Consider the following 143,409-nt stretch of genomic DNA (forward strand, 5'->3'; position numbering starts at 1 on the left):
AACTCACTTTTCATTCTAAGAGCAAAGTGTTTTCACAGAGACAATTGAAAGAAATTAAGAATGGCACATCATGATCATTTATATCATGTGTATCTCAGAAAGTTCATCAATTCATATTACATTAGGGAATATGTAAACTAAATGTGCACTCATTTGGCATAGTCCTCAGAGCAATTATTCTTCAGTTGATTTAGTACACTTGATAAAAATAAAGGTTAAGGAGGATGTTAATTTGGGATTTTTTTTTTTGCTGGTTTTTATAATATATTAGAATGCAGATTAATTCCAGACTTTATAATACTGCATCCAATTCACTATCATATAAAAATAGCTTGCATAAATCAGGGAAGTGGGCCTGATCCTTGTGCTTGAACACTCACAGGGAATTTTGACATTGACTTCTCTAGGAGCAGGCCCAATGTCAAAACCTAGATATAACATGAATCCGTGCCAGACACGTTAGAGCTCTGCTAGGAACATCCTCATTGGAGCATAATAATATGTGAGAGACACACACTGTGAGCACTCCTGGGGTTGGGGGCCCTGGGCAAAATGTTGGTGGCAGAACTAATTCCAGTCTGAGGAAATTAGAAAGCCAGTGTCGTGAAATGTTGTTGCTTCCAAATCTCAGCCCATCAGACTACCCAAGACCTACATTTTTCTGCCCAATTTTGGGGGTGGGGGAGTGTTGGCAGGACATCCTCCGGAGACAGTGAAAAGAGATAAAACTACTGCAGAATTTTTTTTTCCTCTGAGTTCAAGAGAGAGGAGTGAAAAACCTGCCAGAGCTGCCCTAAAATTGCTAATGAAAGAGAGTGAGAGAGGCATTTGCTTCAATATGCTCAGCCAAAATGGGATTTTCAAAGGAGTCTGGATAAAGACATCAGACACAAAGAAATCAGTACCTAATAAAAGAACTTACCTGAGTCAATCCTGCTGATTGGCTTCAATAGCAGACATGTGGGTGTTGAAGCAGAATTCACTGCAGAAGTTTAAAAAAAAAAAAAGAGAGAATGAAGAGGAAAAAGAAAAATAACATGCAAGTAGTAGGGAATGCTAATAACACGAGTAGGAAAGGGTCCTGCCTCTGCAGGGTTGAGAGACTGCTTCACAGCAGCTGGGAGGAGTGGTGATAGTCTTCTCCCTCAGGAGCAAATCAAGCCTCTATCCTGGTGTGGATCTGGGGGCAGACGACTGAAGGAAATCTCCCCAGAAGAAAAATAGGATTATAGAAGTGTTGAATAAGGAATTACATGGGAGTTATACACGGGAGATTTCACTGTAGAAAAATGGGGTTACATGCAAAAACCTGTGGCTCAGTTGAGAAAACTCTTACCCGTTGCCTTCTGACTGAGGGATGGCCTGTCTGCATTCTGTTCTCACTGCCACTCCCTGTCACCGGTGCTGTGGGGACAACCTTTGTGTCCCTAGAGCTGCCTCAACCCATCACAGCCATGGGAAAAGGCTTTTTCTCCATTAATCTTTCCCCCCTGAGCACTGGCCCTGTCGTAATACGACACGAAAAGACGACACGGACACTGCTGCTCTCCAGGTGAACAAAAAAGAGGGACCTTTATTTTCTGACTCCAACGCTTATAGTTTTCCAAAAGTGACAGTGGATTGGAGGGTGACAGTGCCACCTCTCCAATGACACTGGACAGACCAAGAGTCCATCAATTCTCTCCTCCTCCATGAAAGAACGCAAAACATAAGTTGTTTACAGAACTGTGTGTGAGAAAGTTTGTTACAAGAATGCAAACATCAGAAGGCTTAGCAAAGTCTTAAAAAATCAGGGTAACACTGGCCCCACAGCCCTGGTGCATTTGGGGCTTGCAGGCAGCCCACCCTGCCTGGCAAATCCCACCAGCAGCCACACAGGGCCAGGGACAGTCAGGAGCTGGCACGTAAGGAGTGAGAGTTGCTCGCCATCCCTTTCCCGTTCCTTGGCATTGCCAGCCCTGAGAAACCTGCTCCCAAGAGTGCTCTTAACAGCTGGGTCTGCCGAGGGATGGGAAGTCAGCTGTCCATTTTATCCTTTGTGCATCTCCCTTCTGTCCCGGGCCCAGGCGGGCCCAGGTTCTTGTGGCCACCAGCAGGGAAAGCTTTATTTATGTGCTCCTTTCACATCGTCCCTGTTTGGATGTGTGTGTGTGTAGGAGACAGCTGGATTCACGAGGCACGCCAAGCTCCAGCCATCCTCGTCCAAATCCTGTTGAACCATGAGCATCCAATTCTCCTCCCTCCCCCGGTTCGGAGGCGCGGGGGAGGCGCTGGAACCGCAGGAGCTGGCCCTGGCTGGGGAAATGGGTGCTATAATTAGGCACAGACCTCCCTCTGTCCTCAACACAGCCGTGGCAGATTTATTTCTATCGTTTGTGCATCCTTGGGTGGCTTTTGGCTCTCTGAGCGTGGGCCTGAGGGGTTCTGGTGAGGGTGGCTGGGAGCTCTGCTCTGCACAGGGCTTTGCTTTGTATTATCAGGCAGCACAGGCAGGCCCGTGGTGCCTCGCTGCCATTAAGCTCATTTTTTGGACCAATGAGTAAAACTACACATTTCTACATTTTTTTGGAATAAGAGAAGCACGCTGAGCTGGAGTTCTCAAGATGCCAAATGTGATTTCACAGCCGCTATCCAGATAGAATTGCCCTTTAACACCATCCAAGAAGTTCTTATACACAAAAATTACTCTGTCATACATAAAATGGCCCAAGTAATTTGGATGAGTTATTTAATAAACTTTGCCTTTCTGTAATCCACGAACAATTTATGATGTTCTTGAATGTCCTCATAATTCAGTTATTTCTTGCTGGATAAGTTGGACGAATAAGTTGTGGCCTGTTGACTGCATCTAAGTGATTAATTAATTGCATATTTCTGGTTGCTGCAGTTTAAGTGCATTGGTCAGTCTAATTGGATCAGTCGGCCACATGGTGTACTTATGTTCTCAGGTTGGAGGGATGCTTCTCCTTGAAAGAATCCTTCAAAAATAAAAATTCCTGATCAAGCATTTAAAGCAGGCATCCAGGCTGAAATGCCAGGATGCAGGCAACCACAAACTCCATCAATTACCAGAGTGCTGCTGGCATCCCGGAAAGCAAAGTGCTGCATTGTGCAAGCCTTTTTCCAAAGGAGAATTCCAGCTCCAGAAAATATTCATGGAAGTATTACCTAATAATCACTTTGCCAAGCTCACTCCTGCCAGCAAATTCAGTTGTTAAAACACATGTAAGGTACAAGCTCAACTGAAGCAAATTTCTATGAAAATTATGTACAGCACATGCTTTCATCCGCTCCTCTGAGCTCTCACAGGGCTGATATTAAAGGATCAGCAGCATCTCTCTTTGCACCATGTTTACTGCAGTTTCATGTAACCTGAATGCCACGTACATCCTGGCTCTGTCATTAATTTTAAGCTGGGTCAAATTCATACATATTAGATAATAAGCATTTTTAGTCCCCAAATGTGTGCGTTAATTAATTTCATTTCATTCAGAGTAATTGTCCTCATAGCTCTGTGCTCATTACAGGAAGAGGTTGAGAATCCTCCTTTGTGCTGGGCTTAATTTGGGTGGAAATCACAGAAGCTGCCTTACAACTTCTCTGTCAATGTAGATGAGTTCTGACTTGCAGGCAGCCCCCCTCCTCCCCACCACTATCACTGACTCAGGAGTCATTTCCAATTCCTCAGCGCAAGCACACATCACTCTGAGGAGACAGAAATTACACCCAAAGCAGTAGAAACAGCCAGGAAGAACTCGTTTTGTGTGTTTTCCTTTTGAAAGAGCTGAGCACCTTGTACTGAATGGCAATCCCTACAGTGAAGCAGGTGCTGGAGGGCCAGCTCCCCATGTCCTCATTGCCCTGTCAACCTGTCCAGGGCCAGGCTGGCCTTCCAGGTGGCACTCAGGGTCTCCCACAGTGCGTGTGCCCTGGCAGGAGGTTCCTCATGTGTAACTGACAGCACAAACTGTAGTTTAGAAGCAGCTCATGGGGGATCAGGTAGACTTGCGGAAGTTGGTACAGATTCTGGAATTATTTGCGTTGGTTTTTTATTATTTTGTTTTGTTATCTCGTGTTTATTAGCAGGGCTCTTGTGCCCCAGACTTGTCTTTTCTCAGTATCAACCACCTGAGCCTTGAGACCACTGCTGCAGGTGCTGTTCATTAAAAACCCATTTGTCATTTTTAGGACTCTGTAAATGAACCCTGCACAGGCTGGTGTCTCCTCCAGCACTGGTGCTGCTGGACACCTTTGCGTCCCCTTGTGTTTCGCACTCATTTTCACTGTGAGAGAAGGGCTCTTTTGGGGTTTTGCTGTGGAGCCAGTGGTTGAGCTGTTGGATTTAGAGGTGTGGCTGAAGCTCATCTCTCACAGATCACAGCAGAGGATGAAGATGCTCAGCAGCTGCTGGGTTGGTGAATATTCCCTGGCGAAAGGCTGCCTGCAGCTTCTGCCTCCCGTCCCCCCAATTTTCATTTGCAGTTGACATCTTTCCTGACTCAACCAGACATGTAATACTGAATAACACATTTTAGCCCTGAGTTAGCTACTTGAGGTGTGTCTAAAAAATGCATGAAGCACCAGCCAGGGGTCTTGGCTTCCTTGGTGAACTTCCGAAGATGTGATGGGTGAGGAAGCATTTAAGGAGGAGACGGTCCCAAAGGAATGTGTCCCTCCCAGAAGGTGATCCTTAGGGAACAGAGCAGCTCAACCTCTCCTATAAATACATTTCTCCTCACCTGAAGAGGGCAATAAGATGTGCAGCATGTGCTGATGATCATCAGACAGGCACGACTCCCTGGCCGAAGGAGAAAAGGCAGTTTAAAACTAAAAGGTCTTGAGGAGACTTCCCTTCCAGCTAAAAGACTTGCACAGAAAGTGCCTCTGATGGCACTGCACAGGGAGCTGCCTTTCTCCTGCCCTCTGGAGGGTTTTGTTTGCGCCATTTTTGCAATGCTGATCTTCTCAGCTAATGTCTTGAATTCCTCTGCCTGGTAATGCAGTGTGGTCCTCGGAGACCCCTGGGCCTATTTAATTTCATGCATGTGTGAGATACCTTTTCCCTTTTGGCACCATGGTACCAGCTGCAGTCACTTTAAACACTGCCAGTTATCAGAATCTGAACAGGGGACAGGAGGAGGGAGAAGATAATGGATTTGCCTCGAGAGCTCATCTAGAAATCCAGCCCTACACAGCAGACTGCCTATGTAATGTATTACTTTTTAATAATGTAAATATATTAACATTAGAGCGGTCTTCTCAATCTTCCATACCTAAACATTACATCACTATCAGGAGCAAATGTAATTAGATATCATAAATATGAAAAATACCGGGACATTAACATAAAGAGCACCAATAAGTTGCTTTGCTTGTCGTGTAATTGGAAGGCATTAAGGGTTCACCGTGCTGCACACAGCGAGCAGGGATCAAGCCTAATGTGAAGGGACAGCTCTGGTATGCAGAGCCTCACCCGAAATAACTTCACAGGGACACTGTCAAGGGTTTTTTAGGTCTGAAAGTTAACATTTCTGTGAAGTTGATTAGTGCTTGCAAACGCTCTGTGCTATTTTCTAATCAGTGACATTCGCTCTCTTGGTTATTTAATGGTATTAGCAGCAGCAAAAGTGGAACCATTTGTTTCAGGCCAAGCAATCATAATCCTGCTCGCTCTGGATGCTGGTATTTAAGTATGCGTGGGATGCTGGTTTCATCCCACACTCCTCTCCTGTAAGATTTTCGCTTTGCAAAGTTTTCCAGTCTCTTGGTCTTCTGCTTAGCACCCTCCAGGTAAGCCTGGAATTGAAGAAATGTCAACCATTTTAAGTAAGGTGCAATGCCAAAATGACAGATGAAGATTTTAAACTTCCAAAGCAAAAAGGAATTATTTAGCATGGCTCTACTGGGAGTACAGGCTCACGCTGAGAAAAACGGGATGCTTTGAATGACTTTCTGGTGAGGAAATCTGTGGAATAGCCCAAGAGGGAAAAGCTGAGTCCTTGTTGCTGGGGTGGATTAGATCCACGCTAGAAGAGCCTAATCTTGGCTGGACAACAGGTCAGTGGTGCTTTCCCAGCCAGCCATGCACGGGGTTTTCTGTGGGATTCACATTCTCCGAACCTGAGAGAAGCACTGAGAGAAGCAGAGGAAAGATTGATCAAAGCAATTCTTATCTCATTCTCTGCTCCTGTGTTTGTGCCAAAGTAGAATGCAATATTCTACTGTTAACCCAAAGTGAAGGTGGCTTGTTTCCTTGGCCTGTCAGGCCAAGCGTGTGTGCAGACTGTGGGTCAGCAGACAGCCACAGATTCTGGGCAGTTGGGTGCAGTTGGGTGCTTGTGCAGATTCAGTTTAGATGTAATGTAATGAAGTGAAATATAATATAGTATAGTATATTACAGTATAGTTTATATAACTATATATTTATACATATATTTATATTTATTATACTATATATTATAGTATAATAAAGTAATTCATTAACCTTCTGATAAGATGGAGTCCTCCTCATTGTTTTCTCCCAGATGTTGGGCAAAAATATAACCCATATAATATATATTAAATATATATATATTTATAATATATATATTTATTCTATATATATTTTATATTTATTTATTTATTCGTTTATTTTATATATATTATATCTATCTATCTATTTATTTATTTTTTATTTATATATATATATATATATATATAAAATAAACCGATATTTTCTAGGCTGGTCACGAGCTCCTTGGAGCCCCGGGTTGTCATTACCCAGGTGCAGAGGGAAGGCTTGGCTCCTGACTCAGGGAGGATTCTGAGCCCAGAGCTGCATCCCCGGGCACAGAGAGGAAGGGGAGCGGGGCAGCGTGGCTGCGTGCAGCCAGCAGCAGCACCCGGGCTGAGATAAGGCTGTCCCTGCTGCTCCCCAGCCCTGCTGTCCCTGTGTGCCAGCTCTCTGAAGCATCCACCGTTTCCCTACCTGCTCCAGCCCGTGGGCACGCAGCGGGGCTGTGACAGTGACGGGGTCAGCCTGGCTTGGCAGGGATGGGGCATGGGGGTTTCCTGGTGCAGAGCACCCCTGAGCTCAAGCAAACCCAGCCAAGAGGGTGTGAGCTGGGCCTGGCCTTGCCTGGCCTTGGAGAGCCAGAGCTCTGCCAGGGGTGCTCCCCTGGGTGTAGGGCGGGAGGGGACCCTGAGACTGCTGGCAGTGGCTGAACTGGGCGTCCCAAAGCAACCTGTCACTGGCAGCTCTTCTTTTGTCTCCTGAAATTATCCTTGTTCTAGGTTTGGATGCCAAATCCTCTTTCACCTACATCTCCTTTTCTTTCTCTACACACCTTGTTCTCTAATTAGTTGAATTTCTGTCTCTGCTTTGCTTCCACTTTAGTCCTTTTCCCAGCTCTGCTCTTAGATCTTGCTTTTCTTTACTTTTTGTCTGCCCTCTCATGGCTGGATATTTATTTGCTTATTTTAATTTCTCCGGTGGGAAAGCCTTTCCCGCACCACATCTTGTAGACATCAGAGGATCTTCTCGGCCCCTTTCTGTCCTCCCCTTCCCCGTGCCGGCGTTTTTCCTTTGCTCTCTCTCCCCCTGTGCGAGTTGTGCTGCTGCTCTGCTCTCACTGCCATGGTAACTTCAAAAAGACACGGCCATTTGATACAGCCGGCGCAGGAGAAGTCCGCAGGAGAGCGTGTGTGCGTGTGGATGTGCCAGGGGAGGAAAGGGAGCATCCTTTCCCTTCCTCCTTTCATTTTTAGGTTCAAAGCCTTTCATTGCAGCTGCTGGGAGGAGGCAGGCCGGCTCGCTGTGGGACAGCAGCCGTGAGCCCCATCCCGCTCCCTCTTTGGGGCTGGGGATGCTCAGCTGCTCCCCGAGCCCAGCTGCTGGCTCTGCAGCAGCCAGGAGGGGAAAAAAGAGGCAGGAGCATCTTAAAAGTCTAAAGCATAGCAAGGAATAGCTCTGCTCCTGGGGGGAAACACCGAGGGGGCATTAGGAGCTCTTTCCCCAGCTTCCACATTTATTCTTGAAAGCCTGCAGTGAAGGAAAACAAACACAACACTTCAAACCTCAGCAGCCACGGGGGATGTGGGGCTGCAGCAGCAGGATGGGGTGGGACTGGGCCCTCGGGGAGGGCGAATGCTCGGGGGCTCTCCCTGAGCTTTTGGGCTGGAGGGGAGGCAGCGAGGCAGAGGTTCCTCAGGGTGCGGCCCCAGGGAAGCCTGCTGATTCCAGCTGGGACTGCAGCACCCTGCAGCCAAACCTGGGGCTGTGCAAGGAGTGCTGGGGGCTGCGGCTGCAGCTTTCAGCCCCATCCCTACAGAGCAGGCAGCGCTGTTAGCCCATGGAATCATCAAAGAAGAATCACTCAATCACAGGTTCACTGGGTTGGAAGGAACCTGAAAAGGGAGCTCATTCCAAACTCCCTGCCATGGGCAGGGACACCTTCCACTGGACCAGGCTGCTCACAGCCCCATCCAACCTGGCCTTAAATACTTCCAGGGCCTTCCCATCCCTGCCCTGCCCCACAGAGGCTGTGGTGCCCTGGGTGCTGATGTGCTGTGTGCCCAGAGCTGGCTGGGATGAGGAGCCAGGGCTGGAGCTGGGCTCCTTCAGTATCTGGCAGCAAAGGGCTGCCCTGGGAAATACAATTACTGTTTTGGACTGGTTGTATATTTTCTTCACAGTCTCATTTTGAAAGCAATAATGATCTTCACCTCTCCCTTAGGTGCTGGGAAGCAGCTTGGGGAATTATTAGTTGCAGGGTGGGGTTGTGGGAATGGCTCCTGCCTGGGAGCACAAGGGTGTGTGAGGAGGAGGACACCTCAGCTTCTTCTTTCCTTAGTTTGTTACCAAAAGCCAAGAATAATAACTGGAGAAATGTCTCTGCGTTGAGATACTCGTCTTGCTGAGCTGCTGGCAGGAATCAGCCCCACAAGCTGTGGAGAGAGGTGCAGCCCCAGGCATCACGAGAGGGTTGCAGGACCATGGGAATCCCGTGTGCCACCAAAAGCAGGGCTGGGCCATGCCCAGGGTGGAGGCAGGGCAGGCATGGAGCGACCCCTGTGCAGGCAGCAGCAGGCTCCTCACTGCTGGGGCTGTCTGTGCAGGAGGGAGGGTTGAAAGCAGCTTTTCTGCTGCATGGAGCTGGGGAAGAACAAACCCAGTGCTCCACAGGCACCAAGGAGGGGGTTCTCTGCAAAGATTTCCTTGCATAAATACCCTCCTGTGGCTTTTGATGTGGCTGGGGAGGAGGAGGAGCAACCTGGGCCGGCAAAGCTGAAACCTGGTTTTCTAATCTGTGAAAACCAAGCAGGTAAAGAATGGAGGGAGGAAAAGAGCAAACAGTGGTGACCTCACCGTGTGTCCCCAAAGGAGCAGAAAGAGGTCCCTGAAATGATGCTGTGCCCTGCTCACCTGTGCCTGTCCCCCTGCCACATCCAGAGCATTGTAGTGCACCTTTAATGGCTGCACCAGAGCTGGCTGCTAACGAAGCAGGATGTGGTTGAAACCCATTCCCTGGCGCAGTGGGAGCTCAGCTCCATGATCTTTATCCTAATAGCACCAAGGCCAGGCTGTATTAATGCAGAACACTCTGCATGTGCATGCCGTTGTCAAGCTCCCCATGCAGGACTGGCCAGGGGCTGCTGCTGCTGCTCCTCAGCTCGGTGGGGGCAGCTGTGCTGTGCTCTCACCAAGGAGGTGCAGCTTGAGACACGCTGGGGAAAATGCAGGAAATCTTCTTGATGGGAGAAGCAGAGGCACCCCTGGCCAGGCAGGGCAGACTGGCCCCAGGGCTGGGCATTCCGTGCACCTCATGCAGGGCCTGGGTTCAGCTCATGGCCCTGTTTCAGCAGGCAGGAACAGCCACGGGGTCTCCTTGGTCTTGGCTGTGCATCCTTGAACTGATCTGCAGAGCTCCCTGGAGAGGAGAGAACTGATGGGGACGGTCCCAGAGGGAAAATTCAGTGAGAAAAGATGGAAAGAGAAAAAGGGAAGTTCCATTTGGATTAATGCTGGTTTGGCTCTCATCTGAAAGTACCATAAAAAATTGGAGGAAACTTGTAAATGAACTGATGTTTTGAGCTGAAAAGACCTGAAAGTCTGCTAGTGAAGGTTTTGACTTTATATTTTTCTGTAAGCAAATGGCAGGCATGTTTTGATGCTTAATCTCATTTATTTTTATTGGAAAGGGTGTTTGGCTGTTTGGTTTTGTTTTCCCTTGCTTTATATTGGGGAGGAAACATCCTTGATGGAAATGTGTGATCCAGGAGGGAATCTGAGAGTCTGCCACCAAACACATCTTTTCAGTACAAAATGTCTCCAGCACCAGAATCCTGGGTTAATTTGCCATTCTTGCTGGGCTGCAGACAAACTGTTCAGCTGATTAGAGCTGTGCAAACACACCCACCAGCACACACTGTGTGTGCTCACAAACCCACAACAACAGCAAGCCAGGGGCTGGTGTTTCCTTCCCAGAGCCACTCAGTCTTTACCTGCCCAGCTCCAGTGCTGGGTGTGAAATCAGCCTGTCTTACCCAGAAACACCTTCATCCCTGTGACCCCTGGCTGTCTCTTGGTGTCCTTGCTGCCTGGCCTGGAGCCCCCAGCCCTGAGCCCTCAGTTGTGCCCTGGGGCCTCTGTGGGGCTGCAGCAGCCTGGGCTGGGCACGAGGGGCTCTCAGCACCTCCTGGAGGAGATGGAATTGTCCTGTCAGTGTGGTTTGGGGGTGGCATGGGGGAGCTGCTGCTCGTGGTCCTCACAGCAGCTGCAGGAGAACCTGCTCCTGTGGGAAGGGGCAGGCTGGGAGCCTTCCTCAGCTTCCTCAGCTCCATCAGCTTCCCCTGTGGCATGCAGGGGGATGAAGGCTGCCTGTGTGGAGGAAGCAGATGGAGGCAGACTCGGGGATGAAGAGTCTGGAGGTGCCACCGGTTCCCGGGGGAGGTGGGAGGACTGGCCAGCCTCTCCCCAAGGGATGCTTGGAGGAGAATTTCAAAATATTCATGCAGCGTCCGACAGGGCTGCTCCCAAACCCAGCCCGAGCCCCAGGGGCAGGGGCACCACGGTGCTGAGGCTCTCTGCTCCCTGTTTTGTGGGCAGCCTCGTGGCTGTGACACCCTGCTGCTGCTGCTGCTCTCTCAGGGAGAGCTCAGGGGCTGCCCAGATGAGCTCCTCGTTGCTGGAGCAACACAGAGCAGCGGGAGCAGCCCCAGTACCTGCCTCCCGAAAGGCAGCTCTAGAGCCCTGTGGTGCTTCTGAGGCAGAGCTGCAGGGACACGCACACAGATCCCTGCCCTGGGATGTGTGATGTGCCCACCATCCCTGCGCCTGGGCCCCACAGAGCCCCACTTCTGCTCCTGGGGAAAACCAACCCACACACCGTTCTCATACAGCTTGGGAAGAATAAATTTAACACCCCCCCCCCCAAAAAAAAAAACCCCAAAAAACCCCAAAAAATCACAAAAAAGGGTGTCTTAAACTGAGCTCATATTTTCCCAAACTTCCCTTCTCTTTGTCCTTGAAGAAAGTCTCTTGGTTTCCTCTGTCTGCTTGCTGAGAATGAATTTCCTAGCAGGGACACCTTGTCAGCTTTTTTTCTTGGGCTCGAATTCAATGTTTCAAATGAAATGCCTCTTTTAGTCTCATCTACTTCATCTACAAGAAGATGGGTGAAAAAAATATATTTTCTTTCTTCTTTTTAGAAGATTTCTGTTTTCCCTCCAAGTGGCCTTATGGCTCCTTTTAAGAAATTATATAACAAATTGTGAAAATCTGGAAGGGAGCTGGTAGTTTGATTTCTTTAAGACTCTCCCTTCTGCCACCAAGACAAAGAAAGGGAAAGTAACATTCAGTACACAAAAAATATAATAAAAAAAAAATCAAGCCTACTGTTTTGCTTTTGAACAAGGTGCAAATTAGTGAATATTTGTTAAAATTTGAGACAGCAATTGTCTAAAAAAAATAGTTTCAAAGAGGAGAAGGTTGTTTTTTCTTCTTAAGTAAAAAAGCCCCTGAACCTTTCTTTCTTTTAACTTCAAAAGGGAGCCAGATTGCAGAGGAAGAGAGAAAAACCTTAAATCTCCTCTGAAGGGGAAGCAAGTAACTTAGTCCAAGTGATCTTATTTGTGAGGGAATAATTTTCGGTTCACTGTGGGTTTTTTTTTTTTCCTCCCTAAGATCATGATCAAGTGGCTTGTAAATTTTTAACTGAGCTGGTGGAACCTCTGCTCCACCTGCAGAGGTGTGAAATTGTCACTTCCTTGGGCCGGGTTGGGCTGAGCTGCCCCAAAGCTTCCTCAGCAGGCACGGAGCAGGAGCTCCCCGGGCTTTGAGGAGGTGTTTGGTGGAACCAGCGTTGCCCTGCCATGGTGTGTTTGTTTCTGCAGTGATGTGGGCACCAGGGGCACGCCGAGGGTCGGGCACACACCCCGGGCTGGGGAGGGTCAGTGCTGCCTGTCCTGCCTGGCAGCTCTCACAGCCCTGCCTGGGAGCTGTGTGACCCCAAGACTGGGTTAGAAAGGCTTTTCCCAACCCAGCTGTCCAAGAAGGAGTCAGGAGTCTTCGGCTGTCGTTCTCAAGGTTGGTTATTAATTGTTATCTGGAACATTTTCTGTCTGGCCTGCTGAGATGTGTTCAGCAGCTCAGCCAGGGGCACGCTGCCCTCCCACGGGGCCGGTGCTGTCTTTATTCCATCAGCCCCGTGCCCTGGTGGAGGTGCCCTGTGGAGAGCTCTGCGTGGGTTCCACCACAGCAGCACAAACACAGGGATGCAGCCTGGCACGCCGGGCATCGTGCTTTGGAAAGGGGGGGAAATCTGGGGAAGTCATGTAAAGTTTTTTGTGTAATTGACAGCGTGTTAAACTACTTTTCTTGTTATGCATCTTTTCTTGGAAGCATAGGTCTATTTTTTTTTATTTTATTTTATTTTTTCTGTTTAAGCTTCTCAGGAGATCACAGTTCCTTTAACATCCATTTATCTTTTCCTCCCATCCCAAACCACGACACGGGTGTCCTGTGGGGCTCTCTGCTGATTTTCTGCTCTCAGGGCACCCAGGGCTGCCACCCCTGGTGGAGGTTCAGCAGTTCCAGTCACCAGTGCCACCAGCACAGGACCTGGCAGATGAAAGGTTTTGTCCCAGTTTCCCTCGTGGTCCTGGAAGGTCAGATGAGCACACGGGGAGCTGCCCCAGCCAGGGTGGGCACAGAGATGCTCCTGCACCTGCAAGTAGGGTAAAAACAATAAAATTAAGAGCAATAAAAGAACAACAGCTGGAGCCTGTGTAAGGGCAGAATTCCAAACGCTGTAGCCCAGGGCTGGGCTCTGGCTGGGCCTGCTGCTCTCCAGCAGATGAACATTTTCCCCTCTTCTGTAGAGCAACAAAAACTATTCTTGTAGCTGTCGAGTCCTTTTTGAAAGTTAGTAAGGGTTTTTTTTTTCTTTTTTGCCTCAATAACCTACAGCAGAGAGTCCTACAGGCTAATTACATGTTTCATTTTGAATCCTTTAATTTTTTTGGAGTTCAAATAGATAACTGTGTTTTTCCCCCACATCTTTGATTCAGACAGATGATTTGCTTCATTAATTGATATGTGGAGGAGGGGGGCCAGAAATGAGCTATATTTATGCTTCAAAAATATCTTTTCCCAACTGCATTTTTTTTCTTCTATGAATCCTCCTATTTATTTCAAAATTATCCTGAAGTGAATGTCATCAACCTTTGTGCAGGAGTCTTTTGCTGGCTTAATTAGTCTATAATGAATCTACTTCTCATCCACTTTGATTTTCAGCTCTCAGGTTGGCCTGGTGTCACACTGCACCCAGAAATCTGCTTTCTCTCCTGAGCTGTCAGATTGAGGAGGAGGGCAGGGTGTGCTGGGGCTGCCTGAAGAAACCACAGTTTGGAAGAGCTGGGATTTCAGTTGTTGAGGTGAGAACACATTTGGGAAGTGCTTGATTCCTGCAGGAGCTGCTGAAAAGCAGTGAGATGAGGATGGAGCCATCCCAGAGCCCAGCCTGGTGCGGGTCCAGCCGCTCTCCTGGGTGGCACAAGCATCCCTGTGCCAGGGATGGTTCACATCCCACGGGGAAGATTTTGTGTGGCCCTGTCCCTTGGTGATGATTATTTCTTTTTAGAAATTAGCTCTTCTTTTTCCTGGGCAGAAGGAGAAACTTGTGAAGGTCCCAGCCCTGAGAAGCAGACCCCAGAGTGAATCACACCATTGCACTGGCGTGACACCAGCCAGGGTCTCACCTCCCCGGGGACTTCTCCAGCTCTGCTTGCTTGCTGCTTTCTTCTTGGCTTTTTTTCTTTGGCTTTCAACACACTTTGGTGGAAAAAAATGGGTGTGAACAATTTTTCATGAGAAGCTTCCATTGCAAAAAGCGCTTTTTTTAGGAACTCAGCATCTTTAGAAGTGAAATGCCAGAAATCTCACAAGCTGAAGCTGAAATGTGCTGGTTGCAACATTAGGTGCTAACAGTTGGCAAAGCTTGAGTCCCAGTGGCTAAAGCACCAGAGAAGATGGCAGACAGCTCCTTGGCTTTTAAATCTGGGCTGTCTCACTTGTGTGACAGGAGGAGAGGGTAGGGCTGGGCTTGGGCTGGCTGGCTGTGACTGACACGGTGCAGGGACAGCTTTTTCTGGCTCTCATCACGGTGACGTTCTGATTGCCTCCCCAGCACTGACGAAGACATCCCCTAATGGGCCTGCCAGGTAGGAAACGATTATTATCTCTGATTTCCAGATGAGCCTGCCCCACGTGGCTCCATTTGCCTGGCATCTCTGGCCCGTGTGACAGTGGTGGTGACACGTCCTGTGCAGGTGGTGCCTGCATGTGGCCCCACCGTGGGGCTCAGAGATGCTCCTAAAGCCACCAAGAAACCTCTCCAGATCAGCAATGTTTTTGGCTGAGAAATGTGGAAAAGATGCCACGTTCTCTGTTGGTTTTGTCTTGGAATCTTCAAACCAAACCAGTTGGTGGTTTTTGGGGAGGATTGTCAGTGGTTTTGTCTAGATATCTGAGAATTTTTATAGAAATGCCTGCAAAAAGGAAAAAAAAAAAAGTGCATAACATGTTAGTAACAGTCTCAAGAAAGCTGGGAGAGGAGAAAACTTTTTTTTAGGAGAGTAAAAAAGGATAGAATATTTTGTGAGGTTAAAAATGTTTGATGCTGGCACTAGCTTGGGGTAAGGCGGGGAGAAATGTTTGTGAAAACCTTCATTTGGGATTAAACCTTTGATGTGACAGGTCAGGTCAGCCTCCAGCACGGCACAAGGGCTGTGACCCCTGGCTGGGCAGTCTGCCTGCTGCCAGAATCTCAGACTGCCACCTCCTCTGCAGCTCGCCGGGGACACACCTGAGCTCCAGGCTCTGTGCCAGGCCCTGCTGGCTCCTGCCCTGCTGCCTGGGAGCAGCTGCAGCCTGGGGACACACACCGGGGCTCTGCAGGCAGATTTGTGGCACCAGGAGTTGAGCAGGTCAGGGACAGCCCCAGATGAAGGATGATGCCTCTGCTCTGCTCCCCTTTGACCTGAGCTGAGCAGCGAACTCAGCTTGGCCTCTGGGTGGAGAGGTGGCACATATGGATTTTGATAATTTCTTCTGCTGAGAGGTCATTGTCCACTTTAAATATTCATGTTCTGAGGGACATTAAATAAATAATGCTGAACTTGTTAAGCTGAGTGGCTTGCAACTTCTGCATTTTGTGTCTTGTTTGCAATTGAGAAGGGATGTGAGGCTGCTAAATTCAACCCGCTCTTGAACCAGGAAAGGTTTTGCTGTTCAGGCCCTGTTTTCTGCTCGCTGGCTTTGAAAAGCAGGACTGAAATGGTTTGCAGAGAGGTGTCTCCAGTACCTACAGGCTGGTTTCCACTTTGGGGGGGAGAAAAGCTAAAAAAAGGGTCCTGCAAATGGATGGTTTTGTTTTGATCAGCCCTCAGTGCCCAGCACGGATGGCTGTGCGTGGTGATGGTCACTCCCTTCAGCCTCTGCCCTGGCCCTGCTGCAGCCTCAGTGCTCCTCCAGGGGTGTCAGGTAGTGCCCATCCCTTCACGTGGATTCTGCCTGTAGCATTTGCAATAGAGGGCAATTTGCAAGAAGTCCCCGTGGCACGAGATGAAAAACAAACGGCCAGCACCTCTTGTGTTATTTTTTCATCCATTTGATTGGTACCAGAATATCCCCACGTGCCTTGGGACCTGCAGCTCAATTCAGACACTCGCTTTTGCAAAAGATGGTTAATGAATATGAGCTTTCAAGGTAGGAGCCTTTCAGTGACATGAGATTTATGCAGAGACAGTGATTATACTTCCTCCCTCCCCCCCCATCTGCTTCAGCAGGAATATGAATCACCAGCTGAAGGCCTCCTGTATTTGTAAATCAGCTGAAACATAACGGTGATGTTGGGAAGTTGTACTGAGTTAACTGAGCTACTTCTCAATCTCAGAGCTTTACATAACCCCTTCTTAATGCGCTGTTATTTCCTTTCTGGGTAGACTCATAAATTACTCCTGGTACACAGAGTGTGTGGGAGGCTGCCTGTTTGCACAGCATGGGACCAGGACCTGCACACTCAAATATCGGCAGACAGCTGGAACACAATCTGTGAAAAGGCACTCACAGCCTCCAGGTCTATTAAATACAAACTTAGAACATCCACCAAGAATTTTATATCTCGCACTACGTGGGTAATGCCAGAAAGAATAGGTGCAATACCTCGGGGACTTTGTCAATAAATGTCACAGCAGAGCAGCCAAAGAATCTTCTGTGGGTAGGTGGAAGGGTGTGCACGCAGAGCTGGGACATATGTGTGCTTCTGCATGGACGTGACTCTCTGCAGAGCTGAATATCTGAGTGAGGAGGAGCAGCCCGTGATAGCTGTATTTCACTGGTATCCCACTTTGTGCTGAACTCTAACCACATCAGAGAATCAGGAAACCTGTTACTTTGGGTTCTGCAGACGTTTTACTGCAGTCAGATAAACCCACAACACATACAGAACCCAAATTGTCCTTTTCTGAAGTTATTTGCTTCCTAATGTGGGGAAAATTTCCATTATGGACAAAGTTGCCTTGTTAGCTTCCAGCAGTAGGTCCAAATGACACCCACAGCTGTTACCAGATGAGGCTGGGAGATGCAGCCCTCAGCCTGATGGACACAAAGGGAGGCAGGATGGACACTACATCTGGTTCCACTCCCATTCCATTGCCTTTTTTATCTTACTGTCTGACTTCTTCAAGCACCAGCATCTGATTTTGAAATGTGGTCCAAGGCCATCTCTTATCCCAAACCCTCCAGGGGTGTGTGGCAGCATTTATGCTGCTTTTACCTCATGTAGCAGCCCAGATTTTACTGATATATCTCAGTTTCCTGTTACCCACATCCAGTAATCAGAATCTGGAAAACTATGGATAAAATTTACTTTGGTTTTAATCTAAAGGGCGCCTCTTGATTACACAGGTTTTGATACAGGTCCAGCTGTGAACAAGGTGTAGGTGTTCAGGCTGGTGAGATTTTGGATTTGATTAGTAGCACAATCCTTCGGGCATGGAAACAACTCACTGCTCCCAAGAAAATGGGCATTTCTGGGCTATTTTTGTTTCTTTGAGGAATAAGTTGTGGTCGGGAGGGAAGGGTAGAGATGTGAAAAGAAGCCATGGTCTGGAATGGCTGTGTGGATGGTGGGCTGCATGAGGGGGACAGGCTGCTCCCTGCCAGACCTGCTGCATGCTCGTGTGGGACACTGTTCAAGTTGCATTGGTGTGTCCTTCAGTCACCAGAGGATAAAAGCTCTTGCCTACAAGGTCTGACGGGTGCAAGGAAAATGCTTTGGGATTTTGGAATAAGGAATGGATAAAAGCCCAAATGGCTATTTCTCATTGCACTGCTAAGGAATTTTAATAAAATTTTATTTAAGAGGCGGGATTAGGTACGGTGCCGTGTAAAAACATCAATTAGCAGGAGAACAAAAAGCAATCATAGAACTTGAGATTGTTAGAAACTCCTGCTAGAAACATTTGGTGAAGAATTTCAGAGGCATAAGTTGCCATGAAGCTTACAATTCTCTTCTTGATTCCTCTGCTAGCTTTCTTTTTTTACAGCCATGGGGGAAAAGAAAAAAAAAAATTAATGGATCTGTTTTTTAACAATCTATGCAGGGTGTGGAAAAAAAGCCCTTCTTAGGCTTTGCCTTTCCATTTTCCAATAATAAATTAACTATCACAGTTTAAGATGCAATTGTTGTTCTTTCATGTCTCCAGACTAATGCATCGTGACACCTCGATTACACGAAGTGTGGCTGGCTCCTCCTGCCCTCTCTCTTCTGGGTGAAAGCCTGTGAACCTGCCAGGTTCTGGATCTGCCCCATTTCAGCCAGGTTCTGGATCTGCTCTCTTTCTGGGTGAAAGCCTGCTGCCTGGCCTGGATCTGCCCCGTTTCGGCCGTCCCCCGCTGTCCCCTGCACCCGCGGCAGGGGGGACACAGGCCAGCCGTCCCCACGCTGCTGTCAGACCCCTCAGTGACACCTCGGAAGGGACGAGGCTTCTATCTGTGCTGCTGTGTACCTGCTGTCCTCGACAATGGTAAGGAACAATAAGAAGCGGGGAGCTGCGGCGGCGCGCAGGCAGCAGCGCCGTGCCCCTGCCCCGGGCTGTGGCAGAACCTGGGAGAGCAGGACCCACAGCTGCAGGGAGAGCAATGGAATGTTCTGTGACCGAGGCTGCCTGGCCCCGGATCTGCAATGATCAAATCCTGGTAAGGCAATTTAGCAATTTAGCAAGCTGTGGGTTTGTTTTTTTTCCCCCCCAAGAGAAAACAGTTGGTCGTTCTTTTACTCCATCAGCTGGGCTGTGCATTCCAGCCACCCCCCTCTGGCTGCTCTGCCCTGGCTGGGCTCTGCTCACCACGGCTGGACCAGCAAAAGCCATCACTGATGTCACTGAAGCCATCCTGGCCCTCATGGCTGCCTGAGCCCAAGTCCCTGAGCAGAACTGCTCCGTTTGGACACTCCCAGACTTAGGCAGTGTTCCTCAGCCCATCTCCATGAAAACATGGTCACTGTCATGGATTGGAACATGGGTTGGACTCGATGGTCTTAAAGGTCTCTTCCAACCTAGAAATTCTGTGATTCTGTCATTGAGTACATCCTGTGATGCCCTCAGGATGCCCTGACTGAACCTCACAGCTCCTGCTGGAGCTGCACGCAGTGCCCAGCTGAGGAGGCACTGCTCTGTGCTGGGCTCCCACTGCTGATGAGGCTCCGTGGAGGGCTTGAGATCATTGTCACACCCCGAGAGTCACACACAAAATAAAGGTGTCTGCTTTCTTTCCCTCCCACTCCCTGCAGGGCTCGTTTTGCAGGCTGCAGCTCCTGAGAATGGGAAGCCAGCTAGAGCAGCATCGCTCCAGCTGTGGAACTGGGATGCTGCAACAGCAGCCTGCAGGAGGAGGACAGACACACTGGGCTCCTGAGGCACCGTGTTTTGATGGACTTACTCTTCCACTTGTGAGACAATGGACTGAGGAGCCAGTGGCACTGCTGCTGCATGGATCTGGTGGCAATGCTGTGTCTGCTGCCAGCACCACGAGAACACGTGTGGCCGTGTCCTGCTGGTGCAGGTGATGGCTGTCACCCTGCAGCTCCTTGGCTGTGTCCATCCCAGGCTCAGGACCAGGTGAGTAGCCAGTGGTCATTGGGTCGGCACAGAAATCCCCTCCTGCCCCATCCCAACGACTCCTTTGTTGTTTGGCCCTTTAGGAATCTTAATGGGACCCATAACATTTAATGGGTTTGCTAGTGATAATGTCATTTTAAGTGACATAGCTGTGATAAATCGCTTCCACACGTCATTGAATTCTGTTTCTAAATTTTTATGTATTTTTGATAGGCCAATTTATCCCTGCTGCAGCTCCAGCCCGTGCAGTCAATGGCATTCCACTGGGGGTGAATTTTGTCTGCTATTTACAGTGTGTGCTTTTAAGCAGTGATTGGTGTGACAGTGTGATCTGTACAGCTGTCTCTCTGTATTTATTCTTTCCCCTATAAGTTTGATTCATACTAGCTTCAAAAAAAAAAAAAAAAAAAAAAAGCTCCTAGCTTTTCACGTGAATGACTTTAAATAACTGATTAACGATTACTATTAGCACGGCTCCATGGAACTGGGCTTGCCAGGTGGCTTGGCTGAGCAATCGCAGGTAAAGCTGCCATGTGCCCCTCTCCAACTCTAAACCTTTTCTGAGGTTTCCTTTATAATTGGGCAGTGCCCTCTGGGTTCAGTGTGGCTCGACGTGTCTGGCACGAGGCTCGCTGCCAGGGGGTGGTTGATGTCTGCTGGCAGCGCGCGGGTACCGCCGGGAGCCCGGGGTGCTCTGCACCAGCCTGCTCCTGCTGGGGACAGCCAGCCCCACGCCCCCACCCCACCGTGGGGCCTGGCAGGCAGCGCTCCAGTGCTCTGCTGGGACTCGTGTTGCAGTCGCCAGATTTGTTTTCACGTGTTCTGGGAGCTTAAAACGAGGTGAGGCGGCATCCTTTCGGGCTCGTGGCACAGAGGAGCCCCCAGAGCCCTGCTTGTAAAGCCCTCTCTGTGTGGGGCTGCAGTGAGCTGTCTCCTGCCCCTCTGGGTGGTGACTCTGCCTCGATCCTGGTTTATTCAGTACCGCCCCAGAAATCTCCTGGAGGCTTTTGAAGGAACGCAGTGCTGAGTTAACCCCCTCTGCTTGGCTTTGTGTTTCCTCTCTCCTCCTGGACCAGCAATAGCAGAGTCTGGTGGCCAGGAGCACCTGCAAGCAGCAAAGCTCTGCCCCTGTGTGTCTGTGTGTCCTTGGGATGGCGCAGGGATGAGTGTCTCTCTCTTGGAGAGCAGCACAACCAGCCCCACCTCACCCAAACCTGCCCCGAGGTGCCAGTCAGGATCATCCAAGCAGCAAACTCCCTCCCAGCAGAGCAGCTAGTACACAGTTAACATTTTCCAGCACTGAGACCTCTGAGATGTTTATTCCAGCATTTTCCTGCTTGAGTTGCCACCTGTGGTACCGAATAGGAGGAAGGATGGCTATGTCAGTGAGATGTTCATGTCCTGCAAAAAGAAGGAACGTGCAGGCCAGGAAATGTGTGTGTTTTCCTGAAAGTTTGAGTCCTGAATGCGTTTGTTTTGATGTGCTTGCAGAAGGGGAGCCAGAAGCAGCAGCAGCAGCAGAGGGGTTCCATTTTCCCCAGTGTTATGCAGTGAAGCCATCCAGCTAGGAGCACCCAGGCTATTTAGTTGTCAGATTTGTTCCTGTCAAAGTCCTAGGAAGGGAATAATATGGGGATTTTTTCCTCTTTTCTTTAATAAGACAGCAGTGCTTCAAAAGTGGTAGAGGATAAGGCAAAGTCTGGGAATACAAAGCTTTTTTATTGTTGTTGCTATTAATCACAGCTCAAGCAGACCTGCCTGAGAATCACTCTTGTTATTTTGTCTGCTTTCCTCTGGTTTATGTTCCCTGAGAAGAGTTTGATTAAAAACTGTTGCATCTCATTTTGCTCACAAGTTTGAGGTACTGTATCGCTGTCACCTGTCTGCAGCCAAAATTATACTACACATCATGGAAGAGGTTGAATATTTTCTACTGGTTTTGATCTTCTTCAAAATATCATTTTCACTTTGTGTAGCTGGAGAATAGTTGGCCTCCTGCCGTTCCCATTCACTTCTTACCCTTGAACAATGAGAATAAAATCTGCCTGCAGTAATGTTCGGTTTATGTTGGGGAATTTTTCCAATACAGAAAGGAAAATAAAGAAGCTTTATGAAATAGCGGTGCCATTCTCAGATAAACAGATATTTTTGCTGTTAGCTTCATATTCAAGGGGTAGCAGGGAGGTCAAGTCTAGCTGAACTCACAGCAGACCTGTGGAACTGCGTGGCCATTCATTTGGCCTTTTGGACTTTTGGGGATTTTTTTGAAAATACACTTAACTCATGCAGATTTTACCTTCCTGTGTGAAAAACGGGCAGGTTTATTGCAGATGTAGTGGTGTGTCTCTGGTGCTGCAGTGAATGTGGGCTCCTCAGGGCTGAAGGATGCCATCTCCTGCAAGCAGCCCAGGAGCAGGAATGTGTGCTGGGCAAGGCAAATATCAGCTGGGAGTGGTTGTGTTTGTGTCAGTGGTTCCAGGGAACCCTGACCTTCAGGACCTCTGCTCTTTGCAGCCCTGGGACCCTTTCCTGGGTCCCTGCTGCTGTGCCAGCCCAGCAGTGGTTCCATGGAAAAGGGGATGCCAAGCAGGCTTCCCAAGAGCACCACGGCTGTATGAAACACATGCATTTGCTAGCATGACTCTGCAACCAAACAATACTTTTTATTATTAATTTCAAGCTCCAGCTGCTGCCTTGAAGCATTTTGTTTTGTCATTTTGAGAGTTGCTGCTCAGAACAAACAAAAGGGAGAGAAAAATGAAAGCAAGGCCCCTAAAACTCACTAGTAACGTAAAGTCTAGCAAGGATGGCTAACCGTGACTAATAACCCATCAGGGTGGCTCATCTGGCAGCTAGAAAAGCATCATTCCTAGAAGTTTGCTAAAGCTTTTTAAGGTCTAAGCTGATTTTACTGCTTGTGACAGCAGCAGGGTGATGGCAGTGTGTGGCCAAATGTGTGTCACCCACAGGACAGGGTCTCCTTCAGTCCTGGCCACAGAGGACAGTCAGTACCTGAGTATGTAACTTTGGCCAGAGCAAACCAACAACTCCAACAGTCTGGGGGATTGCCCAAGAGGGGCTTGAGACTGGGGAGTGCTTTGGAAGGGTCCTTGTGCCTGCTTTCACACAGCATGACTTGTTAGTCTCTGATCCTTGCAAAGCTTTGTTCAGTCCTCTCAGCTTCGGTGTCACAGGGGAGACGAGGTACCTGGTGGGATGTGGGGAGGGCAGGGGCAGCCCTGACTGTTCCTGCCCACTGGAGGACATGCAGCTCTCACCCTGCCTGTCTCCCCCAGCACAGACCTTCCCCCCCCAGCTGGGCTCTGCCTGGCCAAAGCAGGAACAGCTCTGTGAGAGATGGGCTGAGTACGTGGAGGGCACGAGGCTTTTGAGGGCTCCCAGCGAGCCCAGGAGCTGCTGAGCTTGGTCCACCTGGAGTAAACCCTGCTGAGGGTTTTGTGAGCTGTTTGTCACCAGCAGATATTCGCTCTGTGCCTCCCGCAATGTCTCAGTCACCTTCTCCAATCTCCCTCCCAGCGACTTTCCCTCTGCCCTTAGCTAATCCATCATTTGGAGCAGCCCGTGGTGTATTTGCTGTTTTACACTGCCGACCTTCAGGCTTTGCTCCCACCACGGCTCCCGGGCCACACTGATCCCTTTTCCCTTCGGAGCCTGCCGACACGTTCTGGTTTTGAAACAGCTTCACATAAAACTGGAAGGAGGTCTCAAATCCAGATCAAGCTTAACATCCACTGCCGATCCCCCACGTACTCAGCCTCTTCCCTCCTGCAAGTTTTAAGCCATTCTTTTCACTCTGCTGCTTTGTGGGGCTAATGAATTTGCTGCTGCTATTCCCTCTGAGGAGGGGACGGGAACAGTCACACAATTGCTGTGAAAGGTTTAGAAATACATGTAAGTCGTTTGGGTTTCTCTGTGAAATATGAATTCAAATCCCCACTCTCAGTAAAAAAGAAAAAAAATAATAAAAGGGAGAAACACCAACACTGAAGAGCAACAACTTAAAAAAAAATGTTCATAGGGAGTCTGAGGTTTGGCTGCCTTTATCTCTGGATGGGAATGTTGTAGTGTTGCCTACAGAGCCTTTCTTCTCTGCATTAGGCGAGCGAGGAGATTTCATTTCATACATCATTTACAATGGAGTGCATCAAGAGCAGGGTTGGTGCATATTAACAGGGATGTGGGGAAAGAGTTGGGTTCTTTGAAAGTTTCAAAGCATCTCCACCAAGGAGGGGAGCCCGGGCTGCTGATTCCCTCTCACTCTGTCGTGGAAACTGCGCAAACCAAAAGCCCATGAAATGGAAGGAGGGGAGAGCAAAGCACTGAAGGCTGTAATGCACCAGCATTACTCACTGGCAGCTGGAGCAGCACAGGGATGCTGGAAGAGACAGCCCCTAAGCCCCGAGAGGCTCTGCTATCCCTTCTTGCTCTCCTAACTGAGAGTCCTTGCACCCTTGGCAAGGGTGGTCATGGGCTGGGAGAACACAAGGAAGACATTGTCCTCCTTCCTGCCCAGCCCATCTGACCTGACCAAGCTTTCTTCACTGCCTCACGCTGCACTTTGAGCCAGGTCTTCAGATCACTACAGAATGGCCACCCCATGTATTCACGGCAAAATCTTGTAGATAATGACTTGGGCTAGGAATCAATTCTCTTTGTTCATTATATTTGTGTTGGTTTTGATTTCCTCCTGGAATTTGCATCCATAAGATACTCTTGAGAAAACTGATGAGCTGTTAAACTGCATCTAGGGATGCTGCTGTTGTCTCATCACAGAACTCGGGGTGCTGGAGCTTTCTGGAAAACAGCAGGCACCACAAAACCTGCTATAAAAATGATGGAAGTAGCAGTGGAATGACAAGGTCTTCTCCCTTCCCTGCTCCCCCATGCTGTTGCTCCTTTGGCAGGAACTGCACAGGCCACCCTGCAAGAGGGACCACGAGAGTCCCCAGTGCCTTGTGATATCCGTGCCAACACCTTGCCACCTTCCTCGTGGCTGGAGAGAGCCTTTGGCCAGGGAAGCAGGGGACCTTGGGCTTTTGTGTGTGGAAAAATCCTCTCTGCCTGCTGTCCCTTGCCTGTTCTACAGAAGGCCACCTAAGTGGTCTTGGATTTTGTGTAGAAGAGTCTGGCAGAGAGCCTTAGGGATAACTCCAGTATCAAGGGCATCTTCCAGGACTGCTGCACTGGGAACACAGTGATTGCCTTATCTGCCTGATGCTGCTCTTCCACGTACACATTTGTAGGTCAAGGGATTGGGAGAGATTTAAACGGGAGTTCCCATGGCTCCTGAAATTAATACAGAGTCTTATTTGGCAGACATTAACATAAAGCCTTTCCTGGCTGTTACAAAATTCACCACATTCCATTCTGGTGGGTCACCTTAGCACTATGATCTGAGGGAGGGCAGAAGCAGCAGCCAAAATGCCCACCACGTTTGGGAATGCCTACCTGGGCTCAAGCACTTTTGGGTTTGTTCGGTAATTGATGTTGAACACAGAGGTTTCCCTGGATTTACAGCGTGTATTTTCAATTAAACTGTTGACTGGCACTTGCTCAGAGTCTGTTTCCAGAGCTGCTGATGGATTTAAGTCGCTCAGGAGACATTCAGCTTGCTCCAGGTGACATCTTCAAGGTTACAGGAGAAAAAAACCCAACCATGTCAGGCTTCTGTCAGCTGCAATTTTTGCCCTCTTAGAGTTAGGAAATGAAAACTTTACCCATCCCTCCCCCTTGACTGTGCTCAAAACTCCACAATCTATTTTCTCTCACTCTTCACCTCTTCTCCTTTGTATTGGCTGCTTTGCACCAAAAGCCCCACAGTTACATGCACTTTGACACTTGCATTTCAAAATGCCTGATTGTGGAGCTCTGCCAATACCAGCAATTGATCTGGTGCCACAGACCAGCTTAATTATTCAAGGTCAGTCTCCCTCTGTCTCTTCTTGTCCAGGGAGCAGCAGCTACGGGGAATAAAACTTGAACAGTCTTTAAATTTTAATCATAAACTTGAGTAAGTCACAGGTTTGTTTTGCTGTATGTGGGGTTTTCTCTGTTGTACTCGCTGCAACTTTTGCAGCCTCCCTGCTCAGAGCAGGGCTTTCCTGCTCACTACAACACTGGGCTTTTGTAAAGCACTGGGTTTTACACTGCTATTTAAAATGCATAAGTTGTGTGATCTAAGCAGTTTCCAGTTCACTTCTGAGCTCCTGTAAAACGTATCCCTGAAGGCATTTCAGCTGAGCAACTAAGAAGGTGAGGGTATTAGAGGTTGTGAAATGGCTTGTCTGCTAATTCTTTCCATGTGCATCTCTTCAGATAAATCTCCTGTGACCTCCTGCTACAAGCAGAACATTAGTTAAGTATCTTCTTGGTAATGGAGTGTCCTGGACCTGATCCTATATCATACTAAGGGCTCTCCACGATATCTGGGAAGATGTTTGCCTGCAGGGGAATAGCAGAGGTGTCCCTGAAAGCACACGAGGTGCAGATGGCTCCTCTGAGCAGTGCTGGGCTGGCTCACAGCACCCTGTCCAGCCTGTGGGGCACACCAAGGCTCAGGGGGCTGCACTGCCCCGAGGCTGGCTCATGGAGGGCTAAGGAGATCCATTTACAGCAGCCTTGGGCATGCCCTGCACTTCATCTGCCCCGAGCTATGGGCAGACAAGGAAGCCTTTGGACCCCTCAGCCCACCCCTGAAGCAACTTGGATAACTGACAGAGCCTAAGGTGCTATAATTTAAATAATATGTCATCAAAATAACGAGCCTGTATTTCAGAATAGCAATTATAAAACAAGAAATTCTGAAAAAAGGCGATCCAAAATTAAATTTCTTTTTAAATAATAATTTTAAATATTTTAAAATAATTTCAATAATATTTCTAAACAATCATTTTTAAAAATTGTTAATAATAATAATAATAATAATAATAATAATAATAATAATAATAATAGTACTAAGATGGACGGGGGGCAATATTGCAAGGATGCAAGAGGTACAGTGCCTTTTGTCTGCTGGGATCAGACAAAGGGAAGGAGAGTTGTGGGGAAGCAAGGAAGCTGGGCTTGTCAGACAGGGTTCCAGTCATCCTGCTGGTGGGAAATGAAGCCTGTGCTGGGGGAGGGCCTGGGGAGTGTCACCTGGGGACTGTCCCCACAAGGGCAGTGCCAGAGCTGCCTGGGCAGAGCCCTGCAGAGCTGAGGGGGGCAGTGAAGGCACCTGGCCCAAAGGCAGGGTGGTGAGGGGCTGGGCACGCTGGGGACACCCAGGGGTGTGCCAGCTGCCACTGGGCTGGGGGCTGGCACTTCTCACATGTTTTTGGGGTGGGGAAACAAAGCCCAGCAATCACCGTTAATTTTCAAACTCAGCGTGGTTACAGTATCTCGGTTTTCCAGCGCCCAGCAATGAGAGGAAAGCTCCGTGTGAGTCAATTAATGATGATGTCTCTTTCCTGGAGATAAAATGGCTCATCCTTGCAGCGGGCTGGGCTGCCCTTGGTGGTGCGCGACGAGCAGTGCCGCGGAGCCGCCGCCTTCCGCGGCACTCGCTGGCTTTGTTACAGATTTAAAGCAGCACCCTTTGAAGCTTTGCCTCTGTGGCTGTGCTATGCTGTCCTCCTTTGCAATGAAAACGTCTCCTTTTTCATGGTTTTTAATTTCAAAGCCTTCAGGTGTTGGCTTCCTCAAGGCTGCCTCTCCGTGTGTGAGGAACGGGGTGTCTGGCTCTGCTCTTCCTCGCCAGCCCAATGGCCAAGGCTAGTTGGCTTTCACCTTCCACAGCAATGCTTTATAGCTCTTGGCTGGTGTTTACCCAGCACCTTGTCTCACTTTAAAATGGATTTCTCCATGTGAAACATTTGTTCCTGAGCTGAAGCACTCGCTGTTAGTTTGGGGGAGGTTTGTTTACTGCAGTAACCAGCTTGCTCTGTATGTATTCCCATCACTCTCCCTTGCTATAACCTACAAATCTCTTCAACTTATTCAGCTCAATACTGGAGATGGTTTTTGAAGTCTTCTTTAAAGTACAGTGAGTGCCCTTAAAAATTTTCCCAGCTTTGAAAGGTTCTACCTGTTCTAATGCAATTCCCAATTTTAAAGATAGGAAATAAATATCTTGGGGATGGTTGGCTCACATACAGCTCCTATCTCTTAAAACATTAATGGTCCATGCTGTTTGATTCTTTTTGAAAGTACTCCGCTCCTGCTTTGTTTATTTAAGTTCTTTTCTCAGTGCTGGGACTTGCCAAATGGAGTTGTGTCTCCCCCAAACCCCCACTGCCACCCTTTCATTCACAGAAATCAGTGAGATGTAAATACGGCTCATTTGGTTTTAGCACTGCCAACTTTTGTTTCAAAAATCAGACATAAGATCCCTTGAATTTTGAAAAGGGATCAAAATGAATCCCTTTTTGGGATTGTTGAAAAAATAAATTCTGAATAATTTCTGGTTTTGCTTGCTGCATTTTGTGCCTTTGAAGGTTCACACTTCTGAGCCTTCATGTACAATCATAAGAGATTGAAACTTGCTTTTCTGTTAATAACTGCTGCATCCCCTGCAATCACACAGCTCCGAGAGGGAGCCACTGTAGGAAATGAGCCAAGTCAAATACTGCAGCTTAACAAACTCCTAAGATTTGACAACAACAAGTTCTGCTCCTGAAAACCACCCCTTGCTTTGCCTGCAGCAGCTCTGACTGCTGGGGAGGGGATGGGGCATCGCCTCCACACCGTGGCACTGGGCATCACAGAAATCAGCTCTGAAGGTAGCAAAGAATTCGTGGCCTGAAGAGCGCATGGGGCTCATCAAAGCTCAGCACTGCTCTGTGTTAGAGCTGGTCCTTCAGCCCTGGGGCTGAGCTTGGGCCGGTTCAGCCTCCCGGCGACACGCCTCTGTCCAGCCATGACTGCAAATCACTGGGCTTATTAGCTGGAGCTGTCTGTCCTCTGTTAGTGTCATTGGAGCCTGTCCTGTCCTGTGGCAGGAATCCACAGTTGTTCGGCTGGGTATGACTGATGTCTTCTCTGATTCATGTCACATGTCAAGGAGGGAAGAGCTGGGGGAAGAGGGAGCTGCCCTCAGCCAGCACAGGGGGCTGGGGCCAGGAGCTGCTGCAGGCAGGAGAGAGCAGGGCTGGGACAGGCACCTGAGCTCCTGAGAGGTGAGCACAGCAGCAGAAGCTCTGCTGGGCACACGTTGGTGCCAGAGCTTGGCTGTGGGCTCTGTTTCCAGCAGCTTCCTGGGCAGGAGGTGAGCGGGGGCTGACCAGCAGATGAAGATGATTTGGTCTGTCAGAAATATGGACTGTTTTTTTCTCTGCTGCTGGGATGGGTTGATGACATTACACAGATGGTCAGGAGACAAAGCTCGGGATGGCCGTGGCTGGTCATCTCTGCCCTGTGTCTGGGTGGTGCTGACAAAATCTCCAGTGAAATCTTGCCTTACATCCAGACCAGCAGTGACACCAGCAAGCATCTGTGCAGGGCCTTGGCAGTTTGGAGCAGAGGCACGTGCAGGACTTCATTTATCAGACAGGATTTTTGGGCAGGCAGGGCTGGCAGGCAGGTCACCAAACCCCCCAAACTTCAGTCAAGGCACCAAAATTCCCCTTTCTGTTCTGCCTTTTAAGTCTTTTATCTTTCCATCCGCAAGATGTGAGACAGCAGCACAGGCTTTCTTCCTTTTTTCTTCACACATGATATATATATATATAAAAGTATATATAATTTATAGATAACGTATACATAAAATAATATTCAGTCTAAATACATGCAGACACACACGAAGCATGCTGCAGAGCCTGTGGGAAATACTGTCTGCAATGGAGTTTGCTAATTACAGCAGCTCTAATGGCAACTTCCCCCCACCCTTCCCAACAGCAACAGAGATCAAAACCTTTTTTGTTTAAAATATTTACTGTACAGCTTGCAAAGCTTTAATCAACGTAACATGACGTTTCCTTGCAGCAGCCGAGTAATAAATATGCAATTAATAGGGAATTGAAATACCCCCATTAGCTGTTTGCAGAGCTCCACTTCCCACTGTACAAACGCTTTCAGAGCGTTTACTGCTCTGCCTGCAGTCAGCTGCGCCACCCCAGCAGAGAGCCAGGCAATGCCCCCTCCTTTGGGGGGCACCGGGGCTTTCAGAGCAGCTTTGGGGCTTGTGGAGCGAGGATCACTCCTGCTCCTGCTCTGGCAGCCCCCACAAGCCTGGGTGGCACAGGAGGGCTGGGAGCAGCAGATCCACCCTCAGCTCCTGTCTGTCCAGCCTGGGAACGGGGCTGCTGGGGCTGCTGGTTTTGCTGCAGTGGGGCTGCTCACAGGTGCCAGGGCAGGCTCTGCTCAGCGGCAGCGTGCTGGCCCAGGGAGGGCTGGCAGTGGGGAGCAGGGCTCTGTACATCCCTGGCTGCCGTGGACTGGGTACCCCTGGGGCAGCCTGGCCCCTGCTGCGTGGGCTACAGCCCTGCTCTTGGCCCATCGGCCAAGTCAGCCCGTGCTTTCTGCAATTCCTGTGCTGCTTTCACAAAATTTAACTTCCCACCGTGGCTGGAGCACCATCCTGGCTCCACCTTGGGAGACAGCACGGAGGCGGCTTGGAGCCCTGGATACCAAAGTGGTAAAATGCTCACAGCATCACCACACAGAGCACTCTCCAAAGCCTTGTTGTGGTTTTTGTAGGGCAGCCAGGACGAGGGAAGAGACGAGAATCTTGACTCCATTTTTCAGAAGGTTGATTTATTGTATTATCATATATAATTATATATGATTATATATATAATATATAGTTATATAATATATAATATATTATAATGTATAATTATATATGATTATATCATATATATTATATATATTATATATATTATATATAATTATATTATATTAAAAATGCTAAACTAAAAATATATTAAAAGAATAGAGAGAAAGGAATCATTAGAAGGCTAGATAAGAATAGAATGAAATGAAAGGCTTGTGACTGACCAGAGTCTGAGCCAGCTGCATCCTTGATTGGTCATTAATGAGAAACACCTCCCATGGACCAATGAAGGAAGCACCTGTTGCATTCCACAGCAGCAGAGAGTTCTTGGTTACATTTCTTTCCTGAGGCTCCTCAGCTTCTCAGGAGAAGGAAATCCTGGCGAAAGGATTTTCATAAAATATGTCTGTGACTCCTTGTCCCTCACCTACAGCCGCAGCGTGTGCGAGGAGCCTGACTGAAGCCCCGGCAGCTTTGCCCAGCAGCACACAGGCTCCTCGCTGGGCAGTGAGCCTGTGCCCTGCAGCCACCCCCTGCAGCCTGCTCGGGATGACATTCAGTGGTGCCAGGTTGTCACTCTAGGACACGGAATGACGACACGCCCACCGCGGCTCTCAAGGTGAGGAAAAAAGGGAAGTTCATTTTCTGACTCCAACATTTATGGTTTTCCAAAAGTGACAGTGGATTGGAGGGTGACAGTGCCGCCTCTCCAATGACACTGGGCAAACCAACAGTCCATCAAATTTCTCTTCTTCCATAAAAGAATGCAAAACAATAAGTTATTTATAGAATTGCGTGAGAAAGTTCGTTACAAGAACGTAAACCTCAAAAGGCTTAGAAAATCTTGAAAAACCAGGGCGACACCAGGTGGGTGCTGGGGCACTGGAGCTGGGGAGCTGCTCTGTACCAGCCAGAGCAGCAGCCAGATGCTGCTCCCCAGCACAGCCTCCCCAGTGCACGGGGAGCAGGCGGCGCAGAGCCCCGTGCCTCCCAGCCAAGCATTAGTGAAGCTTTTTAATCTCTCACTGTGGGATTTCTTTTTGCTTCAGCATCGCACCATAAAGTATTTCAGACAAGGTGACATTTTCCATCTGCATGAAGTGCTTGCAAACAGTGTGAATTTAACTTTTATTGGCCTGATTTAGGGGTGTGGGACTGTGCATAAGTCTTGGTCTCTCAACCTATAGCCTTGCACTTCAAGTGATGAATTAGTCAGTAAAATAAACAGGGCATTGTCTAGCTGTACACACGTCTGCATCTTCCAAAGAAAATTAAACTTTGAACGTACAAAAGCTGATGATGGTGAAATCAACTTGGCTGTAAATTAACCAAAACTCAAAACTAATGCAGAACTTTCTGAGAGCTTGGAAAAGCTCCTCTCCTGCAGCAGAAGGCTTAGCATGCAAGAGGGCAGGGGGGGACCACGCTGAATGGCCTGTGCCACCCTGTCCCTCGCTGTGTCTGGGGGCTCAGCAGGCCCCACGAGGGCTGAGCAGTGCAGGGGTGAGCTGCTGCTGGTCCTGCAGCTCCCTTGCCATCCCCAGTGCCCGGGGAAGGGGTGATCCATCAGTCAGCATCTGCAGGGATTGACAAACGCTGATGTCTTAATGGCCAGCGCCACACCTGCAGCTGGTGTGATGGAATACTGATAGAGACGTTAGTGCCAGGCTGGCCACGGGCTTTTATATTTCATTTAACCCAGAACACAGCACACTGCAATGTATACATTTGTAACCGCTCCCTTGATGGTCTCTCTGGAGTATTATAAAGATTTATCATCTAGTGTTTGGTCAATACTAAATACCGTGAAATGTCAGCAGAGCAGTTCTTGGGACTGCTTGAGCAGTAAATAACAGAATCCTACAATACCCAAAAAGAAATGAGCAGGTGAGCAAGTAACCTTAGAGGAACACAATGAAACAAACCCAATCCCTAGCCTTTAGAAAAAAAACAAAGCAGGAAGGATTTTATTATTAAGTCCCCTTGAGTTTTAATGTGATATTTGAATATTTGTCACTTGGATGCACTAGTCTGGGAATGCTGCACCATGGATAGTCGGGGTCACTCTCTCTTCCCATCCCCGTGAAATCCTGGCACCTCCTGCTCCCTGACCCTGTGGCAGCAGCTGCAGTAGCAGCGAGCAGCAGGAGCATCCTCTGCATCCTCCAGAAACCTGCCTGAGAAACAGCAGCTGCTCCGTGGGAGGTGGGGGGACGCCCCTTCCCACTGCTGCCACTCCTGCAAATCACTCCCCAGCTAATGGTGGGGATTGCTCTGAGAAAACCTTCCAGGATGGTTTTTTTTACAGGTCAGAAGTTGGCTACTGCTTAAACATATGTTCCTCTTTCCCGTCTCTGACTTGCAGAATAGCTGCTAACTAACCAAAAGACAACATGGTGAGCCAAGGCTATTAGTGAATAATAATGCCATTTGCAGGCAGCAGAGGCTGAAAGGCTTCCAGAGCAGTTAGCAGTCTGCAGGCATCTCCCAGAAATGCATGAGCAGAGCTCCTGTGCATCAGCCAAGGAGCAATTATTCTTGGAAAGCACGTCTGCCTCACGTTTTAAAACCTTTCCTAGTGTCTTGCGTTTAAAAAAAAAAAAACAAACCAAAACTAAACGTGCTGAAAGAAAGCAGAGAAACTGGAGCAAGGCTGTGAATGAACACGGCTGCAGGTGGGGCACCTCCTGGCACCTCCAGCTCCACGCCAGGTGCCCCATGGCAGTGAGAGCCAGGGGGTGAATCCAGGCTGGGCAGCCTGGAGGAGGAGGAGGTGACCCCTCTCTGGCCTTCCCAAGGGCAGAGATACAGGCAGCACGCAGAGCTCCTAAAACCTGCATTTTTAACTGCAATTACGATGAACTTCAGTCAAGCAGGCTTGTTTGCTGTTGGTTTTTTGGTTTTCGTTTTTTCCTTTTGGCTTTCTTGTGGTTTTCTTTTCCCCAAACATCTCATTTGTAGCAGAAGATTATATTCCTAATGGGGTCTTTCTGCGTGCAGTATTGTACACAGTTCTGCTCTTTAAAGAACTAGCATGGATCCTAACAACTCTCCAGGCAGGAAATCTGGGGGGAGCTCTGCTTTCCTGCTTACTGATCTATCGCTGAATTCTGGGATCCCACAGAGCCCATCAGCGCAGTGCCTCGGTAGCAAGTAATGACACAGGGAGCCACCAAAGGACTGCTTTATGGTCCAAACCTGATAACTTCACAGAATAATTCTTTTGCAACATTATTATATTTTTTGGCAAATCACCGGGATGTTTGCTAGTTTATGCCACAATTTTATTTAACCACTGTAGTGCTATCTTTTTCCCTTTTTATTACATTTTTCAGTTCCTGTATGAGACTTACTGTCAACATTGGTGTGTCTATGTTGTAACATCTTTTTTTTTTTTTTTGGTTGACTTATTTTAATTATGCATTTCATTTTAAGTGCATTGTTTTATGACATCACTTGTTAATTGTTCAATTATCACTGTGCTCCTCTGCTGCTCTGCAGCGTGCAGTAGCCTCCAAGTGCTGCAGAGGCATGCCACAAACAGGGGAAGCAAAAAAATGCCTTAAAGACCCAAAGATGCATGGCAGGCAGCTCTGTGCTGTTCAACTACGTGTGGCTTGACAAGCCATTGGTGAGAAATGAGCTCGGTATCGGCAGCGTGGAGCCAGGAGGGAGTGCAGGGTGAGTGCCAGGTGTGCGTGCAGGGCACTCAGGTGTGTGTGCAGGGTGAGTGCCAGGTGTGTGTGCAGGGCACTCAGGTGTGTGTGCAGGGCACTCAGGTGTGTGTGCACTCAGGTGTGCAGGGTGAGTGCCAGGTGTGTGTGCAGGACACTCAGGTGTGTGTGCAGGGTGAGTTCCAGGTGTGTGTGCAGGGTGAGTGCCAGGTGTGTGTGCAGGGCACTCAGGTGTGTGTGCACTCAGGTGTGCAGGGTGAGTGCCAGGTGTGTGTGCAGGGCACTCAGGTGTGTGTGCACTCAGGTGTGCAGGGTGAGTGCCAGGTGTGTGTGCAGGACACTCAGGTGTGTGTGCAGGGTGAGTTCCAGGTGTGTGTGCAGGGCACTCAGGTGTGCAGGGACACTCAGGTGTGTGTGCAGGGCACTCAGGTGTGTGTGCACTCAGGTGTGCAGGGTGAGTGCCAGGTGTGTGTGCAGGGCACTCAGGTGTGCAGGGACACTCAGGTGTGTGTGCAGGGCACTCAGGTGTGCAGGACACTCAGGTGTGCAGGGACACTCAGGTGTGTGTGCAGGGCACTCAGGTGTGCAGGACACTCAGGTGTGCAGGGACACTCAGGTGTGCAGGGCACTCAGGTGTGTGTGCAGGGACACTCAGGTGTGTGTGCAGGGCACTCAGGTGTGTGTGCAGGGACACTCAGGTGTGTGTGCAGGGCACTCAGGTGTGTGTGCAGGGCACTCAGGTGTGCAGGGCACTCAGGTGTGTGTGCAGGGACACTCAGGTGTGCAGGGCACTCAGGTGTGTGTGCAGGGACACTCAGGTGTGCATGCAGGACACTCAGGTGTGTGTGTGCAGGGCACTCAGGTGTGCAGGGACACTCAGGTGTGTGTGCAGGGCACTCAGGTGTGCAGGGACACTCAGGTGTGTGTGCAGGGACACTCAGGTGTGCAGGGCACTCAGGTGTGTGTGTGCAGGGCACTCAGGTGTGTGTGCAGGGCACTCAGGTGTGCAGGGTGAGTTCCAGGTGTGTGTGCAGGGACACTCAGGTGTGCAGGGACACTCAGGTTGTGACAGGTGCAGGAAAGGCCTGTTTGGGCTACAGATGCACCCAGTGAGTGGCTCAGGGTCAGCTCGGAAGGGCAAAGGGTGTCCTCAGTGGCAAAGGAAGGGCTGGCACAGACCGAGGGGTGTGTGCAGGCTGGTTTTGGGACAGCTGGGTTCTGAGGAACTCCCACCCATGTTTGGGACACTAAGGAGACTGATGAGGAAGTGCCCAACTCCTCTCACATGCCCAGCCCAGCCCGAGCTGTGCGTGACACATCCTCGGAGGAGCTGGGCACATCTTCTCCCATCACTTTTATCAAACAAAGCCAAACCAGCCTGAAGCTGGTTTTTAACATGAAACTCTTCATTAGACAGCTCACACAAAGCATGCCAGGTGCACCAGGGCATGTCCAGGCACAAAACATTTTCATTTGCAAACCCGTTGTTCACCAGTTTGGGAGGGATGTGTGAGTTGATGGCTCGTGTTTCTGTGAGGAATGCAACAGTTTGCCACCCAGCTATAGCCAAAGCCTGAGAGAGACCTGAGGATGCTGAGATTCCCCGTATAATGCTGCAGTTTCTCCCTTGTTTTACAGTAATTTGATGTTGCCTGAACACAGTAGTCGACCTTTTTTAAACTCCTGCTCGCAGGGTAGAACAGCAGGGATGATAAACCTTATGCTTTAGTTCAGAAATAGCACAGATCAGTGAGAGCAGCCAGGGCTGCACCACGGGAGAGAGGGGTAGTGGCAGCACACAGCTCTACTGACTGCTGGGGTTTAATACATATACAAGAAAACCATACTGCCTGCCAGAGAAACTGCATGTCGGCCTAAGAGGCTGCTTAGGCTTAGCTTGCTCTTGAAGCCTGGGTCATGTCTGGTTTTACATCCTTTCTCTCCTCAAAGTGTGCTCTCTTTAGAGCTCTGAATTACTGAGTGCTCAGAACCCGGGATGGAGATTTCGAGGAGCACCATGGTGGCCCTGCTCCACCTGGAGCTGTCTCCCTCAGCTGAACATGTTTAGGTTGTTGTTCTTTCCTAGAGGCAAAACTTGCATCTCACAATAGCCTGAAAACCCCCTGAAGTTGTTAAGTAGGGTGGAAAGGCAAGCACAGTAAGTGCATGGAGGGAAAACCCCACTCTGGCCAATTGAAATTTTACTTGTGCCCTAAAGTGGGGAACAAAACCAATTAAGAGTAGCAGTGACCCTGCATCCTGGGCAGCCTCGCTGTGCCTGGGCTGCGGAGGAGCAGATTTGTTCTTAGGGCAACACAGTCGGGGGGAAAGGTAAAGCACAGCACAAGGAGATGGAAAAAACGAGCAGAGAAACGAGGAGAGGATGAAAGCAGCACTCAGAGTCACCTGGGTGCTGGAGAGCATCTGCTGTGTGTGTGCAGAGGGACACTGAACACGAGGAACGGCTCTGAAGTGCCACGCTGGATGTTTATGGCACGGATAGCACCGGCACAAATGAGAAGGTGCCCACGTTTCAGCAGGCTGTGCACAACGTGTGTGACTCTCAGGGTGACCACAGACCTCAGCAGCAGCGGGTAAGTGCCTTCCTTTGAGTGAACTGCATAATCTATTTCCAGAGCCGTGAAGCCCAACCTCAGAGATCACAGGGATTCTGCCTGATTAAAGACCAGAATAAATTCAGAGGCCAGGTTGTCTGGCTGTTGTAGCAGCAAAAGTGGGAAGAAGGGCCTGGGGCTATTTTCCTTGACATGGAAAACTTACATGACAGAACATTTGATGTGTTGATTCTATTTTTCAAACATTGCCTCGCACAGACAGAGCTGGCTGCAGCTCAGTGTCAGCTCTGCCCTGCACAGCCCAGCTCTGCTGCCTGGCAGGGAGGGGCTGAGCTCCCACAGGGCAGGGCACCTTCCCTCAGGGGCCCTTCCTCAGGTGCCCTCCCCACATCCAGCACAGTTAATGATAATCCCTGGGTGCAGCTTTGCTGGGAATGCCCTGATGAAGGTGGGATGACGAGGACTCCATTGATATCAGAAAGCTAATGACTATATTATGTTATATTATATTATATTATATTATATTATATTATATTATATTATATTATATTAATTATAACATATTATATTATATTATAATATATTATATTATATTACATTATATTACATTATATTACATTTATTATATTGCATCTAAACTGAATCTGCCAAGCCCTCAACTCTGCACACACTGCCCAGAACCTTGTGACTGTCACCCAACAGTCCTGACACACACACACACACACACACTCTCTTGGCCCTGACAGGCCAAGGAAACAAACCACCATCCCTTTGGGCAAGCAATCTCACATTGCGTTCTGCTTTGGCACAAACCAGGCACAGCAAACAGGGTAAGAACTGTCCTTCCCTTCTCTGAGGCTCGGAGAATGTGAAACCCAGAGATACTCCTGGGAAGCACTGTGCCTTGCTTTTCTCTGTGAAATGTGGCTACACCTGGGTTCCACCTGTGTTGGGGGGGGGGTGGTTTGTAAATAGTTTTAAAAGCAAAAACAATCCTAAATCTTCAAGGTTGAATCTTTGGTGATTTTCTTTTCAACACCAGCACTTCAGAGCTTGTGGACAGACCTTTAAAATTGCACCAAAGGGTAGTGCTGGAGTGCAGAGACAGCTGAGGCTCCTCCAGCTGGAAGAATTCTCCAGCTCTCACCTCCTGACAGAGGCAATGGGAGATGGGGATGGCAGATGGTAGGTGGCATTTGTTCATCAAAACAAGAACTGTGGCATCTCTTGGGGTGCTGGAAAACCTATACAGCTGAAGTGAGAGGTTGTCTGTGTGCACTTATCAGCTACTTCCTCTGAACTGGAAAACTGCTCCTGTTTGGTGCAACTTGCAGAAAAAAATGAATTTAGCCTAGGAGAACCAATGGGAAGGGCAGCAGTCTCGTGCTGGGTTTGAAGGCGAGGTCAGCAGGGCTGCCACGCTTTTTACCAGCAGCAGGAAGCCCAGAGTTTTGGCTCCAGAAACACTCACTGAGGGTTGGAAGGGCATCCACGTCAGGAGGTAACTCCAGCCCCACTGAGGAGCTCAGCTCCAGCCATTCTAGATCCCAGCTATCAGTGTGCTTTCCTTGTGCTCAGGTCTGTGGCATCCAGAAAGTGATGTCGTGTTCTGTCTTTAATATCTCAAATATTCAGGCCATTTGACTAGAGAGGCTGCAGACCTGTTGGGTTGGATTTTTTCCACACACGAATATTGCCAAACTCTCTAAGAATATTCAGGTTTTCCAGCCTTTCGCCATCCCTGTTTTGCCCTAGAAAGAAAAATTGATCCAATTTACTCCTTGTATGCTCCAAACTCCCAAATAACCAGGGCAGGCACAGCAGAAAGATGAGGTGCTCAAGATGCAGCACTACTGCAACAGCCTCATGGGAGGCACCTGAAAACTGGAGGTAAATGCCTCTGGCAGGGAACAGTGAGAATTAGCAGGGGCTTCCCTTCGAGCTGTGCAGCTTTTGGCTGCTCTCCTCAGTGGAAAACCCTGAGATGGTTGGGCAAGAAGCAGAGTGCTCTGTGTACCAAGGCAGATGTGGTCATTCTGCCACTGGGGCAAAGCCAGAGCAGCTTTGGGATGAGAATGGAGATAAACTGGAATTAAAAAAAGGTATGGGAGGAGAACTGGAACCCTAATGTTGCTTTTTCTTTCAAACCGATCTGTACACATGTCACACAGTTGGATGTATGAATAGTAAATTATTCTATTCATTTCTTACTCTTGATGAACAGTAAATTAGTCTAATAACATTTACTGTTCAATTCATTGATTGTCAGAGGGAGATTAGAGGCAAATAGCTTTTAAGTCTTTCCAGCTGCAAACATTAGAGTTGTCTAAAGTTATGATTTTTGGCTGTAATTAGCTGCAGCTCTGCAGCATCCCCCCTCCAGCTCTGCTCCCACAGCACAGGCCCCTGCCCAGCCGTGCTCTGCCAGCCTGTGGCAGCAGGGATCCCAAAGATCCCCTCAGCCAGGTGAACTCTTGACAGAGCAGGTAAGAAAATTTGTGGTTTTAACATTTATTCACCCAAATGGCACGACACAGCAAGAGCAGCTGGGCAGTGGAGGGTAATCCAGAGAGCTGTGAGGCTGGGGGTGTGTTTTGGGGTGTGTTTGGGGGTGTGTGTGAGCAGCCACGGCAGGAAAAGCCTCACTCTCCATGTCTGCAGTGCTCCCACTCCCAGGAGGGCTCCCCGGAGCTGCAGCACTGGCACCAGTGGGATACAAGTGCTTGAGCAGGGAGAACAAGGCCCATAAAGCAGCAGAGGAGTCACAACAGTGGCAGAGGGATGCCTGCCTTGCAGCTGTGTGCTCCCCTTTGTCATCCTGCTGCCCCTGGCCCTGGCTCTGTGCTCTCAGCCCTGCCTGTGTGAAGGCACTGCTGGCCATTTAACAGACACAGAATTACTTGTAGTCAGGAGAAACCATAAACAGCAGAATCATTTCCAGCCCTGCCACAGCTCGGAGGTGTTTATTACCTTTATCTACACCCTGCCCCCCTTTTCTTCCACAAGACTAAAGAAGTAAATAAAAGCTGCCTCCTCTTGCTATGCTAGTCAGGCTTTGTCTCTGTCCCAGACGTGCTGGCTGCCAGCTGTGGTGGGCTGAGACACCAGGGCTTTGGGGAATTCATCCCAGCTGGATCACAGAGCCCAGGGCTGCTTTGGATCACCTCAAAGATCACCTTCCTCCAAGCCCCTGCCACGGGTGGCGACACTTCAACTCCACCAGGCTTTGTCCAGCATGGCCTTGGACACTTCAGGGGTTGGGCATCACCACCCCCCACAGGGAAGAGTTTCTGCCTAAAATCTGATCTAAACCCCCCCTTTCAGTTTAAAGAGGGTTACCCCTTGTGTGACCCCCTAAATGGGGTAATTGCCCTCATCCAGCTCCCTGTAAAAGGTCCCTCTCCGGGAGTCTTGTGGCCCCTCCAGGTCCTGGAAGGGCTCTCAGGTGTCTCTGAGGGACCAGCAGGGTACCCAGCACTGCTGCTGTGGCTGGAGTGGCACGAGGAGCTGCTGGGGAAGCTCAGGTGAGGCTCCTGGCACAGCAGGGCTGGCACAGGGGGCTGCCAGGGATGGCTGGATGAGCTGTGGGCACGGGCAGCCCCGGCACAGATGGGGCTGGTTCAGCTGGGGAGATGCAGCTCCTGCTTTCTAAGCATGTGGGCTGAAAGCAGCAATAAACCAGCCCTCACCATATTTCAGGGAAATTCGTTTCCATCGGAAAATTGGAGATGTGTTTAAACTCACTGTGTGCAAACAGTTGATTTTTGGGGGAATATTCCAGAGGGAAGTGTGAGGAGATGTTTCACTGAGTGCAGCACGCTGGGGCTTGGGCTGGGTCTGGCTGAGCTCACCTGGGCTGGGGGCACTTTTGGGGACAGCTCTGCCCAGGGCTGGGGCTGACTCACAGCTGGAGCTGGGGAGGCAGGAGCTGAGCAGGACCACGGCTCCAACAAAGGCAAACAATACCTCAGCTGCAGACAGGGATTAATGTCACAGCAAGATCTTATTAAAGACAAGGCTTCTAATTTAAATTTCTCCGGGTGTTTGCTCATTTCTTTTTTTGCTTCCTCTCCTTCCCATGGAGCGACCCACAGTAATGAAAAATGTCAGAACTTGGGGGAACTGGAGTTGTGACTGCTTGGATGGGGTTCATGTTCAAAGCTTTACTGCTCATGCCTTTCTCATCCTGAGGTTTTCAAATAGAAATATACACACACCTTAACAACAAAAGGCTATGATGACTGCATTGTCACCAGATAAAACTGCACTAAAAATAAATAAATGATGCATTTAGCATGATTCAGGAGGCAGGGTCCTTATTATTCTTCCACCATTCAAAGGCAGATTCAGTTTCAGCACAGAGCGCTCCATCTCTGCAGCATCCCTCACTGACTGGGGCTTCCTCAGAGCTTCTCCCTGCTCACGAATGCAGAGGGTTAAGGGTAACCACGGGCGAGTGTTGTGGTCACTGATGCATGTTTTTAAGTGGCAGGACACAGAGAAGAATCTCGGTTTAAGTGTAATAAAAGTGAGGTCCCGGTTTGTTAATGAGGAGCATTGTCTGCTGCAGACACTAATTTCACTACAGGGTGCAGTCTTCAAACTTTTCATTCTAATTAGAATGCATTTCCATATTCTTTATCAATTTCTCCCCTTATTGAAATCTTCTCAAATGACCTTTTTTTCTTCACTTATGACTCATCCCAAGATTTTTTATTTTTCCCAAAACAATCATTCAGCTGCAACTGCATTTTTCCAGTAAACATGTTGAAAAACAAATGACCTTGCCAGCTCATGCCTCCACAGTGGGAGAAGGGCATTAGCAGTGCAGAGGCAGCTCCTAATAATACATGAGAAAATTAAGTATGGGAGAAGACTGTCTTCTTCTAATTCCTCCAGCATTTAATTTCCAAATGCCCTGCAGTGGAATGTGTCTCGAGCAGGAGCTTAATGGCCACCAAAGAGTTCCAGCAGTGGGAAAACAAGTCCTGACAGAACAAGGGACATTTTATGCACGTAGGAAAATAGGTTATCTGCTAAGGAGGCTTTTTTTGATGATTATTTATTTCCTTCAGTCCTCCACAGCTGTGTCCGGTTCCAATTTTTCTAATAAAGTAAATTATTAACTCAAGTTGACGAATTGGTTGGTGTTGGTAATAGGCTTTCAAAATGATTAGTGATATATACTCATTACCCAAATTAAAAAGCCATATTAAAAAATAAGGAGAGGAAATGTAGCAGCATTATCAAAGTAATAATTTCTATTTAGTGCATATCTTTCCTGAACTTTGGCAAATGTTGAATTATGCAAGACAAACACTAATCTGAAAGCATTCTAATTAATGGTGGTATTTCCTTGCTATCAAATTAAACCCAACACATTCACAGTGCATCTGACTTAAATGTTATCACAGATTCTTCACACTTTGAGGAAGATTGTTGATCTGTTTGAAAATATTACACCTATACACAAGTTGCCAGGCTTGAGCCATGGTTCTTCCCTTGCCTCAGGATAATTATTAATGGAAAAGACCTGTATAAATCACAGTTCACCCGAGATAATAATAATGGTAATAACACTAATAATGATAATAATGGTTATACAGTAATAATAATGGTAGTAATTATGATAATGAATTGTAATAAAAGTAATTTTATAAATTATTGGTTTTATTTATTATTATTATTATTATTATTATTAATAAAAATCCCCAGAGATTAGTATCTTGACATCAATTAATAACAGAGTTTGTAATCCAGGGTTTGCCACACTTTTCACCGATTAACAGTATCAAACAGTTGTTTTCCCTTTAAAGATGCTTTATAGATGAAAACATATTTACAAAACTTCTTTCAGAATAAAAACAATAATCAGGCAGGTAATTAAGCACAATGTAAGTGCTGAGCTTTTGAGTTAAAGACCTGTCCAGGCTGCAACATCATTTTTTACCTTGTTATTATATGCAGAAAGCTAATAAAAATATAATTTTGAAAAAAAAATTACATTAGTGATTTGCCAGAGTGAATGTAGATGTCAAAAATGCTAATGCAGAGAAGCTGTCAGGAGTTTAAATAGATTTTTCACTGACTTGCCGTTCTTAATTATAGCTCAGCACCCTGTACAGGTTAAAAAAATGCTGGGTTCCTTCGAAACAAACTATGAGCTCCTTGCCATCTCATCAAATTCTCCTTCTCTTTCTTTCAAATGGATCAATCAGATGCCAACACATAACATTTTTCACTTACATCTTTTCTTAAGCTTCCTTATCCACTGCAATTATATTTTTACCCAAACCTATCCTGAAGGGGATAGAAGAGATTTCATGGAGGAAGCATAATTGGCAATTGAGCTTGCTCTTTTCGTGGGCTTCTTTTATGAGAAAAGATAACGTTTTGTGTGGTGGAAATTCAGCACTTAAATTAGGGGGTGTGCTGGCTACTTAGTTAAATAATCTAGAATAATCAGGTCAGGAGGGAATAGCACATAGCTTTGGCTGAATGTTTTGTATTAATTTTTCAGATAATGTAATTCCACGTCCTAACCAAGCACTCAGGAGCGCATCCGAAAAGCGCCTGGAAGCGGAGGATTGACAAGCTGCTAATCCAATCCTCTGACAGTCACAGGGTGCCCTGCAAAAGAGATCCTTTGTTCTTCAAGAGCTGATTGAGCTCCATTAGTAGCCATATCCAGAGCCCTGGGCGCAATATTAATGCTAATACCGTTGTTACGGAGATGGGAAGCCGTCAGGAAGGAACAATAATCAGCCCACAATATCATTGGACATATTCATGCAGCTTGTACTGGGGTGAGATCCGAGAGCTCTGAACCTTCCTGAGCAGAAAACCAAAATCCAATTAGCATCTTCCCCCTAAACCTCCCCGGCTGCCTTCACTGGAGATGACCTTGGGCAGCTGTGTTGCGATTTTGCCAAACCCTCAGTGACGTCTTGAGTTCACTGCTGGTGCTGGGCTTTGCCCAGGCAGAAGGCCTGGCTCTGCAGCCCACCTCTCACGCTGGGCAAGACTTGCTCACAGAAGTTCCCTCTGCAGCCTTGGCGTGCTCTGGGCTGAGCTGTGGCACTGATGGATTTCGGGACTCACACGTCCTTGGGGATGTCCAACCCAACTGGTGAGAAAACTCCTCTCCCTCTCCCACCTCCTGCCAGAGTCCCAGCTCCTGGATCACAGAATGCTTTAGGTTGGAAGGACCTCAAAGATCACCTTGCTCCAAGCCCCAGCCGTGGGCAGGGATGTCACCTGACGTGGCTTTCCTGGGAAAGGTGGATGGCAAGCCCTGGCCCATGGTCACCCCCATCGTGCTGATGAAGGATTTGGGGAGAGCAGGAGCTGCTCCATGTGCCCTCACAGAGCCCTCTGCTCCAGCCCAAGGGCAGCCCAGCCTGTGCTCAAAGGAAAATCTGCTCCTTTAGCAAAAAGGTTCCTTGCAATCAGTTTGAATCAAACCTAGAAAAACTCTAATTATAAGCAAAATTTAGCCTGATGGGACAAAAATAAGAAATATTTTAATCTGGGGCAGGATAGGAATTTACATGCATTCATTGCCCAATGGTAGGGTGAGAAATCAACTGTAGAAGAACGCTCAAAGAATTTATTTTTTTACATGTTTACTGCACTGTCCATTTAATATTTTTTCATTAAGCTGGGAAACAAGGCTGAGTTTCCACAGACAGGGCTGAGTTTCCACAGCCTGCTCTCCACATCCCTGCTCCTCTGACAAGCAGCCTGCAATGAGTCTGGCAGATATTTCATGACAGTGACCCTCCTCCTGGTCCCCTCATGGCTCAAGGCTTCCACGGGAACATCATCCACCAGGTCTGGTCCTAATCACCACAGGCAGGGCTCTGAAGGGAGTGAGGATCTTGATGGAAAGAAGTGCATTCATTCCCAGACAGCATGGACAGCTTCTGGACGTAAAGCTTTTCTTTCTCCTGGCTGTGCAATCCACGGGGACAGAGGTAAAAGACTTGTTCTGGCTGTGCTAATGTCACGGGGATGTTCAACATGAATTGTAAGTTGTCTTCACCCTGAATCTTTGTTGCAGCTGCTGTCAACAGCACAAGTGAAGATCCCAAAATATAAAGCATTTTGAACTCGTTCTTTTCATTTCCTTTCCATTATACCAGGATGATACTGCCTTATCTCAAAGACACACTTGCATACTTGCACTCTATAATGGAGAAACAGCACTACATACAGGTCCCTAAAAGTAAACACCAAACTCTGTAAATGTTGCATATAATTAGGAAGATTCTTCTGGATTTATTATTTTTTCCCCCAAAGCTGTTACTGCTTGATATGGCTGTCATCTGTGTCACTTCTATGGAAAGATATTCTGTGTTAGAAAGGGGAAATCAGAGCAGCAAGCTAGTAACTTGTTCCACCAGGGAGATTTAAGGTAGAAAACAATGAAGCAGGGCTGCTGACAGCACCGTGGTGGCTGTACCTCCTCCTTAAGTGGAACGGGTCAGGATCACCCTTGTTTTAGAGAAGAACCAGCACAAACCTCACACCTGATGGACACAAACATCCTTCAGACTGCAAAGAAAAGAGCTGTTTCCTGTAAATATCCCCAGCCCAAGACCGACAAGTCAAACTCAGTCTCAGCGTCATAATTCTGATTTGATTTCCTAGTATATTAATTTTCACCATTTGATTTCACTGATCTGTTGAGTCCATTTCAGCTGTGGCCTTTATTTGATTGCTTAATTGGCTTAGCAAAGCCTGGCTGCCTCAGCTCTGCCTCGTCTTCTTTCCTGTAAGACCCACAGAACGCAAACTGAGCTTATTTTACACTAAATGGTGGTCAAGCCTGGAAACCCCAGGGCACAGATGATCTCAGTTATACGGAGGGCAGCCTCTAGATGGACCTCACCTCGTTCAGCTTGAACCTTGACACGTGTGCCCAGTTTGGGCTCAGCATCCAGGCTGGGGCAGGACTCTGCTGTGTGGGGCTTTGCTGCTGCCAGGAGCAGGGTCAGGAGCAGCTGGGGGCCATCAGCAGGGACAGTGACACCTTCCCCTGTGCTTCCCTGCCACCAGCACACCTGAGTGAACCCGGCCTGGCTGCTGCTGGGGTTTCCAGCACGCTGAGGCAATGCACTGGCACCTCTGAGTTTGCTTCATTTGCATTTAAACAATCAAGTGTTTTAATTAAAATGCATAAATGAATCATCCACTAGAAGCCCTATCTCCCATGTTATTTATTTTTTATATTAAACCTTCAATTTGATGGATAAGCACTGCCATTGGTCATTTCTGCAGAAATGATCCCATCAGCAGTGAAATATTTGACAAATCTGATGTTAAATTTTTCATCTCTAGCTTTCAGCACTTGTGGTCCATTGAGATAAATAGTACAGCTCACACTTTTGATCTATTCTTTGAAGCTCTCTGGGACCAGCTCTCTGTTAAAGAGGGAGAGGCGCAGGTCAAGGGATGTTTTGAGATGCAGACAGTGCTCTCAGACATGGCCCAGCACATCCTCAGTGACAAGAGTGTCCTCTCCTTCAGCGTGTTCCAGCTGTGACAACTCTCTCTTCTTTCTCTGTAGTGACAGAATTTGGGGGTTTGGCTCTGATCTGTTGATAAACCAGGAATTAATGTGGACTTTCTGCTAAGTGAAACCCACTTTCTTTATGCTTTTCCTTTTTTAATTATTATTTTTACCCTGTAACAGGGGTATCTGCAGCCACCAGGCAGAGCCTCCTCCTACTGGAACACACTGCTTTGCAGTATGGCACTGCACATTTAACTCCAAGGAATGTAATTTGTCCTAAGAACTGCATCCTACAGAGAATAAAGCAGAAAACACACTCTGCTGGTAGCTTCTCTCAGAGGATTACTGTAAAACTAAGCTAATAACAATGCAACATTCCTTCAGAAACTGAAATCTTGCTCACATGCTAAGAAGCTGTAAGAGTAACAGCATCATCTGGTGGCTTCTGCCACAAAGAATGGATTAATTGATTTTTTTTTTTGTTCTACTTTCATTTAAATTCCTCATCTCTCAGGTGAGGCCAGGTCCTGAAGGAACGCGTGAGAGGAGAAACAGACGGAAAATGATAAAAATGAGAGAAGGTAATAATGAAATCCTCAGCTATACTGAAACATTAAACTGCATCTGATATCTCAGATCTTTTTAAAAGGATTTTTTAAAGAACACTGAAAAACACCATCCTCATTGAAGTCAAGCTTCATTTACAGCAATGCCAGATGGGTTGGGATTTTGGAAGCATACATTAAGAGCAGGAACAACGCCGCTAAAGGCCTTGAACCTTAGATAAGGATTGGTGCAAACCTCCACGAAGTCTTAAAGACAATTCCTTTTCATCATTTCTTTTGTAAGTGCCAAATCAGACCCTTCCAACTCCTCCTTCACCTTCCTTTTGGAATTCCTCTTGCTGATGTTAACCCTCGGAGAGGTGGTGTGTAAAAATGAGATGAGCGTGCCTTCGTCTGCAGAAGGCTTTCACTGAGCAGAGGAGTGTTATGGCTACGAGGGCAAACCAAGCCAATCCACAAAGCTCCCAGCTGTGGCTGGGACAGCAGCAGAGGCTGAAGCAGCCTGCCTGAGCTAATAAACCTCCCCAGCCTCAAGGGGCTGGAGCACACCCAGAAATGCCCAAGGTCAGAAGTTCCCCACGATCCCGATGCAGCACCAGGGCCACACCAGCCCAGAGAACCCAAAGACTTCAGGATTAGCTGTTGCAAAAGCTTATTAACAAGGCAATAACATGAAAATTATTCCTTCTGGCTTTATTGGTGCGCAGTGTCTGTTTTACATTCATATAGTTTCTGTCCTATCCTTGGCAGTTGTCTTCTTTGTTGTATTCTTACAAAGAGAGAAATATCAAAACATTAATTTAAGCTGTCACAATGCAAAGGGCTGACAGTCATATAAAGAATTATCATTGTGGCAGAGAATGGAGACAAGTTAGTGAAGGAAAATTAAAGTGACTAGCTAAACAGAACCAAACTTCTTGAAAAATCCAGGATATTGCCATGACAATTCAAATAGCTCCAACTTTTTCTTTTTGTGTTTTTCAGCTCTTTCCTACACAGACTATTATCAATCTGATGGGGAAAAGAAAGAAAAAGAAATCACTTCATATGTACTCTAGTTTTAGTGAAATATGTATTTCAAAAGAGAAGATTCATCCTGTACCAGTCTGTGAATAAGATAAATTGCAACTAACATCAATCTTGGTAATTTTCCATAATTGTAGAAGTCAGACTGACCAAGATTACAGCCTGTCTAATCCTTCTTGCCAACACACACAATATAGAAATGTTTCTTTCTCCTATCCAGGTCTCCCATGGAAAACAAAAATGATTCCTTTTTACCAAACAATAAGGTTCATGCAGGTGGTGGCTCGGGGTATCAAACTGCCTAAGAATAATTTTAATTAGTTTACAAATAAGAAGAGACTGGTTAAAAGAAGAAAACGAAACCACTTCGCTCTTGTGTTCTGCTGTTCAGCTGTAGCTGTTGGGACATTTTCCTCTGTCCCTGGAGGCAGCAGGAGCATGAGAGCCTCCAGGTGCACGTCCACACCCAGCAGGCCAGACCCCTGCCCTCTAACTTGCTTTCTCTGGGAAAGAAAATCAATGGAATCTTTTCCACAGGACACCTTTTCAGCAGGGAGAACCACACCCATGCTGTGCTCTGGCCTCTCACCATGAGCTGCCCTCCTGATGAGAGGAGGATGGTAAGCATTTAGTGCAGAGAGTTGGTGAAACATCCCAAATTCCACAGAAATTCCACACAATTGGCGAAACATCCCAAATCCCACCCAAACGTCTGCTCCTTCCAGCGAGGCTATCTGCAGTGAGAATTGAGGCACTCAGCAGTGCAGTGGCTAGCAGGTCAGATTACTAATGAAGCAGGAGTCCACGAGATTGCTTTGTAGAGCCTAAATTCATAATTAATTCCCATACACACAAGCAATCACCGAGTTCTCTCAGCTAGCACGTCAAAACCCGAGCAAAACACCAAAGGCTGAGCAAATCACTCTTCCCAAGGTGGATGAATGAGAGGCTTACATGGCTAATGCCAGCAGGACAGAGGCACACAACTCCCCGTGGAGGTAAGGACATAAGATCCTTTCCCCTTGCTCATCATCCTTACCTGTCCTTAAGCGCTGTAATCCTGGAATTAGGCAGGCAGGCTGTTGGGAGCTGCTCAGCAGGCTGGGTGTGCTTGCAGCAGCAGCAGCCTCTCCATTCAGCCCACGCCAAGCCCAAGGTGCCAGCGCTGCCTGCCTGGCCTGGCCTGCTGTGTCCCTGCAGGGCTGGACCCTCTGCACGCTGAAAACACACCTAAAACACCCCAAAAAAACCCCAAAACCAAACCAGGGAAGGGCTGCAATCACTACAATTCTCCAAATAAATCAGATGCACATTATGAGTTGGGAAAGCGGACAAGAAAACACTTAGAAACATAATAAATGTGAATAGCTGCAGTTACACAAAATGCAGCTTCAGACCTCTAATTGTATCAATTATTTTTTACGATTGTGATCCCAAAGATGTTAAGTTTTGCTAAGATGAATTTGCGAGTTACTTTGATTACTGTGAATAGTGGGAATGTATTTAAAAGCTTCTGCATATTCACTTGGGCCCTCTGATCCCCCTTTGCAGCATCCTGAATCAGCTGGCAGAACATCAGGCACTTTAGACACTTCTACTTGAAGCATTCAGACAATCCTGGAATTATTTGGGCTACTCAAATGGAGAGCCTTTGTCCAAGCTGTCTTTTCACTGATCCCAGGGTTCTTATGACTGATTTTGCTTTTCACATTTTTCTCTCTCTTTCATTTTTTAATCAGATATGTTTTACTGTGAGGAAGAATTTGACCATTTTCTATTGTATTCTAAGAAATAAGCCTACTACACCCAAGCGTTCAAGGTAATTTCATTTCTGCAATAGAAGGTATAATTGAAGAACCATATTTCCAATGTAAGATATTGTCTAAAACTAGGCCCTAGCATGAACCCTGGTCAACTACATACAATCCTCTTTAATATGGCCTTTGATAGCACTCATTTAACACTCCAGTGCAAAGCCTTCAAAAGGACAGTGAATGAAATTAAGTTTCCAAAAGAACCGTAATAGTGACAGAAGTCCCTTTCTCTGAATTAATGGCAATCTTAAAATCTCCACTGCTTTGAAACAGCACATTAATCCACAATGGAAATGTTTATATAGGATTTGAAACTACAAACAGGATTAGCAGAGACCTTTCCAAGGACAAGGTATATTCAGCTGGATTTTAAGAATGAAAGGAAAGTTGGAGGGCTAAAATTGGACTGGGGGAATCCTATGCAAAATGTAGTTGGCCTTGGTCTTCAGCTAACCCATGCAGAGCCAGGGCACTCCTCATGTGGTGGTCTTTAGGGTAGTCAGGACTTGGTGAAGGGAAGGAGAGATCTTGACTCTGTTTTAGAAGGTTGGTTTATTATATTATGATATATATTATATTAAAAAAGACCACACTATAACTATACTATAAAGAATAGAGAGAAAGATTTATCAGAAGGCGAGACAGGAATAGAAAGGAATGAATAACAAAGTTCTGTGACTCCCAGAGAGTTCGAGAGTTGTTGCTTTCTTGATTGGTCACTAAGTAGAAACATCTCACATTGACCTATCATGAAAGCACCTGCTGCATTCTACAGTAGCAGATCACAAATTGTTTACACTTGAAGCTGAGGCCCTCTCAGCTTCTCAAGAGAAGAAAATCCTAGCAAAGGGATTTTCATAAAATATCATAACTACACACTCCCCTTGAAGTGTGTGCTGCTTCCCCCAGGAAAGGTTCTGGCCTTTGCAATACCCAGAGGTTCTGGATCCAGAAAGGAACAAGCAAAAAGTTTCTGCAGGGCAGAGAAAAAAAGGCTGCCAAAAGAAAAGTGCCTTCACTGCATCTCCATGAGGACCCTGGGCCCAGCTGGAGAGCAAATTTCTCCTGGAGGCTTTGATGCCTTCCATGTTCCCCAGACTCTGCAGTGCCCTGGTGTGTGGCTCTGAACTGCACACACAGTGCCAGCAGCTCTCCTCACAGCTCAGCCCCACAGAACAATCCTTTTCCAGCCCAGAACCAAGGACAGCGCTGCAGCTTCAGCCCAAAGAGTGCAAACAGCAGGGGATGGAGGAGAGAGAGCACCCTGGGAGGGTGGGACTGCAGAACCTGGAGCTGCAATTGGACACTGAACCCCGATATGGACACGGACCAAAACTGATAGAAGGGTGAAAACTCGTGAGACACCATTGATCTTGGGTGTAGCCCTGGCTGGGCTCTTGTGCTGCCCAAGGTGTGTCCTTTAAAGGCCTTTTAATAAATCCTACTTTATTCTTTAACTCCAGCATCTGTTCCAGGCAGCCTCCTTAGGCATCACCTTCACCAGGTTCTTATTCCTCCTTCACCTTCTCTTTTGGGCTGAGCAGAGCAGCAGCAGCCCTGCCCTGCCCTGCCCTCTCAGAGCTGGGCAGGGTGAGAGAGGCACAAAGGCAGCCTGGAGAGCCTCAGCACCATGGAACAACATCACCCACAAACGATCTGAGCCTTCAGAAGGCTCGTCCTCACACAGCACAAACCATTCCTGCCCTGCTCCAGGCTTTGCTCCTGCAGCAAGGCTGGGCTGGGCTGAGCTCTGCAGCCTGCCCAGCCTCCCTGTCCTGCTCCTCCTTTCCCCTGCACATCTGCACACCCAGCTCAGCTCCCGCGCAGGGGGACCCTCTTTCCAAAAGTGAATTTAGAGTGAGATGAACAGGAGTTGTTTTGGGAGCTAAGAGCAAACCTCTGTGAAGCCTTAAAACCTGTTCTTAGCAGACTTTGTGATTGCTCCAGGGTGTGTATGCCCACATGTATGTATTTCTGCAGCAAAAAAAGTGCAGCAAAAATGATTAAACACATGAGGAAAGAGGCTTCCATCTAAAAAGTGATTAAAAAGACTAGCATTGTTTAGTTTACTAAACACAAGAGTAAAAGATGATATAACAGAAGCAGAGAGAAGGGGCTATTTATTCTGTTTTCTCTGAAGCACAAATATGCATGGAAAGGTGAAGGAAAAATGCTGAAAACATTCGTGCAGTGTATAATCAACCCTGCAACTCATTGCTGCAGGATATTAGGCAAATTTTTCAGAAATACTTCTAAATGTGTTTGATGTGACAAATAATAAGCCTCAGCTCCTGAGGTGAAGGAAAAGCAAAAACAAACCATCTCCCCAGACTGGAAGGACGCTTAGTCCCTGTCCTTGTGCTGGAGATGGAATTCTTGTCTCCAGAGGAATGGCATTATTTATTTATCAAGTGCGTGATATGGAAGCGCCGGTTTCCTTCGAGCAGGAGGTTCTGTGGCAGGCAATTAAAAGGGTCAGCAAATGCAGCTGTGTGAGGCCATTGCTTCCAGATTTCTCCCTGAATACATGAACTTAGGGATGCTGAAGTGGCTCAGGTTTAGTTACTTTGTTCTCAGCTGGTTATTCTCCCCAAAGACTGTTAACAACATCTAGGTAGCAGTCAAGGCTGAGAATGAAAATGGAAATGAATATATTCACGTCCTTGGAGAATTCTTGTTTCTACACACTCACAAGCAAACATTTTCTCTGTGGGTCCTGCCTGTTTTGGGTGCACGAGGGAAACTGTTGCATCTCCAGCATCACTCCAAGTTAGCAGTGAGTGGAACTGGAATTTCAGTGCATGGGAGCAGCCAGGAGGGTGCTGTGGTGCTGCTGGGCTGGGGAAGGTGCTGCCACAGACAGAATTAGTACCTGCTTAAAATGTACACGGAGAACAAACTGTCTTTTTTTTTTTTCTCAAAAAAAAAAAAAAAAAAGAATTTTAAACGCTACTTCTGGCTTATGAATAGTTTCCTTGCAACTGTCAGGCCATCTGCTTGGAGAGGGGTCTGTGCAGTCATGAAAGGGATCTTAAAATATACTCTCCTCATAAACATCTTTTGTTAGGAAAATCCACATGCATCACATAATGCAGTAAATGGCAGCACGGGCTGAAGTGAAACATTTTGAAATGCCGAGGATGCAGCCTTGGATACAGCTCCCCTGGCCCCCTCCCCTCCGTTAGAAGCTCCCTTGAAATGCACCCTCAGCCACATTTTGCACAGGCTCAGATTGGCAGCGCCCACCTGCTGGGGAACATGCCACGAGAACTTCCTTGGGTACATCCAAAATACCAAACTGCCTTGTGGGCAGAGCAGAAACTGCAGAGCAGCTCTCTCAGAGATGACATCATGCTCACAGCCAATCTTCTGCCTACACTGCACCATTTTCTGTGGGGTGTGTGTGGAAAAAACCCCAGCACCCGTTCTGTGTACACATCAGAGAGGCCAGACCAGGGGTGTGCAAGCACATCCAATTCCAGCATTTCCTGACTTCCACCAGCCTAGGTTTTCAGAACTGCTTGGTACGTGAATATATCCAACACATACATATGCACACAAACATTTATTTGGTTTGCATGCTCGGAATATGAAATTGTGTGTATGAGAACAGTGCTTTGCTTTCCTTACTCTTTTTTTCCTGTTTATTTTCATCATTCTTTGGTCATTTTTAGTTTACTCACTTTTGGTTATTCTAATGTAAGTTCAAAAATACAAAATGCTAATTTTCTTTTACATAAAAATGTAATAAAACTTTCTGGCTTTCTTTATAAACAAATTTCAGCAGGAAGGTTGATGGGATGCTGTATACCAAGTAAAGAAGAAATACTGTTTAATTATCTTCCATATAAAATCCAATAAAACGTTCTGGCTTTTCTTATTTTTCTGTACTGGGGATTAGCATCAGTGTCTTTGTGATGAGAAATCTGCATTCATGGCTCCTCTATTTAGATTTAAATAGGAATTATAGTTCTTGGCAGAAAGGGATCTGTCAAATATCACAGCATTTGTGGCAGGTGGTCACTGCATTGCTCGGTACAGACACTGCCTGCTTAACCATAGCCTGAAGTAAACATCAAAAGTCAATTATTCTCTTTGTAAATATTTTATTTATATTTTGGAGGCTAACAAACATCTTTTCAGCGCTTGGCTGAGGCCTTCCTCCACGGGTCATAATCCCACTGAAGCTGCACTGGGGTGCCTGAGAGCGTGCTCAGCAATGCAGGGACACCAGCACAGCCACCAGTGAATGCTGGGTTTCATAACCCAATTCTCTGCCTGGAAACCCTTAATGACTTGGCTGGCGTGGGGTGGACAGGGCTCAAACTTGTCACGGTTGTTACCCAGAGCAGCTGCCAATTAGCACCACAACCATGTATTATTTTGCCTTTCCTCAGTTAAAATGTATTTTGAATATAAATAATGAAAAAGAAAAAAAAAAAAACAAAACCAAACCCAAACACCCAGGCAGGTTCTAATTCCTTGGATTTAACACTTTTTGGGGGTGGGAAGGCAGGAGCTCTGGTTTAATGGCCAGACAGGCGTGTGCAGAGCAGCCCTGCAGTGGAAACCTGGACGCACTCAGAGCAGCAAACACAGAGCAGGAGCTGACCTCTGAGGGTCAAATGCCTTGAAGAAATGTCTTGTTGCAGGGTGAACCTGCTAAAACAACATGACAGTGCCTGGCAAGTCATGCACACATGGCAGAATCCTCCCAGAACCACCACGGTGTGGAAAACGTCTGAAGATGCTGCTGCACGTTTTAGATCCTTATCTGAACTCTGCCTGAACTCTTTGGGCCATTAACTAATCAGATCATCTCATTCAAACAATGTTATAAAAATAATCAAGTACTTCTGCCCACATAAATACAGTTTGAATATATTTACCTTAAAGAAGGAGGGTTTTCTTGGGCATTTGCTCCTGGCACTCGGGGAACAGAAGGAGCACAAAATGTTAAGGAGGAGCAGAATTCTCTGAGATGGGGCTGTGGGTAATTTTCCCTGCAAGCCTGTTTGGTGGCAAGTTAATTGACTCCCACATTACCCAAACTGCAATGTACTAAAGCACTGGGTGCTCGTTTTCCTGCACCATTTGCCTGGCAAAGGCCATCTGTTCTACCCCATCCATCCACAGGCACAGCCCCTATTGTTGAAACAGGATTCACACACACGTGGATCAAGGCAAGCATGTGCCTCTAACTGTTTTGATCCCTAGAACATGGATTTTTCATTTTCTTTGTTTCTTTGTGCTCACCCAGTAATAATACTTGTCATCCGAGAATTCATATTGATCTTGTCATTGCCTTAAAATTGGATGACAATTACTATCTTTGTCAAAATTCGATCTGATGAAATGGCTCCAATTAGGAAGGAAAAAGAAGGAATCCATCACAGCAGGGAACACTGCATTTGGCTTTAGAGTAGGGAAGCTTCTCTTAAAGGAAATCTGAGAAGAAAATGGGAGCAAGCATGACAGAGACGAGGATGCCAGTCTGAAAATCCACAGAAATTAGGCATACACATGAAATGAACAGCCATTTCATTTTTGCAGTCCGTATCTGTCTGCAGGTCTGAGCTGAAGCTCCCCTGACAATAAATGCCAGTAACTGTTGTTTTCCTTTTGTGATCTGGTCAGACACACAGTGGCAGCTGGCACCAGGCTTCCTACATTTTCAAATCCAGTTCTGATTACCAGTATAATTATAAGACATTATCAGGAGTAGATTTGCTGGAGTTCATAAAATGATAACAGCATAAATTACATCATGTTTCCAGATACTGATCTCACCTTGAAACCAAACAGAAAGAGGTAGTGAAAGAGAGGAAAACAAAAGAGCAAGTGCACTTCCATTGCTACTGATATTGGCACTAAAGCAAACAACTTACCCCTGCTAATTACAGACAAAATTGTGCTAATTACAGATTTTTTGTTTATAAATCAGCCCTAAAAATTAGCATGTGCATTTGTGTGTGTGTGTAGGGGTGGGGCAACCTTTTTCCAAAACAAAGCTGTTAGTTTCATGTTGAGGTGATGTTTTATTTGACCAAAAAAGCCCTGCCAGTGTTTTGTTTCTGAGCAGGACTGAAGGGTCAGGTTCACCTGTGATTCTGGCCTGGCCTTACCTGGGAGCTGGGAGATGGATGCTGGTGTTTGGCTCTATCTGAAGGACTGGAAACCTCCACCTACCCCAAAAATTATCTCAGCTCAAGGCCATTCCTGCATGGATTTCACTGAATCCAGCCAGTAAATCTTCACAGATAATCATGGGTTTGGATCTGTACAGTCACACGAGCTTCTGACCAGGGGACTGCACAGTTTACCTCCCTGGGAAATCACATTTCCCTGACTGCATGGAGGAGCTCCTCAGGATGCTGAGGGAAGCCAGGGGAGCACACCAGGCTGCAGCAGGTGGTGCCTTTCCAGGCTGGAATTTGGGATTGATGCAGAGAGGAGTCCCCACACCTCAGCCAGCAGCAGCCCTGGGAGGGAAGGTGGGCGAGCTGCTGCTCCTCTAGCAAGCCGGGCAGGCAGAACCTCCCTTCCCCAAATCTTTCTCCCCCTGCCTCTGTTTTCATTAGCTAAGCATACTTACTGACTCTGACCTACATTTGAAACAGCTCCAGAATGCAACAGAACTGTGTTTCTGGGGAATTTGATATTTGCTAAAAATTGTAATCCAACCCTTTTAAAAGTGTTGTGTGTTAACTGAGCAAACGCAGCCATCAGAAAAGTCTACAAACCCCAAGCAATTGTCCTGGATTGTTTACAACACACTGCTATTAATGAGCATCTGGGATGAGTGTGGGATCTCGTACTATGGATCTCATGATCTGTACAATAATGGCTGATTTTAATTGACTTTTGCTTCATATAGCAAATCCCAATTGGAGAAGTTCCAGGACGCCGCTAGTGAAGAGCTGTGGGCGGGTGCATGTTTTGAAGTGATGGTAAACATTGTGACATATACTGTGTGTGCCACATATTCTCGCATGCACATTTTGACTTTTGTTGCCTTGGCTTTCACACAGCGTTTCGAGCATAGACATCCTCTATTTGCCAGTTTGAGTGGAAATCTGTTAATATGTGAACAGGGCTCGCCAGCACGCCCCACCAGGCCTGACTCCCAGCTCCTCTGCCCCCTCTGCCACGGACAGCAGCCCCCTCAGCACAGGGCTGCTGAGAGCTGCCACAGCTCTGGGAACGTGGGGCTCAGCCCAGGGGAGCCTCTGATTTCCCATCTAAGTCACATCACTGAGAAGGCCTCGCTCTTCTGCTGCTGCGAGTTCTGTTTTCCTTTCAGGAGATGCTGAGTGCCAAATTTGGTCAAGCTGTTTTAGCACTTGGAGTGCTGTGGGTACTAAAATACCTCTAAAGGTCTGGGAGCGTGAGCCAGATTACCTGTATGATGTATTTTAATGATTAGCCAACCCTTCTGCTTGAACTGAAATTTGTCCTGAATCCACAACAGCTCTTTGGGAACCTGAACTCAGCCAAGATTTGCAGAGGTGTTTTAATCTGACACATTAAAATGTCCCCTGCTACATATCCCGTCCTGCCTGGCTGCAATATCATGGCCAATATTAGGCTAACAATTTGGGTTTAGGCTCCTTCTACAAAAACATTTGCATCCCACAGAGCAAAGCTGTGAGGCACTTACAGGCACTGGAGCTCTGTGTGCCCTCTCCCTGGCAATAAGGTGCCCTGAGCACAGGGAGGGCTCTGCTGCTGCCCACGCCCTGCCCATTTCCCCAGAGCTGGGACCCCTCTCCAGCAGCTCCTCTACTTTAGCCCTGAAGTTTTCTTGTGGGTTTTTTTTTTTGTTTGTTTGTTTTTTTTTTTTTTTGGTTTTCTTTTTTTTTGTTTTTTGGTTTTCTTTTTTTTTGTTTTTTTTTTTTCTTTTTTTTTTTTGTTTTTTGTTGTTGTTGTTTGTTTGTTTGTTTTGTTTCTTTTTTTTTTTTTTTTTGGTTTTTTGGCTTTTTTTAAGGAAAAAAAAAAGATAAAAAAATGAAGAGATACATTTTCCTCTGCAGCAGAACCACTTCTCACAGAGCCCAGCTGGCTGTTAGACAAGATTCCTGCCAGAGAGGTTTGCATGTGAGGAAAGCAGCGTGCAGCAGCTGCTGGAACCTTCTCTGCTGCACACGACGAAATAAACGCCGGTGAAAGGGAGCTTCTGCAAGGTGATCCTGCCACACAGCCAGTTCAGAGCTACCCAGCACCCTGCCAGCCCAGGAGCCTTCCGTGTGCTGCAGGAAACCCTCTGTGATGGCAGCTGACCCGGGATGGAGCAGGATTCCCAACGGGAAGGGAGCAGGGTCATTGGAAGGGCTGCTCTCCAAAACAGCTGCCATCATCACCATCACCATCACCATCATCAGCATCACCAGCAGCATCAGAATAACCAGCATCATCCTCATCACCATCATCACCATCAGCAATAGCAGCAGCATCACCATCACCATCATCACCATCACCATCATCATCATCACCAGCAGCAGCTGTGCAGGGGGGAGGGCAGTGCTGCCCAGCCCCAGGGTGCCCCAGGGGATGCTGCCCCTCACCTGCTGCTCCCACCTGGCTCCACCATCCCCACCTGTGCCTGCCTGGCACCAGGAACTGCCACGGGCGTGGTGGGAGGCCCACGGATCCTTCTGAACACGTTTTCTAAAACCCTGCTTCAGTCTTTTAACACATCTCCTGGCAGAAAGGGCCCGTTGTTTTCATTGATCCCTGCAGCTCCTGGGTTTATTTTTCCTTTCTTCAAGCCTCTATCTCGTGTCCCTTTCTCTGCCAAACTATTCATTTGCTGCTGAACAATCATGTGTTTGTGTTTCAGGGAGTTTCCTGTTTTGTGCATCTTTCCATTCTGTTGGCCATACATATTTTTCTCTGCAGGTTTTCCCTTACTGTGCAGTGGCATGTGGCTATCTGCTAATGCCAATATTACTCCCTGAGAATTCTTTTTCCTTGCATCATCAAGGATTTAAGTGGAAAGCCTTCAGCACAGTGCAAATTTCACTCCTGAGAAAATCCATCTTTTGACGTAGCTGATTTTAATTAAAGAATACTCTCTCTCCCTCTCCCTCTCTCTCTCTGGATTATACTTTAATTTCAGTTTCTATCACAACATTAGATACTTCTTAGATAAAATGTATTTTTGTCTCCTTTCATCGGTGATTATCTGGAGTCCTTAAACACTTGGGGTCAGCAGCTGGTCCCCAGTTGATGCAGTTCAGGAATAATTCTATTCAAAGGAATTAATTCAGAACAAAATTGGTTTTAAGTTCAAAATCAGGCAAAATGTTCATAATATTTTGCCCTTATTGCATACGTGAGAGTGAAACTCCCAGAAATATCAGGAATAGCAATGGTGGTAATAAACAATAATCCCTGAAGTGTGTAACACCTTCCACCTGAGCACTGCATTTCAGACATGAACGCTTTAAGCTACTGTCACATGAACAAATGTCATTATCCTAATTTTACACGAGGGGAAAAGAGGTGACAGGAAGTTAAGAAAGCAGCTGAAAATCTCATAAGAAGAACCGAACCTCCACCTCCTGATCTCCTGTTTCTACCACCCTGAGCACAGGGGGAATCTGCTCCCAGGGGATATCAAATTGAGGTCTTGAAAGTTGATAGCTATGGAGGAGTCAACACTATTCAAACACAAGTGCAGTTCGAGTTTCTGCCTCCATCATTTTGCCAAGTTAAGACTGAAATATTATCGGTATCATAACTTAAATTGTTTATGCATGATAAATTTGCACAGTTAAACGATTTCCAGACTTCTCACAGGAATGGCCGAATGCAATCCCGGGCAGCGAGAGCCTTGCTGCAGATTTGGAGCTGCAGAGGAGGCTGGAGTCAAACCAAAGTCAAAGGCACAGCTTCCTGTTATGGCAGAAGCGGGATTTTGGCCAAGGTGACCATGGCCACGAGGACTCCTGCCCTCCCAGTCGCTGCTTGTGCGTGTGGAGCTCCCGGGGAGGGTGTGCACGTACACACGTCCCTGTGTGTGTGACAGAATGCAGGCAGATGCACAGAAACCCACACAGAAAGGATGGGAGGAGAGAGTTCAAGCTGGCAAGAGGGGGTTGTTCTATTTTCTGAGCGCTGAACGACATGCAGCAAGTTGTTAAGTCATTGCACAGCCATTGCAGACTCCCCCCCGCTCCTTTTGTCTTTTTTTTTTTGCCTGTTTTAATGCCCCTCCAGCCTATGCACATGCAGATATGGATCTCTGCTTAGTCATGCATTTCTGTGCTGAGCAGAATTAAAGGAAAAAATATCTATGTAGGATAAGGGTAGGAATAAAATGTGCTTTGGCAAAGTGCTTTAAACTGCCTTTCTGCCAGCAAGCCATTAATTTGTGCTTCTTTGTTTTCTCCAAGCTCAGAATAATTCCCATCTGCCTTGACTCACTATCTAGCTCAGAAAGGAAGAGGTCCTTTTCTGAGCATGGATGAAATAGGAAACTTTATGTATAAATGAAGAATGGAGCTTGGAATTCTGGTGTTTCTACCACTGGGACCTAAAATAACTTGAGGTCCTGCTCTTTTAATTAATTTCATTCTGATGAGCCTGCCTCTCCTGTTCTTGTGCTTTTTCCAAGCTTTTGTGTTCCTGGCCTGCCTGCAATCCATATGTATTCCCCTTCTTTCTTCCTGCTGAAGCTGAAGACGCAATCACATCTTTGAACCATCTGGTTTTTAATTTATTATTCTCCCCCACTGCATTGATGGGCTCTCTCGTGTTCCTGTCAGGGTAACAACTTGGCTCCTGTTTATCTAAGATATGTTAACACGCTGTTCCTCTTCTGGGCACTCGCTCGCTCTATTGGATTTCCTGAAATTAAGCACTGGGGAGTTTTTAATATTATTTTCTTCATCGGACCAGGGAATACCCCCTACCTTTACAGCCTCTCTTCCTCCTTTTGTTGTTCCAGCGAACATTTTATGCCTCTTGCTAAATTTAGGCTAATATCTTATTCTTCTGTCCTCCCCACATCATTCCCAGGGTGATTCACTGGAGCCTGCCTGGACACGTTCCTGCTGAGGAACCCACTGAGGTGAGGCCAGGGAGCAGCAGGGCTCCCCAGGGGAGGCACAGGAATCCCTGCAGAGCTCCTGGCGTGTCCCCACGGGGCGGGACACGAGATTGGGGAAAATCCTTCCGTGTCTTGGTTCACCCAGCCACGAAATGAGCAGTGGGAGCAGAGGGGCCCTGGCAGTGCCACGGGCAGCTGCTGTCCCTGCCAGGGGGGACAGGGGGCTGTGCATCCCAAGGGGGGCTGGGAAGCTCCAGGTAGCCACAGGATGGAGAATAATGTGGATTTATATTTGTTACTTTGCTTTCCTCTAGCACCTCCCGAGAGCCTTCTGAGGCATTCCATTCTTTAATAAGCTGAAAGTGCTCCAAGATTTTTCTAATGAAAATGATATAGGAGCACACAGTGTTATTATTAAAACCTCTCTCTTCTTCTCTAGGAACTGCTAAAATACATTTACAGTTTATATCCTTTTTGGTGAGCATTAAAGTTTCTAATTTAAAATAATAAAGCCTGGTTTGCTCACTTTCTTTCCCTTCTATTTCAAAAATATAAAAACCTGACAGTTTTCTAACTATTCTTATTTTGCAGAGTGATTTTTGGATTTCAATAAAAGTAACACTGTGGTTACAACACTTTGTGAGATAAGCAAAGAGGGTTTTTTTTTGGTTTTTTTTTTTTTTACAGCACAATTATGGAAATTTCAAAGAATCTTATAAATATCCTGCTATTTGCATACATGAGATAAGCATATTTTAGTAGTGGTTGTGACAGGCTAGCAAGGGAAACGAGTGGGACAGGCACACAGCAAACACTTGCAAACATGAGGGGGTGTCTGTGCCCTGCTCCAGTGAAACCTGGGCTCGGTGGGTGCAGGATCCTGGGGAGCTCCTGGGGCTCCCCTAGGAAGGCACCACCCCGAGCCTGTGCCTCAGTTTCCCTGTGCAGGTGCAAGACCAGCACCATCTCCTCATGCCACCAGGCCGTTTGCTCAGCCCGGGTGGTGGGAGAGGAGTGAATTCTCCAGCCCTGAGTTGTGAGTGCCCTTGGCAGGGATTCCTGTGCCTCCTTTGGGGAGCCTGCTGCTCCCTGGCCCCACATCAGCGGGTTCCTCAGCAGGCTCACAGGAACGTGTCCAGGCAGGCTCCAGTGAATCACCCTGGGAATGATGTGGAGAGAAATATGGTATTAGACTAAATTTATTGAGGTACAAACACATGGAAGGTCTGCCAGGCCCTGGGGCAGCGGGGCTGGGGACATGGGGACACCCGTGCCCCGTGCTGCCACCGCCTCCCTGTGCCACAGCCCTCTCTCCTCGGGGACAAGGAGCCTGTCCCAGGCAGGCCAGCACTGCCACAAGGCCAACACGGCCCCCAGGGCTGCTGAGAAAGCAGCTGAGGCCAGGCTGGTGCTCAACATGCCCACCTCTCCATGAAAAGCCCTGAGAGCGGAGCCAGAGCTGCTTCTGGAACCGAGCTGTGCTTTTCTTCTGTTGCCTGCCTTCGTGTTTCTAACTGTGAAATCTCTCTGCTGGCTGTCCCTCAGAGCTGCTGGGAAGCTCCTAGAATTAGTGTGGCAATTTTCTCAGTCCTTTGTTGAAAAGGGAGAGTCCACATAAAAATGCACTGGGATTCCAGCTGCATAAATAGTGTAAATTGCTGTCAAACAAAAAGGCAATTTAGCTAAAAGAAACCCCAAACAAACAACCCCCTCCACACACACTTCTGTGTCCCCATTAGAACTGCAGGTTTCCATTCTGTAGATCTCCCAGCCATCTGCTTGGCCCTTGAAAGAGTCCTTGAGAAAGTGAAAAATGAAAACCACTTACTTTCTGAAAACTAATCTTGGCTTCTCGGTGCCTGGCTTTCAGGGGAGCTCCACTCGAGGCTTGATTTCTGTAAGTGCAGATACTCACTGTGTCCTGAACAATTAGATGTCTTTGAGGATGTTGAAAGCTAGACATAAAAAACCAAATCAATTTGGAATCTTGTTTGACAACTGACACTATTTCTAATGCAAAAAAAAAAAAAAAAAAAGAAAAAAAAATCCAACCACCAAATAAAATAATAAGATAACCCCCAGAAAGCTCAAAACTTAAAAGAAAATCTACCAAATGGACCCTTGACTCTTTAGGTTTCAAACCATACATTTTTTCTATCAAGTTTTCTTTAGCCTGCCTAGAAAAAAAATTACAGAGGTACAGATCCATCTTTTTCCTTCCCTGCTGAGGCAGGTGACCTTCTCCAGAAGCCAAAGCCCCTTGGCTTGTGCAGCACAGCCAGGGACCCTCAGGAGGTTCACTGAGGGGTGGGAATGGATTTCTTGTGGCCCCTGGTGTCTGCAAATCCTTCTTCTTCACCAAAAATTTGGGAAGAGATGGGCTGACAGCACAGCCAGACCCTACGGGTTCTCTGGGGCCCCCTGACTCAGCCTCTGGGCAGGAAAGGAGTCGTGGCATGAGGAGCCTGCAGGCTGGAGCTGCCCAAAGTGCAGCAGCTCTGCAGTAATTTGTTCCCAAGCTCCACAGAAGCCCGTCCTGGATGCAGCAAGGATTGCAAGCAAACTGACTCGCAAGCAGCTGACATTCACAGCACAAAGAGAGGCACAAGGCAAGAGGCAGTTAATGATCCCTGACTCTCTCACTTTGTGTTTTTGGTAGCGAGCAGGAAGGGGTCACACACGAAGCTGGGCAGGTGTGAGGTGTCTTTATCCAAGGTGCCAGTGGGGTCTGTGAAATGGAGCAGGGCCAGTGCAGCTCGGGGGGCTCGGGGTCACGCTGCCCTCCTGCCCGGTGTCACCAGCCCCGGGCAGTGCCACCAGCCCTCAGCGTGGGCCTGATTACAGGGCTGGGGACCCGCTGCTCTTCCCTCTGCCCTCTGCCCAGGCTTTGTGTGAGTGAGCAGGGAGCCTTTCAGCTCCTCACCCGGGCACTTCAGAGCCCAGCTCCGAGGGACGGAGCAGAGCCGCAATCCTCATCTCCTATTGTCCCACTGATTCTTTGGGCTCTGGAAGAGTCTTCCCTTTTGAAGAGCTTTCTCTTTTCTTTATTTTTTTTAATCTTCCCCCCCCCACCACCTTTTTCTTCTCATTTTCAACTGGCACCAGGAGGGCAGAACAGAGGAGGCTGCTCAAAGACGTTTTTAGCTTGCTTTCTCTCAAGAGATCCTAGCTCATGGCAGAGGAAACAAGTTCCTGACAGGAAAAAGACCCTCCACCACAACAAGGCAGCTCTCCCTTTTCAGCTGCTGGATTGCTTGCACGGGCTGGGGAGGGCAGGAGATGGAGACTGGAGGGAGGATGTGATCCAGAGGAATGCAGATGGGAGGAAGGGATTTGGCATGATGGTGATGGCTGTGTGATTGGAGGTGACAGGAACAATAGTGCACGGCTGTGTCTACACTGCCTGCTAGACACACGCTGGCCTCTCAGGAAAGGGGAACACAATACTTTTAAATTAAAGTGGATGGGGCTGCGAAACCGAGGGAAAAGGAAATAAAACATAAGGGCTTTCAAACTGCTGGGCGAGCTGCTGTTTCCCTTCCAGCCACAGCAAAGCACCACTGGCTCTGGGAAAGTGGGGCTGATCCAGCTCTGAGCCACCCCTGAACGTATCCAGCTGTGGATGATGGGGAGCTCGGGCACCTCAGAGAGGAGAGAGCTGCAGCTCCCACTGCACCAAGGCTGCAAACCAAGGCTGCCAACTGCCTTTACCCCGCTGAGCAGCCACCCTGCCCACAGCAGGGGCTGTGCTCGCACAGAGAGGGAGCAGCCCCTGAGGAGAGAACGTGGGAACATCTCAGGGATCATCCCTGACAGCTCCTGGGTGAAACAGAGGCAACACCACACTGCATGTAGTCGGCAGAACAAGAAGACCCCAACAGCCCTCAACCACATGCCCAGCTTCAGTAAAATTCATGTCCAGTACAGATAAAGAGCTGTTCTTACCCACCGCAGCAGATCCATGTTTCCGTGCTGATCCAGCTCTGGGGATGGTCAACACTCACTCCTTTCTGTCACCTGGAAAGTAAAGACAACTTTTCTTATGGCTTAGTGCTTTTCTCTTTTCCAAAGCTTTGGCTGATTGATGAAGCTGCCTGACATTGTCAGAACTTACCTGAACTAATAAACAATGGAAATGCCTTTATTTGTGCTGGTGCCAGATCCATCCCACTCACAGCCCCAGGTGTGCTCCTCGCTGGGAGCCCATGATGTACTACCTGAACCCCTGCTCACCATCCTTCATGTTGATTATTTACCATTTTCTGCCTTTTATCTATTCTATGAACATTTTGCCCTAATTGCTCAGCCATTTGTTGATGATCCTGCAGTCGTTTGTCAGATCCTTTCATTCATTAATCTGTGAGACCCTTCAGTTGCTATTCATCTGATAAGGAAGTCTTTAACCACCAATTCTCTCAGAGTCATATCTCACTTCATGCCAAGGCCTTAAAAGGAACAGAATCATGGCTGACTGTAGCTGCTTGTGGAGCCATTCAGATGGGAACACCACATCCTACTTTCTGCCACTCACCTGTACTAACCTCCCTGAAGCTTCCTTCGGAAGCTAAATTCCTCACATCCTGAGGTTTGTGGGCATTCTGCTCCGTGCAGTCGCCGCTTTGTAACTAGACCAAGCAAGAAACTTGTTCAGCAAAATGAAATCCTTCCTCCTGGCTGGCTCAGCCCGTGGGGAAGCAGAGCTGACAATGCCTGTGGGACCGCTGCCACTCGTAGCGAGCGAGGCGAGCCCTGCCCGCGCCTCCCGCTCCGCGCTGCGCGCATCCCGGGCCGGCCGCGCTCTGCACCGGCCCCCGCCACCTGTACAGCACCTCTCTGCTCTGCCTGGATCTCTTCTGACAGAGGCAATTAAACCTGCACGGGCCGCTGCACATCGGGAGGCTGCAGCACCTGGCTCAGCCCAGCGCCCTGCGCTGCCGCAGCACAGCGCTGCTGGTGCCCCATGCCCTGCTCCAGCCCTGCCTGTCCCACTCACCCAGCGAGAGCTGTGCTGCCAGCCCAGGGCTCCACAGGCACCATCCTGTGCCGCGCTGAACACGCTGCATTTCAAGGAAGGCATTGGGTGTTGCGCCACTGGCCGCCCTCCAAGGAGATAATCCAATTTTTCTGATTTCCAGACTAAATATACTCATTCCTTTTGACAAGGAGCTGCGGTGTCAATAAGATTTGAGATGCACAGACAATAGCCTGGAACACGGTATCTTTCTATTTGTGCCAAATTGGCACTTTTTTCCCTGGCTGACAGAGGCAAACCATGCATGAGGAGGCTCCCTGGGTCCAGCCAGCCCAGCACTGCAGCTCGGGCTAGGCTGGCTTCAGCTTGACTGAGCTGCCTGCTTTCCTAGGCCCTGCTCCCACTGCCTGGTTTTCTCTAAAAGCTTAGCTGGAGGATGACTCACTTCAGTGAGCATCAGAATAAAATCCTGCATACAATTAAATGTGCCATACAGTGCTCTCAGCTAGGCAGAGCAGTGGGGCTGGGCAGCTTTGGAATTAATTCCACACTCTGTTTATCAGGAGCCCGGCCTTCGATGCCTCGTATTGCTCCTAAATATTTTACCTCTTGTTGCACTAATTGAACCTTTTGTCTGTTGACTTTCAATCCTCCCTCCTGGATTGCAGCCAAATCTTCCAGGCTGCTGACACACTTGTTCTACCCAGCATCTACCCAGTTCAGGTGTGAGCCACATCTGATGTCACACACTTCCTGCAGGCTAATTTCTCCCACATTTGGGTGATGTGCATGTGACAGATCACAGGAGCTCGTGAAATCCTTGAGGAACTCAAGTGAAATATTTTTTTCCCCTCTTGAACTGTAAACCCCAAACTTTTACCAACGTTTCTCTGCTAAAGAGCTGAAGAAAAATGCATTTGCTAGATCTACGGCCAAAAACCACTTAGCTCCTTGTACTACTGCAGCCGTAATTTCTGGCATTTTAACAAGAAGAGGTGATGTTTGCAGAGTTACAGCATTTAATGCTCTGAAATCCGCAGTCAGATGCATCTTTCAATTTCCCTTTAATGCCAGCCCCACAGGGGAATTACACACCCTGGGTCATTGCACTGGCACTCCTTGATCCACCAGGCTTTCTGGGCTCGCCTGGGTACTTACAGCCTTTCTGCAGTCTTGGATCAAGCCCTGCTATTAAAGCTAAGGCATTAATCTTCCCATACTCCAACTTATCTCAGGCTTATACTTGCAGAAAGGTAACTGACCCTCATCCCGAGCTCTTCTGACTATTACAGGAGCCTTTACAGGAAAACATCATTTTGTAGGCAAGGTAATTATGAGTCTTTCTATTTCTGTATTATACTCGCACAGTTAGTCAGATCTAAACTCACCTGTTTTGTTTAAGAACAGGCTGCTGAAAAGCCCATTTTTTATCCTGCTCATGATGCTGAATACAAAAACCCTCAGGCACACTCTCCAGTGAGCAGTTTGCACTGGAGTGTGTGTGGGGGCAGAGCTGAGACTCCCCCCTGCCCCAGAGGAGACCCCTGTGCACCCGTGTCTGTTGGGGCACCTCATGGGCACCCCGACTCTTGCAGAATACTAATTTCCATAGTCACTGAGGCACCAGAATCTAATAACAGTTTGGGCTCCCAGCAGCTTGTTTTTCATTGCTGTTGCACACTTCTGCCAATTTATGCATTAAGACACTAATGGATTTTATATTCCATCTCGCCAGATCTTCTCCCAGGCTCTAGCTCCCTCCAAACCCTATTTCACGTCCACTTCAAATGCCATTTCCAAGATTTATCCAGTCCAGACAGGATAGCCTTTGCCTTCCTGTGGGCAGACAGCCACAGACTGCAGGACAGTCAAGGGCCCTCTCCTCCCCCCAGCCTTGGGTTTGTTTGTTCTCCGGACCCTGATCCGTGACAGCAATTATTGCTGGTACCGATTGCTTTGCCTAAGAACTTCTAATTTCCTTTTCTTTCCAGAGAATCCTTCCAGTCCTCCTGGCACGTCCTTCCAGCCCTGCCCCTAATTCATGCCAGCAGCATTCCCAGGTCCCCCAGCCATGCCTGACATCCAGCAAGTTCTGAATGCCAGTTCATTATCCCCCAGCAACAGTGCAGCACATACACCAGGAGCCATTTTCTAGGAATGGCCATTTTCCTTATTTTTCTTTTTTTTTCCAGTTTAGGCTCAAAACCAGCCTTCAGTGGTAGCCAGCTGCAGTTAACCGAGTCTCTCAGTGGTCTCTCTGGTCCCTGTCTCCCTGAACTAACAGCTTTCTTCACCATGGGGGGATGCTCCTCGCCTGTATCCTTACCCTGCAAAGGAGCACAGGGGTCCAGGGTGTGTTCTGGGAGAAACAGGACCATTCCAAATCTCTGCACCCAGTCACCAGGATCACTCCCCCTTCTCCAGTTCGTACTGCAGTCAATAGATCCAGTCTGGCTGACAGCCTCTGTTTATTTTTCTCTCTTGCTCTCTCACTGGAGTCTCAGCATTCGAGTGTTCCTGCTCACTCCATGTGGCAATGATTTGATTTCTGCTCCTGCCCGCTCAGCCTCTCACAGCCTCGCTCTCCTGGACCTGACTGCTGGTTACCACCAATCTGCCACAGGTGAAACACAGCCTGAGAGGCATTCAGACACCCCTTCCCTGCCAGCAGAGCGGAATGAAAACGGCTTGGCTAATAACTCTTCTACCAAGGGCAACTGGAGGAGATGACAAGGGCTAGTGCCCTTGCACCAGACCACTTCGGGGCATTGAAATGTGCATTAAGGCACCCAAATGTCAAAGTCAAGAGCAAGCCTGCCAGTGGTGAGTCCTTTTCAGATCCCTGGGTGGTAGCTGGCATCTTCAGGCTACTGAGGAGGATTGCTCATGCTCTATTGCAGCCTTGGTTTTTTCCTTATATTGCCTGGCTTCAAAGGGAAACACCCCTGATGTGCCAGTCCAAGCCCTTTTCCACCAGGGCTAACTTTGCAAATATATAATAATAATAATAATGATGATGATGATAACGATGATGATGATGATGATGTTAGGATATTATGTACAAGGAAAGGATCATTCTGTGAAACAGATCCCAGCTCCCAACAGTTTCCCAGCCCACTCGCTTCAGGTCTACCCAGTGACTTTGAGCTGCCAAGAGAATAAACACCCCCAGAAGTGCTGCAGCCAGTGTCACTCTCTGTGCCTGACCCTTGTCACCAAGGACATCCTCACCTTAACCCTTCCCTGCCCACACGAGCTGCCCAGCTCCTCACAGACTGCTGCTGCCCATGTGAAGCACACACAAATGGATCTCCCTGCCCTTCCGTGGCACAGCCCAGAGGTCACGCTGCCCAGCCCTGTCTGTCAGCCAGGGGCTGCTGCCTGAAGGACCGTGCAGGGGAGCAGCTGCCCGTGAAGGTGTGCCCTCCCCAGGTGTCCCTTTTGCAGTTCTTGGGTCTCTGGTGGCGCTGCTCCCCCTGCAAGCCCGCAGGGGAAGCCGTGATGCCCCGCGCTGCAGCGTGTACAGAGAAGGACTCTGTGATTTGTGGTGCTATAAAAGCTGAAAACCTCCATCATTGCCTTTTATATATAATTGAAAACACAAGAATTGACTGCAGTGCCAAGCGAGGAAGGCAGCAGCCCCCTGGAAGCACACGGAGGCGGCCGCGCGCCCGCTGCTGTGTGACTCCTCCTAACAGAGGGCTGAGAATAAATCAGAATTATTTCCAGATTAGAGGGGAAAAAATCCTGTGAAGATGTTTCAGTCAAGCACAAAGAACACAAAGAGAGCAGTCTCTTTGCCAGCCAGCACAGCATTTGCTTTCCTCTGGTCCTTTGCTCTCCTGATCTCCTCCTGTTCTCAAAACCAAACTGGCTTCATCTTATTTTTCCTGTCTGAGACAGGTGAACACACAGGATTGTAAAGCTGCTGCATCCACGCTGGTGTGTCTGTGAGCAAGCCATGTGTCTCCTGGAGTCCCCCTTTTAATTTTGCTGACAGAGGTCCCAGCCAAACTCACCAAAGCAACGTGGCTCCTTTCTGAACTCGGTTACAGCAACAGAGAACACCAGCCTACAGCCCCAGTACCACGGCAATAAACTCTGCTCCTCCTGGCATCACCTGTCCAAATCCCAGCCCCACACGCCCATGTCACATGAGAGAGGTCACAGCAGGGCTCAGGAACACCTGGGAGTGCTGCTTGCATCTCTGCCAGCACCAGGCTCCTAAAAGTGTCCCTCACATGGAGCTGCCTTCCTGCCTCTGCCTGATGCCCTGAGTGCTGCCAGGGCAGAGCAGGGGGAAAAGGCTCTCATGGAGCTGTGCCCTGAGTGCTGCCAGGGCAGAGCAGGGGGAAAAGGCTCTCATGGAGCTGTGCCCTGAGTGCTGCCAGGGCAGAGCAGGGGGAAAAGGCTCTCATGGAGCTGTGCCCTGCCTCTGCCTGATGCCCGACTGCTGCCAGGGCAGAGCAGGGGGAAAAGGCTCTCATGGAGCTGTGCCCTGAGTGCTGCCAGGTCACAGCACTGGGAAAAGGCTCTCATGGAGCTGTGCCCTGCCTCTGCCTGATGCTCTGAGTGCCTCCAGGGCAGAGCAGGGAGAAAAGGCTCTCATGGAGCTGTGCCCTGCCTCTGCCTGATGCCCTGAGTGCCTCCAGGGCAGAGCAGGGGGAAAAGGCTCTCTCTTCTCCCGTGGTGAGGAGCTGCAGGCAGCTCACTGACTGCAGCCGGGGACCTTGCACGACCTCCTTGGTGCTCCTGCTGGAGGACAAAGCCTGGAGGATCTGCTGCACGGCCCATGAGGAGCAGGGAGATGGGGAAGGGGAGGGAAGAAGGACAAAGGCTGAAAGAAAAGCAAAAAAAACCCCTCCCAGAATGCCACCAGCATCCTCCAATTCAGGTGTTTGCATTGAGAGAATATTTCAGTTTTGACTGCTCAAGTGTGTTGTTTTGTTTACCTTGGGGACTTCTGAGGCAAATTATAGAAACAGGCCAGTTTACTTCACTCTCATTTTTAGGCAGTTTCACTTTCAGCTTCTTCTGCACAAACAACATGCTACAATTTGGGGGCTGCAAGGGCTGCAGGGAAATATTGATTTCCTCACAATAACACTAAAACAGTTCGACCCAACATTTTCTGAAGGCTTTTACAAAACGTACATTTTCAGGGACAAGTTGGGCTTGACAGACTTCTTTTAAAGAGAGCTGCCTTTCTTGCAGCCACCTCAGAACCCTTATTTACTACTTTATATCACAGAAAGACAATTGTGGACGTGAGAAATTTCTCAGGTAAATCCCTCTGAAGTTTCAGATTATCTGGCTACGTGAAAACCTGCATTGTAACGCAAGAAAAATTCCAATTATTCAGCTAATTAAAAAAGACTTAATTATAATATAGAATAATTAATTTCTTTTGATACTTACAACTCAGACACTCCCTTGTATACCTCAGGGGCCCAGAAGTTTTAGTGAATGCAATAATGGGAATTGCTGCTCTGAACAGCCAGCTTTCTCTGAGGCTTTTCTGAGCCTGGCACTGGCTCTGTATAAGAGAGTAGGGACTGATGGCCAATATGATAGCTGGAGGTCCCTGAGCCATCAGATCTCAAATACAGAAGGTCAGATGGCTCCTCGACTGTCAAAAGCGTTCCAAAAAAAGACACCAAAGTTCCCCTAACTGCCACACTGCTCCTGCACTCCTGCACTGTGTGAAGTGCAGCTCATCTCAGCCCATCTCATCTCACCATCACAGCCCCAGCCAGCCCCCGTGGAGTGCCACTGCACTGGGAACTCCAGAGCCACTTCAAACCCCTCTGTCCCAGGCTTTGAGCACAGACTTCCAGTCCCTCCTGCCCTGTGAAGCTGCTCCGTGCCATCTCCCCAGCTCTGGGGCAGAGCTGCTCCTCTGCCATCCCTGCAGTGCTCACAGCTCCTCTGCCACCCCTGCAGTGTGAGCTGCTCCTCTGCCATCCCTGCAGTGTGAGCTGCTCCTCTGCCACCCCTGCAGTGTGAGCTCTGCTCCTCTGCCATCCCTGCAGTGCTCACAGCTCCTCTGCCACCCCTGCAGTGCTCACAGCTCCTCTGCCATCCCTGCAGTGTGAGCTCTGCTCCTCTGCCATCCCTGCAGTGCTCACGGCTCCTCTGCCATCCCTGCAGTGTGAGCTCTGCTCCTCTGCCATCCCTGCAGTGTGAGCTCTGCTCCTCTGCCACCCCTGCAGTGCTCACAGCTCCTCTGCCATCCCTGCAGTGCTCACAGCTCCTCTGCCATCCCTGCAGTGCTCACAGCTCCTCTGCCATCCCTGCAGTGTGAGCTGCTCCTCTGCCATCCCTGCAGTGCTCACAGCTCCTCTGCCATCCCTGCAGTGCTCACGGCTCCTCTGCCATCCCTGCAGTGTGAGCTGCTCCTCTGCCATCCCTGCAGTGCTCACAGCTCCTCTGCCATCCCTGCAGTGCTCACGGCTCCTCTGCCATCCCTGCAGTGTGAGCTCTGCTCCTCTGCCATCCCTGCAGTGTGAGCTCTGCTCCTCTGCCATCCCTGCAGTGTGAGCTCTGTTCCTCTGCCATCCCTGCAGTGCTCACAGCTCCTCTGCCATCCCTGCAGTGTGAACTCTGCTCCTCTGCCATCCCTGCAGTGCTCACAGCTCCTCTGCCATCCCTGCAGTGTGAACTCTGCTCCTCTGCCATCCCTGCAGTGTGAGCTCTGCTCCTCTGCCATCCCTGCAGTGTGAGCTCTGTTCCTCTGCCATCCCTGCAGTGCTCACAGCTCCTCTGCCATCCCTGCAGTGCTCACTGCTCCTCTGCCATCCCTGCAGTGCTCACAGCTCCTCTGCCATCCCTGCAGTGTGAGCTGCTCCTCTGCCATCCCTGCAGTGTGAGCTGCTCCTCTGCCATCCCTGCTGCTGAGGATTCGTGCTCTGCTGGCTCCTTTCCCCCAGAAAGCATTGGAGAGGAGAGCTTTCTGAGGGCTTTGGGGGCTCTCATGTCCAGCACCTTAGCCTGGGACTCTGGGACACCCCAGGAGCACCTCTGTGTCCCAGCACACCACCCAGTGGGACCTTTCCCCATCCCTCCATCCTCCTGGGCATGCCTGGAGGTGAAGTCAGGCCAATAAGCCATCCCACAGCCAGGCACACTGATGGACACCCAGTGGAGCAGACAGCCAGTGCTGCTCATACAGAAGGAGGTGTTTGCCCCATTTCTGCTCTTGGTGGAGCACTAAATCCCAGTGGAAGTTATTGTGCCATCTTATTCCTTGCTCGAGGCTCTAAATCTCCTCTCCACCCCTCCTGTGGCACAGATAAGAGCTGCATTTACATCCCCTCAGTCACACCCCGCTGCACAGGAAGGTAAAGCCACTTTGCACAGGTTTGTTAGCAATGCAAGACCCTTTCCCACAATGGTAAACCTCCTTCTGCCATCTTTGATGGCAAAATAGGAAAAGGAAAATTCAATTATATTTCAATCCCTAATAAAATTCACTTATCTTTCATCTTTTTCTATTTTTAAATTATACCTGCATTTGCTACTTTCACTGGATCTTCTCCCTCTTAATATTCAGTAAACTGTGTGTGCATCCTCACTCATCTCCTCCTCTGTGAAGAATTAGAAAGAATTAATAAGCTGGGATATTTGAATAAAATCCTTTTTATTTCATGGCCTGATTTTACTTCCATAAACTCTGCATTTATAGCAACCTCATAAATTACCAACGTATACAGAAAATAAATACTCCTTGTCTCTCCCACTAAGCCTGCAGACTTGGCAAACAGATCTCTCAAAATCGCAGCAAAAGGAAAGGATATTTTCTTTTCAACTCATTCAGCTGGAAATACAATTTTGAGAAAAGCAAAGCAGTGTTTCCCTTTCGCTGTTTCCATTTCATTTGGGCTGATAAATGCCTCTGGGACATGGCATTTCTGGTTTCACCTCTTCTCAGCTGTCTGTCTTCCCCTGTTCCCTTCTCTCTCTCTCCCCCTCTGCCCTGCTTTTTCAACTGGCCTGAAAAACAAGAGGTACCTGGCAGCTGCAGAGTGGTGGCTGTCCCTGGCTGCTGCTCGTGACCTTCTGCCCATGGCAGGAGTGGTTTCCTCTCAGGCTGGGGAGGGGCTGAGCTCCTGACTGCTGACAAGAACCAAAGGATGTTCCAGGAGGTGTCAAAGCCCCACGGTTCAGCAGGCAGCAGATGTGAGTGACAGGGCTCCAGTGCAAGCAGCCCCATCCAGCAAAGGCGTGTGACAACTCTGGGAGAGAGGAGAGCCACTGTGAATTCACGTCCTTCTTTGTGCTCCTGCTGGCAGCAAGGCACTGACTTAGTGTGAAAATTGAGCAAAAATTAATCTTTGCCTCATAATCCATTATTTAAAAAGGGAACACTCACTCACTATAATTTTCAAGTCACTGCTACAGCAAAGTCATTGTGAAATCTGTAAGTTTGCCATAGGGGAAAAATAGCAACATAAGACTGGGTCTTGAGATTCACCAGAGTGCCAGGCTCTTAATCTGCTTACTGCACTCACCATTTGCAGTCTTCTGTGCAGTTAGAGCCTCCCCAAGGTCACCCCAAACATCTCAGAGCTCTTAACCACCTGCCTCTGATTCCTAAAAACTGACATGGACGTGGAAGGACTCGTTAGGGTCACTCACTTAGCACTAATGAAGAGCCCCTGGCTGGTGCACTGGGAGCAGAGACAGGGCAGCACAGCAAAGCCCCTGGGTCCTCACAGCTCAGGCCACAGCTCACCTGTGTGCCCACAGTGTCTGGCTGCACTCACCTGTGTGCTCAGAGTGTCTGGCTGTGTGCCCAGAGTGCCTGGCTGCACTCACCTGTGTGCCCAGAGTGTCTGGCTGCACTCACCTGTGTGCCCAGAGTGTCTGACTGTGTGCCCAGAGTGCCTGGCTGCACTCACCTGAGTGCCCAGAGTGCCTGGCTGTGTGCTCAGAGTGTCTGGCTGCACTCACCTGTGTGCCCAGAGTGCCTGGCTGCACTCACCTGTGAGGAAAGGCCAGGTGAGCTGGGGTCCCAGCAGCCCCTGTGAGCCCCAAAGGCCCTGCAGGCAGAGCTGGGGGTCAGAGCCTCTCCCCACCCTGCACGGCCAGCGTGGGCAGCTGGTCAGAGCTCAGCCCCCAGCCTGGGCTCCCCCTGTGCCACGCCTGGAGGGAGCACGCTGTGCCACAGAAACCCTGCTCTGTCTCACCACTGCTGTCCAGCCTCCCCTGGGACCTGGGAGAGCCCTGAGAGTAAAATATCAAAATAAATTTTAAAAATCCAATAAATAAATAAAGAATAAATGCAAGAGTCTTGTGGCTACAGGAACCATCTCCAGGCCTTGGGGAAGGCAGGAACCAGGTCCCTGCACCCTCGGTGTCCCTCCTGCCCCGGGGCATGGCTCTCACACATCCCTTGCTCGTGTGGGCAGGTTTTGGTGCTGTTTGGGCTCCTGTGAGCTGTCGTGCAGCCTGGGATGCCAGGCTCCGTTGGAATCCCTAGGATTTAATGTGATATAACAACAGTGCTAACAAGGAAATACATCTGTTACTGAGGGTGGCACGCACACAAACCCGGCTCCTGCCGCCACGCAAGAAAGGACTGGCAGGGAAATTTGTATTTTGTTTCTGCTTTTAGGGGAACGCAAAGGAAACAAACAATAATGGCAGCCTATAAAACAGCAATAAAAAGAATGGAGATTAGACTGCAGCATGCAGGCACTTAAAAAGAAATAAATAGCAAAATATGCCTAAATTTGTTTCAATTGGGTCTGAAAAACAAACCTGAGACAAAAAAAAAAAAAAACCTGCTCCCCTCCCCAAAAGCCACAGGCTGCCTAAAAAAAGATTTTATGGGAAGAAAAGACTGATGAGTACTTTGAGAATGTGTTAACTTTTGAACAGCTTGAATATTCAAATTTGAATAAAAATATTCCTTCAATTAAAAATTATTAAAATTAGCTCAAAGTATTTTTTGGTGTGCTCACTGCAAGAATTTAATAGGATCTAGTACTCAGCAAAGCTTTGAAGCAAAAATAACGTCTCAGGAGCTCATTACGCATTAAATCCTATCAAAAAGCAGAATCCCACTATGAAATTAACACAATTTGCAAATCATTATTGCAGGTTACTCCTTCCCCTGCTCTTTTGGCCACTCTTAACTTGAATCTGTGATGTTGTCAAAAGCAACAATAAGGAAAATCACTCAGAGAAACGGGGATTGCATCTGAAGCACCCTGAGCTGCAAACAGCATGGTAGAATAGTCACACAGCACAACAAACACAGCAGAAGCTGTCAGGAAAGCCGAGAGGTAGAAAGTGAAGTGAATCAAGGGATGTGGATGAAAATCATGTCTGGGAACTTTTTCTGCAGGAGGAAATGCTGAACCTTGTGCCTCCCTGGGCTTCTGTTAATGTAGTGGTGTAGTTTTCAGTCTGGGTCTTAGCATGGCTGAATTAATTGCTTGTTTTACGGGATGCGTTCACTCACAAGTGTTCATGAAATATGAAACACTGGACAAAGTCTCCTTTTAATGAAATGCTGGTTCTTGTTTCCTCTTGCTGAATTGGAGGAAGAGGGGGGAAAAAGGCCAATCAATATGGTCTGAAACAGCAATAGCTCATTAAAATGGGAGCCTGTCAATACAGAATGTGTCTATCACTTGGGGGTACTGAAGTGGTGCTGGTAATGGCACTTCATTCTGTGTTTGTTAAAAGTACTTGTGGTGTTTGCTAAAACTGATCAGGTGCTGGCTGCCTTCAGCATTTCTGGGGGCCAGAGGGAGGTGGCAAGTGAAGGAGAGCCACCAAGCTGTGCTGGGGTAAGGTGGGAACCAGCACGGCTGAGCTGGGGGATTTAGCTGTTGTTTTTAATGCAGTATGTGGAATATTAAACTGTTTATCTTGTTATTGAAGCCATAAGAAGGCTCTTTCATGTCATCATTTCTATTTTATTTTGTTTAGAGTCCTTCATTAAGTTTTCATATGAAAGATCTGTAATTTAGATCTTCAAAGAACTTTCAAAATGTAAGTTTTAGGGACGACAAGTGCTGTGTGTGTGCAGCTCTACTCTAAAGGCAAAGTCAAATCGCAAAAATACCATCAAGAATGTTTCTTCCTTTCCTTTTTTATTTATGAGTAAAACACAGGGGATTTCTCTGGGGAAAAAAGAATTAGTCTGACTTGATTCTAATCAGCACATGCAGAAGGCTAAACCAGTGCTACCCCTGAAAGGCTAAAGAAGGCTTTGTGATCTGTGGGCCAGGGCAAAAAGCCCCAAATTAATCCAAGGTAGTTTAAGACCAGGAACGCTCTGCATACAAGCACTGGGTTTGTTTTGCAATCCTAATTCTTAGCAATCAAACCCCCAAAGCCCCTGAATCCTGCAGGGTTTCATGCTCCTGCTGGGTCGGTGAGCACAGCCTGGGAGCAGAGCAGAGCCTGGCCTGGCTGCTCAGCTCTGTTCCTCTGGAGCAGGGGGCAGCCCTGATAAGGAGGGCAGCTTGGAGACCACTGCACTGGGACATTCCACCAGCAGCCACAGCAGGGCTCAGGAGCTGCACACCAAATCCCTGCCCCACGCAAGCCCGTACCAGCATGCTGACAAACCCCACAAGATTTATTTTACTACATCCAAGGCTGATAACCCCTCTTGGGTCAAGTCCCTTGTTATAAATCAGTCCATCAATCCCCAAGATTGCTGAAGCATTTGGTTTCACGTGGTGATGGTGAAGCAATTAAAAGCTCAGCCCTAAACAAATTAGATTTTGTATGTTTGGTTTTACAGACATCCAGAAAGGGGTCAGATCTTTTATCACTGTTGTCAAGGGGGAGGGAGAGAATCCATCAAGTCACACAGAACTAATTTACACCACTTAGTGAAAAAACTGGAGCTATAAATGGTAATCCAAGTAGAAAGGTTTCTTTCAGGACAGAAATGCACCAGGCTCTGCTGGAGCCTGACAGATCATGAGCTGGTACTAGCTGAGGAATCAAAAGAATTAGGGACGTGCTGGAGAAAAGGGACCTCTAACAGTGACTGGGAAAGTGCTGGAATCTGGAGCTGTCTGGCTGTGTTTGTACACTGTCCTGTTATCTCCAGGGGCTGTTTGCCCATCGTGCCCCGGAGCTCAGAGGGTCACTCTGCTGCACTGCCTGCAGATGTGCCCAGCTGTGCTCCCCTGGCATCTCCCATGGGTGGTTCTGATCTCACAGGGGCTCTCAGGTCCCTGTTCATGGCACTCACCCCACCCTGCTGTCAGCTCTCAGGTGCTCCCCACACTCTCCCCATCCCACTGTCAGCTCTCAGGTGCTCCCCACACTCACCCCATCCCACTGTCAGCTCTCAGGTGCTCCCCACACTCACCCCATCCCACTGTCAGCTCTCAGGTGCTCCCCACACTCTCCCCATCCTGCTGTCAGCTCTCAGGTGTTCCCCACACTCACCCCATCCTGCTGTCAGCTCTCAGGTGTTCCCCACACTCACCCCACCCTGCTGTCAGCTCTCAGGTGCCCCCCACACTCACCTGTCAGCTCTCAGGTGCTCCCCACGCTCACCCCACCCTGCTGTCTCTCTTTCCTGTCACTGAGACACAAACAGCAGCACCCTGAGCTGGGGCAGGCAGGGCTGGGCCACTCTGACAAAGCTGGGGGCTGCATTCAGCCCTGAGTGATGCCAACACGTGTTTGGGTTAAATTTCTCCCTAAATTCTGCCAGCAAGTCCACCCGGGCTGAAGAGTGCAAACTGCTCGGAGTAGGGACCATCACTCACTGTGCCTTCACTCATCGAGGCACAAGGCTAATGCCTTATCTTTAATGAAAGTCTCCACATGTTCCTGTACTATAAATAATAATTTAAATATTGTATGTCTCAGCTCCAGTGGCTGAGCTTGAAGTGATCATTTTGGAAAGATGGAGCAGCTCTCATCTAAAAATACGTATCTGAAAAACTATTCTGGAAGAAGCGAGACTTATAAATTGATAAATGAGTTGAAGCTGGGATGGAGACCGTGATGAGAGGAAAAATTCAGCTCTCAGAAAGAAGGAAATGAAAGGAAAGCAAGAACTGTTCCAAGACTTTCATTGTTTAGAATTAAGGATTTGAGGCGTAGCGATGTAACAACTGGGAAAGTGGCATTCTGAAAATGCTGACCTAGATGAGGAGCTTCTGAATCCAAAAAAACATCATTAAGGAGACTTTCCACTTAACGAAAATAAGCAGGAAAAATGGAAATTTTTTTTTCATGGAAATGTAACTTTGTAGGAGATTAAAGAAGCATGACAGAAACCCAAAATGAGGATTCAGAGGAAGCACATCTCAGCCAGCTAGGTGGCTTTGATCCTAATTGATAGGAAGCCCAGACACCATCACTCTCCTCCCAGGCCCTGCACTCGAGCAGCAAGGCCAGACAGCAGAGCCTGGAGAGTGCAAGAGTCCATCCCTGCACTGCATTTACTGCATTTACTGCATTTACTGCATTTACTGCCACGGCCAGCCTGCTGCCCCTGGGGAGGACACTTCCATGACTGAGGCTTGGGCTTGGACAAAATTCTACACTTTTCATAACTAAACAGTATTTTTATACCTTAGACCTGCTTTTTTCACTGGAACAATGTGATATTGCATGTTTTTCTGACATTCAAAAGCACAGAGTAAGAACAGTCCCTCTGACATATTCCCTTTAATGAACCAGTACAATTCTAGCATATTTTTTCCACATTCCATGTAAAGAGCAGAAAACATTTCTCATTTCCATTTGAATTTTATCACTTCACTAATACAAAAGACATGTACTTCTAAGCATGACCTACCAAAGGTCTTCGAATTTCATAGCGCACAGACCAAATTAATTGCTTTATTAATGGCCATGATAAAACCAGAGCTCTGCTTCCTACTTAGGAAAACCTTTTCCTCTGAGAGTCTTTGTGATGTAAACACACGAAGGTGAAAGCACCCAGCAACACTGGCACTAGGGATGGTGAAATCTGGGGGAGGGAGGATGCAGAGGGGCTGGGAAGTGAAGAAGAGGAGAAAACAGCAGAACACGGAGCAGGATCCTGCGGTCAGAATGAATGGGCAGCTTTTATTTTCAGGAAGAAAACCACCCCACCACAGTCCTACCTCAACCCAGTTACAGAGGAGACCTCACAGTGGGGTGAGCTCTCAGACAGAGGCTCATTCGGGGCACACAGAAATCAGGGAGAGGCTCTAGCCCTGCAGCAGGTTTTGTTTTAGCCCTAAAAACTCACAGCACCCACCTCAGCGCCAGGGAAAGTTGCAGCTTTGCAGGGATGGTGAGCAAAAACTGCAGGAAACCTTTGTTGACTCAGAAACTCCCCAGCTGCAAACGGAGGGAAAGGATGAGCAGATGATGGAGAGCTGGAGCAGCTCGGGCTGAGGCAGGCAGGAAAGGAGAGGCTGCCTTGGCACCGGCTGTGGGGAGCTGGGAACTCGGGCAAGGTTAAGTCTGCACTTACCCTGCACTGCAGCTCAAGCAGGAGACTTTTCTGCTGACAGAATGCAGGCTGGAAAGGGAGAAGAAAGCTGATTGATAGGAAAGAATCAAGCAAGTGAAAGTGAATAATAGGGGAGCAGACAGTAATTGTTGAAGGAGATTTGATAAACTGTTTCAGAGCAAGACAAGGAGCAAAGAGTCAAATGCTGTGCTGCCATAAAAGCCAAAAGTCAGAAAAAAATAATAAAAGCCAGGATTTTTTTTTCTTCCCTCTCAGAAAACGCCTAATGGGGCTACATGAGAGAACAATCAATTGGGCTGATTGAAACTGTGTTAAAAATTATTTAAAAAATAATCCAAATTATTCCACTCGATTTAATTGGTGAATCAGCAAGATCTGCCACGTTGTGTTGGAGACCAGGCTGGAGGATTATGAAATGAAGCACAGAGAGGAGCAGGGCTCCCACAGGAGCCCTTGGAAAGAAACCTGAGAAGGAAAACATTAGGAAGGTTTGAACAAGAACCTTTCGGCAGGCACTAAAAACATGACCAAAATGTCAGCCTTGAGGAGATCCCAAGACAATGAAGATAAGAAATACCAGTTAAAGGGGCCCAAACTGCACAAGACAGGACACCTCTGTCAGCTGGATGCCACAGCAGGAGGGACCAAGGAGCAGGGGCTGTTCTGCTGGGTGCCAGGACTTGAGAGAGCGTCCCTGGCTGATGTCAGCACTGCAGAGCTGGCAGCAGGGCTGCGAGGGCTCAGGGTTTTCACCCTTCTTGCCACCGGGCACCGAGGAAACAACGAGACCTCGGGCAGTCTGGATGCTGTAGGAGGAAGTCAGCAACAGCACTGGGGATTTTTAACTGAACAGATTAAAGATTGTTTGGCCCGTTGTTTGCAGTCCTTGCGCACGATTTTCTGAGACAGAACACAAAGCAAGGAGTGCCCTGCAGCCTGGCAGGCGTGGAGACACACGCACAGCCACAGAGGGGTTCCACCCCTGCTCGTGCTCCCAGGGGATGACTGTGGGGCTGAGCTGGCCCTCTGTGCTGTGTGGCTGCACTGGCAGGTGGCACTGGCCCTTCACCAGGGGCTGGGTGCTGGTTTGGAGCTGGAGCTGGGCTGCAGGTGGAGGGAACAAGCGGGAGGTGGGCTGGCACTGCCAGGGGGGCACGGAGGCTGCCTTGGAGGGATCCCTGCTGGCCCCCCAGCACACTGATCTCCACAGACCAGACAAGGTCTTAGAGCTGGACTGAGCTCCGGGGTAAGGCTGCAGTTCCCTTCCCAGAGAAAGCTGAATTTCTTTAAGGCAGGGTTTCCAGCTAGGCATGGCTGTGCTGCCTGCCCCCATCCCAAACACTGCTGGGAAAGCTCAGATCGTCTCCAGCCCTGGGTAATCCCGTGCTTTAACAAGGGTGGAACAACCTAGTGTGGAAGACAGGATTCAGAAAGAGTTGTTGTCTCCTTTAGAGCACAGATCACCTTTAAAGGTAGAAAATCAACTACAAAAAGAATCTTGGGAATGTAAGGAAGCAGCGCTCAGGGAGTGCAGGCTGGAGCCTCGCACCTCCCAGCACGCCTGAAATACAAGCAAGTGTAAAAGCAATCACTGATTAAAGTTTGTCTTTTCACTGTTTGACTGGCCTAAGGGAGACAATGGCAGGATAAAAAAGAATAATAACAGCAATCAGCCTATGGGGGTAATTTTTAATAAGAGTGCTGCGCTGGGGAGGTACCTGTCTGTGCAGAGCTCCCAGGAGGGATCAAAGCAGCCCTCAAAGGAGGGGACAGGGACACTGTGGGTCAGGGCTGGGGAGTGCAGCACACGTGGGCAGGGCAGCTTTGCTCTCGGGCCCTGCTGCACTGCGTGGGAGTGCAGCAGAGCAGGATGCAGCGGGGTGAGGGCTGATGGAAGCGCTGACAGCACACCGACGCTAATGAAGGCACCAACTCGGCGCTGGGGCTTTTTTTTGAGGACTGCCTAATGAACTCCACTTTTAGATACACCAAGTGAAATATGTAAAATACTCACTACAGGGGTGAATCTCTGAGAGACCAGGAATAGACACCGCTGGGAAAACACAGCTGCACCTGAGCCTGCAGAACTGCTCAAAGGGGCCATCAGACATCCCCCAGCTGCCTGGCTGGGCTGTGGCAGGCTGACACCACAGAGGAGCTGACACCAGTGGCACATGTGCCACAGTGGGGGAATCAGCTCACTTCTGCGTCTCATTTTGCCAGTCTAATAATGGAGCTAATCATATTTACCCACCTGACAATAGAGCAGTGAAGCTTAATGGGGTGCTTTGAATTCTTGGACAATACGCCCTATAGAATTACAGAATTATAACAGACTCCTTCTCAAAGATCTTACAGTGTTTTATCTTACTGCAACTGCCATGGTAACTCGCTGCCCTGAAAACCTTGGATAAAAACCTCAGTTTTCTGTTGCACATCTGCTTCCAAAGCAGGGGTAACCCTGAGTGGCCACTGCTGTGATCACAGACATCTCTAATGCGATGCTTTTTGATGAAGGCCCTGCCAGAGCTCTGCCCAGGCCCTTCTGAGGCCAGAACTGCAAATAGATTTACATCTCCAAAACTGATGAATTAATGTGACTCCAGGGCTGATGGGCCAAGGAAACTTAAGAGATGCAAACAGAGAGGTGCCAAACTGCCCCCAGGTTAAGCATCATGTTTAGGGACTGCAAGTTCTTTTCCCTATGCAGGAAAAATGTGCCAAGGAGTTGCAGCAGAACAATATCATGAGTTTGCATTGCACATCCAGGTGTGGATGCATCATGGAAAACACTGTCCTGCCTTTTGAACTTTTTGACATTAATTCTTCAGAGTTTCAACCAGTACGTGCCAACACCTTCATGGGTTTACAAACCTTCTTCAAAGGAAAATAATGCTAAAATGGCAGAAACAGAAAACCTGACCCTTCATGTTCCACTCATGCCACCATCAGTTCAGTCCTTATTCCCCACACAAAGGTGGCAAAAGTGCAACAGAAACTTATTTCAACAAGTTCAAATGAAAGTTATTCTATCATCGTTCCACAACAAGAAAGCTAACCTCCAAGTCCTTAAACTGTGGGTTTTTTGAGTGATACCTTTTCCTATAGGTATCAGCTTATGGTGTCAGACCCTTCAAAAGGGGCTGAAAATGAAGAAGATTAAATAAGAAGATTAAATGAAAAATAATTAAATGAAGTAATTAAATAATATAATAAAACAAATACAATAAAATAAATTAAAAATCAAATAAAAATAATATAATAGAAATAATATAATAAATATAATATAATATAACATAACATAACATAACATAATATAATATAATATAATATAATATAATATAATATAATATAATATAATATAATATAATATAATATAATATATAGAATATATATATAGAATAGAATTAATTAAAATAAATCAATAGGATAAAATTCACCAGAGAAAGGGATGGAATGAGCTGATTAAAGAGCTGATGAGCTGATGCAAAGCTGCTCCCACCCTGGCTGAAGAGTGGCCATCAGCCAGCCCACCAGGTGCTGCTGTGAGAATGGATGGGCACCAGGGTACCAGGGCAGGGCCTGGCAGGCTGGGGTGACATCTCAGCACTCACAACCTGCCCAAATCCTCCCCTCTGCACTCTGGGGCAGGAGGGGCAGGGCTGGGGGTGCAGGGGACGCTCTGCCCAGGGTCCCATCAGCACCTGAGGACCAGAGGGCCCCAGAAGAAAACAGAAAGGAAGGAAACAGAAAATGATGCAGGAAGGAAACAGAAAATGTTTCCTTCCTGCATCAAAGCTGCTGCTTCTGCCCCAGGAGCACGCTTTGGGACGAGCTAGCAGCAATCCATTTGGGATTAAGGCAGGGAGGTTTGCTTCCAGTGCTCACAGAGGTGGGGAAATCTGCAGAGCCACCGTGCCCAGCCTGCGGTGCCGCTGGGCTGGGTGACCTGGACAGGCCTCTGCGGGGTGGCAGACAGGGCTGGGCCTGTCCCCGTGTCCCCAGCCTCCCTCCCGGGCTCAGGCATGGGGAATGCTCATGGAAACCCCCATCAGAACAGGGCTGTGGCATCTGGGCCTTGGCCCTCAGCACAGGGGCTGGCATGCAGCAATAAAAATCCTGGCTGGCTCTGCTGACAACACCTGCTCCTGCGTCCTGATAAGCTGGGCTACACAAGGACAATTATAAATGCCTCCAAGACACGTTAGAATGCGTGTTTTAATTTAATCAGAGAGAACAAAAAAGCACATTAATCACTGCTCTCTTAACAGCAAAGATGTCCAGATACTCGCCAAGATAGCAGGGTTTTTCCCAAACACATCAGGTACAAAAGGACAACAACAACAAAAAAATTACAGCCTTACAGGGGGAGGTACAAGGCCAAGCTGCACCTCGTGCTCTGCTGAGCTGCTGCCAGCACACACAGCTGGGCCAGGGCAGGAGCCTGGCAGGGCTGTGGGAAGGCAGCTCTGGGACAGAGCTGCAGCAAAGCCACCCCAAGGGAGCAATGACACCCCTCGCCCCAAGACACCTCTGCAGGACACGTCTGCTTCCCGATTCCTCCGCATGGGGAACTGAAAACTAACAAGGAACATTCCCCCAAATGACAACTGCACGCTGAGGTACCAATCACAGGGCTGATCAAGGAGCTTTCTGACGTGTGATGGAAGGATCAAGGAGCTCTCTGATGTCAGAGTTTAGACGTGTCCTTTCCTCACCATTCCCAGAAGAGAAAATAGCTCTTGTCATAATAACTTCTTTGTGTTTTGCTTTCTGTGCTCTGCTTGACTCACAGTTGCCCCTTTACAGCACCCTCCATTTTTAAATGAGACCCTTGGGGCTTGCTCCTGGCCCTGCTGAGGGGTTTTCAGTGGGACCTGAGGCTGCAGCTGCCCTTTTGCCTCCAGGAGATGCACTTGGGTCGGAACCTCACCCGTGTATCCTCTGGAAACATCAGGAGGGGCTGGTGCCCAGGGGCAGCCAGGCTGCTGTGTATGGATAACACCAGGCATGAAACATCTTCTCAAATCTACAATAAAGAAGGATCAGCTCAGAGACCCAAACACCCCTGCTGAAGAGGCGCTTTCCAAAGACAAGGCTGAGCCCCAGTGCTGTAACACCCCATGCAGAAAGGAGCAAGCACAGCTACTGTTTTCTAAATCCTAAAAATCATCTCCAAAAGTTCCACTGGGCCCAGCTACAGTCTAGCAGGACCTGGCTGGACTGACCACACAGTGTAAAACCAGCACCTCAGAAACATTCCAAGTTTAATGGTGTAGGCAAGCACGTAGACAGCTTTGTGCTGTAACTCTGTAGGAAGTTAAACTTCTCAAATTGAGCTTCTTGTGACATGAGGCTTTCTTTCTTCCTACTCCTGTTATGTTTTCCTCTTCTAAATTAACGTGTGCAGCTGAGCTTGGAGGAGCAGGGTAGGGAGTGAAGAGGCTCCAGGTAATAATCACCTTCCCTAACTGTCAAAGGATTGTTTTTGTTAATGCAAAACGCAGGCAGTTTATTGACAGAGACACGCTGCAGAGGGATGATTTTAGCTGCCTCTCACAGGCTAAGGAAGTACACAGGGAAGCTGGATGCATGCTCTGGTTTGATCTCCAGTGGACAGCAGGTCATAATGATGCCTTCAGCTGAGGGGCTCCACTGCTCAGCAGCTGAGGGGGTTTGGCAGGGAGAGATAAGTGCTGATCATCTCCATCAGGCATTGCTGCTGCACCTTTGGACTCCAAACCACACGAGGCTCTTTCCTCATCCCTCCTTACTCCGGGCTACAGCTCTTGTGGGGAGAGGGGAGCAGGGAGGAGAGGGGCTGGGCTGGGGGGCACGTGAAGGAGCCAGAGGCTGGGCTTTGGTAGCCACGCTCAGGTGCCACCCCTGACCTGCAGCCTGGGGGAAGCCCAGCTGAAGGCAGTGAGACTGTTCATGTGAGAAAGGATGAGAAGGATTAGGTGGAGCTGGAGCGCACTGATAGCACTGCTGCAGCTTTTTCCCAGGCCTCCTACTCGGGCATCGCTTGCTCGGGTGATTTAACAGAATTACTCAAAATGTAAATTCCAAAAGGCACAAGGCCTCTGTGTCCTTCAGGTTCACTGCGGAAATGTAAAGTGGTTTTTGTTTTTCTGACCATCCCCTCTTATCCCTGAGAAATAAAGAACAATTTCCCCAAGAGTTGGTTCAGAGACACCGCTCAACACCCATCCAGTGCGACACAGTTGTGCTGTGGTACGTGTTAGCACTATCCAACCTCATCTGACAGGAGCTAGAAAACATCTTTTTCTTCTGAAGCCACAAGGGAATTCAAAGAGGGAAAGCATAGAGTACAGAAAAAATGCAGAAAGTACAAAATCAATTCATCTGTGGCATTTGGCAATTCAAATTAACCTCAGCTTATTAGCACATGGCTATTCATTAATTTTCTCTTTCTACTCTTTAGGTTGGTAAATGACTGATTACTGCTTAGTCATATTTGATCAAATGAGCTGCTATTGTTTCCATTCCACCTCCTGCAAAAGTCTGAGGAACAACAGTAAATACCAACAGGAGAGGAACTCTCTGGAAACACGACCACAGGAAAAGCCCAGTGGCTGTTTTTGCATATTTCTTTTCTAGAATCGTGACAGGAGGATGCCAAAATGGGAATTGACTGCAACAACCCCTGTCAAAAGTGCAGATACCATAGGACAGTGTGTGCTCAGAGGCTGGCTTCACGTGTCATGGCCAAGACTGCATTTTTGTGGCACCAAAGTGCCATTGTTCACCTGCTGAACGCCCAGAGATGGCTCCCCAGCAGCCGGGCTGCTCCTTGGAAGCCCCCATCTGAGCAGCCTGGGTTACCCAGAGCAATATCCCAGGGAAGGCAGGGAGAGAGGAGCTGTGGAAGGGACCATTCCCTCTTCAGGGAGCAGCTGAAATGGCCACGCAGCCCTTGGCTCTCTTTGGCCTTTGTGCCAAGCAGAGCTGGTGGCTCATGACAAACATCCCTGCCTGAAATGAAGATCAGATTACTGGAGAGCACAGAACAGCACTTGATCATTTATGGAAGAGCCCTGTAGAATGAGTAGAAGCTCCCATCCAGAAGCTTTTGCAAGCTGTATCCATGTGGCTGAAGGCTGTGCAGTGCTTTGCCAGCTGCTGGCTCGTGTCACTGATGTGCTGGCACACCTTGACACAGCCTCCAGAGAAGGTTCCAGGTCTGTGACTAGACCTCCTAACCTGCCAATTAAATCTGGAGGCAAGAATTAAAATGTAATTACTGAATATCAGGAACGGTAGGGGAATGGCCTTAGCAGTATTTACCTATTATTCTATTAAGAATAATAAGAATATTATAGTAAGTCTTCATTTAAACTAAAAGAGGGCACGTTTAGATTAAATATTAGGAAGAAATTCTTGAATGTGAGGGTGGGTAGCCCTGGCACAGGGTGCCCAGAGCAGCTGGGGCTGCCCCTGGATCCCTGGCACTGCCCCAGGCCAGGCTGGGATGGGGCTTGGAGCAGCCTGGGACAGTGGGAGGTGTCCCTGCCATGGCAGGGGAGCTGGAATGAGACAATCTTTAAGGTCCCTGCCATCCCAAACCATTTTATGACGATTCTGGAATTTTAGAGGAAGATTTTACTGCTGTCTGAAACCACATCAGTAAGGGAAGGGAAGAAAACAAAGCAGGAGTTCTGCAAAAGCTGGGGACAAGCGACTGGGAGGTCCCTGAGTCTGTACTCTGCTGGCTCCAACTGAGCAATATCTTCAGAGCAGCAGCGTTTCTAAAGTTCCAAGTGATTACCTGCGAGGCGATGGAAGCTGTCACCGTCAGCATCCCGCTCTCCTCCTCCCGAGGGAGTGGCAAAGCTCTGCTCCTGACGCTCTGGGAGCCAGCCCTGCCTCCAGGTCCTCTTCAAGCACAGCTCAGGACTCCCAGCCCAAGGGAGCAGGGCAGCCCGGTGCTGTGCTGGCTCTCCAGCAGCAGAGCAGGGGTGTTGACAGCAGCGGAACGAGCAGCAGCTGTGCTTGCAGCAGCCACGCTGAGGAACGGTGTCCGGGGATGTCACAGAGCATCAGGGGTGGCAGCAGGCTCCTGCCAGCACCTTTCCCTTCAAAGCCTGCCCGGTGTCCCTGGTTTTGAGCATATGGCTGCACGGCGCAGGAATGGGGAGGTGGGAAGGTGTGCTTGCCTCTCCTCCCGTGCCACACTAAAGCTGGGTGTCTGCTATTGTAAATCAAGGGCAATTCCGACGAGGGCAGAGAGAGTGATGAGGGGGACTCCCTCTTATCAGAAGGCTGATTAAGTACTTTATTCTACTATATTCTATACATCTAAAGCTGAATCTGCCATGCACTTACTCTTGCTCACAACTGCACAGAGCTGCACTCAACTCTTGTTCTTCCATGAGTGTCCCGTGTCTGTCAGCAGACAGCCCCGACACAGACACACTCCTGGCCCTGACAGGCCAAGGGAACAAAGCATCCTCACTTTGGGTAAACAATCTCCACATTGCATTCTACCTTGGCACAGCACAGGTGCAGCAAGTGATAAGAATTGCCTTTTCTTTCTCTGATGTTCAGAGAATGTGAATCCCAGAAATATTCTTGGGAAAAAATTGTGCCCTGCTTTTCTCCGTGAGGAGAGATGTGGCAACATCTGCAGTCTGACAGGCTTCACTGGGTCAGCCAAAATACTTCTGGCGTGCTCACATCAGGGCTTCCAGAGGGATTGCACTGGGGGTTCCCAAACCTTGGGAGCCTGGGTGGGAGCTGCCCTGAGCAGAGGAGCGCTCTAGCTGCTCCCTCCATCCTGCCTGCAGTGGTGGAGTTAAGAACAGAGGCTGCAGCTTCCTCTGGGCTTTTCCCTTGGATTATTCCAAGGTTAATACCCAGGCACTGCTAATGAGCAGGCTGAGCACTGCAGCTGCAGGAGAGATGGGAAGGAAAAGGTCAGGTGCTTGGTCTCATAGCAAAAGCATTTGTCACGTGTGGAGCTGAATCTAGAGACAGAAAGATGCTGCCTTCAAAATTCCTTAATTTCTTTGAGGAGTTCATTACTAGGGCCCTGTTTCCTGCTTCACCAGGAGATCATCAATACAGGGGATTTTTGTTCTCCTCCTGTCTGCTCCAGACTCTCCTCACTGCACACCTTTCAAAGATATTAAAAATCTCCTGCTCCATTCTTTAACTGGCAGGTCATCATCACCCTCCTCTCACATCTCCTGATCCAGTCAGCTCGAAAACCACTTGCTGCTCTTTGTGCATCATCTCCCAGACCTGTCTGAAGCATCTCTGGAGGGGTCAGGCGCCTGCCAGAGACCTTCAAGAACAGCAGACACGAGCTCTCCACCCCCAGAGGCAGGAGGCCTTTGGCCCTGGCAGCACTCAGGTACAAAGGTAAGCTTCTGGATGAGGAGCTGGACCAACCCCTACTGACTTCTCCAGGATTCTGTGGAGCCATCCATTTCTGCCCCAAACCTTGGAGCCTGGAGCATGTGAGAAGAGGGAGCAGGGAGGCACCACAGCAGTCTGGGGCTGGGCTAGGGGTGCGTGAACAAAGGCTGAGAGAGCTGAGTGTGGCCAGTGTTAAAAAGAGAAGGGGAGGATCCCAGTGCTGCTCAGCTGCTGCCTGGCAGAGTGCAGAGAGCTCATGTGAAGAGGTGACAGAATCAGAGGCAGAGGAAAAGAGATGTGATTAAAAAAAATAAATCTGAGCAGATGCTTGGAAAAAAACCCCAGAATTACCAGTTCAACACTGGAAGCTCCCAGTGAGGCTGGGAAATTTCCATCCTGGACTCACAGGGTGCTGACCCACCTGAGTGAGCTGCCCCAGCCTTGGCATTCACTGCCCTTGGAGCCTCCTGCTCTGTCAGAGCACTCAGGCCATGGCAAGGCCAGGAACACAGCCCAGGTGCTCCATGGCAGCCCAGCAGCCCCACAGCACATGAACCAGATCCATTTCCTTGATGAGAGCCTCCCACAGAAAGTGCCCTGTCAGCAGAGAGAGGCTGCAGAGCCTTTCAGAGCTCCTTCTGCAGGGGTGCCATGATTATGATCATAAGTTTGCAATAATGATAATGGAGCTAACCACAATTCCATTTCCAACTGAGGTAAGCTATGGATTTGTATAAAATACGTATCAAATTATTTCTAGATTTTTTAAGTTCAGAGGCGACAGGAGTTTTTATTAGAATGATTTTGTATTGACAGAACAACGACTCTAAGCTAAGCTGTTAGGACTATATATTTCCCTCACGGCCTCCAAAAGCACTGTAAATTGAAATGTGCATTAAAAACAGTCAATCTTTGTTTGCTGGCAACATTGAAGGAGAATTGACTGTGTTTTTATTAAAAAAGCTCATATCTTATAGTGACTGGACTGCAATGAGAGGGGGTATTAAAGTGCTCATTAAAGATAAAAAAAATAAATCCTCTGTTTGACTAAATCCATAGAAGCATCACTGTGCTCAACAGAAGTGCAAAGATGCTCATTAATGTCATCTCAGAACTGGTGACTTGGTACAAGCCCTGCCTGAAACAAGCCCTGGTGCTTTGTCCCACGCTGGCCCAAGCCATCAATAACCCAGCAACAACCCAGCAACGTGCTGCCTGCAGCTGCTCCAGCAAACAGGACAGCTCTGGGCTGGCTCCTGCACTCATCAGACACTCACAGAACACCCTGGGCTGGAATGGACCCCTAATGCCATGAGCAGGCACACCTTCCACTGGAGCAGCTTCGCAGCCTGACCTCGAATGCTCCCAGGGCTGTGGCAGCCACCACCTCTCTGGAAATGCAGTCTTTCACCATCCTCATTTGCAAAAAACCTTCCTTTTGCCTAATCCAAAAGCACCCTCCTTCAGTTTAGACCTGTCTCCCTGTGTCTCACTGCCCTGCTGAATGGTTTGTTCCCATCTCTGCTCAGGCTCCTTTGCTCAAACACCTCAGAACAAGACCAGGCTCGTGGACACACGTTCAGCCCTAACCTGGTGGCAAACAGAGCAGGAAAAAAGCTGGCATTGCTGGTGAAAAAACCCCCTGCACCTCAAAAACTTCACTCAGGTGAAGCAAGAAAAGAGTGTGGAAAGACCGGAGTGCTGAATGACAGGACTTGGGCAGGCCCTGAGGCTGTCTTCTGCAAACAAAGCCAGCCTGCACAAGTGATAGGTGCTAATTAATAAATAGGGCTGGTTTCCCTTTGCCAATTACTTATTGATACACCAGATACTCCTCTCTGATAAGCCACTCTAAATTGGTAATAGCTTTTATCACAGCTGTGAGCAAGCAGAATCAAGCAGCCAGTGCCTTCCCTTTTAAGTTGTTTATCTTCTGCTGTTACAGAATTCTCTGCTGAGTTTGTTTGGAATTGCAGTGAATTAAACACCTTATTTTTTAATTATTATTACTTGTATTGTTGTAATGCCTGGAAATCCCACTGTGGACAAGGGCTTTGCTGCTGTGTGAACAGAGCTCTGAAGACAGGGAAAGCTGCGTCCCAGAGAGCTCACCCTGAGCTTTGTGATTGATTGCTTCTTCCTATTCCTCCCAAATGTTATCTCTGAGCGGGTGTTTTCTGTAATTTATGTCATACCCTATCTCCTGCCTTGGTTTGTGTCTGTATTTGGGGATGCAGCTTGCACGAGGCAGCTGCAAACGTAAAGCTGGATTGCACGGGCCAGCAGACATCCTCTGGTGAGCACTGAGCTCTGCATGCTCTGGAGAACGAAACCAAACGCAGAGTAGAAGAATTAAGATTTTTTAGATTTTTAACCATGCCATGTCAGTTCGTGAGGGAAAGACCACAGGAAAAAAAAGTAAAGGGGAGACAACAAGGTCCTTAACGGGTAGGCTGGTATTGATTTGGAAAACTCAAACACACTGATACTTAATGGGATCATTTCTCTTGGTTTTCTGCAGGGAAAAGCCCAAACCTGAAACCCAGCAGGGTAAACGGAGCAGATTGCTGGCCTCGCAGCACTCAGCCTCCAGAGCAAGGATTAAAGGCACTCCCCCTCCAACACACACAGCTCCTCCAAGAACTAAAGACATAATGAGTGCCCTCACAACCTATTAGCAGCTTTATATCCTGAACAAGAGAACCCCGGGGCCCAGCCCGGAAAGGTCAGGAAGTTTTTTCAGCTCAAACTAGACCTAGTCAAGGTTTTCCCAACAGCAAATCCAGGAAAATACTGATTTGTAAGGGGAAAAATTGAAAGGAAGAACATAATTCTCCCATTCTTTAGAGTCTCTGAGCAGAGTTGCAAATGATACGGGACTCTGAAGGGGAAAAAGTTGAAATTTGGTCTGGAAAAAGACAGAGGGACTTGGTTCTGCAAGAGAGGGGACAGTGATGGAGCCAACACCCGCCAAGCTGTGCTTCAGTGAGGCAGCAAAGCTTGAACAAATTCACAAAGGTGTTCTCCTCTTCCAGTGGCCCTGGGGGGTCTCTGTCTGTCAAGCCTGCTTTGCCCTCACTTTTGTTATCCTTATCAAATTTCTGTGTTAATCTTGAAGAAACAACCTTGTTTCTTGAAGGTTGGAGGTTTCTTGAAGAAACAACCTTTTCTTTGTTACAGGGAGGGTTTCTTTTCTTTTTCTTTGACTGCAGATGAAGTCTCACACCCAAACTGTCCTCTCTCACACACAACACTTTCTCAAGAACACAGAACACCTTTTCAGACACCTCCCAAATTGTCACTGGTGATATTACCCACAGCTTTTGTTAATGACAAAGAATTAAGTTGGGCTCACAGTACACAACAGGACAAGCTAGAAAGTTTGATGGTCTATGGAAGAAAATACATCAAGTGACAAAACTGAGTTTACTGCACATATTTCGACCCTTTCTCCCTTTTTTTTTTAATATTCCAAAACATCCCACAAGGACTATTAGCTACAAAAGAAAAGCATTTGCTAATGATACAGCTTAAAATCAAAATCAAAACGTACAGCTGTCTGCCTCAAAGATGCCCTCCTACAGTTCATTTTTGGGTTTTCAAAGTGAAGGGTTTTAGAAATGTAAAGAATAACTGACACTTTTTATATCCATAATGCATTCCTCCCTAGGCACACTCACAGCCTGTATAGTCTGTGGTATTAAAAAAAATATCCCGAGATATAAACCCAGTGACTTCCATGGAAAATCACTTTCTGAGGCTAATGCAGTTTTATCAGTGGCAGGGATCCTGCGCTGTCTCTTGGACTGTGACCTCTGCTTCACTTTTATTAATCTGTCTGTTGGCCAGCCCTGCTTATCAGGGATTTGGTGTTTGAGGTGAAGATCCTTCTCAGACTCTTTCCACTGCACCATTTGTCTTCACAGCCCAGATTCTCTTTTCTCTCAACCACTGCACTGACATCTTTGCTCGACTCCCTGTTCTTCCCTCCACCCCCCAGGCTATGGCTGCCTGCTTATTTATGCTGTCGGCTTAATTTCCTGATTGATATTCTCACATTCCCCCTGCTACTTACTTATTTACATCCTCTGCTTGTTTCCAAGCCCTGCTCCTTTAAGACTTCAGTGCTATTTTATTTATGGAAGAGAATCACTGTTTTCCACAGCATGTTCTTTATGCTGCTGCCACGACCTTCCAGAGCACCAGTTAATCATCCCAGATATTGCCACGCTCCAAGTGCCATGCTCCTCAATCCTCTGAGCCTCTCTGGTGGAATTCTCTACCTGGGGAGCCGGCTGAAGCCGTGCATCTTTTTTATTATATTCATTATTTAGCACCTAAACAGCCCTACATTCTCTAGGTAAATAGGAGGGAAGGTGTTCATGCTACACTACTCTGGTTTACCCTTCTCCAGGGTAAGACAGCAGCAGCTCCCACAGCCAAGGGGTTTTCCCCTGGGTAAAACAAACTGGCAAAGAACAGAGCTCCACATGAGCTTGTGGGGTGGTCTGGTGGCAAAGGAGACAACATCCTGTGGGGGAGAGACAGAAAGGCTGCTCTCATCTGTAGAGCAAATGTTTGGGGAGTCTGTGAACACAGGGGGGGGAAATGCAAAGGCAGGAGAGCTGCTCTCAGCAGTGCCACAGCTCCACTGGGCTTTTGGCTGCTGGAGGATGAGTTAGGCTGTGAGGATCAGAGCAGGAATCTCCAAGGACTCTCTGGGGTGAGAGAAAGTGAGACTTGCCCTGGCCAGCAACTCAGAGAGTTTCACCTTGACTGAGGAGCCAGAAATCATCCTACCCAAAGTGCCCTGCTCCTTCCAGCACTGCCAGAACATTTCCCTTGCTCCAGCCAAAGGTTTGTCCTGAGGAAGGCTGCACTAAGGTTTCCTTGTACGTAACAAAATGTTCTGTGGGCTGCTCCTGATGAATGCTGCTGATTTCTGTTACAGTGATCACCTTGCACCTCCCAACCAGCACAGAGGGGACAGAGAGCTCAGGATCATCCTGCTGCTGCTGGGCCACGTCCCTGGCAGCAATCCTGGGACAACGGTGCTGAGGAGGAGGACAGCAGGAGATGAGAACAAACTGGAATGTGACTGTTCAGGTGAATTCCCAAATGCACCACACCTGCCACACGGATTCTTTTTCAGAACTGTCAAACCCAGCACACTTAGAGCCATGCCTGAGTGCTATCTGCTCCTGCTTGTAGCTCTCCTCGACGTACTGCAGACACAGTCTGGGCTCCAATGTGATATTTATAGAGTATTGTGGAGTGCTTTGGGCTGGACACGCTGAGCTGAGGGAGGGGAGCCTGCCTGCCCTTTTCAGACGTAAAATGGGGGATGCTCTAACAACCCAAGATGCAGTTAGTTGGTAAAACAGGCTAATTTGTGGCCCTGTTTAACTGCCTTGCTTGATTTGTTGGGGCTAAGAAGTTGGAGTGTTTGTTTTGCTCTGGGGTGCAGAGCAGAGCCCAAGCCCGTCCTGTGTTTGTGCTGTGCAGCAGGGGAAGGAGCAAGCAGAAGCTTTTCATTTAACAAGTGGCAAAGTGATGCCACAGGGGGAAAAATAGATGCAGCTGTGCCTGCAGCATTACTTAATCCTTCTCCTTCCATTTCCTTCCATGAAGATTGAGCCCCAGCCAGCAGAGAAATAGCTGCTGGTGGTTACACAGAACATAATGCCCTAGTCCAGCCTGGAGCTGGGAGATATGTGTTTGGTTTGCTGCACAGTGCCTTCTGCATTTAAAGGTTCACAAAACTGCCCTCACTGCCTGCCCCAGGACCGTGCCTCAGTGCTGGGCACTGCAGAAGAGGAGCTGGCATTGCAGGGAGCAGGGCAGTCCTGGGGCAGCAGCAGTGACAGCTCTGCCCTGGCGGCCCTGCACACCCCCAGTGCCCAGCAGGGATGTCAGTGAAACCTCAGAACTCTGTCCCCTCCTCTGTGCCACTGCAGTGAGCTCTGTGCCACCCTCCTGTGCCACCAGAGAGCTCTGTGCCACCCTCCTCTGTGCCACCAGAGAGCTCTGTGCCACCCTCCTGTGCCACCAGAGAGCTCTGTGCCACCCTCCTCTGTGCCACCAGAGAGCTCTGTGCCACCCTCCTGTGCCACCACAGCGAGCTCTGTGCCACCCTCCTTTGTGCCACCACAGTGAGCTCTGTGCCACCCTCCTGTGCCACCAGAGAGCTCTGTGCCACCCTCCTGTGCCACCCTCCTGTGCCACCAGAGAGCTCTGTGCCACCCTCCTGTGCCACCACAGCGAGCTCTGTGCCACCCTCCTCTGTCATCACAGAGAGCTCTGTGCCACCCTCCTCTGTGCCACCACAGTGAGCTCTGTGCCACCCTCCTTTGTGCCACCACAGCGAGCTCTGTGCCACCCTCCTGTGCCACCATGGAGAGCTCTCTGCCACCCTCCTGTGCCACCACAGTGAGCTCTGTGCCACCCTCCTCTGTGCCACCATGGAGAGCTCTGTGCCATCCTCCTGTGCCACCCTCCTGTGCCACCACAGAGAGCTTTGTGCCACCCTCCTCTGTCATCACAGCGAGGTCTGTGCCACCTTCCTGTGCCACCGTCCCCTGTGCCAGCACGAGCTCTGCCTCCAGGCACACTGCTGGGAAATGCAGGGCTGGAAAGGCCTTGCTGGGTGACACCCTGCTCCTGCAGACTGGCATTTCATCCCCAGGACACCAGAACAAGGAACAGGCACAGATCCCCAGGTTAATTCCCAGTCCCATGAAGGCACATCCAAATATCAACCACAATGGGAACTGCAGAGGGAGCGGAACTGCCTGATGTGGTGAACGGGATCCAAAGCAGCCTACCATGGAAACACAGCCCACAGGACAGGAACTCAGACACAAGCAGAAGGGAAGACTGATGCCGGATTTAAATAGGTGCATTTCAAATCACAATCTGGTCCAAAGCATCCTGAGTTACATTCCTGAATTACGTGGTTCGTGGTGGGTGGCAGGGAGTGTCCTGCCCAACTGGAAGATTGTCCCTGTTGTTTTGGCTGCCTCAGACCTCAGAGCACTGAGTTGCAGTGGCCTGGTTTTACTCGTTTACCCATGGCCTCATCCCCTCACACAGAACAGAAAACATTGTCCTTCTACTCTTTGATGTAAAACAAAAATGATGAAAATTGACAGAAAAATTCAACTATCAAGAGTCTGACAGAACATGCAAAAAGAAGAGAAACAGAGATTAATGGATGCCAGCACCCTGTATGCATTTTCTGTCCTGTCTGGAGAGGGCCAGTGGAGATACCACGGCTGTGGCTGCCCCTGGATCCCTGGCAGTGCCCAAGGCCAGCTGGGATGGGGCTGTGAGCAGCCTGGGCCAGGGGAAGGTGTCCCTGCCATGGCAGGGGATTTGGAACTAGATAATCTTCAATATCTTTTCAAACCCAGACCATTCTAAGGTTCTGAAATTTATTCGAGAAAGGTCCGTGTTGGCCCCTCAGAGTTCTCGCCTCACCTTTAATTCTTGCAGCAGCGTCTTCTGCCACGGAGAGAGCTCCCAGAGGAGCCTCCCTGGGCATGACTAACACGCTGCACTGCACCTCGGCACATTATCTGGCCTTGCATGTTTGCAGAGCAGCCAGGATGTGACAAGGACAGAGCTGTGAGCAGCCCAGGCCTGAGCATGACACGTCCTGCTCATCCGAGGAGACATCTATTAAACTGCCCGCTGTCTACCCCGAGGGGAGAGCACGTTGTGCAGCACAGAGACCTTCCAGAAAGCCTGCAGGCTGCTCAGGCACACACACACCGAGCACCTGGCAAATTCCTGGCAGCAGCAGCCTGGCTTAAGTCCTGGCTTAAGTGAAGGGAAGATGAACGTGTGGGCGTACGGGCAGCGCGTTCCCGAGACTCAAACGATCCGAAAGAGAAAACCTGGCTTGAAAAGAAAACAAGCAGTTGGTTTAGTCAGATGCTTATTAAAAGCTCGTGCATTACCTCTTGACCATGCTATTTTTAAGATCTCACCCTACAAAGCACGGGTAGCTTCTCAAAGGTAATGAATGTTCACACCTGAGAGCAGAGCTGGACAAAGGGAGCGCTCGGTGGCTCTCACAATAAAACTCGCACAGAGGATGGAGGAATTAGAAAAGCAAAGCCTCAGGCTTGGATGATCAGAAAATCCTGAAGGAGTTCAGATGCTTTTCTGAACCTGCTCTGCCTAGAAATCACAAAGGATTTGCTTCTCTCATGTGAATCACAATACTGTTCTGGCTTCAGCTGGAAACTACACCATATTTCAGCAGATTTTTCTGCTTTCAGCCTAAAAGCAAAAATTGCAAGAGCACAATAAACATTCTGTTAAGTCTGACCAAACTTCTAGCCTCAGAAAAAATACTTATCCTTGCTTTATTAGACCCAATTTGGATCACCCATCTGTTGTCTGAGGGAGTTTGAAAGCTCATGGGTGGAATAAAAAAACCCCTTTCCATCTTCTTAACTACTCCACTGGCATTTGCTTATGAGTTTGCTGCCAACCAAGAAGTGTCTGAAGGGGACAGCACCTGAAGCTTTTTGGAACTGGCTTAGCTCAAGCTCTACCTAACAAGCAAGTGACAAGTGTATTGTGTATTGTCACGGGCATCTTTCCTCATAAAGCAAGAAAGGCATGTATAGATCTGGAGTTATTTCCCCCACTCCTCTTTATTACTTTTCCTTTGTTCTCTTGCTTATCTATTCCTTTTTAATGCAGAAGATAATACAATTCCTATTCTCCTGGCTTGTGATGTTCAATGCATTTTGACATGTGATGCTGGTTGATGAAATTGGAGGAGAAAAGCTGCATGATGATTTAAAGTGTTATTTTCATGATTGTGCCACTCTTGAGTATGGCACAAAGGCAAACATGACACATGAGTCTCCCAAAGAAAATAATCAGGATGACAGAACGTTAAATTAAAAATTAGACTGTCCTGGTTAAACCAGGATGTCTGGACATCTAACCTTATAGGATTATATCTAACATCCTTTTACCGGCGACAGTTAATGCTTGAAGGGATTTTATTCTCATGTAATCCCTGCATTGCTTTCAAATCTGCTTGTTTGGGGAAGATATAATTAAAACTTATTATTCCTCCTTTCTCTGCCAACCAACTGTCAGAGAGCAGGAACAGAGAAAACAAGATTTCTTTACCAGTGAAAACCCTTGTTATTTTATAACTAAACCCTTCTATTTCTACTTAATTTAAAATCAAAGGATCAGCACAGCCTTTTTCACTGGCAAAATGTAGTGGACGTGTATCAAATTTTCTTTAAGGAAAAATAAAATAAAATAAAATGTTGACAAATCCTTGGAGAAACAGAGTTTCAGAAACAATCTCTTTCTCATCCTCCCTTCTCCTTGTTCTGCATCTTTGCATGTACCAGCTGACTTTTGCCTATGATGCAGTAAAATGACTAGACAATTACATTTTTCCACAGCATTCTACCTGTCTTGTCTATTTAGTGGAAAAGAATTAAGCATCCATTGTGTGTAGGATACACACATCACTGGATAAAAGAGGAAACCCCCGTGAAGTTTGGGAGGAGCTCTCTATCGTACACACAGCACACATGAACAGCACTGTGCTGCTTAGATCCCTGAAGGAGTTTCAGAGATTTGACAACCTTAAACCCGGGGATTCAGGACTTTTTCATTGCTGATACACTCTGTCATGTCAGTTCAGGTTGATCTTAGCAGCACAAATCCAGGATATGAAGGATGGCATCTCTGCCGGCTTCAGAGAGGACAGAGAAACCTGCAAGGAAAGCCTTACACACCACCTGGCCAGAAGAAATTAAAGCTTTTTTATGTTTGAGGCATTTAAATAAACTTACAATGGCAAAACAGTGTGGAGTAAAGAGCTGGGAAGTCCCTGGTGTCTATTAGCTGCATTAGAGGAAACAGATTTTATTTCTCCTCTCCACAGAGAAACATCTCCTGGGTAGTGAAGCAAACCAATTTCTGCCTCTCCTCCAGTCCCCTCCTGACAACTTTGCCTGTTCCACTCCCACTGGCTCTCCTTGCAGAAGCAGACTGAGCACTGGGCTCTGCTCCTGCCCGGGCACAGCAGGGCACAAACCCCCTCACCCCGTGCCACCCCGGCTGCCCTGCTGAAGGGCCGCAGCAGATGCGGCTCTACAGGGCTGTGCCACATCTCCCCCCTTGCCAAGCTGGGCTCTGGTGCTTCCCTGGTCACCTCCAGCCCCACGGGGTGCTCAGAGCTTTGCTCTCAGGGTGATGATGCTGGTGTTGGCCATCCCTTGGATGGGCACCGTGTGAGGAACCCCTGCCCACAGCCCTGGCCCAGCCCCAGCACCCCTGTGTTCCTCACAACTGCCTGCAAAAAGGCCAACAGGACCCTTCTGGAAGGAAATCAGACCAGTCCCCAGTGCTGAGACACATGTCCAGAATGGGCACAGCCATCCCACTGTCAGCAGGATCCCAGCTCTGACCCCACAGTCCGGGCACAGCAGGGAGAGGGAGCTGCAGCCTGCCTGGGATTCCTGCTGGGCACTGCCAAAGGACAAGCCAGTCCATGGCTCTTGGGAGAAGAAAGCCACAGCAGCAAACCATCCTGTTAAATCTGGTGCTCAGCTCTGCCCTGAAGCTGAGAACAGGAGTGGTTCAAGAAGTGAAAGAGGGCAGTGTGAGGGCACTGCTGGGCTCTCAGGGCAGCACCAGCAGCTCCCACATGGGCTGGGAGCTGTGGGGGGCTGCAGGTATCACTGAGGGGTACCTGAGAGCTGTGGGGGGCTGCAGGCTGCAGGTATCACTGAGGGGTACCTGAGAGCTCTGAGGGGCTGCAGGTATCACTGTGGGGTACCTGGAAGGTAAGGGGGATGCAGGCATCACTGTGGGGTACCTGAGAGCTGTGAGGGGATGCAGGTATCACTGAGGGGTACCTGGGAGCTGTGAGGGGATGCAGGTATCATTGAGGGGTACCTGGCAGGTGAGGGGGGATACAGGTATCACCCAGTGCTCCCTGACAGGTGAGGGGGATACAGGTATCATTGTGGGGTACCTGAGAGCTCTGAGGGGCTGCAGGTATCACTGTGGGGTACCTGAGAGCTCTGAGGGGCTGCAGGTATCACTGAGGGGTGCTTGGCAGGTGAGGGGGGGATGCAGGTATCACTGAGGGGTACCTGGGAGCTGTGAGGGGATGGAGGTATCACTGAGTACTCCCTGAGAGGTGAGGGGGCTGCAGGTACCAGCCAGGGCTCCCTGGCAGGTGAGGGGGCTGCAGGTACCAGCCAGGGCTCCCTGACAGGTGAGGGGGCTGCAGGTACCACCCAGGGCTCCCTGACAGGTGAGGGGGCTGCAGGTACCACCCAGGGCTCCCTGACAGGTGAGGGGGCTGCAGGTACCACCCAGGGCTCCCTGGCAGGTGAGGAGGCTCAGTGGCAGTGCCTCATCCATCACCCAGCAGGTTCTGCACTCAAACCTGAGCTCCAGCAACGAGGGCAGGGCAGAGGCAGGGCTCTTGTTTTCCTCAGACCAGATTTTCTGAACAGCAAAAGAATTAAAATACCCAAAGCAGTGTTCCCTGCAGAAGTGTGGGTGTGATTATCTCATGGTGTGGATCACTCAGCTCAGCCCTGTGATAATTGATGGGGCTGTACTCATTTAATGCCAGCTCGGGTCTGATGCATAAACATCCAGCATTCCCTTTAGCAATCACAATTAAACAGGACCCTGGGCTTTTGCAAAGCTGGGGCTGGATTCACTGACTACATCATTAAAAAAAAAAAAAGAATGCTATTGATTATGTAAATAAAGAAATTGCAAAAGAAGTAAACTTCCTTACAGCTGTTCCTTCAAAAAAGGAAAACAAGTAGGTTTTTATTTACCTGGGAGATCCTCTAACTAGCAATTCTCAGTCACCCAGAGGTGGCTGATTGAAATATTGATTAAGGTCTATTTCCTGCACTGTGCTCCAGTGGCAGCTTTGCTGCAGCTCGTTTTTACACGCTAAAGGAATGCATTGTTTGGGAAAAAAATGCAGTAACTAGACCAAGTTTTTAAGTCATTTTAAGCTGAACTAAATTCAGCCTGACTTTTAAAATTCAGTAAACTTCAGTTTAGACGAAATTCAGTTAGACTTTTCTAACTCTCTAGCAGACATAAGCAATACAGGTCTTAGTCTTTAGGTAGGGAGTTTGTGCTGATAAAGAGGAGAAGATTTGGGTTAAGGATGAGAGGAGTTGGATAAAAGATGGGAAAAGCTGGATAAAGGATGGTAAGATTTGGGTAAAGGATGACAAGAGTTGGGTAAAGGATGAGAAGAGTTGGGTAAAGGATGAGAAGAGTTGGGTAAAGGATGGGAAAAGCTGGATGAAGGAGAAGCATTTGGACAGTGTCTGAGGCACATGGTGGCATTCTCAGGGTGCTCCTGTGCAGAGCCAGGAGCTGGAGTTGGTGATGCTCATGTGTTCCTTCCAGCTCAGGGCTTCTGGGATTCTGAGATTCCTCAGTCTCAATGTGTTAAATAGCTGGCCCAGAGATTAATGCTGCAGCACAGTCTCAGCTATTTATACTGCTGGTGTAGAACTTGGCTACAGTCCTGGGTGTGACACATCTCACTCTTCCTGCTCCTTCCTGCTTCTTGCTCTTCCCCCTTAGATCCCGAAATTCAGTCCTGTGTTCAAGCACACCCCTATGCAGAACAGATCATGAATCATAGAATTCCTTTTGACCACTCAGTTTTGCTCTGAAGAAGGAGCTTAGCAGAAAACCAAACTTTCTGATGTCTTTAAGGAAAATTCAATTTCCTGGGCACAATCCAGAACACGAGTGCTGAGAGCCAGAAGCAGCTGGCAAAAGTGCTGCAGAGCTTCCTGGTGCACACAGTCTCTTCCTTAGAGCAGCTCGAAGGAGCAACAGCTTTCAAAAAAGTCTAGGCAAGCCTTCAATAATCCAGTAAATTCATACTTTTCCTAAGCCATGGAACAGTATTTGACTGTAAAAGCTAACAACTGAAAAAAACAGTTCCTTTCACCCGAGTAAAAGCTCTTTGGATGGGGGACTGTGAAAAATAATCAATTTTAATTGGTCTGTGACTATAAAATAAGCAGAATTTGGATAGATATTGTATCCACTCATGATTGTTGTACCAGTGTGCAGCAATGAATTTGTCACCGAGACAGGGCCAAATTCCAGCAACCAAGGTCGGTGGTGTTAAATAAGAGATTTGTATCAGGGCAGAAGCTGCCTTGTGGTCTGGATTTGAACCAGGTGATCTCTTCAGAAAAGCTCCATCACCTTTCTGGAGCCCCTGTTAACCTATCAGTGCTGTGGTACTGATTTTTCCACACTTGTTACATCCTTCCACCCTCAGAGTCACTGAGAGGGCACCTTTGTATCTCTCCTATTTTTCTATGTTATTTTATCTACTTTTAAGCAGTAGATACAGACCATATCAACCCCGCTGGAATCCTTCTTATACAAGGACATGTAAATATTTTTATTACACAGCATTTGAATAACTTACTTTGTTATAGCCCATTCACTTCAGATACTTTGGCATGGCAGTTCCCAACTGGGTTTAGTTGTTAGCAAAAAGCTACATTATCTATTATTTCATTCCTATATGTTGATCCAGATTCTAACCTAGCCAGCTTTCTCTGTAAGCCTGCACCGGTCCTCAGGTATTTCCACTCAGGTGTAGTCCAGGATCAAAATATGTAGCCCAAAATATAGTTAGAGGTCTTCAAAACACTCAATCAGCAATATTTAATGCAAAGCAGAACAGCAGAGCGTGCTACGTTTGGGTTTGTCACTGCCATAGGGTTCAAATAATTACCTGAATACAACACTCATTATATACTCAATTAAAACTCTGTAAGCCACAAAAGCTTAGAAACACAAACCTATCCCAGCCTACCTTGAACAAAATGAAACCCAGTTAACTCAATACCGTAAGACGCAGTGGGAACACTGACATATGTATGCAAGTTATTTTAATTAGACAATGCAGGAGAGACACTCACAATCTGCTCCCTGGTGAACACCCAGCTGTAGGCTCAGAACACACCACACCTCGAGTGAGGAGCACCACCAGCCTCTAAGGCTTCTCAGGAAAACATTCCAGCCACCAGCCTCTGGAAAATCATGTCTTTGTGAACTTCTAAACCAGGGTAGCCTCTCCAGCACTCACCCTGAAATCACTCTTGCAGGCTGCCAGTCAGTTTCTACAGCATCTCTGCCACCTGCTTTTATTTAAAGTATCAGCAAACAGCCAGATATTTTGACATCAGCAGCTGGAAGAGCTTCATTGCTTTGCAGACCTAAACCTACAGCTTAATTAGTAGCATAAACATCTATACAGGAACTAAAGGTAAGGGACGGCTTGTTTGGCTGGGCTGTCACAGGAATGACTGCCTGCATTTATGTTTACTGATCCACTGCTCCAGGAGCTTGGCATTTTCCTCCCAGCTCTCCTCTGGCCCCGTGCCAGGCTCAGAGCAGGGCTGGTGCTGAGTCAGATGGGAAGAGTGGGGTGTCTTATCTGCAAAAACACACTTTCCCACTGCCCCTGCTCCTGCGAGATGCATGCCAGTCACTGCAGATTTTGCTGACTTGAGCTTGGTGAGAAGGCACTCAGAGGTGAGTAGCAGTGCCAGCCAGGAGCTTGAGAAAATTCAAATGAGAGCAGAGATGAGCAGCTGGCTGGAGGAAGATTTGCAGCCCTGCTGGAGGATCCGCACCATGGGAAAGAATGACCAGGTGCAGCCAGGCTGGTTGGTGGGGAAAGAACATCTTGCAACACATCAGAAAACTGGGTGAGACCAGCACTTGGTGGCTTTACCAACTGAAAGTTGCATTTCTTTCTAAAATGGGTGGAAGTCAATAAATTCCTATGGATAGGAATGGTTAATTGATTTTGCTGCCACCTGTGAGCCCGAGTAAGCTGTGAATATAATATTACTTGCTGGCTTCTTCACACCACTGTGAATATTTCACACAAGAGAACTCCAGACAAATTATTCTAGTCCTGTGTCTTTTTATTGCTGCTAATAGCTTGTTTCAACAAAGAGCCAGACATTCCAAAATTGATGGGAAGAATATTGACATTGGCTTAATAAATCCTTCCAACCAGAAAGAGTTGAACAAAGGGAAATAGGTTACAGTTTTCCTTGTGGACCTGTTCCGTAATTAAGGAGCTCCGGGCAGAATTTTAAGACCAAGAATTCCAAAACATGTGTCAGTTTGTAATTCCTCTGATCATTTCTTCCCTCTGTGTGCCCCTCTACCATCTAAATGCCTTTTAAAGTCTGCCCCTTGAACGCTTCTTTCCTTGGCAATTTGTGCAGATCCTTTTTGATATGCGGGGAGCTTAGATATACCTCACACTGCTGGGCTGCAGCAATAAAGCTTTAACTAAGATGAAACCAGAAAATCTGGAAAACCACAGGGTCGGGGTTGCCTGAGCAGCCTGTTCCAAGATTAGCGGTGGGCAAAGTTAAGGTTTTAATACAGCCAGCCTTAAATGCCTCAGACACTCAGAACAGAAACGAGGTGGCCTTGAATTCAGTTTAGCACCACTTGACTGCCAGGCCAGGCTGATTTCTGTAATGACTGCTAAAATCAGCTGCAGAATGAGCTCATATTGATTAGCACTCGTGTGACAAAGTGGCAGTGAAACAGGAGAGGTGTCAGGGCAGAGGGGGCAGAGGTGCCTCAGCCCTGCTGTGACCCGTGGCATTGCTCCAGCTCACCCAGCTGCTCAGGAGAAGGAAAACAACACTTTGTGAGGAGAGAGGCTGTTTCACCAGGACAGGAGTACCCAGAGGAGAACAGAGCAGCACGGTGGAAGATGGACAAATGATTCTTAAACTCTGTGTGGGCACTTGACAAAGAGTCTCGGGGTACAAAGGATTAGAAATCCTTACAGCTTCCTCATCTTGTAGATAGAGCTCTGGCTGATAAGGTCTATAAGAAGATCTTTAAAAATATACCTTTGCAAGTACGTTTCTTTCTGTCCAAGGAATTAATGTAGAAAGGTACTTTTCTAAGCACCTCCTCCTCCTCTGCCAGCCATCCTGCTCTCCGAAGGACGATCCCCTGCTCAGGAAGAGTGGGATTTACGAAAATCTTAACAAGCACAAAGGAGTTTTTGTAAACCCTCCTCTGCTACAGCCGTAGAGTTTTGCATGTCACATTCTCCCATTATTCTCTCTTCTCCGTGATCCCTTTTATCTCCCCCTTGCTCAGCTCTGTAGCTGTCCCTCTCCAAACCCCGCTCCCCAGTGCCTCAGCGGCAGGGACAGAGCTCTGCTCACTGATCCCTCTCCATCACAGTGCACCAAGCTTAGGGCACTTCTGGGGAAGATAAGAGCTTCTCTCATCTGCCTTCCTGTCCACCTGGAATGCCACAGCCAAAAGGGATAATGGAGATATTTGGGAGAAGAGCTGGGGCCCTCCCACGCAGCTGAGGAATGCTGTCTGCCATGGAAGGAGTAACCCCATTTTTACTGGATGGACCTGTCACCACTCCAGCAAATAAACAGTGAGGATAGGTGTGAAAACTGGCTTTCAGTCTGATCTGAAAATGATTCCTGAGCTGCAGTGCTTTGAGGCTGGCTGCATAGGGGGAAAATGTGGCTCTGGCATGTGAGAAGGGGAGTGAGGAGAAAGCTGTGGTGCCTGGACTGTGCACAAAAGGTCTCAGGATTTGCTTCACTAATTTTCACCTCTCAGTGAAAATTTCCTCTCCCTGGTTTATAGAAAACACAGGTTTATTCCAAACGGCTGTTTGTTCAAGAACAGAGTTCTTTGAAGTTCTGGCAAAAGGTCCCTGTGAAAACGGCTGAAAATTGCAGTACCAGTGCTTTAGAAAAGGGCTTTTCATAAGCAAATATCAGATTACCACGCTATCTTCATACGAGGCATTGTTCAGTCAATAAAGAGTACTGATAATTGACATTAAAGCCAGACATTCAAATTCCAGAAGGTGAAAAAAATTCCTCTGCATCGGCCCTTTGATTCCACATGCAGCTGAACTCTGCCTACAGAGAACTTCTATTTAAAACCAGCAACAAAATAGCCTGTTCTTCCCTTTGTACTTTCCCCTGCTTTGTGTTAGGGACTTGTACCGACTTTGTGGAGTCACTGCAGTTACTTGTAAATGATGTATGAAAAGAACAATTCCTGTCCTTTCCATGCACCAAGAGAATACTGGCAGCTCTCAGCAAGCCCAAGTTTGCTTGTTTATATTAAATTCCAGCCCACCAAGCTCCTGAATTTAAAGGTAATTCTCATCCCCACAATTAGCTCTATTGCCACTTCAAAGGAGACACGTTTCAGGAGAGCCTTTACTCCCTGATCTCCCCTCAGCCCACCTTCAGGTTTTAAAGATTCTGTTTTGGGCAGTTTTTGACATTTAGAGGGTAAAGCTTGAGGTGGGAACTGCCAAGGACCTGGGTGTGGTTCTCTCTGACACCACAGGTAAGAATTCCCCAAAAGACTGATCAGAAAAGCCATTGGTGCAGTTGCAAAAACCAGAAAAAGACCCCATGACAGAGATAATGAGACAAACTCAGCTGTTTTCCCTCTTAAATTCACCTCTCTTAGTGCAGTGGAAATCCAAGCTATTTTGTATAAGTACTCAATTTTAATAAAATACTAAAAATACTAATAAAATACTAATGAAGTCTAATAAAAGACTTCACAGTGTGACTACAAGGGTCTGACTGGAAAAAAAGCACAGGAATGGATAAGATCCCCTGTTGTGGAGGAGCACCCCAGCAGTGCAGAACCCCTGTGTGGCTGGGTCAGACTGCTGCAGTTGGAGTTTTGTACAAATGTACACAAATTCAGCACAGGAGGGACCTGCTCTCAGCTGCACAGCCTCTGCTGTCACAGCTCTGCTGGTTTCAAAGCCTCAGAATTGCATCTTTTCTCCCTGCCACGCCATTTGATTAGGGGAAAGTCACCACAGCTCTGCTCTGTGCATTCCAGCATCTTTACCCCATTGCCAGCCAGCTGACAAAATGACTCTAAACCATGAAATACTTCACCTCCCCAAAGCTGCACGTAAAGGGGAATGCAGATTTTTATTTTACTCCCTTTCAGTGCTCAATAAGCAGCCTGTTCTTTCAGGACATGGACTGTGCCCCTGCCTCTGCTGCCTTCCCTAACATGCTGTTCCACTACACAGGCATGTAAATAAATTACCTCATTTTTCCCACGGGAGTAACACACTGACATTTAATTCTAACTGATGCTTTAGGGGGTAAAAGATGGGAAGAGCTGGGTCAGGAAAAAGTATTCTCCTGCTGTTTGGAGTGAGAAGCAAGGAAGAGACAGATGGCAGCTTTCCCTTCCTTCTGAAGCAATAGTGTCTTAAAGCTCTTGGATGCTGTGTTCTTAAATCTATAAAGAGGTTTAAAAGCGTTGTGTGTGAGAGGCTGGCAAGGGTGTACTTGTTTATGGGGAGCATTCCTGCCCTGGATAGGGTCATAAAAGAAAAGGCAAGAAATGTCTGGGGTGTCTGGGCTGTGGGTTTGCAGTGCTCTGTGCTGGCCAGGTACGTTTAGATTTCAGTTCAGCAGCTGGATATTAGGAAAGAAAGAAAAAAAAAAATCTCTAGCCAAACAATTCATCTTTTAAAATATCACCCCTGCAAATGCTCCTCCATTATTGCTTTTGATCTCACATCACCTTCCCCTCTGCCTCCCTCGGGGTTTTAGAAAGAAAGCTGAAAGAGCTTCAGCAGACAGTGATCCTTCACCTCCTCCCTGGCTGCTCCACTCCTGCAAGCCTCTCTCCAAAGGGATGTACGGGCAGACTTGGAAGTCAGACACAAAGGAGAAAATCCATCCATGAAACGCTGCACACTCTCATCTCCCAGCTCCCCACAGCAGTGATCATCCTCTGTAGCAGCCTGCCACAGCCTGGACAGCACAGAACCATTTCTGGGAAATGCTGTGCTCAGGATTCTGTTCCAGGGTGACTCAGGCTCTGTCCTGCGAGCTGTGTGCAGCTGTGATGTCTGTCCACTGAAACCCCAGCCGGGCTCCTGACCCAGCCTGCCAGGGACCACGGGAACAGTGAGAGTGAGAACAGAGAGCAGGGATGATTAAAGGAGCTTGGCAGGATCTCTTTGCACCTTTCTTAACACTCCCTGCATCATTCACTCCTTCAGGAGTTTGAGCTTGGATCTCATCAAAGCCTTCAGTGACTGAAAGCCTTTGCCAATTCTTGCTTGCTCCAAGTAGCTACTGTGGTCTAGGCACAAGCACAAGGAAAATTAACACCTTAATTAGCTCTGCTGCTGCTCTCAGGTGCTTCCTTTGCCTCCTGTGGGCTCTGAAGTTGCTCCAAGCCACCCAGAGGCCACACGGGTGCTCTGCCACCCTCACCCCTCCTGTCCCACACGTGCTGGGGCCTCTCAGAAATCAGATCTGACCCGTTGCACCTTGTTCAGGAAAGAAGAGAATTCCAGAGTCACATTCAGCCACACACTGCCCAACACACCCCAAGGTTTTACAGGGAGAAAAGGAAAAGACAGCTTTAATTCACTTCTACCATGCCATGGACAATGGGCTTGGAGCTGCACTGGTGTCTCTCCAGCATCCCTCAGACTCATCAGGTTAATTCAAATAATGGAAATAAGAAGGTCAAGGCTTGCTCTGGAGCAGATCTCGTCTCCTAACTGAGGAACAATTGCAATGGCTTGGTTTTTGTCTGAGGCTGCCAGATCTCAAAGGCTTTACCTTGCAGGGATCTTTGTGCCAGTAAGTGGAACTGAGGTGCTTCACAATACACTTGATTGCATCCATACAGAATTGTTTGGTGCGGTAAGACCTGGCTCTGCAGGGCTCCTCGTGAAGGAAGACACTTAAAAAACAAGATGTGCTGAGCCAAGATGAAGAAATGACTTTCTGTTTGTAAGAGTGATGCTGTCTTGCTGGGCAAACATCTTGCTGTTTGAGTTTGTGCGCTCGTGTTTACTTAAAGTTGACATGGTTGATCTCTGTGCCAATCACACACAAATATGTACATCAAACTCTATTTGCATAAAGCAACTTTGCAGTTAATTAAGAAATACGGAAAGATTTAATCTGGATTTATGCTGCCAATTTAGCTAAAATGCAGGGTGATGTTTTTCTGTTCTCCACCAATTCCTGGGTAAGGAATCCCATATTTCAAACTTGTGTCTAGCTTCAGCCATTCACATGCACGATCACTACGGACTTGTAATTACACCAGAGGCATGATGCCAGCCTTCCTAGATGACATTTGGATTTTTTGCCAAGTCATTAACCTTACATCCAATTCATTTTCAATCTACTCTACCTCCTGAAGGCTTAGAATATTTGTTTGCTCGATCAGTTCTTGTAAGTCACAGATTCATCTGAGATTTGGTCACGGTTTTGCCACTGGAATGGATCTCAGCCCTAAACACAAGCCCTGCCCTGTAAAGATCAGGATCAGGTGATCCTGAGAGGCTCCAGCTTTACCTTCCTCTGCCTTTAAGGAAACAGAGCCACACATGGTCTGTGAGAGGGTTTGCTACAGGTAGCTCATGCAAGGCATAAACTTCCTTCAGATGTTTTTAAAGTATCATGCATAAAACACTAAAGGAAGTAGCACTCTCTGGCATTCCTGAGAGGGCTGGAACATTGGACGTTATGTATGAAATATTTAAGGAATATAGTTTTGATGTGTTATTTTCCTCGTCTGTGTGCCTGCAAGTGGAGAGGTGGATGGGATTCCCAGAGAGTCTCTTTTATAGATTCTGCTGACAGCTCTACAGATCCAGTTCTTTTCAAGCCCCGTTGATTCACTATCTGAGGAAAACACAAAACAAAGCAGGTACACGTCCAAACTTTACAAAGAAAAATAAAAGAAACTTTTTTTTTACAGAGAAGTTTGTTTTAAACCATTTCATTTTTATGTGGCTTCATTAACTCTGGGTGCCCCGAAGCACTAGATACACGTACAAAACAAAACCCAGGGACTTTTGCCCTCATACCAATCGTGTTCCCTGCCCCCAGCATTAGGATGGCAGCCTTGCACAGCTGGCTGCCAGCAGGCTTGCGTGTCTTAAAGACAATAATGATGGATAAAGCAACACAGAGAGACTTCTACAAAAATCCATACTCCATTCCTTTCATTTGAACCCATAATCTCTAGTGGCTGGGAAATGTGAGACTTCATGGCTAGGCCCCAAACACCAAATGGCTCAGTGTCCTTTTTTAATGTACTTACAAACTGGTTTGGGTTGGAAGGGACCTTAAAGCCCACCCAGTGGCACCCCTGCCATGGCAGGGACACTGCCACTGTCCCAGGCTGCTCCTAGTCCATCCAGCCTGGCCTTGGGCACTGCCAGGGATCCAGGGGCAGCCCCAGCTGCTCTGGGCACCTGTGCCAGGGCTGCCCACCCTCACAGGGAGGAACTTGTTCCAAATGTCCAGTCTAATTCAGCTCTCTGCCAGTGTAAAGCCATTCCCTTTTGCCCAGTTTACTGTGCCAGTCAGCATCTAGAAGGTGTTTTGAGATCCATGGAATAATTTTCCAGAAGTTCTCAAAGCTTCACCTCCTCTATTATTACCAGCCACAACCTCCCCATCAGGCGTCAGGGGAAGAGGCAGAGAGGGACGGTAACAACACAAATCTTCCACCTTCAGGTCTTGTGAGCTGGCATTTGTCACACACTGAAGGTGCTGCTGGAGACTGGGACATCCAGGGATCAGCCTAAAACCCTACAACTGCAGTGGGAAGGAGGGAGGAAAAGGAAGGAAAAGGAAGGAAGGAAAAGGAAGGAAGGAAGGAAAAGGAAGGAAGGAAGGAAAAGGAAGGAAGGAAGGAAGGAAGGAAGGGAAGGAAGGAAGGAAAAGGAAGGAAGGAAAAGGAAGGAAGGAAGGAAGGAAGGAAGGAAAAGGAAGGAAGGAAAAGGAAGGAAGGAAGGAAAAGGAAGGAAGGAAAAGGAAGGAAGGAAGGAAAAGGAAGGAAGGAAGGAAAAGGAAGGAAGGAAGGAAGGAAGGAAGGAAGGAAGGAAGGAAGGAAGGAAGGAAGGAAGGAAGGAAGGAAGGAAGGAAGGAAGGAAGGAAGGAAGGAAGGAAGGAAGGAAGGAAGGAAGGGAGGAAGGGGAAGGAAGGAAGGAATACTGCCCCTCTTCTCAGTTTTCTCTGCCATTCTGCTGCCTCTGCAGCATCAGTCCCAGCTGTCAGCCCTGATGGAGATGCCCTGATGCACAAGTGATCCAGGTCTCACACACCAACACCTCTGTGAGGGCCTGAGCTGGGCAATCAATCTGAAATCTTTCTGGGGCTCGTTCACGTGGAGGCAGACTGTTTTGCTGTACGTAGCTGCTCCTGCCTACACAGCTCTGAATAAAAACACGGAAAAGTTGGAAAAGTTCCCTTTTTGCCAGCGCTTTGCTGTCCCCTCTGCAGAGCTCACTGTGAGCTGGCACTCCAGCACTGGGCCTTTGCCAGCATCAGATTTTAAAAAGCTTTACCTGAATCACTGATGCTTGTCACACCAATCCCTGTAAACAATGGTTTATAGCATTACTCAGGTTTTACATGTTAGGACAACTGCTGCATAATATTGTTTTCTCTGTGGAAGCTTTTGCAGGAGCTGGAGTCATGAATATGTTCAGCATCTCAGCTGAGGCAGTAAAAGAAGCAGCTGAGGAACGATTTGGGGAGTGACAGGAGCAGAAACACAGAGATTTCTAAGCAGGTTTTCAGCTCAGCTGTTACTGGTCGCCGTTTAACTCCTGTTTGCAAACACCTGCTCACACTGGGGCCTTTCACACAATCCCGAATGTTTACATGAGCAAAGCACCCGAAGGCAGCTTGTCTCACAGGTGGGTCTCACCTGTGCACAGCTCCTACACGACGAACCCACGCCAGGCTGCAGCTCCATCCCTCACAGGCTGCCCATCCATCAGCAGGCCACGCTGAGCCCAGCAGCTGGCAAGCTGGCCCCATATGTCTGAGCTGACCACACTGCACAAACAACGAGCCCCGGCGCAAGATGGATGAGCCCAGAGCACAAATCAGCCGTGCAAGGGGCTCTGGGATTAGCGGGGTTTGTGAGCAGGGGATGCAAGGGCAGCCTCCCACACTCGCAGCAGGGCCGGGGGACAGGGCTGTGGGAAAGCCCAGCAGGGCAGCACAGCACTCAGGGGGGATGCTGGCAGATCTGAGCAGGAAACTCAGATCAGGGGAAAAAAAATTGAAATTTTGACTGCAAAAATTGATGAAAAAATAGCCAAAAATGCTATTTTAGATTATAGCCACCCGAGAGTTCAGACTGAATTTGATAAAACTGGTTTGGCTTCAAATGGTGATCAATTTTTACTAATACAAAATTTGTTTTTTTTTCTAATGCAAAAGATTTAATTCTTTTCTACGGGAAAAATTATTTTTTATTTCCCAGTGAGAAACATTTCTCAGTGAGACTTCTTCTATTTTATTTCTCAGTGAGACTTCTACTTGTGCTTTAAGCACCTTGCTTTGCAATTGTAATAGGACGTGTTTATAATTCTGGCAATAAAATGAAATATTTAATTTTGGACCAAATGGTTCAAATTTGGATCTTCAGCCACAGCAATGAGAACACGCAGCCAGATGTAAGTACATGCACACATGGCTGTATGCATGCTTCCCTTTCAGCTGGTTAGGCCAACCAAGTGGAAAAACCCTTCTGACAGCCCTACACAAATATTTCTATCAAAACTGCAAAGCCCTTCCTTCACACCCAGAGCATGCAAAGAGCTGATCTGTTTCTCTGGGCTGTTGCAGATGCCCAGGCTGGCAGCGCAGCCCCAGCTCTGGTGAGCTGAGCAGATCTGATGGCTCTGCAGCATCCTGGGGGCACGGCGAGCTCTGGAGCACACGCTGCCCCAGCCTCGGTGGCCCTGCGGATGTCCCAGCACTTGGGGCTGCAGCAGCTCAGGTGCCCTGGATCCTCCCTGGCAAGCTCAGCACACCTCTGCAGCTGGGGAAAAGTGATGCTTTTACTGCACCAGGAAGAATCCGATGGTTTCTGAGAGTGCACTGGGCGAAAATTCAAGATGAATTTTGTAGTTGCTAATTTTAGATCGCTCCCCTGAGGCACCAGCCTTCAGGGATTTCTGCTGTGGGGAAGAAAGTGGCAGGGGAACTTGTTTCTGCTCTCCTGAAAGGCTCCCTAAATGGGCTGTGGGGCAGGGCTGACACTGGAGCAATTCTTTCCAAGTTTTCTTGCCCTGAAATGGAGCAATTTGTCACTGGGTGCAAAGCACTGCTCCTGACCTTTAACATGTACAATGTGTACACCAAATTACACATCTGCTGCCATATTCCCCTCTCCCTTCCCCGCTTGAGCAGCGCTGCAGAACACATGGAAATAATCACGGAGAGAACAAGCAGCCACCAAAGGCTTCCCACCACACCAAGCTCTTGGTTAACAGCAATGTCACAAGGAAGCTGTAAAACCCCCAAAGTCATTTCCTCCTTCTAATTCACAATGACATTAACAAGATCTGAACCCTGACCTGCAGGTGACTAAATTATGTTGCCAAGCAACTCCACTTGGAGTGCAGAGGGAGAGGGCAGCACAGCACGCCAGGCTGCAGCTGGGGGGGACACACCTGGAGCCCCCTGCCCTGGGCCAGACCCTGCTCCTCGCTGGGCCAGGGCTGCCTCTGCCCTCAGGTGTACACGCTGGATCCCTTGTTTTCCCCTTTTTCCCTTGAAATTCCACACAGATAGGTATAGAAGAACATTGCTCCAGCTAAAAGTGACAAAATGAAATATAGCAGCCATTTTTCTTTGGAGAAGAGGTGCTTATAAATTCACTTCGTCCAAAGTATCTCTCACTTCAGCAATACATCAAACTATGCAGCCCCATCAGTCTGAATCAATTAGAAATTACTCACCGAGTAAATTACACTGAAAAGCTTTGATTTGTTACTGGAGTTTGTTACTGTTCTCTTCAATCTTAAAAGACTGAAAGCAAAAAGTAATAATGTGACAGTGATAGTGAAATGTAACTTTTATTGAGATTGATGGGAACCTATTTGCCACAATATTTGCTTTTAATAATTTAATTTTTCAAACTCTGCAAAGAGAGCCATAAATATTTGACTATGAAGTTCTTCCAATTTAAGGTACTTTTGCACTATTTGCCTATTTTTTCGAGATTTTTGTGTTTCATTTCTAAAAATAAATACCAACCATATGTTCATAACCACCTTTTACTCTGCCTTCCAACCATGTTCTTTTAACTTTCATCTGTTGCAGGTTAGTAACCTTTCTACACAAGGCACTTCAGGCACTGGAAGAAAACACAAAAGGATGACTCCCTTAAGAAAATATTGGTTTTTGCAGCTTGGGTTTATTTTTGAATTCGGGAAAAGGCCCAGCTCTGTGCGCCACAGAGGTCAGGGACGAGCTGGCAGTGCTGTTGGTGGGAGCAGGGCTCCTTTCCCTCATTAGCATCACTTATGCTGCACCACCCGAGCTGGGCATTGTGTGACTGGCACCACAGACAGCTCTGCTCGGGCTGAGCCGCACAATAACGTGCATTTTGAACCTCACAGTAACGAGAACACCGACAGGACTGATGTTAATCACAGGCAAAGTTTCTAGCCAGGAGTATTTCTCGTACAGATCGGTTTGCCAGTGCCCAGGCCAGAGGGTTTGGCTGCTTGTGAGGACTAAGCAGCAGACCAAGCTGCAGGACTGGGCTTTCCTGGGGGGCCAGCTCCCACAGGTGTGCAGAAAGCAGCTGCAGGGGCTGGCCTGTCGCTCCTCACCTGGCCTTCAGCCCTAAAGGTACTGCAGGATGTGATGTGAAGCAGCTTTTGTGTCCAGCTTTTGTGTCCTGTCCTAGGCAGGCTGTTCACAGAGCACACTGGGACGCTCTGGGGGACAGTGGGGCACCTCCCTGGGCACTGACACCAGCAGCTCCTGTTGGCTGCCCCAGCTGCACGCTCGGTCATTTCACAGGTTAAAACACCCCTGAGCCTGTCTGACAGGTTGGCTGCCTCCGAGGTGGATTATCCCACCTTGTACCTGGCAGTCCTGGTGCGGGAGTTGCCACAGCCACCCTGCCCAGTCCCAAACCTCTGCTGACCTCCCAGTCCTGCAGGAGGCTGGCACTGAGCGATGGGGTGAAGCACAGCAGTGTGTAACACCTGGAATTAAGACAAATGCGAACTAAAAGCACTTCTAACATCAGCGTCCTATGTAAATGTCAAACTCTAAAATGTGTCATTTGTAGAGAAAATGACTCAGAAACTGAAAGGCAAGGCAAAAAGAAGAGTCAGGTTGAGTTCTTTTAAAGGCTAGTAACAGATGACAAATGTAGTTCAAACGGCACAGGTGAAGAATGAGTCATTATTAACGACCAAGGGCTTTAGTTATTGGTGTTGAATCGAAAAAAAATAATTATGTTTGAAGTTTTACACTGGCATAGAGTGGAAATTATATGCAATCCCTGCTAAGTGCCTGATTTTACTGCTAGAAAATCCCTCTGACTGAAATGTACTTCAAAGTAAACTACTTTAGAATTTCTTTGCGCTGTTGGATGCCCAACCAAAGGTCATTTTCTCTCTCTCTCTTTGTGCATCGCCTTAGCAATTCCTAAAGTTTTTTCTGCCCCTCTTCTGCAGCACACTTCTATTTTTCTGCACTTCAGAGGGCCTAAACTGAAAATTGGATAACTGTGCTTGGAAATGAAATGCAAAAGCAGAAGCCTACAGTGATTGCAAATGAAGATGTTTATTCATCACAGACCTTTCCCTGCAAGGCACTGGACGCCCCCCCGCGCCACAGAGCCCAGGAGCTGCAGAGGGGCTGCAGAGCCCAGCCCTGCGTGGGAGCCAGGGGCTGGAGCTCTTCCCCTCCTCCCTCTCCCAGCCCAATTACTCCCAAGATTTACTTTTCCCTACAGCAAATTCCCACCATGCCCTGAAAGTACAAATCCTCCGCTGAGGATGCTTTTTTCCTGGCGTGCTGGGATGCTCTGGCTCTACCAGCCTCCTCAGTCCCTCGGTGTGTTTTTTCTCTGCTGATAATCAGAGCACTGATACTGCACCCCGGTTAGAGGCTGAAAGGAGAGCTGCTCCCTTTGCTGTTGAGCTCATCTGCTCCCAGTGACAGAGAGGAGCACTTGAAAGGTGCTGCTGCCGGGAGGGAGGCAGAGGGCTGTGCACAGCAACTAGTGGGCATGGGAGCCTTTTGAGTTACTTCAAGAGAAACCCCATCCCAAACCTTCCAGAAACAGCAAAGCTCCTCGGGGCACAAACTGGGGTACATTCAGGGTAGGTACAGAGAGCTCACGTGTGCTCAGGACCCTGCAGAGCTGCTCAGGACCCTGCAGAGCAGCCTGAGCGTGGCTCTGAACTCAGCCCGGCTCAGTGCCAGAGCTGAGTGGGCACCTCTCCCTCCCCACCCTCAATGTACACGAGCAAGAGCTGGAAACACCTGATTAGAAGCTGCAGGAGAAGGCAGAGGCTGAGGATCCCTCTCGGAGCAGGGCAAGGGGCTCCTGGGCTGTGAACAGCTGCAGAACAGCCAAGCAGCATTAGCTGCTCTGATTTCATCACTGCTTCAAGACTCTCTCCTGGACCCTTATCAAAAGAGCTACTTCAGCTGAAAATTAATGCTGCCAATCTTCTTATCCCCCCGGAAAAAGACAGTTAGCATTATCCTTGTGTTTTCCAGGAAGCATCCACAGCACCAGCAGCAGCCATGCCACCCCTGGGCGTGGGGCTGCTCCCTTTGGCAGCTCCCCACACTCCCGAAAGACCTGCTGTGGCAAACCTCATTCCTCTCTGTATTTTCTTTCTCTTGTGCACAAACAGCAAGTGGTTTTTGAGCAGCATCTGATGCTGAGGCAAGAAGGAACCACCAGGAACAGAAGAACAGCCAGATGTCATGAGAGGAGGACAGACAGACACGATCCAGCAACGTGGACTGGTGCAATACTGGCACTGTGTTTTTTCTTACTATTTTCAGTAACTTTTGTCTTGCAAAACAGCATCACATGTGGCAAACACAGCATGTCCTGAGGCCCTGCAGGGCTCTTGGTGAACAGAGCTGTGCTTGCATGGATCTCTGTGCTACACTGACAGGAGGAAAAGAAAGAGGAAAGAAATAGGACAAGAAGAAAAACTCTTCAGGGCAAGCTAGTAATAAAAGACATGTGAAGTTTTTAAACTGGCTGGGGGATCAGCATAACACCCATGAGAAACCTTCGTTCAGTTTCCAGTTTCTGGTGCAGCTCCTGACCAGCTCTCTTCATCTCTCAGTTCTTCCTCCTTTTTTTAAGACCAAAAATGACACTACTAACCACCTTGCCTTGTATTTGTGTTTGGGAGACTAATTCATTATTAATAGCAGAGAGGTTCAGAAGCACAATGATGCATGCCACACGAGCCAGCAGAAACTCTGCTCTCCCCCCTGCACCACTCTTCATACAAAAGGAGATAAAGGGCCTGATTTCTAGCAGGAGAGCTGTGACTCCTGCAGATAAAAGTTTCCTACACACTTAAGAAAGGCACTGTTTGAAGGTGTTTAATGCTATAGCTTTCCTTACACAGCCATCTTTATTCTACATAAAAGCATATTTACAGAATCCAGACTTCAGTGTGCTATGAAGGGACAGGGAAAGGGATTTTTAAAGAGATTTTTCCCCCTGCTTTTTCCCCCTAAGGGTGCCCTGACTCTTTATCCTGTCCCCAGCCATTCCTGGGGCTGCTCTTTCCTCACCTGTCCCCTCAAACAGCCATGAAATCCCATCCTTCAGAGCACAGGCTCCCTGCCTCTGAGGCCAGGTGAGCTCATCCAGCAACACAGGGAGTGGATCATGGCTTGAAACCCGGATTTGTCCTCAAGAAAATCACATCTGAAACAACAAATCCAAAATCTCGCTGAGAAACGTACAGATCTCCTCTGGTGTGTGTGCAAAGGAAGACAGGGGATGGGAGAAGGCCCGTGCCAGGTTTCTGCCTGGAGTCAGGGACACACAGTGGGTCTGGCACCTCAGCTGCACGTGTTGGGTGTTTGAGAGAAAGCCTCTGTGGGGAACTGGGCTGCAGTCACCCCGGGAGCAGCACACAGCAGGCCACGGGGAAGGGCTTGTCCTGGAGGAACCAGGCTGGGAGGGGAGTCTCTCAGCCCAGACTGGGGCTCACAACAGGGGGAAGGGATCATTTGGCATTTCATTTTGGTTAATTCTGCCTTTTTGCAATTTCATTTCTCACCAATGGCGTGAAGCTGAGTTGACCCACACAGCCACAGCCGTGGCAATTCAAACATCCAGTTAGAGGAGCAGTGGCTGAAGTTCTGGCACTTCAGCTTTCAAAAAGCATTAAAAAAAACCCTCAGGAGTTACCAGAACTCACAAAAAGCTGCAGTGTGGATGACAAAGACAGGTGGGGGGGTCTAAGCAGTGTGCAGGCAGCCCCAGGACATTTTGTGACACTCCAGCAAACAAGCTGAGCAGGACCAGCTCTTCAAGGTGTTCAAGGTCAGGAGGCTGGACGGAGCTTTGAGCCACCTGGACTAGTGAAAACTGGACTGTATGACTTCTAGAGATCCCCTCCAAGCCAAACCATCCTCTGATTTGATGGTTCTCCTGACCCCAGAGCAGACTGCACAAGAGCAAGGACGAGACGGAGAGCAAAGTCGAGCAGATGCACTGCAGCCCTTGGTAGAGGCAAACACTCCTCCTCACAGGATTTATGCCAGTTGACATTAGGATTAACTTATTTCTTAATTAGGATTACACACTCTTGGCTAATACCAAATGAAAAGACATCCCCTGGCTGATAAAGTGTGGCCCCATGTGCTGTCCTGATGTAAATCTGCAGCCCGGCAGCAAGGGCTGGTGGGGAGACACGAGCTGGCCTGCAGGCAGCTGGGGACCTTCTGTCCTTCAGGTGAGCTGCATGCTGTGGGAAGTAAATGATGCCAACTGAAAGGCAGCTTCAGGGGCAGGAGCAAGGTCTGCAGTGATGCATGCCTTCACCATCCCTGGCTGAGCTCATTCCCATCATCACACCTCTCATGCCTACAGCTAATCTGTCTTGTACCGGGGTGAGAAATAGGAGGCTGGGCAGAATCCAACCCCGCACACTCATCATGGAGCTATTTCTGTAAATAATACCTTGAAACTCCCTTGAAATATTACAGAAATATCTATTTCTGTAAATAATACCTGGAGAATGCCCTCTGGTTTATCTAGACAGAAACAGGATTAAATCCTCCAAAAATCCACACCGCATTTTACAAAGCTTCCTGCTGGTAAAGAAGTTCATGATTTTTAATTAGTACTATGCAGACATGAGGCCAGACATGCAATGTTCAATAAACCAGTTAGTTTTTACATCAGTAATGAGTCTTAGAATATTTATGTAAGGCCTTCAGAAGTCAGAAACAGAAGAGTGAATGTGCAGTGATCCTAACATTACCCCTAGGTGCATGTGAGAAGCAGAGATATTAGCAGCCCCAACAGTATAAAGTTAAAAAAAAAAATAAAAATCCATGGGGGTGGAAACGTGTATTTCACATGGGTTAATATAATCAGCTGCAGGTAGATTTCAGAGGATTATTTCCAATCTTTTGAGAAGAGATTTCTTTTGTGGGCATGATAAAAATTGTTAATATGTTGCTGCTGTTTTATTCAAGGTGAAAATTTTGCTTTAATCACTTTCAAATAAATGCGAAACTCAACCATTACTCCCTTCTAATAATACTGAAGAAAATAGTTCACACTAAATCTAACATAATGAACACAGCATGTTCATAGAGAACTGAGTGTTCTGAGCTTAAGTCCCCTTTAATCCATAATTCCTTTGGAACTACATATTACATCCACATGAATACCAAAGAGGTTTATGATTAATGTTATTTTAATGAATAATAAAAAAATTGATGATGATTTACACAGAGTTATTTTCAGGGTGGCTTTTTTTTTTTTTTTCCCCATAAAGATTTGTTGGTTAGAGCTAGCACATATAAAACAGAGCCCTACAATCTGATTGGGGAGGAAATGTTGCCAAAGCCTCTGAGCAATGTGAGCGAGCAGCTGAGCTGAGCAGGAATCCCTGCAGGCTCGGCCAGCCCCAGGTGCTCCTGAATCCCTCCCTGACCCTCCTGTGCTGGGGAAGCACGAGAAAAACTCAGGAGAAGAGGTTGTGCCAGGTTGGGTGGCTGGGCCTGATTCTCCCCTTGCGCTGGTTTGGCTGCAGAATTCCAGAATTCCCCAGAATTCCCCAGAATTGCAGAATCCCAGGATCCCAGAATTCCCCAGAATTCCCCAGAATTGCAGAATCCCAGGATCCCAGAATTCCCCAGAATTGCAGAATCCCAGGATCCCAGAATTCCCCAGAATTCCCCAGAATTCCCCAGAATTCCCCAGAATTGCAGAATCCCAGGATCCCAGAATTCCCCAGAATTCCCCAGAATTGCAGAATTTCAGGATCCCAGAATTCCAAGATCCCAGAATTCCCCAGAATTCCAAAATTGCAGAATCCCAGAATTCCAGAAGCTCAGAATTCCCCAGAAGCCCCCAGAGTCCTAGAATTCCAGGGTTGCAGAAACCCAGAATTCCAGAATGCCCCAGAATCCCAGAATCCCCCACAGTCCCAGAATCCCATAATTCCAGAATCTCAGAATCCTGGAATCCCAGGATCCCAGAATTTGCCTGAATACCAGAACTCTGGAATTCAAGAATCCTAGAATCCCAGAACCCCAGAATCCCAGGATCCCTGAACCCCAGGATCCCTGAACCCCAGAATCCCTGAACCCCAGGATCCCTGAACCCCAGGATCCCAGCCCAGCAGCATCAGTCCCTCGGGTGCAGCCCCCAGGGCAGGGATGAGGGTCCCAGCTGCTGCCCTGGGGCAGGATCCTCAGCTGTCCCCAGTGCCACCAAGGTCACAGGCAGCGAGTGGCAGCAGCACAGCCCAAATGCCGGCATTTCCAGCGACAGTGGCAGTCGGGGAGGTGCCATCCCAAGCCAGAGTGGAGCTTGCAGCCCCCCAGCACAGCTCCAGCTGCAGGAGGGCTCTGCTCCCACAGGAGCCCCTGGAGCTGTCCCCAGATGCTCTGAGGATGGCAGGGGCTGCTGCTCCCGGGCTGTGGCTCTCACGCTCACCCTCCCTGTCCCTGCGCAGGGCTGCTGCCTCTCGCAGGGCTGTCCTGCCTCCTGAGCCTCTGGCTCCGGCCACATCTGCCTGGCTCACCTTTCCAAGGAGGCTGAGGCAGTGGAAGGAGGGCTGTGGAGCAGCGATAGCACAGCATAAGCCTGTCTATACTGTATCCAAATAACCTACTAATGAAAACCCTCTGGCAGCTGTTTGAGTGCTGGGACTGTGGAAATGTCTGCAGTCAGAACTCTGTGGGATCCCTTCCTGAAAATGTCATCACCATGTTATAATTAAAATAACATCCCTTCCATGCCAGCTATCTTTATTAGGCACCAAACACTGAACCTCTTCCCAAACCACTGGGGTGCAAATTACTTTTCAAAAACATTTCTGGAGCTGATAACCATAAGCTTTCATGCTGCAATGAACTTTCCAGGGACAACCACTATGTTCCTTTCCCCAGGCTCCGCTAGAGACTTCTGACTCATTGCCAGCACCTGACTGGATGCTGGAGCTGCTTTCCTGCACTCAGGTGTTGGTAGACCCTAGATCATATTCCATAATAACCATTTTTGGGATGTTTTTGTCCCTTTGATTTAGCAAAGAAAAGCAGCCACTGCCACACCTCCCAGGGGAACTCCAAATCCAGGCTTGGTCCAGGAAAGAGACTGCAAGCCTAGAACCAGGAAAGGATGTGAATGCCCACCTACATCAACTCAAGTGCCACAATTTACTATAAAATAACCAATTAATCATTCACGTTTTAGCGTGCAATAATGAAAGTTCTCACTGGAGGAGAGATAAGTGTTTTCTGCTTTCCCACACACCTGTCTGCAGTTGAGAGCAGGCCAAGTCCTGTGTCTTGCTTCTATCAAGGCACTCCCAACACTGACATTATTTGACGGAGTCCATTACTTCAGAAGGGAAGAGCAGCAGCCCATAAAAACTGCCCTCCTACTCGCAGCTGGCATTTGAGTCCCTGAAGCTCCTCCCAGCCAGCCCCGGGATGCCCAAGCTGCTCCCCTCAACATCACTCTGAGGACCCAGTGTGGTGAGGCAGAGCCTGGGGCACAATTGCTGAGTCCTCTTCCTTGAAACCAAGACCCCCGAAGGATTCTGAGTCCCTAACCTTGAACTAGAGCAGCAATTTATTTTATTTAACCAGAGACGTGCTGCACGAAACAGAACCAAAGGCTCTGACAGCAGCACTTGCCCTGCTCTCCCTCCTGTGTGCTCATCACAGTGACCCTCCAGTGGCTCCCTGTGACACAGGAGGCACAGAGCTCCTGCAAGTGACAGCTGTCCCCAGGGACTGGCAGGCTGGGCTCTGGCAAAGCCACAGGGTGTCTGAGGGTGCCCCCAGCCCATGGATCTCAGCTGGCTCCTCACACGCAGCCCGATGCTTGCAGGGGTCTAAACCCACCAAGGACCAGTGGTCAGCCAGTGGTTCCTGCCCTTCAGCCATGTCTGAGCCTGGCTCCTCTCTGCTCCTCTCACCAGCTGCCACCAGCAGCCCTCAGCACGTCCCTGTGCCCTCTGTGCTGGGGGAGCACCCCTCAGCCTGTCTGTGTCACCCCAGCCCATCTGTGTCACCCCAGCCCGCCTGTGTCCCCTCATCCTGTCTGTGTCTCAGCCTGCGTCCCCTTGTCCTGTGTCCCCCCAGCCTGTGTCCCCTCATCCTGTCTGTGTCACCCCAGCCTGCATCCCCTCATCCTGTCTGTGTGTCAGCCTGTGTCCCCTTGTCCTGTGTCCCCCCAGCCTGTGTCCCCTCATCCTGTCTGTGTCCCCTCATTCTGTGTCACCCCAGCCTGTCTGACAGCTTGCAGCAGATGCTCCCACAGACAGAGACAAGCCCCTGTCCCTGGGGCACACAGGACTTGTCCCACAGACAGCTTCCCACAGGACACAGCGAGCTGCAAACAAGCCAGCAAACACACCCCAGGCCTCTGAAAGGAAACTACAGCGTGACTCTGAAAGGAAACTACAGTGTGACTCTGGAAGGAAACTACTGTGTGACTCTGAAGGGAAACTACAGCGTGACTCTGAAAGGAAACTACAATTTAACCCAATTGCACAGGCTGGACGTGCTCAGGATTTGTGGGAGATGATGACCATGCCCCCCCTCCTTTCCCAAAAAGCACACACTACTGCTCACGCTTCCCCCACGCCCTCTCCCCAGGCACACTGCATCGCCTTCCACAAGGAAATGCCCACTGAAATAATTACAAAGCGTTTTCATAGTGTGAATTTTTATATTCTACAATTCAATCTACATTCTGCCAGCCATCCACGATGCAGAACACGATGTGGTCTGCAGGAAACAGGAGCAGCTTTCCCTGAGCTGCATTCTGGCATCAATTTACCCTGGCTTTTCTGAGGGCACAGACCATCGGACTGGAGAATATTTAATTCCGAAAATACATCTTGCAACTTTTATATTGCCACTTAAGTTATTTGGCCCTCTTCCCGTTTTTTAAATTACCTCAGTTTTCTAGAGCAACTCAGGTACTTAATAAACAAAATGCCATTTCTGTGCCTCACAAGATCACGGTGCATATCTGCTAATAAGGTCAAAGCCATCCTTCAGAAACTTAGGCAAGCACACCCCAGAATGGCTTTTCCTGCTGAAAAAAAAAACATTGGACCACATTTTGTTGCAACTAAATGTTTAAAACTCTTGTTCTCGGTGTTTAGAACCATAAAAAATACATAAATGCTAAGGGAGACAAGCAAGCAAGCAGACTGTGTGCTGGATGACCTCATTATTCCTCTGTGACCAGCTGGAAACCTGCTGGTTTGCAGCCAGCCCCTCTCGTGCCTGTGAGAGCAGCATGGAGCTGATCCCAGCGTCTGCTGGGTGGACTGGGAGAGCTGGAAACTGACTTTCACAGGGGGTTTGCTTCTTCCTAAAGGGTTTGTGTCCTTCCCTGTGGAGCAAAGAGCAAGACATTCGCCTCGCTCTGTCCCACTAACAAACAGCTGAGAACTCTTCTGGTGGCCCACGCGTCTCCAGTCTGGCCTTCCACACCCTGTCTGGGCTACTGCAGTGACTGCCAGCTCCAGAAATACAATTTCCAGCAGACAAACAGCAGAAGTTACTATTTTATCAGCAGCACTTTCTGCACTGGTGTTTCACCTTCAGTGTTTTGCTATCATCTTTGCCACAATCACGTTTTAGCATCTGCTGTGTCAGCATCATGTTTCAGCATCAGCATTTACCCATCAGCTGTTCCACCATATGGCACAAGAAGCAGCAGCACCGCAGCCCTCACAACACACCCCAGCAAACAAAAAGCACTCGTAATTCCCCTCCACCCCCAGCACCCTCTCCTGAGCCACTGCCACCTTTCCCTGGGACAACTCCGCCTTTATCTCTTCTTCTCCATGAAGAAATAACATTCTGCAGAGAATTGGAAACAAAACAAAACCAAACAGCTCAGTTTCCTCTAGGCAAATTTGCAGGAGTCTCTCCTGTGATCTGATTTTCCTCTGAGGTTCACTGAAGCATTTTTAAAGTCCTGTGCTACAAGAGCAAACTCAGGGTCGCTGCCTGTCGTGCCTTTAATCACGGCTGCCATTTGGCATGGGAGCTTCCCGGCAGCAGGGGCAGGAAGCCTCCTGGAGAGCTGGGCTGAATTTCCAGCTCATGCAGCCTTTTGCTACCTTGGGGGATAAATTTAGGACACTCTTTAGGCTAAACTTCTTCAGAAGGACCCGATTTATTTCGCCAGTGTTCAGCGTGCAGGGCAGGATGGTTGAAGGGAACACCATTTGCACTCCTGGTGACTGGGAAACATTTTAGGCTGACATTAAAATGCTGGATGGGTACACAAGTCTGGGAGCAGACAGGCAGCGTGAGGATGATTCAGGAGCCTTGCCATCCTGTTAGTCACATCATGTACCACCAACATTTTCAGATGGGGTTGAACCCCCAACAAATGCCAGCAAACATTTCTGGGGGGCCGCACTCTGCAAAACCAAAGTGGGATTGAACTCATGACCAAACAAATTTGATATCTGCTTTGCTTACAAGCAATTATGCCTCAAAGTTTGTTCCTGGTAAAGAGTGACATTTTTCCACCTCATTGTAAAATTTGACAAATGCAAATTTTGTAGGCTTCACTCTGAGTGTGAAATTCTCCAGCACGGTGCCTGTTTATCTATAGAAAGCTGTAGCTAGTAAGATATCTTTAAGAAAAATGCAGCAGCAAGGGAATTAAATGAGACGCAGGGCTTTTCTCCATTGTGGTCAGAGTGTAATCACTCCTTGCCATGCTTTGAAGAGCAGTCAATAGGAATCAGTAGTTCTCCATTTTATAGACACTGAGGGAAAATGTCCATCTCTGGAAACCCCTGAGCACCAAAAAAGAGATCTGACAGAGCCCTCAAAGGGAAGGACAGCATTAGCTGGCCCCTGGTGGTATCAGGCACAGTTAGCAGTGCCATGGACACCAGTGCCAGCAACTTTAAGGAGAGAGATCAGCATAAAAACTGCCAGAATTCACTCTTTTGTACTATCAGCTGGCCAACTATCTTATCTAGAATCAGAGAATCACAGAAGGGCTTGGGATAGAAGGAATCCTAAAGATCACCTGGTTCCAACCTCCAATTTTATTGGAGTCAAAGTTTTAGATCAGAAAATCTGAATTTTCAGCAGTAATAAGTAACTAGTAATAGTTTGGTTTAGCATGGTGGTGTCTAAAGCACCATTTTTCACGCAAGAAGTCTCTGATCAAGTTGCTGGAGGAAATACCCCATGGAGTGGGACCCCAGTGCAGGTGTGAAGATGTCCAGAGCAGATCAGAAGTGTCTGCCTGTACAGGAGGAGCTCACTGGAAATTGAGATTACCTGTGCATGTTCTACACCATCACCAGGCAACATTCCTCCTGCGTGGACTGGCTGGGGGAAGGATGGCCACAGCTTCTCTCCCAAAAACACCTCCCCAGACCCTGCAGACCCTGCCAGGCTCTCAGCCGTGCCTCACAATGAGGAGATTTTGCTTTGCAAGCGAGGCCCTGACCCGCCCTCACCAGGGGATCTCAGGGATTTGCCACTCAGGTGCTTCCAGAGCCAGTTCATTCCATGATTTCTGGAATGCACACTGCCATCCCAGGGCACGGGGGAGATCCTGGCAGGGTGACATCAGTGGCTATTTTCATCTCATTTAAGGATCTCTTCTATCTGTGAATAGCTCCCTAACGAGGCCAAGATTCCCCACACCCAGCAACACTTTTTACTGTAAAATACAGTATTTTCCTCCCATAAATATGAATCCGCGGTGCTTTCCAGCCAACAGAAGCTTTTGCAACCAGCAGAGCCTGCATCTGCACTGCTAATCACTCCAACCTTGTAAATTGTAAACAGGTCTCTCACAAAGCCACAAGTAACACTTCCAGCTGTAATGCTATTAACCTAATCCCTGGTAGTTATTAGAAAACTCATGACACACAGCTTAGCAGAGACCACAAAATACAGTTTTCCCTCAGTAAAGTTGGAGCTGATCTTTGCATGTTAGGAGCATTATTAAAAGGAGCTGAATTAACATGTTGGAAGCTGAAGCTTCTAAAGCTTTGATGCCCAGATGTAGAAGGGGCTCTTATCAATTTTCCTGGGGCATGAAGATAAGGGCACAGGGGGGCATGTTCCCTGTGGGGCACTTTCACTGTTTAATGTGCATTTGAACCCCTACTACAATTATTCCATTGTATACAACCCAATTTCCCCAAATTCTCTCTGTGTCTACCTCTTCCTGTCCCTCCACCCTGAGAAACAGAATCATGGCCAGGCTGAGTCAGGAGACAGTAACACTTGAAATCATCTTACATTAAGCATGCTGGTAGATTGCAATTTATCCTGAGAAACTTCTAGACTGCTGCCATGATGCAAAGGCACCAAAAGCATAGATGGAAACAGGACTGAACTTATCCCAGAGCAGCTGCACACGTCTGTGATTGCCACAAGTGTGTGTTGTTCTAAAAACAACTGCCCCGAAACAATGAAATCTCACACATTTCCAGGGGTGCAAAGACATCAACCAATCAGTTCTACAATTACTGGAGAGAATTCAGGAAAGGCATTTCCTGTGGCCTTTCACGGAAACTTTGTTTTTGTTGGAATTTTCATGCTTTTCTTCCACTAAAATAAATTACTTCAGACTGAAAGTTCTCTGTTTGCCTTTTTTTCTGGGGAGCTGCAAACTCCCACAGACAAAATTCTTGGCAGTCTGTCTGCAGAAGAAGACTGGAAGCCTCACAGATGTGATGTGAAAAACAAGGATTATTTCAGAGATAAACAATGATACAACCTGTTCCCACATCTCTCTCTCGTGCAGGCTGCACTCTCCCTGGGGCCAGCTCCTTGAAGGAGCATTTTGAAGCTCCACCACCAGGAGCCTGAGCTGCTCTGTGGGATGCAGGGGAGCTGCAGCTGCGGCTGGGAGAGGTGAGATGTTCCACACACCCAGCTGGGTTTGGCTCTCAGAGTTTCCCCAGCTCACCCACCCTGCTGCTGGGGCTGCTAGGCTTTGGGATGGGCTCTGCTGGAGGAGCTCAGCCCTGCCTGGCTGGCTCCCTGCCTCGGGAGGGATCTGAGCCTTGTCCCAGCTGCAGGATCCAGCCCCAGCCCAGGCTGAGGTCAGGCTGGACCAAGGAGGTGACTCAGGGCATGACACAGCTCTGGCAGCAGACCCTGCTCCAGGCCTGCCGGGATGAATTCCCAACATTCCCAAGCTCCTGAGCTGAGCCCAGCAGAGAGAACTGGAGGAGGAGCGAGCGGGGAGAGCTCTCAGAGCTCTGCCATGCCCCCCATCCCCACTGCCATAAATCCCACAAATCCCGTAAATTCCACAAATCCCCACAACACCACGCTCTCCTTCTCTGACAATGAGGCGTTTAGTTCTGGAAGGTGGCCCACAGAAGAGGTTTCCCTCCAGAAAAGGAAGGAACATTCCTGTAATTTTAAATTAAAGTGTGCAATTACTGTTCTTTATTGTTGCCAGTTAAAAGAGATTTGCCACAGTTGCTTACATGCACGTATAGGAGCTGGGAGAAAGCAGCAGATTCTATAAGAAGGTTTCCTCCTGAGAGGTGTGAATTTCACAACAGCAATAAAAATGTTTGCTACAGAGTGAGAGCTACGATTTAAACACAGACAAATGCTTCTTTCCCTTCTGACGGCATTTTGCTCAGCTCTTTCTGTCACATATAAATACACTGCTTGGGAAGAAGTCCTGGAATATTATTTTAAGATAAGATAGTACAGGTTCATAGTAATTAAGTCAAACTCTTTTTTCTATGAGGAGAAGATAGCACGTTTCCATGGTAATTCTTTTCTTACCTTTTAAGACAAAGGACAGCTTAGAACTACAGAATTAAGTCATTTTCATCCCTTTCTTCTCATCCTTAACAGAAGCTGTTTCTGTTTTAAACCATCAGAGGCTCATCTTTTTTGATAAATCCAGCTTCAATATCAATTGCTAATGCAAATTTGCACTAAATATTTAATGATTTTAAAATTGAAGGCATACAAAGAGTTAATGAAAATACCAGCTCCTCGTTTTTCTCAGCCAAATAATTTCAGGTTAGCATTGGAAAGAGGGTGGAGGTGGCACAAGTCTCCCTGAAAGAATTTTACCTAATTATTGGGTTATTCCAAGGCGCAGCTTCAGAGAGTTAATTGGCACTGCAGCAATGACAAATTTGGCCCAATGTAAATTCATCTCTTCTCCATTGTTAGGACTGCTCAAAAGAATGTTTTTGTAACCTATTTCTGAATCCAACCATTGTATTTCATTATGATTTTCTTTTGATTCTGTTACCATGTGAACAGTGAAATACACATAACCACAGCTCATGATCTCAGAATGTCAACCGAGGGGTACTCTGTGCTTCAGAACTGATTGGAGTGACTCAGAGCACCCTTTGAAAGCCCTTTGAAAAAGTTGCATGTGTGTTTAGGTCTAAAAATTAATTGGGGATTAAGGAACTAAAAAGCAGGCAAGGGAAAATTTTGATCACCTCAAACTCTCTACAAGAACTTTGCTTTGAGAAAGCCTTTGCTCTAAATCCAGTCTTTACTGTGGATTAGATCCTGGGCTGAGGTAAACTTGATTAGTTCCATTGACCAAAATTGCTCAAATTCAGTGGAGCTGCAGCATGCAGGAGGCTGAAGCCAATTCCCAGGAGCTGAAAAACCGTGTGCATTATGACAGCAGTTTGCAGATTCCCAGTATGCCAGTAATTGACTCCATTTATACTTTATTTGTACAGACAGGACCCATAAATTCACCCGGCAAAGTGGCACACTGTCCATTTACTCCTCATATGAATACTGATTAGTTCTTTCTTAATTGTGCTATTAAGTTGTCTGCAGACGTGCAAGGAGCCACAGAAACCAGCAAGGATTTCAGATCCCCTTTTGAACTCGAGCAGATCCCAATTATAAAGGTGTCCACACACTTCGGGTGTGGACAAGCAATGGCACAACCTGATTTGGAACAACCAGAATAACTGCTGGCTACAGGAGACTGCCCTGGGCTCCTGCCCTGGCCTGAGGGGACAGTTCAGACAGCAGAGCGAGGGTGCAGGTTAGGGACTGCCCAGGGGACAAGGTGAAGGTGCAGGTTAGGGACTGCCCAGGGGACAAGGTGAAGGTGCAGGTTAGGGACTGCCCTGGGGACAAGGTGAAGGTGCAGGTTAGGAATTCTCCAGGGGACAAAGTGAAGATGAAGATTAGGGAGTGCCCAGGGGGACAAAGTGAAGGTGCAGATTAGGCCCAGGTTACAAGGTGAAGGTGCAGGTTAAGAGGTGTCAAGGGGACAAGGTGAAGGTGCAGCTTAGGGATTATCCAGGGGACAAAGTAAAGGTGCAGGTTAGGAATTCTCCAGGGGACAAAATAAAGGTGCAGGTTAGGGATTATCCAGGGGACAAGGTGAAGATGAAGATTAGGAAGTGCCCAGAGGACAATGTGAAGGTGCAGGTTAGGGATTCTCCAGGGGACAAGGTGAAGATGAAGATTAGGAAGTGCCCAGAGGACAATGTGAAGGTGCAGGTTAGGGATTCTCCAAGGGACAAGGTGAAGGTGCAGGTTAGGGATTCTCCCAGGGCACACCACAGCACTGGGCAGGTTTCCCAGGGTGTCTCCAAAAGTCCATTTGTGCACTGCTGTCAGGGAACATTTCTGCTCTGCTCCATGTCCTCCAGCACCTCCAGCCCTGGGGTGAAGTTCTGTGGAGCTGGGCTTGCTCAGCACGAGGGGAGCTGGCAACAGGAGGGAGAGACTGGTTTTTTTGGGTCTCTTGCCAGTCCACCCATCTCAGGGAAGCTCAGTGCTCACCCCAAACTGTGGAGAGCTGGGCAGGGGCACGAGACCTCTCTTTTGTAGCCCAAAGGTCCCACCATGGTTGCAATCAAATGCGTTCATCAGAAACTGGTCGGAAGCTTTCCAGGGGCTGCTGAGCTTCTGCTGCTCCTTTCCTGATTTAACTTCCCCAGGCTGCATCAATCATTCCAACAGGAAGTGCAAGGGGGATTGTTTTCCTTGTTTCCTTCGTGCAGGTACCTGAGAGTCACCGGCCGTGCACATTAACAAAGGAAGTGCTCTCTGAGTGACAGACATGGGATGCAGCAAGGACCTGAGCAGGGCTTTCCACGCTGCTTTTAGTCCTGCCAAAGCCTCAGTGGAGACCACGAGCTAACAGGTGAGAGGAGAACATCCATGCCCTCGTGCCCCTTGCACTGTGACCCCTCTTCTTCACCACCAGCTGCTCTTGACCTGCATTTTGAAGCTTGCTGCAAACTCCACGTGTCAGCTCTCCAGCCGTTCACGCAGCTGCCAGGTGGCAGAACCCTCTAGAAGGGCTGGTGGGACACAGTGGACGAGCAGCATTATTCCTCCAGGAATTCATTTCTCCCTAGGAATGCTGAGGGGTTCTCTCATCTTCACAGGAGAAAAGCCAGCAGTTCAACCACTGCCAGAGCAGGAAATCTGCTGGGGTTGTGTAATTCCTGCGAGGAGCACAGAAAGGGGAATTGCTTGCATTTGAGAGAAGCTGGGAGAGATTTCTGGAAGTGTTTCTGGATCAGGAAAGAGAGACAGATCTGGGATGCATTCAAGACAGATTTCTGAATGCCAGCAGAGGCACTGGGCTGGGTTCGATGACCTGACTATAAAATGAGGTGGGTAATGCTGCCAACTCTTTGAAAGAAAGATTATCTGGGTTTATTCCCAGCCGTGCTACACAATCCCCATGTAACTCAGGATGAGTCACTTAAATTCAATTTTCTTCTGTTTACCTGTCTGAAAAATCAGAGAGCAGAGTAGATAATTTTCTCTATTCAATTCCTATTCAGATTGTAAATGCCCTGGTGCAAGATTGCTCTTCCTTTATGTGGAGAGCCAAACGCCAGGTCAGCAAGGCTCCTGCCTCAGCTGGAGCCTCTTGTTTCCAGCACAATACAAATTACAGTGGCTGCTCTCCTCTCCCCTCTGCCAAAAGATTCCCTTCCCAAAACTGGCCCCTGGTCTTCCACTTTCTCCCTGTCCCTGCTGCTGTCCATGGTGAGGTGCAAGCCATGTGCTCCCTGCCCCTAAAGAGAGAACAGCTCCACATTCCAGCTCCACTTCCATTTCAATGCCATTTCTTCCCAAGGAGAAGAAAAGGAAAACCAATTATAGTTGGCTGTTATTTTTATTTAAGAGCAAAATCAATGACTTTTATGTAACTTTTCTTGTATTACCATAATGTTAGCAACTTTAGCAAACATCTTAAACCAGAGGAGCTGCCAAATTCTCAAGTGGCCACTCTTGATTTATAAGCTGCAATTATGTTTGTCAGCTGATAACCAAAGACCAGATCAGCTTTCACCAACTCAGGAGATTGGAAGTGAATATTTTATTACCTTTAGCCAATCTTTCTTTTCAGATACAAAGTGCTTTTCAGACACAAAGTGCTTTTCAGATACAAGGCAGTGACTTTTCTAACGAGCAGCAGGAGATGATTCTTGGTCAGGGGCAGAAGCTGAATGCCTGTGTCACGTGGCAGCGCTCAGAAATCACAAAAGCAATTCTTCTAACCTTTCTGATACTTAAAAGGGGACTTAAAGAGCTGTTCTCCACACACTTCTGGACTGTTAAACTTCTTTTCAGGACTCTCCTGCCCAAGCAGTGTCACTCACAGCCCGATTTTCTGCTATGGACACAGAACTGTGCAAACAATCTCTCTGCTTCTTCTGGAGGTGTCTGCCTACCAACCTTACAGTCTGGATGCACTATGACAAGAGAATCCTAGGTGAGCTCCAAAAGCAAATTAACTTTCCATTTTCAGATAATAACTTCCTGGAAAAAAAATAAAGCAAGCTATTCTTCCTGCAGTTCACAGTAAGATTGACATTCACTGAAAATTACTGTTCATTTCAAACATATTCTTTTACTGCAAAGACTTGATCCATGGTGCATGCTGGGGTAAGATACCGCTGCAGAGCCCAATTTCCACAGAAACACAGTGAAATTAAAACCAAAATTAAAAAGAGGAAGAGGTCTACCTGGAGCAGGAGTTCTAGGATAACCAAGAATAAAGATTCAGCAGAGGAATGTAAGTGTGATGTCAGTGCTGCAATCTGGAGCAAGTGCTGCTTTTTTGCCTTAATAACAGTGAGTGTCAAATTCTTCAGGAAAGGAATTTGCAAAGTCCTGGTAACAAGTCTGCTGAGGAACTAAATCACAGTACATCCACCACAGTAGATTATCTGTCACTCATAAAATCAGCACTTTCCAAGTCACTTCCTAGCATGGCTCAATATACAGACACAGATAAAAATATTTACAAACCCCCAGCATCTCCACCACCGTGACACCACTTCCTTAACTGATTTGTAACTTCAGGCTTTAAAGGGAAGCCCTGCAACAGGCAATCCTCCACTGGCCTGACAGGAATTCCATCAGCCATTTGTATGAAAACCACCATTTTCACTGGCCAGATAATGAGGAGCAATGGAGAAAACAACAGCTGGATCACACTCAAAACAGAAGCAAGCCCTCTCCAAGCCTATCTGGAGGGAACAAATTCCTAAGCTGGGGAAAGTCAGATAACCTGGTTCTCACCCCAGACAGGCACAAATCAGGACTAAACCTGCCAAAAGCCAGGCCAGGGTGTTAATCACACTAACGGAATCGCAGATGTCATCAGTGGCATGGAAACAAGGAAAGCAGTGTTAATGAGATCAGGGCCCATCCCAATGGTCCTACATCCATGCAAAAGGGCAATCAGGCTCCTGTTAGACAGCTCCTGTATATTCACTGCAAAGCAGATGCAGCAACACGTGCTGGTGGAAGAAGCAGGGTGGATGGGGAGCTTCTCCCGTCCACTGATGGATGATGGATGAGGGAAGAGTAAAACACAATCACCACTGGACAAGAATAAAAGCACAGCCTGAGATGTGAGGGAGAGCTGGGACTGAAGCTGTCAGCCCCCAAACAAGTGAAGGTGGCATCACAGTGCTCAGCAGGGCTAGCAGCCAAATGAACAAATGAAAATGCCTAATGAACACCAGAATTTCAATTTGACATTACTCAGTCAAAAGGTGTTGGCTCGACTAAAATGTGGAGCCACAGGTAGATGGAATTATTGTTATTTTAATTACTTTCTGATTCAGCTTGCCTCCAACCCCGGATGAAGCCTGAGCAAGCTGCAGGCAGGGTGGCTGCAGCCTAGTGGGGCAGTGCAGCACTCACCTCCACAAACACAGATCTGCCTGGGGCCATCACCTGTGGCCATCCTGGAGGGCAGCAATGGCAGCTCTGGAGGGTGCTCAGTGAAGAATGACCAATCCTGCCCCTGGAACTGAGGGCAGGATGAGGCAGCAGGGCAGAAGCACTGGCTGGGAAAGAGAGGAGGCAGCTGCTGGTGTCAGCAGGCTCTGTGCACCCGTCTCAGAGGTGATGTGCACGTCTGTCTGTCTGCAGGGTGAGCATAGGGTCCCTTGGGGACTGTTTTCATCCCATGCTCACCAGAACCTGGTAGAGGAGTGTCACCCTGATTTTCTAAGACTTTGCTAAGCCTCCTGATGTTTGCATTCTTGTAACAAACTTTCTCACACACAGTTCTGTAAACAACTTATGTTTTGCATTCTTTCATGGAGGAGGAGAGAATTGATGGACTCTTGGTCTGTCCAGTGTCATTGGAGAGGTGGCACTGTCACCCTCCAATCCACTGTCACTTTTGGAAAACTATAAATGTTGGAGTCAGAAAATGAAGGTCCCTCTTTTTTGTTCACCTGGAGAGCAGCAGTGTCCGTGTCGTCTTTTCGTGTCGTATTACGACAGAGGAGTCTGAGCCTTCCATCCCTGTGGTGCTAACCCTGGCAGTGGGTGTGCACGGAGTCTGCAGTGCAGCCACCAACTGCAGGAGGCACTTCCCACCCTGAGGAAGTGTCCCCAGGTGCCTCACACCATCACTGAATAACCATGAACTTTTATGCTGCCTCTGAGCCCCAGTCCCTGTGAAACTGGAGAGACCGCAGGGATGAAATGAAACCAGCTCCCTGCTGCAGCATCCCTGGATACAAACTGAAATACCTCTCTGTGCTTGCCTGAGACCCCCGCAGCTGCCATCCCTCCCTGCTGGTGCTCTGGGGCCTGCACCTCACCGTGCTTTCACCTGTGTGGTGAAAACACGTCCAGAAACACAGCAAAGCTCTGGGAGGTGCAGGAAGATCCAGTTCCTGCCTCAGGGATGGCACAAACAAGCCTGGAATTGCACTTTGAGAAGGAGGCTCACTCAGATGATTTGCAGAGGGGCTTAATTCAAAGTGGGGGCAGGTTTTAACTCAGCACAGTCCCCCTGATTTCAGGGGGATCGCAGAGGAATTTGTCCTTCTGGGCATGTTTTGCCAAATTAAGCTGTGGAGAACTATTTCCATAGTTTGAATGGAGATATAACAGCTTCCTACATGGAGGTAATTTAATTCTCTGTCTGATAGACAGGAAAATCCTTTCAGTGAATGATATCAATGTCTAGCTTTTCTTATATGCTGCCAGTGCAGGTTTCCTGTGACACAATGGCCAGAACTGTGAAATTTCAAGATATTTGCCAGGCAAATTGGAGCTACAAATGATGCTGTAGCTGCAGTCCCTGCTTGGCTGGTAGAGCTGAAAAGCCACGCTGATCCTTCCTGAGTGCAGTAAGACGTAACCTTTCCTTTGCCACTGCACCTCCTTTCTTTAGATCCCTTTTGCCATTCAGAGCGTCGGCAATCTTTCTGCCAGGTGAGCACAGCAGCGTTCAGGCTGCAAGGTGTGCAGGGTGTGACAAGCAAAGGGAGCTCTGTAAGCAGCTGCAGGAGATCACAGGAAGGCAGGTGTGGCGTTATGAGGAGCGCCTGAGAGGCAGCACGAGGGGCAGAAATGCAGCGTAAGGAGATCCCTGACATAATACCACAGAGAGCACTCGGCATCGAGGGGACATTGAGAGATGGAGCAGAGAGGAGAATTACCCTCCGGAGTGTCTGAGGGACGGCACGAGAAAGGGAGATACGGGATATTCCTGAACTTCTTATCACAGCTGCAGGATTCAGCACCATTGCAAGATGTTCAGGAAAATCTGCCTTTGGCTGCTGGGGACTGGGGTGAGCAGGGAAAGGGCTGTGGCAGCTTTGGGGTCCCTCAGCTGTGAGGTGTGACAGGAAACGTGCTGGGGGAAGCCTGAGGTGGCCAGGTGCTGAGCACCTTCAGCAGTGACAGCAGGGGACAGCCCTCACAAAGGTGCAGAGCAGCCACAACTCCACTGGAGCCAGCACCTCTGAAAAATCAACTTGTGGGAGCTGCAGGCACCCAGCAGGCTCTGCTCTGAAGTGTCACATTAGGGAAATGACAGCAAAAGGGAATAAAATCTCTCTCCACTCATACACACGAGCAAGCACATGCACACACACACACACAGTTAGACTTTGCCACACTTCTCCATCTTCCTTTGTTAAAATGATAATAAAATTATAAACTAAATTATAAATTAAAAATTATAATTATCAACCCGCAACGTTTAGCGAGGGCAATCAGGGAAGTGGTAATTATCACAGTGGGTCTGAACACCTCTGGTGGCCACGGAATGGAAAGGAAATACAGCACATCTTGAAAAGCAGTGCAAACATGAAAACTCTCCTGTTAGCCACAGCAACCTGCTTTTGATTATTTCATCCCTGCTTTAATAACCAGCAATGCTGAATTGCAGCACAGCTGTGCACGTGCCTTGGGATGAGAGAAATCCTCCTCTTGCATCCAGCAAACAGGCCCAAGCCCTGCTGTGCACATTAGGTCAGGATGTCACAGCAATCCTCCCGCTCTTGGCTGAACACTCCCTACCCCTCCCAAAGCCCCTTCCCACCCTTCAGGGCTTCGGACAAGAAGGATGCTGTGCAATTCAGGGAGGCAGCGCTGATGGAGGTGTGCCCCAAACCCAGCTGGAGCTCTCATTCTGCCGGGGCAGAGCAAAGGAGGAGCCCTGGTTCTGCCCACAGACCCTGCGGTGGTGCGAGGGACGCGGGGCAGCTTGGAGAGCACACACTGCAGCAGAACCAAACGCCTCCCCTTCCCAAACTGCTTTGCACTTCTTGTTTACTAAGTGGTGGCGAGCGGCCTTTCCACAGATTTGTCTCCTTTTCCCCGTGCCTTCACACAGTGTGTGTCCCTGATTTCTGCCAGCCCAGCTTTTGACGGCCCCTCTGCTGGGGCAGCTCGGAGCAGAGTGCCCGTGCCAGGTGCTGGGGCTCAGCACTGCCCTCAGAGGGCTCTGCCTCTGCATGTGCTGCCCTGCAGGGGCACAGAGGGCACTGGGAGCCCTCCAGAAGCTCCAGCCCATGCGGGGCAAGTCAGCCTGGCACAGTCTCAGGGCTGGCTGGAGGGATTCGTTCTGCAGCTCTGAGTAGACACTTGACAAAACTCCGTTTCAGAACTCAGTCACAAGCTGATCTTTTCTTTGGGACTCAATCCCTAAAGATCACAAGAAGGGCTCTTCAAACTTGGATTAGTGCAATTTGCCTTTTCCACCTTTCTTTTGTAGTTTTAAAAACTGCTCTTATACAACTCCTCTTGCAAGAAGTGCAGCACTTCTCAAACCTGAATATAAAATTAACTGGAAATACTAACCCTGTAAAATGACTGTTCTTACTGATCAGCCCTCAGATGTATTCTGATGTCTCTTCCCTCCTGTACAACATGAAATGTAGTTCCACTTGGCTCAGAGCGATGCCTCTTCATGGTAACACTTTCCATAATATTTGAGAGAGCCAGACCAGTCAGTCAAAGCCTTTTCTCACCCTGCTGTCTCTCCAGGCTCCTTGGCTTAGACAAGGAGGCTTCTGAAGAAGTGTCAAGGTTACTGAGAATTCTTGGAGCTATCAAGAAGCTGGAGTGAGGAACGCTGTGGAATGTGGAATCAAAGGAGCTGCTGGAGCAGCACCCGGGGCTGGGGCGCTCTCCAGACCAGGACTGACTGCACAGGGAGCAGAACAGAACCAGGAACCTGCAGCTCCAGGGCAGCTGCTGCTGCCTCAGGGCCACGGCCAGGCAGGCAGGGTGGCTGTGGGTGAGGAAGTGAGCTGGCAGGTGGCTGGTGTGGCTGTGCCTTGCAGGAGTGCAGGAGGGGACAGTCGGGACAGTCCCCGATCCCACCCCAGCAGCTGCTGGCACCTGAGCTGAGGAAGACTCTGCTGAAGAGGAGAGCTGCTCAGAGATCAGACTAATCACGCTACCAGCTCAGCTGACTGCAACAAATCTGGTCTTTCTACCTTTTAACATCTGTGGCATCGCTCTGGATCAGACACAGATTCCCTGCTCGGGCACATTTGGGCTCAGAGCACAGTGTCAGGATTTGGGCTCAGAGCACAGTGTGTCAGGAGCTCTTCTGCCTTCTGCTGATCTTCCCCTCATTCTGCAGATCCTTCCCCCATTCTGCAGATCCTTCCCCCATTCTTCAGATCCTTCCCTCATTCTGCAGATCCTTCCCTCATTCTGTTGATCCTTCCCTTGTTCTGCAGATCCTTCCCCCATTCTGCTGATCTTCCCCCATTCTGCTGATCTTCCCCTCATTCTGCTGATCTTCCCCTCATTCTGCTGGTCCTTCCCCCATTCTTCAGATCCTTCCCTTGTTCTGCAGATCCTTCCCTCATTCTGCAGATCCTTCCCCCATTCTGCAGATCCTTCCCTCATTCTGCAGATCCTTCCCTTGTTCTGCAGATCCTTCCCTCATTCTGTTGATCCTTCCCTCATTCTTCAGATCCTTCCCCCATTCTGCAGATCCTTCCCCCATTCTGCTGATCTTCCCCTCACTCTGCTGGTCCTTCCCTCACTCTGCTGCATATTTGTTTATCATTAGCACAAATGATGATGGGTGTCTGTACGATTTGAACAACCTTTCCTCTAACAGCATCATCTCAGTCTTTTTTCTCTCTAAGCTGCAGTTCAGTACAAGGGCTGCGACAGCTTTTATGTTTAACAGAATCTTTAGTCTGGCAATCATGATTAACTCGTCTCTACAGAGAAGTGCTATTTTAATAAGACCAAGTGAAGAGTTCTAAGAAAATCTTTTCCTTTCTTTTCTATATTTTTTTTAGAAGACTTAGACATCTAAGAATTAAGACTCTGTAACTAAAGTTTAGACACAGCATAGCCAATTCTTCTGTTGGCCCCTTGAAATATTCTGGAAGGTTTCCAGCAGACCCAATTATTTCAAATAAGCTTCAGAAGTTACATTAAGGGCAGCGTAACAGAATCTGTGAATGCATTCAGCCTGTGCCTCGCCTTCTTCTGACCTCTGATTTATTTCCAAATAAAATATTTAACATAAATTTTTCTAATTTTTAGAGGAGCTTCTGGGGCTCAGGCACTGACATTATTTGACATGTAAATTATCCCAAAAATTTAATAGCTTCTTTAGGGTCACTGTTATGTTTTGGAGCAATAATGAACTAGGAAACCTTATTCCACCATGCTTAGCCAAAATTAGATATTGTCCTTCCTTAGGAGACTCTTAAAAAGCTCCATAAACAACAGCATGCCTTGTAGTAGCCTCATTCTCCTGGAAGGGAAGCCATTCTCCTAAAAAGCCAAACGTCCTCCTCAGAGTCTGAGAAAGAGCAGTGCCAGGAAAGGTAAGAAACGAGGTGATCCAAATGCCAGAAACCACCTGATGTCCTCTGGTATCATTCACACCAAGGTGAATCCCTCCTTGTTACACTGGCATGTTTGGAAATCAAAAATTAATTATGCAGAAGGGAAGCAAATACAAGTGTCCATCTCCCTCATCCCTCCTCCCCCAGTGCACAGCCCAGTGCTGCTGGACGCCTGGCCTGAATTTTAGGATTGAGCCAACACCTGCCCCGAGCTCCTGCCGAGGGTGAGGTCAGGCTGGGAACAGCTTGAGAAGGAAGAGAAAAGCACAGCAGGGCTCCTGCTTGTTTCTGTCCCACACCACCATGCCATACAGACAGATTTGTAATCGGAACATAGCTGAGGGAGAAATCTGGGGTCCCTGATAACCGCGAACCTCCAACGCCCGGTACAGAGCCTGTTTGGCTGGTTTTATGGGAAACCCTGCAGAAATTGATCTGAGGGCAAAGCAAGGGCTGGGGGCACGGCCCTGCTTTTGACACAACTTTAGCCTGCTCCAGTGTTCAGCTCCAGCCAGACCTGACACATCACAAAAATCAATATTCAGCAGAGGCCTCTGATGTTCCCACAAGGCAGGAAGAGCAAAGGAAAGGTAGAGGAGGCTGTAACCACTGTGAATCTCGAGGCTGGACTGGTCAGCCAGCTTCCTAAAGAAACTCATCTCTTCCGTGGAGTAAGGAGATTTCTGGTCCTTGCTCCCCTTGTAAAATTCCTTCCTGCACGAGCAGTATGAGATAATCACATTGGAACTGGATCAGTGGAGAAGTGTGAAAAATGTGGCAGCATTCAAGTTCCTGTTTGAGAAGAGGCATTTACCAGTCTTGGGAGAGAGAGAATAAGAAAGTGTATAATTCAACATTTCCTTTTGATCTATAAACTACTTTTTTCTTCTGAGTTAATTTGCTTAAAAAATGCACAAAGAGGGAGGGCAAAGCAGAAAGTAAATGTGCTAAAATGTTTGACAGAAATTCAAATGTTTGCGAAGAAATGCGTTTGTTATTCCACGCACAGAGAGCATCGGTATTTGCTTTGCTTACTTGGGTGCATAAATCTAATGGCAGGAGAATCTGAACACAGCATTAGGCTGGAGAAACTCACAGAGCTGATGGCCTTTGTGCTCTGGAGGAACCAGATCCCCCCCAAGAAGAGCCCTGCAGGGGCAGAGCGGGGCACTCACACGGCGCTGTGCACTGGGGCAAGCCTGGCTGCTCAAAGATATTGCTTAATCCAGTAAATGACTGCAGGCTGAGCTGCTGGAGCCACAGAATGGGAGCACTGTGCTGTGAATTCTCACACAGAAAACGTGGCCTGGGGAAACGACAGAATGTGGGCAACACCCCAAGTGAAGCAGTGAAAGCGACTCTGTTGGAGCAGAAGAAGTTTCAAGAAGGTGACACCACCTGCACTGGGCTGCCCAGCCTCTTCCTAAGGAGAATTTGGCTTAATGCCATGCATGGAAACGCCACATGAGCTCCACCATGAGATGGGGAAGGATTAAAAACGCTGCTCCCCCGAGCCAGCCTCCCTCTGTGAGTGCCAGAGGGCTGGGGCAGCTCTGGGCTCAGCAGGGCGGGTGGGCACTGCCTGCCCTGCTGGGGCTGGGGGCACACAGCTGCAGGGAAGCACCCTGGAGACAGGCTGGTTGTGGATGGCAAGTGCTGCTGGGGAAGGGTGCCCTCCTGCCCTGAGCAGGAGATGGCAGAAGATCCATTTTAGTCTGCCCAGCACCCCCTGATGCTGCCGTCCAGGGTGAACAGCCCCCAGCACCCTGCAAGGCAGGAGCAGCAGCCTCTCCTTCCTTCCAGCCAGGCCAGGGCAGCCCTGAGGACGCTGAGCTCCATTTGTGGAGGATTATTTAAACCCTTGACCACAGCTGAGCCCATCCTGGACCGCACATCTCACCTGGGAGGGCTGGAGACCAGCTCTGCAGCCAGCTGCAAACAAACACAGCCACACAGAGCAGCCCTGGCGTCAACACGGCGCCCTGGGCCCGGCCACCAGAAGCACAAAAGGAATCTTTCCTCAAAAATGTCCTTCCATGCACTGCTGCAGCCCAGATGGACATGGCTGAGCCGCCCCAAAAGCCAGCTCAGCACCCCAGGTAAGAACCAAGGGATGCCAGGCTCCAGCTCTGAGTGCCCAGAGCTGCTGGGTCCTTCCCTGACACAAGGGCAGCCACTCAGGCACCTCAGAGCCATCTCTAATTTCCAGCATTGCTGAATTGTTTGCATTTTTCCTGGTTTTTTTCTTTTTTTTTTTTTTGGTGTGGTTCTTTCCCTTTTTTTTTTTTTTTTTTTTTTTTTTTTTGTTTTGTTTTGTTTGTTTGTTTTGTTGGTTTGTTTAAAAAGTAAAACCCAGGTCCTTGCTGTGCTACAACAAATTATAGTGAAACCCTGCATCAGTCAGTCTGGACTCTGGAGTATTTAAAATCTGTATCCTAATTTTGTGATTTAGACCTATTTATATGTAAATCAAAAAAAAAAAAAAGGAAAAGACGACTTCCCTATTATTTCCCTTATGATAAATTAGTCTGAATTAGTGATGAATATAAAGAATTAACTCTTATATTCCTTATGCTTTGGCTCATTTACAAATGTCATAAGAGCCCATTAGACACTTAAGAAAGTATGTCAAGTAAAAATAAAATTCTCTACAGAAAACAAAGTAAAATGTTTAATGATATAATGAAGACTCATTAATGTAATGCTTATTTTAATATTAAAAATTCACAAGAATTGTCATAGCTCTTGTCTTAATCAGATGAGCTTTTGTAATATTTATTTGTGTTGTAATTTCATAAATATTTATACACCCATTTCCAAACTTTACTGGTCTTTGCTGTATTAAATACATCTTGAACTTGTTAATATTTGAGGAGTGTTTTCTCCACGTGTGCCAGGCAGCCATTTGACAGCGCCATGTGATCCCAACTGTGGCACACAGGCTGGGAGGTGCAAGCCTCTGACAGGAACCTTTCCATGCCAACCTGCCGGGGATAAAATCCCTTTTTTCAGGAGATGCCTGGCTTTAGACTAGTGCTAAATGTGCAAGGTGGAGAGCCAGGGTCCCACCCTGCCCTTCCCCTCTGCCCGTGTTCAGCAGATGCTGCAAGGAGTTGTTCCAAGCACAGAAATCCCAATTCCAATCCCACCTATTCCTGAGAAGTTTCTGCTCCTGGGCTCTTGGCTCCTGGTGCTGTGCCCTGCCCAGAGAAATTAAGGCTCACAGTGCCACAGCCCACTTCAATTTGTGCCTGAGCTCACCAGCATTTGCAAACTCAACCTGAGTTAAAGCAGGATGTGAACGTGAGGATGCCTTGAAAGACAAAAGCATTTGAGATGGCACTCAGCCCTCTGAATTTAATGCATATGGAAATAAATGTGCTATGCAGCCTTTCAAGTAAAAAAATCAAACATTAGCCCTGACTGGTGGAACCCTTGGAGAGTTCTTTCATGGCAGAAAACTCCCCAGACAAGTAACTGCACACCTGAAGGAGATGAGCAGCATCCATTTAGGGTGCAAACTGGCACAATTCACAAAATTCACAATTCACACGATTCTCACAATTCACAATTCACAAAATTCACAATTCACAAAATTCACAATTCACACAATTCACAATTCACACAATTCTCACAATTCACAATTCACAAAATTCACAATTTACACAATTCACAATTTACA

At 48.1% G+C, this 143,409-nt stretch overlaps 3 long non-coding RNA genes across 4 annotated transcripts; 2 read left to right on the forward strand and 1 right to left on the reverse strand.

Moving 5' to 3' along the window:
* Window positions 1–13,073: 13,073 nt before the first annotated feature.
* Window positions 13,074–73,819, reverse strand: LOC119695101. Of its 2 annotated transcripts, XR_005255052.1 has the most exons (5): window positions 71,047–71,155; window positions 64,602–64,673; window positions 62,485–62,611; window positions 14,239–15,027; window positions 13,074–13,205 (listed from the first exon to the last, which is right to left on the reverse strand). It is a non-coding gene; the product is annotated as an uncharacterized LOC119695101 (long non-coding RNA). The 2 variants fall into 2 exon arrangements; XR_005255053.1 differs by lacking the exons at window positions 13,074–13,205; window positions 71,047–71,155 and adding an exon at window positions 73,639–73,819 and having other exon boundaries at window positions 13,906–15,027.
* On the forward strand, window positions 13,795–31,019 carry LOC119695102. Its single transcript, XR_005255054.1, has 4 exons — window positions 13,795–13,914; window positions 18,247–18,739; window positions 19,332–19,659; window positions 30,864–31,019. It is a non-coding gene; the product is annotated as an uncharacterized LOC119695102 (long non-coding RNA).
* LOC119695103 lies at window positions 35,445–47,529 on the forward strand. The gene is made up of 3 exons (XR_005255055.1): window positions 35,445–36,698; window positions 37,723–37,865; window positions 43,201–47,529. It is a non-coding gene; the product is annotated as an uncharacterized LOC119695103 (long non-coding RNA).
* Window positions 73,820–143,409: the final 69,590 nt, after the last annotated feature.

Source organism: Motacilla alba, chromosome 4A (assembly GCF_015832195.1).
Source record: "Motacilla alba alba isolate MOTALB_02 chromosome 4A, Motacilla_alba_V1.0_pri, whole genome shotgun sequence".
Lineage (NCBI taxonomy): Eukaryota > Metazoa > Chordata > Aves > Passeriformes > Motacillidae > Motacilla > Motacilla alba.